The 117378-nt window shown below is 38.2% G+C and overlaps 62 protein-coding genes across 69 annotated transcripts; 37 read left to right on the forward strand and 25 right to left on the reverse strand.

Annotated features, from left to right (window-relative positions):
- The first annotated feature begins 2170 nt into the window (after window positions 1–2170).
- On the forward strand, window positions 2171–3831 carry Gasu_50500 (desert hedgehog). Its single transcript, XM_005703780.1, has one exon. It carries the CDS (start codon window positions 2188–2190, stop codon window positions 3799–3801), a length of 1614 nt encoding a protein of 537 aa, XP_005703837.1. The 5' UTR covers window positions 2171–2187; the 3' UTR covers window positions 3802–3831.
- Window positions 3832–3835: 4 nt separating this feature from the next.
- On the reverse strand, window positions 3836–4460 carry Gasu_50510 (uncharacterized protein). Its single transcript, XM_005703781.1, has 3 exons — window positions 4230–4460; window positions 4102–4173; window positions 3836–4049 (listed from the first exon to the last, which is right to left on the reverse strand). The coding sequence occupies exons 1-3, from the start codon at window positions 4425–4427 to the stop codon at window positions 3918–3920; spliced, it is 402 nt and encodes a 133-aa protein (XP_005703838.1). The 5' UTR covers window positions 4428–4460; the 3' UTR covers window positions 3836–3917.
- A 140-nt stretch (window positions 4461–4600) lies between these two features.
- Gasu_50520 (DNA-binding bromodomain-containing protein) lies at window positions 4601–6401 on the forward strand. 2 transcript variants are annotated; one of them, XM_005703783.1, is made up of 2 exons: window positions 4601–5559; window positions 5609–6401. In XM_005703783.1, the coding sequence occupies exons 1-2, from the start codon at window positions 4687–4689 to the stop codon at window positions 5984–5986; spliced, it is 1251 nt and encodes a 416-aa protein (XP_005703840.1). In that variant the 5' UTR covers window positions 4601–4686; the 3' UTR covers window positions 5987–6401. The 2 variants fall into 2 exon arrangements, with proteins under 2 accessions (XP_005703840.1, XP_005703839.1); XM_005703782.1 differs by having other exon boundaries at window positions 5609–6306.
- A 4-nt stretch (window positions 6402–6405) lies between these two features.
- Window positions 6406–7510, reverse strand: Gasu_50530 (cyclin family protein). Its single transcript, XM_005703784.1, has 2 exons — window positions 7048–7510; window positions 6406–6999 (listed from the first exon to the last, which is right to left on the reverse strand). The coding sequence occupies exons 1-2, from the start codon at window positions 7381–7383 to the stop codon at window positions 6490–6492; spliced, it is 846 nt and encodes a 281-aa protein (XP_005703841.1). The 5' UTR covers window positions 7384–7510; the 3' UTR covers window positions 6406–6489.
- Window positions 7511–7570: 60 nt separating this feature from the next.
- Gasu_50540 (mannan polymerase II complex MNN1 subunit) lies at window positions 7571–9144 on the forward strand. Its single transcript, XM_005703785.1, has 3 exons — window positions 7571–8004; window positions 8054–8398; window positions 8446–9144. The coding sequence occupies exons 1-3, from the start codon at window positions 7735–7737 to the stop codon at window positions 8950–8952; spliced, it is 1122 nt and encodes a 373-aa protein (XP_005703842.1). The 5' UTR covers window positions 7571–7734; the 3' UTR covers window positions 8953–9144.
- A 26-nt stretch (window positions 9145–9170) lies between these two features.
- Gasu_50550 (monovalent cation:H+ antiporter-1, CPA1 family) lies at window positions 9171–11541 on the forward strand. Its single transcript, XM_005703786.1, has 6 exons — window positions 9171–9542; window positions 9585–10386; window positions 10455–10689; window positions 10747–10933; window positions 10991–11452; window positions 11500–11541. The coding sequence occupies exons 1-6, from the start codon at window positions 9276–9278 to the stop codon at window positions 11506–11508; spliced, it is 1962 nt and encodes a 653-aa protein (XP_005703843.1). The 5' UTR covers window positions 9171–9275; the 3' UTR covers window positions 11509–11541.
- Window positions 11542–11544: 3 nt separating this feature from the next.
- Window positions 11545–13080, reverse strand: Gasu_50560 (Patatin-like phospholipase). Its single transcript, XM_005703787.1, has 2 exons — window positions 12818–13080; window positions 11545–12735 (listed from the first exon to the last, which is right to left on the reverse strand). Exons 1-2 carry the CDS (start codon window positions 13036–13038, stop codon window positions 11580–11582), a joined length of 1377 nt encoding a protein of 458 aa, XP_005703844.1. The 5' UTR covers window positions 13039–13080; the 3' UTR covers window positions 11545–11579.
- Window positions 13081–13085: 5 nt separating this feature from the next.
- Gasu_50570 (DnaJ heat shock protein) lies at window positions 13086–14230 on the reverse strand. The gene is made up of 2 exons (XM_005703788.1): window positions 13322–14230; window positions 13086–13268 (listed from the first exon to the last, which is right to left on the reverse strand). The coding sequence occupies exons 1-2, from the start codon at window positions 14189–14191 to the stop codon at window positions 13137–13139; spliced, it is 1002 nt and encodes a 333-aa protein (XP_005703845.1). The 5' UTR covers window positions 14192–14230; the 3' UTR covers window positions 13086–13136.
- Window positions 14231–14240: 10 nt separating this feature from the next.
- Window positions 14241–15651, forward strand: Gasu_50580 (uncharacterized protein). Its single transcript, XM_005703789.1, has one exon. The coding sequence runs from the start codon at window positions 14255–14257 to the stop codon at window positions 15593–15595; it is 1341 nt and encodes a 446-aa protein (XP_005703846.1). The 5' UTR covers window positions 14241–14254; the 3' UTR covers window positions 15596–15651.
- A 19-nt stretch (window positions 15652–15670) lies between these two features.
- Window positions 15671–18171, forward strand: Gasu_50590 (phosphoprotein phosphatase). The gene has a single exon (XM_005703790.1). The coding sequence runs from the start codon at window positions 15674–15676 to the stop codon at window positions 17876–17878; it is 2205 nt and encodes a 734-aa protein (XP_005703847.1). The 5' UTR covers window positions 15671–15673; the 3' UTR covers window positions 17879–18171.
- Gasu_50600 (G protein beta subunit-like protein) lies at window positions 17906–19240 on the reverse strand. 2 transcript variants are annotated; one of them, XM_005703791.1, is made up of 1 exon: window positions 17906–19240. In XM_005703791.1, the coding sequence occupies exon 1, from the start codon at window positions 19215–19217 to the stop codon at window positions 18213–18215; it is 1005 nt and encodes a 334-aa protein (XP_005703848.1). In that variant the 5' UTR covers window positions 19218–19240; the 3' UTR covers window positions 17906–18212. The 2 variants fall into 2 exon arrangements, with proteins under 2 accessions (XP_005703848.1, XP_005703849.1); XM_005703792.1 differs by having other exon boundaries at window positions 18176–19240.
- Window positions 19241–20370: 1130 nt separating this feature from the next.
- On the forward strand, window positions 20371–21881 carry Gasu_50610 (uncharacterized protein). Its single transcript, XM_005703793.1, has one exon. The coding sequence runs from the start codon at window positions 20404–20406 to the stop codon at window positions 21709–21711; it is 1308 nt and encodes a 435-aa protein (XP_005703850.1). The 5' UTR covers window positions 20371–20403; the 3' UTR covers window positions 21712–21881.
- A 40-nt stretch (window positions 21882–21921) lies between these two features.
- Gasu_50620 (ABC transporter, subfamily B, ATP-binding & transmembrane domain) lies at window positions 21922–23900 on the reverse strand. The gene has a single exon (XM_005703794.1). The coding sequence runs from the start codon at window positions 23881–23883 to the stop codon at window positions 21985–21987; it is 1899 nt and encodes a 632-aa protein (XP_005703851.1). The 5' UTR covers window positions 23884–23900; the 3' UTR covers window positions 21922–21984.
- Window positions 23901–24240: 340 nt separating this feature from the next.
- Window positions 24241–25391, forward strand: Gasu_50630 (acetyltransferase). Its single transcript, XM_005703795.1, has one exon. It carries the CDS (start codon window positions 24334–24336, stop codon window positions 24994–24996), a length of 663 nt encoding a protein of 220 aa, XP_005703852.1. The 5' UTR covers window positions 24241–24333; the 3' UTR covers window positions 24997–25391.
- A 39-nt stretch (window positions 25392–25430) lies between these two features.
- On the forward strand, window positions 25431–27658 carry Gasu_50640 (uncharacterized protein). Its single transcript, XM_005703796.1, has one exon. It carries the CDS (start codon window positions 25454–25456, stop codon window positions 27617–27619), a length of 2166 nt encoding a protein of 721 aa, XP_005703853.1. The 5' UTR covers window positions 25431–25453; the 3' UTR covers window positions 27620–27658.
- Window positions 27659–27709: 51 nt separating this feature from the next.
- Window positions 27710–30090, reverse strand: Gasu_50650 (RNA-binding protein). Its single transcript, XM_005703797.1, has 6 exons — window positions 29749–30090; window positions 29231–29695; window positions 28967–29178; window positions 28679–28917; window positions 28166–28629; window positions 27710–28113 (listed from the first exon to the last, which is right to left on the reverse strand). Exons 1-6 carry the CDS (start codon window positions 29964–29966, stop codon window positions 27921–27923), a joined length of 1791 nt encoding a protein of 596 aa, XP_005703854.1. The 5' UTR covers window positions 29967–30090; the 3' UTR covers window positions 27710–27920.
- An 80-nt stretch (window positions 30091–30170) lies between these two features.
- Window positions 30171–31340, forward strand: Gasu_50660 (zinc finger protein). Its single transcript, XM_005703798.1, has 2 exons — window positions 30171–30467; window positions 30520–31340. Exons 1-2 carry the CDS (start codon window positions 30259–30261, stop codon window positions 31076–31078), a joined length of 768 nt encoding a protein of 255 aa, XP_005703855.1. The 5' UTR covers window positions 30171–30258; the 3' UTR covers window positions 31079–31340.
- Window positions 31341–31365: 25 nt separating this feature from the next.
- Window positions 31366–32110, reverse strand: Gasu_50670 (phosphatase / phosphoprotein phosphatase / protein tyrosine phosphatase). The gene has a single exon (XM_005703799.1). It carries the CDS (start codon window positions 32019–32021, stop codon window positions 31389–31391), a length of 633 nt encoding a protein of 210 aa, XP_005703856.1. The 5' UTR covers window positions 32022–32110; the 3' UTR covers window positions 31366–31388.
- Window positions 32111–32140: 30 nt separating this feature from the next.
- Gasu_50680 (MFS transporter, anion:cation symporter (ACS) family) lies at window positions 32141–33898 on the forward strand. The gene is made up of 3 exons (XM_005703800.1): window positions 32141–32672; window positions 32734–33333; window positions 33383–33898. The coding sequence occupies exons 1-3, from the start codon at window positions 32169–32171 to the stop codon at window positions 33869–33871; spliced, it is 1593 nt and encodes a 530-aa protein (XP_005703857.1). The 5' UTR covers window positions 32141–32168; the 3' UTR covers window positions 33872–33898.
- A 37-nt stretch (window positions 33899–33935) lies between these two features.
- Gasu_50690 (adenylate kinase) lies at window positions 33936–35180 on the reverse strand. Its single transcript, XM_005703801.1, has 6 exons — window positions 34906–35180; window positions 34799–34859; window positions 34674–34742; window positions 34536–34622; window positions 34385–34460; window positions 33936–34315 (listed from the first exon to the last, which is right to left on the reverse strand). Exons 1-6 carry the CDS (start codon window positions 35157–35159, stop codon window positions 34083–34085), a joined length of 780 nt encoding a protein of 259 aa, XP_005703858.1. The 5' UTR covers window positions 35160–35180; the 3' UTR covers window positions 33936–34082.
- A 90-nt stretch (window positions 35181–35270) lies between these two features.
- Window positions 35271–36297, forward strand: Gasu_50700 (translation initiation factor eIF-3 subunit 5). The gene has a single exon (XM_005703802.1). The coding sequence runs from the start codon at window positions 35391–35393 to the stop codon at window positions 36267–36269; it is 879 nt and encodes a 292-aa protein (XP_005703859.1). The 5' UTR covers window positions 35271–35390; the 3' UTR covers window positions 36270–36297.
- Window positions 36298–36305: 8 nt separating this feature from the next.
- Gasu_50710 (small conductance mechanosensitive ion channel, MscS family) lies at window positions 36306–39080 on the reverse strand. The gene is made up of 4 exons (XM_005703803.1): window positions 37364–39080; window positions 37121–37301; window positions 36787–37067; window positions 36306–36737 (listed from the first exon to the last, which is right to left on the reverse strand). Exons 1-4 carry the CDS (start codon window positions 38947–38949, stop codon window positions 36332–36334), a joined length of 2454 nt encoding a protein of 817 aa, XP_005703860.1. The 5' UTR covers window positions 38950–39080; the 3' UTR covers window positions 36306–36331.
- A 340-nt stretch (window positions 39081–39420) lies between these two features.
- Window positions 39421–40016, forward strand: Gasu_50720 (2Fe-2S iron-sulfur cluster binding domain protein). Its single transcript, XM_005703804.1, has 3 exons — window positions 39421–39648; window positions 39703–39896; window positions 39944–40016. The coding sequence occupies exons 1-3, from the start codon at window positions 39460–39462 to the stop codon at window positions 39981–39983; spliced, it is 423 nt and encodes a 140-aa protein (XP_005703861.1). The 5' UTR covers window positions 39421–39459; the 3' UTR covers window positions 39984–40016.
- A 14-nt stretch (window positions 40017–40030) lies between these two features.
- On the forward strand, window positions 40031–40820 carry Gasu_50730 (U4/U6 small nuclear ribonucleoprotein SNU13). The gene is made up of 3 exons (XM_005703805.1): window positions 40031–40190; window positions 40236–40463; window positions 40514–40820. Exons 1-3 carry the CDS (start codon window positions 40188–40190, stop codon window positions 40670–40672), a joined length of 390 nt encoding a protein of 129 aa, XP_005703862.1. The 5' UTR covers window positions 40031–40187; the 3' UTR covers window positions 40673–40820.
- A 30-nt stretch (window positions 40821–40850) lies between these two features.
- On the forward strand, window positions 40851–41475 carry Gasu_50740 (DnaJ homolog subfamily C member 19). The gene is made up of 2 exons (XM_005703806.1): window positions 40851–40948; window positions 40997–41475. The coding sequence occupies exons 1-2, from the start codon at window positions 40946–40948 to the stop codon at window positions 41327–41329; spliced, it is 336 nt and encodes a 111-aa protein (XP_005703863.1). The 5' UTR covers window positions 40851–40945; the 3' UTR covers window positions 41330–41475.
- Window positions 41476–41480: 5 nt separating this feature from the next.
- On the forward strand, window positions 41481–42661 carry Gasu_50750 (uncharacterized protein). Its single transcript, XM_005703807.1, has one exon. It carries the CDS (start codon window positions 41649–41651, stop codon window positions 42633–42635), a length of 987 nt encoding a protein of 328 aa, XP_005703864.1. The 5' UTR covers window positions 41481–41648; the 3' UTR covers window positions 42636–42661.
- A 9-nt stretch (window positions 42662–42670) lies between these two features.
- On the forward strand, window positions 42671–44191 carry Gasu_50760 (GTP-binding protein). Its single transcript, XM_005703808.1, has 2 exons — window positions 42671–43596; window positions 43645–44191. Exons 1-2 carry the CDS (start codon window positions 42694–42696, stop codon window positions 44065–44067), a joined length of 1326 nt encoding a protein of 441 aa, XP_005703865.1. The 5' UTR covers window positions 42671–42693; the 3' UTR covers window positions 44068–44191.
- A 1-nt stretch (window position 44192) lies between these two features.
- On the reverse strand, window positions 44193–45840 carry Gasu_50770 (uncharacterized protein). The gene is made up of 2 exons (XM_005703809.1): window positions 44712–45840; window positions 44193–44660 (listed from the first exon to the last, which is right to left on the reverse strand). The coding sequence occupies exons 1-2, from the start codon at window positions 45726–45728 to the stop codon at window positions 44259–44261; spliced, it is 1419 nt and encodes a 472-aa protein (XP_005703866.1). The 5' UTR covers window positions 45729–45840; the 3' UTR covers window positions 44193–44258.
- Window positions 45841–45865: 25 nt separating this feature from the next.
- On the reverse strand, window positions 45866–48550 carry Gasu_50780 (peptidyl-prolyl cis-trans isomerase B (cyclophilin B)). The gene is made up of 2 exons (XM_005703810.1): window positions 46782–48550; window positions 45866–46715 (listed from the first exon to the last, which is right to left on the reverse strand). Exons 1-2 carry the CDS (start codon window positions 48511–48513, stop codon window positions 46543–46545), a joined length of 1905 nt encoding a protein of 634 aa, XP_005703867.1. The 5' UTR covers window positions 48514–48550; the 3' UTR covers window positions 45866–46542.
- Window positions 48551–48680: 130 nt separating this feature from the next.
- On the forward strand, window positions 48681–49941 carry Gasu_50790 (hypothetical protein). 2 transcript variants are annotated; one of them, XM_005703811.1, is made up of 4 exons: window positions 48681–48846; window positions 48898–49152; window positions 49212–49430; window positions 49485–49941. In XM_005703811.1, exons 1-4 carry the CDS (start codon window positions 48739–48741, stop codon window positions 49773–49775), a joined length of 873 nt encoding a protein of 290 aa, XP_005703868.1. In that variant the 5' UTR covers window positions 48681–48738; the 3' UTR covers window positions 49776–49941. The 2 variants fall into 2 exon arrangements, with proteins under 2 accessions (XP_005703868.1, XP_005703869.1); XM_005703812.1 differs by having other exon boundaries at window positions 48681–49152.
- A 4-nt stretch (window positions 49942–49945) lies between these two features.
- On the reverse strand, window positions 49946–51760 carry Gasu_50800 (transcription initiation factor TFIIH subunit H3). Of its 2 annotated transcripts, none has more exons than XM_005703813.1 (5): window positions 51602–51760; window positions 51475–51545; window positions 51302–51427; window positions 50746–51252; window positions 49946–50699 (listed from the first exon to the last, which is right to left on the reverse strand). In XM_005703813.1, exons 1-5 carry the CDS (start codon window positions 51693–51695, stop codon window positions 50511–50513), a joined length of 987 nt encoding a protein of 328 aa, XP_005703870.1. In that variant the 5' UTR covers window positions 51696–51760; the 3' UTR covers window positions 49946–50510. The 2 variants fall into 2 exon arrangements, with proteins under 2 accessions (XP_005703870.1, XP_005703871.1); XM_005703814.1 differs by having other exon boundaries at window positions 50063–50699.
- Window position 51761: 1 nt separating this feature from the next.
- Window positions 51762–52610, reverse strand: Gasu_50810 (uncharacterized protein). The gene is made up of 3 exons (XM_005703815.1): window positions 52357–52610; window positions 52233–52306; window positions 51762–52184 (listed from the first exon to the last, which is right to left on the reverse strand). Exons 1-3 carry the CDS (start codon window positions 52543–52545, stop codon window positions 52064–52066), a joined length of 384 nt encoding a protein of 127 aa, XP_005703872.1. The 5' UTR covers window positions 52546–52610; the 3' UTR covers window positions 51762–52063.
- Window positions 52611–52626: 16 nt separating this feature from the next.
- On the reverse strand, window positions 52627–55350 carry Gasu_50820 (polyribonucleotide nucleotidyltransferase). Its single transcript, XM_005703816.1, has one exon. It carries the CDS (start codon window positions 55312–55314, stop codon window positions 52969–52971), a length of 2346 nt encoding a protein of 781 aa, XP_005703873.1. The 5' UTR covers window positions 55315–55350; the 3' UTR covers window positions 52627–52968.
- Window positions 55351–55590: 240 nt separating this feature from the next.
- On the forward strand, window positions 55591–58631 carry Gasu_50830 (uncharacterized protein). The gene is made up of 6 exons (XM_005703817.1): window positions 55591–55650; window positions 55699–55835; window positions 55887–57031; window positions 57085–57258; window positions 57310–57600; window positions 57655–58631. Exons 1-6 carry the CDS (start codon window positions 55609–55611, stop codon window positions 57930–57932), a joined length of 2067 nt encoding a protein of 688 aa, XP_005703874.1. The 5' UTR covers window positions 55591–55608; the 3' UTR covers window positions 57933–58631.
- A 9-nt stretch (window positions 58632–58640) lies between these two features.
- Window positions 58641–61607, forward strand: Gasu_50840 (kinesin family member). Its single transcript, XM_005703818.1, has 2 exons — window positions 58641–60815; window positions 60875–61607. The coding sequence occupies exons 1-2, from the start codon at window positions 58725–58727 to the stop codon at window positions 61442–61444; spliced, it is 2661 nt and encodes an 886-aa protein (XP_005703875.1). The 5' UTR covers window positions 58641–58724; the 3' UTR covers window positions 61445–61607.
- A 343-nt stretch (window positions 61608–61950) lies between these two features.
- On the forward strand, window positions 61951–63741 carry Gasu_50850 (nuclear transport factor 2 (NTF2) family protein / RNA recognition motif (RRM)-containing protein). Its single transcript, XM_005703819.1, has one exon. It carries the CDS (start codon window positions 62113–62115, stop codon window positions 63529–63531), a length of 1419 nt encoding a protein of 472 aa, XP_005703876.1. The 5' UTR covers window positions 61951–62112; the 3' UTR covers window positions 63532–63741.
- Window positions 63742–64010: 269 nt separating this feature from the next.
- Window positions 64011–67181, forward strand: Gasu_50860 (serine/threonine protein kinase). Its single transcript, XM_005703820.1, has 4 exons — window positions 64011–64925; window positions 64971–65956; window positions 66008–66415; window positions 66477–67181. Exons 1-4 carry the CDS (start codon window positions 64128–64130, stop codon window positions 67018–67020), a joined length of 2736 nt encoding a protein of 911 aa, XP_005703877.1. The 5' UTR covers window positions 64011–64127; the 3' UTR covers window positions 67021–67181.
- Window positions 67182–67225: 44 nt separating this feature from the next.
- On the reverse strand, window positions 67226–67690 carry Gasu_50870 (uncharacterized protein). Its single transcript, XM_005703821.1, has 2 exons — window positions 67625–67690; window positions 67226–67569 (listed from the first exon to the last, which is right to left on the reverse strand). The coding sequence occupies exons 1-2, from the start codon at window positions 67674–67676 to the stop codon at window positions 67247–67249; spliced, it is 375 nt and encodes a 124-aa protein (XP_005703878.1). The 5' UTR covers window positions 67677–67690; the 3' UTR covers window positions 67226–67246.
- Window positions 67691–67719: 29 nt separating this feature from the next.
- Window positions 67720–70850, reverse strand: Gasu_50880 (elongation factor EF-2). The gene is made up of 3 exons (XM_005703822.1): window positions 70796–70850; window positions 69529–70737; window positions 67720–69479 (listed from the first exon to the last, which is right to left on the reverse strand). Exons 1-3 carry the CDS (start codon window positions 70796–70798, stop codon window positions 68166–68168), a joined length of 2526 nt encoding a protein of 841 aa, XP_005703879.1. The 5' UTR covers window positions 70799–70850; the 3' UTR covers window positions 67720–68165.
- Window positions 70851–71365: 515 nt separating this feature from the next.
- Gasu_50890 (60S ribosomal protein L37e) lies at window positions 71366–71960 on the reverse strand. The gene is made up of 3 exons (XM_005703823.1): window positions 71865–71960; window positions 71680–71815; window positions 71366–71624 (listed from the first exon to the last, which is right to left on the reverse strand). Exons 1-3 carry the CDS (start codon window positions 71865–71867, stop codon window positions 71473–71475), a joined length of 291 nt encoding a protein of 96 aa, XP_005703880.1. The 5' UTR covers window positions 71868–71960; the 3' UTR covers window positions 71366–71472.
- Window positions 71961–72045: 85 nt separating this feature from the next.
- On the reverse strand, window positions 72046–74170 carry Gasu_50900 (uncharacterized protein). Its single transcript, XM_005703824.1, has 4 exons — window positions 73869–74170; window positions 72939–73816; window positions 72836–72884; window positions 72046–72792 (listed from the first exon to the last, which is right to left on the reverse strand). The coding sequence occupies exons 1-4, from the start codon at window positions 74137–74139 to the stop codon at window positions 72731–72733; spliced, it is 1260 nt and encodes a 419-aa protein (XP_005703881.1). The 5' UTR covers window positions 74140–74170; the 3' UTR covers window positions 72046–72730.
- A 320-nt stretch (window positions 74171–74490) lies between these two features.
- Window positions 74491–75571, forward strand: Gasu_50910 (uncharacterized protein). The gene has a single exon (XM_005703825.1). It carries the CDS (start codon window positions 74553–74555, stop codon window positions 75021–75023), a length of 471 nt encoding a protein of 156 aa, XP_005703882.1. The 5' UTR covers window positions 74491–74552; the 3' UTR covers window positions 75024–75571.
- A 29-nt stretch (window positions 75572–75600) lies between these two features.
- On the forward strand, window positions 75601–79884 carry Gasu_50920 (uncharacterized protein). The gene is made up of 7 exons (XM_005703826.1): window positions 75601–75698; window positions 75755–75879; window positions 75946–76301; window positions 76350–76963; window positions 77014–77449; window positions 77503–78095; window positions 78148–79884. Exons 1-7 carry the CDS (start codon window positions 75615–75617, stop codon window positions 79690–79692), a joined length of 3753 nt encoding a protein of 1250 aa, XP_005703883.1. The 5' UTR covers window positions 75601–75614; the 3' UTR covers window positions 79693–79884.
- A 46-nt stretch (window positions 79885–79930) lies between these two features.
- On the forward strand, window positions 79931–81473 carry Gasu_50930 (splicing factor U2AF 35 kDa subunit). The gene has a single exon (XM_005703827.1). The coding sequence runs from the start codon at window positions 79983–79985 to the stop codon at window positions 80838–80840; it is 858 nt and encodes a 285-aa protein (XP_005703884.1). The 5' UTR covers window positions 79931–79982; the 3' UTR covers window positions 80841–81473.
- Window positions 81474–81525: 52 nt separating this feature from the next.
- Gasu_50940 (acyl-CoA oxidase) lies at window positions 81526–84270 on the reverse strand. Its single transcript, XM_005703828.1, has 6 exons — window positions 83956–84270; window positions 83200–83905; window positions 83066–83147; window positions 82750–83014; window positions 82447–82695; window positions 81526–82401 (listed from the first exon to the last, which is right to left on the reverse strand). The coding sequence occupies exons 1-6, from the start codon at window positions 84226–84228 to the stop codon at window positions 82066–82068; spliced, it is 1911 nt and encodes a 636-aa protein (XP_005703885.1). The 5' UTR covers window positions 84229–84270; the 3' UTR covers window positions 81526–82065.
- A 10-nt stretch (window positions 84271–84280) lies between these two features.
- Window positions 84281–85491, forward strand: Gasu_50950 (transcription initiation factor TFIIA small subunit). The gene is made up of 2 exons (XM_005703829.1): window positions 84281–84577; window positions 84636–85491. Exons 1-2 carry the CDS (start codon window positions 84395–84397, stop codon window positions 84792–84794), a joined length of 342 nt encoding a protein of 113 aa, XP_005703886.1. The 5' UTR covers window positions 84281–84394; the 3' UTR covers window positions 84795–85491.
- A 369-nt stretch (window positions 85492–85860) lies between these two features.
- Gasu_50960 (uncharacterized protein) lies at window positions 85861–86871 on the forward strand. Its single transcript, XM_005703830.1, has 3 exons — window positions 85861–86014; window positions 86062–86377; window positions 86428–86871. The coding sequence occupies exons 1-3, from the start codon at window positions 85990–85992 to the stop codon at window positions 86735–86737; spliced, it is 651 nt and encodes a 216-aa protein (XP_005703887.1). The 5' UTR covers window positions 85861–85989; the 3' UTR covers window positions 86738–86871.
- A 149-nt stretch (window positions 86872–87020) lies between these two features.
- Gasu_50970 (1,4-alpha-glucan branching enzyme) lies at window positions 87021–90077 on the forward strand. 2 transcript variants are annotated; one of them, XM_005703831.1, is made up of 15 exons: window positions 87021–87201; window positions 87260–87416; window positions 87453–87572; window positions 87622–87710; window positions 87757–87946; window positions 88007–88155; window positions 88205–88355; window positions 88402–88529; window positions 88586–88760; window positions 88806–88870; window positions 88936–89214; window positions 89270–89389; window positions 89437–89671; window positions 89723–89824; window positions 89876–90077. In XM_005703831.1, the coding sequence occupies exons 1-15, from the start codon at window positions 87116–87118 to the stop codon at window positions 89948–89950; spliced, it is 2121 nt and encodes a 706-aa protein (XP_005703888.1). In that variant the 5' UTR covers window positions 87021–87115; the 3' UTR covers window positions 89951–90077. The 2 variants fall into 2 exon arrangements, with proteins under 2 accessions (XP_005703888.1, XP_005703889.1); XM_005703832.1 differs by having other exon boundaries at window positions 87260–87383.
- A 183-nt stretch (window positions 90078–90260) lies between these two features.
- Gasu_50980 (protochlorophyllide reductase) lies at window positions 90261–91531 on the forward strand. Its single transcript, XM_005703833.1, has 3 exons — window positions 90261–90831; window positions 90881–91118; window positions 91167–91531. Exons 1-3 carry the CDS (start codon window positions 90442–90444, stop codon window positions 91469–91471), a joined length of 933 nt encoding a protein of 310 aa, XP_005703890.1. The 5' UTR covers window positions 90261–90441; the 3' UTR covers window positions 91472–91531.
- Window positions 91532–91583: 52 nt separating this feature from the next.
- Gasu_50990 (hypothetical protein) lies at window positions 91584–92760 on the reverse strand. Of its 2 annotated transcripts, XM_005703835.1 has the most exons (4): window positions 92685–92760; window positions 92371–92497; window positions 92246–92335; window positions 91584–92080 (listed from the first exon to the last, which is right to left on the reverse strand). In XM_005703835.1, exons 1-4 carry the CDS (start codon window positions 92722–92724, stop codon window positions 92041–92043), a joined length of 297 nt encoding a protein of 98 aa, XP_005703892.1. In that variant the 5' UTR covers window positions 92725–92760; the 3' UTR covers window positions 91584–92040. The 2 variants fall into 2 exon arrangements, with proteins under 2 accessions (XP_005703892.1, XP_005703891.1); XM_005703834.1 differs by having other exon boundaries at window positions 91634–92497.
- A 670-nt stretch (window positions 92761–93430) lies between these two features.
- Gasu_51000 (30S ribosomal protein S18 family) lies at window positions 93431–94721 on the forward strand. Its single transcript, XM_005703836.1, has 7 exons — window positions 93431–93673; window positions 93724–93844; window positions 93909–94037; window positions 94088–94183; window positions 94235–94325; window positions 94375–94485; window positions 94535–94721. Exons 1-7 carry the CDS (start codon window positions 93474–93476, stop codon window positions 94624–94626), a joined length of 840 nt encoding a protein of 279 aa, XP_005703893.1. The 5' UTR covers window positions 93431–93473; the 3' UTR covers window positions 94627–94721.
- A 219-nt stretch (window positions 94722–94940) lies between these two features.
- Gasu_51010 (hypothetical protein) lies at window positions 94941–96041 on the forward strand. Of its 2 annotated transcripts, XM_005703838.1 has the most exons (3): window positions 94941–95062; window positions 95116–95288; window positions 95346–96041. In XM_005703838.1, exons 1-3 carry the CDS (start codon window positions 94981–94983, stop codon window positions 95424–95426), a joined length of 336 nt encoding a protein of 111 aa, XP_005703895.1. In that variant the 5' UTR covers window positions 94941–94980; the 3' UTR covers window positions 95427–96041. The 2 variants fall into 2 exon arrangements, with proteins under 2 accessions (XP_005703895.1, XP_005703894.1); XM_005703837.1 differs by having other exon boundaries at window positions 95116–96041.
- Window positions 96042–96245: 204 nt separating this feature from the next.
- Window positions 96246–96930, reverse strand: Gasu_51020 (uncharacterized protein). The gene has a single exon (XM_005703839.1). The coding sequence runs from the start codon at window positions 96912–96914 to the stop codon at window positions 96282–96284; it is 633 nt and encodes a 210-aa protein (XP_005703896.1). The 5' UTR covers window positions 96915–96930; the 3' UTR covers window positions 96246–96281.
- Window positions 96931–97055: 125 nt separating this feature from the next.
- On the reverse strand, window positions 97056–98540 carry Gasu_51030 (uncharacterized protein). Its single transcript, XM_005703840.1, has 4 exons — window positions 98260–98540; window positions 97930–98208; window positions 97850–97879; window positions 97056–97795 (listed from the first exon to the last, which is right to left on the reverse strand). The coding sequence occupies exons 1-4, from the start codon at window positions 98408–98410 to the stop codon at window positions 97752–97754; spliced, it is 504 nt and encodes a 167-aa protein (XP_005703897.1). The 5' UTR covers window positions 98411–98540; the 3' UTR covers window positions 97056–97751.
- A 110-nt stretch (window positions 98541–98650) lies between these two features.
- Gasu_51040 (uncharacterized protein) lies at window positions 98651–99529 on the forward strand. The gene has a single exon (XM_005703841.1). The coding sequence runs from the start codon at window positions 98711–98713 to the stop codon at window positions 98915–98917; it is 207 nt and encodes a 68-aa protein (XP_005703898.1). The 5' UTR covers window positions 98651–98710; the 3' UTR covers window positions 98918–99529.
- A 1-nt stretch (window position 99530) lies between these two features.
- Gasu_51050 (uncharacterized protein) lies at window positions 99531–100781 on the forward strand. The gene has a single exon (XM_005703842.1). The coding sequence runs from the start codon at window positions 99550–99552 to the stop codon at window positions 100756–100758; it is 1209 nt and encodes a 402-aa protein (XP_005703899.1). The 5' UTR covers window positions 99531–99549; the 3' UTR covers window positions 100759–100781.
- A 249-nt stretch (window positions 100782–101030) lies between these two features.
- Window positions 101031–102756, forward strand: Gasu_51060 (uncharacterized protein). Its single transcript, XM_005703843.1, has 2 exons — window positions 101031–101351; window positions 101403–102756. Exons 1-2 carry the CDS (start codon window positions 101176–101178, stop codon window positions 102214–102216), a joined length of 990 nt encoding a protein of 329 aa, XP_005703900.1. The 5' UTR covers window positions 101031–101175; the 3' UTR covers window positions 102217–102756.
- Window positions 102757–104550: 1794 nt separating this feature from the next.
- Window positions 104551–105426, forward strand: Gasu_51070 (uncharacterized protein). The gene is made up of 2 exons (XM_005703844.1): window positions 104551–104811; window positions 104865–105426. The coding sequence occupies exons 1-2, from the start codon at window positions 104576–104578 to the stop codon at window positions 104890–104892; spliced, it is 264 nt and encodes an 87-aa protein (XP_005703901.1). The 5' UTR covers window positions 104551–104575; the 3' UTR covers window positions 104893–105426.
- A 2214-nt stretch (window positions 105427–107640) lies between these two features.
- On the forward strand, window positions 107641–108347 carry Gasu_51080 (uncharacterized protein). The gene has a single exon (XM_005703845.1). The coding sequence runs from the start codon at window positions 107649–107651 to the stop codon at window positions 107982–107984; it is 336 nt and encodes a 111-aa protein (XP_005703902.1). The 5' UTR covers window positions 107641–107648; the 3' UTR covers window positions 107985–108347.
- A 1843-nt stretch (window positions 108348–110190) lies between these two features.
- Gasu_51090 (uncharacterized protein) lies at window positions 110191–111021 on the forward strand. The gene has a single exon (XM_005703846.1). The coding sequence runs from the start codon at window positions 110247–110249 to the stop codon at window positions 110448–110450; it is 204 nt and encodes a 67-aa protein (XP_005703903.1). The 5' UTR covers window positions 110191–110246; the 3' UTR covers window positions 110451–111021.
- Window positions 111022–111025: 4 nt separating this feature from the next.
- Window positions 111026–113780, reverse strand: Gasu_51100 (archaeal ATPase). The gene is made up of 2 exons (XM_005703847.1): window positions 113256–113780; window positions 111026–113186 (listed from the first exon to the last, which is right to left on the reverse strand). The coding sequence occupies exons 1-2, from the start codon at window positions 113687–113689 to the stop codon at window positions 111569–111571; spliced, it is 2052 nt and encodes a 683-aa protein (XP_005703904.1). The 5' UTR covers window positions 113690–113780; the 3' UTR covers window positions 111026–111568.
- A 534-nt stretch (window positions 113781–114314) lies between these two features.
- Window positions 114315–116950, reverse strand: Gasu_51110 (archaeal ATPase). Its single transcript, XM_005703848.1, has one exon. The coding sequence runs from the start codon at window positions 116910–116912 to the stop codon at window positions 114393–114395; it is 2520 nt and encodes an 839-aa protein (XP_005703905.1). The 5' UTR covers window positions 116913–116950; the 3' UTR covers window positions 114315–114392.
- Between the last annotated feature and the right edge of the window lie 428 nt (window positions 116951–117378).

The raw sequence follows: 117378 nt of genomic DNA on the forward strand, positions 1-117378 counted from the left end.
TCTGAACCACTAGAACAAGGTGCTGAGATTTGAATGTAAACACTGCCTAAGTTTTCCACATTCCCTGTAAGACTCTGCATCAAAGGATCCATAGATATACATTCATTTACTGGAGCTTGTTCACATGTGCCTTGATAACACACCTGAAGTTGCATTTCATTACCACAACCGACAATCTGCACAGTAATATCTTGTGTGATCGATGGTAAAGTTTCGTCTAAATATTCATTAAAGTAATTATAAAGAGTAAATGTTTCATGAAGATTTGAACTGTCTGTAGTATACATGTTAGAAGCATAATTCTGTCCACTACAAGTATTCGAGAGAGGAAAATAAGTCACTGAAACAGTAATCTCGGAGTCTCTAGAAATGCTTGTCGAAAATGTAGAAATATTTTTCATGAGCAAAGGAGAGCTGTTGTGTTTTACATAAGAATACTCCAAGGGTATACACGCTAAGGTATTTGAGAGGTACGTGACCAGGGTCAAGAGTAGCAGAAGATATTGCAGCATTTCTCAATCAGAAAAATTTGGGATAATCCCAAAACATCCTATTGAATGTCCTATTTGTAGCCTGTGTGGGTTGCGCAACTCAAAATCAGTTGCATTATCTTTCCAGAAAATCGTCGTATTCATTTCTCTTCTCTGATGTTGGCCTTTTGTATTTCCTCCGTCACAGCAAAACTGTACAAGTATCCTCGTCAATTGCGACTATTTGAATACTGTACAATATTTCTTTGCTAAACTGAACAGTCTGTCATTTTTGTTTCGATTGACAATGTAATTTCGTATGCTAGAAAACTGCCAACCAGGCTAACGTAGAATTTTGATATATAGAAATGACTCAAAAAAGTTTGAGGCAACTAATCACAGAAATATTTTTGGCTTCAGAAAGAATGCCTTCAAGAGATTTTAGCCAATAAAGTCTTGTCCGTGGTTCTAGAGGACCTAACTATTTTCTTAGTTTCTAGAGAATGGAGGTCTTTACTGAGATAGTTGGTCAGCAATTCTTAATTGTCCTTGTACAAAAGTGTTGTACTAAGTATCGAGTAGTCCTATGGCTATTCACACTCTTTAAAGAGCAGTTTTAAGAACTATACAATTACCAAATGAAGAATATCTGGAACTGAGAAGACTCCCAAACATATCATAAGTAAATTTTTAGAACGTGAAGGTTATATTTGGAAGGCTATCATGGAGAATACAGTTGAAAAGCAGAACGAGTGGAGTTCTAAAGTGTATGAAACAAGCTTCAAGAAAGGGTTTGGTTTAGGGTAGCAACACTTCAACTAGACAAAGCAAATGAATTCTCAAACTATTTGCACAATACATACCGAACAAGTCAAAAAGAATTTATTCACAGTTGGAAAATATTGGCACTTATTTTACTTGGTTTTATTGGTCTATCCACCCTAAATTTAGGGTTTATTAGGGTTTATATTCACTTGTGGATAGCTCTCAGCTGTTTCCAACTATTCCTTATGGGTTACTAGAGTGTTCCGAAACAAGTCCATATATATATATATATATATATATATATATATGTGTGTGTGTGTGTGTGTGTGTGTGTCGTAAGATGTAACAAGTAAGAATGATTTGATTCCCTCAGTTTCGTTTGACCAATCAGCTTTGTCATTGGGATTGCCAATGTTTCCTATTGGTCGTCACTGCGTCCAATCCTAATGGGGTGCGCAACCCTGGGACCTTCTATTTAAATGATTCATTCCTCCGGCTCGTTTTATCATTTCTAGTCCTACCCAAAACTGTCATCGGTAATACTTTATATCAATCTATGCAAAAGAAAATTTTCCTATGCGTTGTATTCTTTATACTCTATATATATGGAACCTCTTCCATTTCTATCGAGAAAACATATCATGAATGGGCAAGTTATCAGAGAACCAATGATCAGAATATCATCATATACTTTAACTTCTACCCTGCCAGTTGCGCAGACAAGTCACCACTTTTTTCAACAAGTGTTTCAGTTGACTTTAATCAGCTCGACGTATTTTCATTTGAATCGAAGGGTCCATCATCCTCTCAAATAAAAGTTAGCTGCAATGATGGTAATATACAGTCGGAAGCATGTGCGAGCAACTCTAGTTGTTATACTATTGGGGTTGGTGTTTGTTCTCTCCTACAAGATGGTGTCTTAACTATCAAAGACATCACTGAAATCTTTGATATGCACCTAAATGAAATTCTATTACAACTGCAACAAAATAGATATCAGTTTTCTGACCTTTTGAATGCATTTGATGAAGACTGGGAAACTATCGTCAATGACTTTGACATCACGATCAAACAGTTGCTACTTGATTATGGTGTCAACTTGCGTAATTTTGTGGCAACGACGGGAGCAACCTTGCAACAGTTACTTGAAGAGTTTAACTTAGATTTTGACGAATTTGTGAAGGAAACGGATTCTACTTTGAACAACATTCTTTCCACTTTTAATTACGACTTGAGTAGTCTGGTTACTGACTTCCATATTACTTTGTCTGATATTGAAAATTTGTTCGATATACCTTTCAAAGACGTTCTCAAGCAATTCGATTTGGACCTTCAATCTGTGGAAAGAACGTTCAGTCTTACTATACCTCAAGTTATCAAGCAACTGAACATGGATATTTCGAAGTTTCTTAGTTTATTTGATATGTCCATTCAAGAGTTTGTAAAACAGACAGGGGCTTCTATCGAAGACATCCTAAACTGGTTTAACATCACCTTTGAAACCTTTGTCAATGAAACCAATTTAGCATTAGACGAAATATTGAAAATTTTCAACGTTGGATTACATGACGTGTTTGAAATAGCCTCAATGTCGGTCCAAGATTTCATTGACTTCTTTGGATATAGCATGAAGACTTTTGTACAGTCATTTGGACTAGGTATTAACGATGTACTGAATGTCTTCGGTATTGGATTTGCAGATTTTATCAAGCTTATGCAATATTCCATAACGGAGCTTTTCTCAATCTTTGATAATTTTTTTGATGACATTTCTGACTTGGTCCAATGGCTTTTTGACAACCTTTCTAAGGATGTATGTGAAGTGATCCACATACTCTGCCCATCTTTGTTCTCGTGCTTTGGCTTGGGAAGCTTATGTGATCTGAGAAGAACGGCTATTCCATTCAATGATATTAGACAACAAACAGGCAATCTTTACGTTTCTGTTTCCAGTTCTTCTCAAGGCTCATGTTCTCAGAAGAATAGTGGCTCACAAAGTAGTACCAGTAGTAGTAGTGGTGGTGGTAGTGGTGTAAGTTGTTTCTCAGGCAACTCCAGAGTTCATCTCGACTCATTCCATACTAAAAGTATGGAACAGTTGCAAGTTGGAGACATCATATTAGACGCAAAAGGAAAGCCAACCCAAGTCATAGGTTGGTTGCACAGGGATGAATATCAAGAAGCAAATTTTGCTCATGTACATTTTACAAACATGAGCAATACGCTTATTATAAGCGGAGAGCATTTGGTATTCTCATCCAACGGAGCTATCCAATCCAAAACGATTGTGCCAGGAAATACTTTACTGAAAACTAACACTGGTGTAATAACTGTTCAGTCCGTCAAGTGGTTCACAAGTAAGGGTGTTTATGCTCCTCTTACATCATCGGGAACTTTATTGGTTAATGGGATAGCTTGTTCTTGTTATGCATATTTTCCTAGTCATAGGGTTGCTAACCTATTCGTCCCAATGATTTGGAAACTCTTGAGACCTTTTCATAATTATCATGACATACTTTCCTTGGCACCATTCGTGATTCAGAGATGGACAAGGCATTTCAAATAAAATGGTTTCGTTTGTCTGTAACAACACAAAGCATTGAAAAGAGCTACTTACACAAGCCAATCATTTATTTACAAAAGAAACAAATAACAGCTCATCTGAAAATGTCTCTCAATCCGTTAAGTACCACTACTCACATCCGAAAACTTGATATGCTCTTTTAGACGAAGTAAATCTTCTAAGCCCTCTTCAGACACTTGAATACCTCTCCTTTCCATAGCTAACCTCAGTTCTTCTTTGTTCATCATTTTCTAACGACAACGTTACTTATTTTTGTCTCAAAAGCTTTTAAGAAGCCCATACCGCTGTACTCAATGCACTGCGCAGCTGCTTTGCCAATCTTTCAAACTTGCGAGCATCTTCTTTCATAAAATACTAGTTTCAATTGTTAGAAAATATTCATGGAATACAACTGTATTCTTTATGCATACCACTGCTTCTTCTCCCAAACCTTTATGACGTAATAAAGTGTCAGCATCGGTAACGTGACCACCCAACGAATGTGGCAATTCTTCTCCAGTAGTAGGTGCGTTGAACAATCTGGTAAACTGACATTGTGCTGTATCTCGTTTCATAGAGCCATAGTTTGCCATGGATTTCTTCAAACTTTGCAAGGAGGTCTTTATCATTGTAGAAATTGTATCCCAAAAGCACAACTATTTGAGAATATCTCCCCCCAACAAGATTCAGGAAGAGAATTCGTATAACGTGAGGGTGCGTTTAAAGAAAAGTTAGATACTTTTCTCTTTCTTTGTTATTTATCATTTCAGTATAATATCATGTGCTTAAAAGAGTAGATACACTCGGTTATTATTAGATAGCTCTTGTCAACTCGTCGGAGTTATCCTTTTGAATAGCACTTTGGACAATTTTTGGAAATATTGGAAAATGGCGCCAAGAGGTCCGTGGGCATTAACTTTACGTTCGCTTGCCAAGTTATCGCCTGAAGAGAGAGAACCTCAACACTGTCTTATTGTTGCAGGAAATGAGATTCTTGAAAAACTAGGAAAGAGAGATACCCAAGATATCTTTGCAGAACCCGTAGATACTTCCGTAGTGACCGACTATTTAACCATAGTAAAGAAGCCAATGGACTTGGGAACAGTGCGTGAGAAATTGAATAGAGCGCAATATACTTGTGTGGAAGAGTTGAGAGAAGATATAGACCTTATTTGGGACAACTGTTGTTTATACAATGCTCCAGACACAGAATTTTACTTGCTTGCAGTTAAGCTTCGCGAAGTAACGGTAAAACTATTTGAACAGCTAGAAGTAGCTTTTCAAGAAATTGGGTTGGAACCCCCAAGGAGGAAAAGTTTACATAAAGCTTCAGTAGAAAAGAACGAGCAGCAGAACCTGAAGCAGGATAGCCCCATTGTACAAGGCCGTTATAAACCATCCGAAGGTCGCGTACAATCAGATGATACTTTCAGGTTAAATCATGTCGATCAACAGGAAAGTGTAGAGCAAGCCAAACCACTTGTTCTTAATGGCCCGAAAAGGAAACGAACTTGTGAAGAAGAGCATACGGATTCCTTAGAGAAAGGGAACCGAAGTAGTTCCGTCGAATTCAAGTTACTCAAGTACACACACTATTATCCGCTCTTACAAACCATGTTTTCCAATCATTCGGAGAGTTCGCCGTTACAGGAGTCTGCAAAAGTGGTAGCTGAAAAGGTCTTGGTAGCTTTGGAAGGTTTTTTCCAAGCCAGCGCTCCAGCAGCTCGAATGCTTTTATCACGGTGGCTAAATAACGAAGAGGTTTGTTTGTTTATGTTTGTTTATCTTATTCTACTGATGTTTGTTGTAGAGTAGATATAACGTAGCAGAGTCTTCAGAAGAAAATGTATCCCGACTGGAAAGAAAGAGAATACTTGCAAAACTTCTTTTGCAACAAGCCGGCTTTCAGCCTTCTGAAATATCTTATGACTTAGAAGAGGTTAAGGATGGCAAAGCTTTGAATGTTTCAAAACTGCTTTGGAATGTTTACCGCAGTAATTTGTTAGAGCAGGATAGACAGTTAGTTTCGGACAGTGATTCCTACTCGAGTCGTTCCAGTATGCAAACTTTGGAAAAACTTATTTGTCAACAAGTCCTTAACTATACACCTCAGTCTCTTCTGTTGGGTTCAAAGGATGTTGCTTGTCAGAAGGAGCAGTCGGACCCCAGTTACGCATCATCATTTTAGATGAAAAGATTGAAAACTGTTGTGAAAAGGATGTTTGTAAGAATGAAGGTGTTTGGATACATTTTAAAACTCTAACGTTTTGATAACGTTCATACACACCCATCGTTTTGATATGTATTGCAGTGGCATTCTTTTGATACAGTTGGTTTTTCGTGTTGAGTTCATTTGGCGAGTCTTTGAGTATAAACGATATAGAATAGAGATGGCGATATCTCATTTGGAGTAGGGCTATACTGAAGCACTCTTGATACTTTCTCATGAGAGATATTGAAAGGAGTTGGAAGGTATTTGGATAATATGATAAATTGATTTTTACTTTACGATATTTACATTTGCAAAGAACAGATATGACTGGCATTCCATAAAAGGCTTTGTATATATGGATATCTCACAAGGTATCTGTCACAATATCGATATGCAGATCGTCATCATTTGGGTTCGATATTCACTTCAAAAAGTTATACAAGATAACTTTATTTTTAATGGCCACCTTATGAAAATACTTATCTATGTCTGTTTTCTTCCTTTGACAAAGAATTGGTTTTATCTTCTGAAGAATATTCTGGTTCATAACAGTCCAATACTCGTTTCCATATTTCATTCAACACGATGCGGTTTACTTGAAAGTATTCATGAAACGCCACCAACCTACTTTCATTTTGTCCACTTTGACCATTTTCAATTGTCTTATCTGGCAGAGCATAATCATACATAGCTGCAGCAAAAGCAACCAAAGCTGTGGCAATCTCCTTGGCACGATAACGAATATGAAGGAATGGAATAGAAACATAAGTATCGTGTAGCACATTTAAAGCAAACTGTGCCAACATTCTTTGGTTTTCTCTCGTATTTCCATATATCTTGGCTAATTGTACGATGCTGCTGTGAGGAGTTTCCAAGAATATATCAAAATGAAGACATCTCAGGACATCCCTCTCAGCGGACAGCAAATTCTCCTTTTCTTCGACATAACGAACACTTCCTTCCAAAACTTCTTCTCCTCCAGGATAATCCTAACTCATTTCGTTCATATCAGCAACAAGTGACTATTTATTCCTTACTCTTGATTTCCTTGTACGAACTTTCACCGTCCAGAACACCACGTCACGGAGTCTTTTGTGTGTCTCTTGTACTTTACAAGCCAGAAACAAACAAGCAGCTGCAATATAAGGGGCCTCTGTTCTTGGTTCTAAATCGTATAACATATCGTATCTTGTTAATAAAACAACTGCATAGTGGGCCACAGGTAGTGGAAGTGATAGCCATTCCGAGCACACGATGATATAAGCTGCCAATTTTCTAACAAATTGTTTCTCATAAGGTGGAATGGAAGCTATTTCTTCTGCAGAAAACAGCCACAAGGGCTGTTTGTTCTCTACAAGTGTGTTTTGTGCCATAGGCGAAGCAGTCTCGCCTCTTTCAATCCAATAATGCCCCAAAACACAATGTCAAGAATATCCATCATTCATCATGACTAAGAATGGCTGCATGAGAATCCAAAGGAACAATACAATACATATTAAGTTGAACAGAAAAGTATTCGAGGCAGTTGTTCTCTTTTCGTCATTCCACGTGGCACCGATTGGTTGATTTACACGTCGTTGGTCAATCATCCATGACGAATGGATAAGACTTTCTTTGGGACTCTATACTGACAAATATACTTTAGACTATCTTTGTGGTTTAGATAATACCTACTATTCTGTTTCGATTATCTATACTAGTTGTATTACATAATCACAGTTACTATGGGTTTTGGTCGAAGGTTTTGTTGGATAGGTATACTATTCGCTGCTTGCATTGCAACTTTTATTCAAGCGGATTCCGAAACGAAACAAATCAACGCACAAAATATACAAAGTTCAAGGGAGATTGGTATTCTTCAGATGTTTGACGGCATATGGTTCTTTCAAAAAATGGGAAACGTCACTCTTAGAAACAAGCAAAGATATGCTTCACGTCACGGCTATGATATGATCATTCATAGTCCTTATGAAACCACTGGATTGTGGGAAGAGGTATTCACAAACTGTTACAGTTCTCTTTCCTTACTTATGGGCGACGTAGACTAGCTGCAAAGATAAATCTTCTACCGAAATCGTAAAACGAGGAAACCACTGTTACAAACCCCAAAAAGACTTTACTCTTGACAGAAGGGCGGCAACTTTTGGAAAAATAAAACTAGCTTTGGCAGCTTGTGTAGGGAGACCTAACTATTGGTTGCTGTGGAGTGATGCAGACGCACTGATTGTCAACCAATCTATTCCATTAGAAGATATTATCGACAACGATTACGATATCATATTGACGGAAGATTGGTTGATGATCAATGCAGGTGTATTCTTGTTGAAATGTTCTCCATGGAATATTCAATTTCTCAACAAAGTATATCACGATAGAGAGTTTGATAAGGTAAAATGAGTTTATGAACTTTCATTCAGGTGTATGACTTGTTCTAGGCAAGAGCTTTGGACCAATCTGCATTGCAAACTTATATCGATAAGTTGGGCGATAAAGCTACTCAACATGTGAAGTATATCGCAAAGCATGTGATGAATGTTTATTTGGAAGAATATCGACCAGGAGACTTTCTATTGCATATGGCTGGAAAATTGTACGAGGCAACTCCAGAAGGAGCTACAGCTATTGCTCAACAATTCGATGTTCTTTCACAAGTAACCGATGTGGATGATATTGATGCCTTTTTTAGTACTTGTTATGTTTTGAATTATGGAGGTTTATGTCATCTTCCAGCTGAACAGGGTTTGATGTGTCCTCCTGAATATCAACGAAAACTCCCAGAACCCATGAATGCTCTTACAGAGAATGACCGATATAGGCATGTTACGATAAGATATCCTTGGATGGGCGAACATTGGAAAGATAAATGGGCAGATCATGTTCCAACTAGATGGAGTGAAACCGAGAAATCCAAGGAAGACTCTTCAAACCATGATGAACTTTGAAAGTTGGATGACAATTAGGCTTGGCGAAAAGTGAGGTTTTGCTTTTTCTCCATATGTGTGCTTGTGTGTGTTTTTGTGTGTGTGTGTGTGTGTTTTGTTGTTTTGATGTGAAAGAAATGAGAGAAAAATACAGAGAGAAAATCGAAAGAGAGAAAAATAGAAACAGAGAAAAATAAAATGATCAAAATTCTTTTCATTGGAAAAGAGGAAATGATAACAGGGGTGATTCTCTCTTTCTCGAAATTAACGGATCGATTGTTTCTATAGTCTTAGTGAGAGAGAGAGAGAGAGAGAAGGGATACTTAACGCAATTCATATTACTGATGGAAAATGAACACTCTCTTCCAGATTCCACTCAAGAGCCTATTCAGCAAACGTGGTCAGAACAATATACGGCTTTACGTTCTCGATTCCCTTCCTTGTCACTGGATGAACTAAGGCAGTTGTTGTACGAAAGAGGACGAAGAACATCTCGCTCCACTTTAGCCATTGTCTTTTTATCTTTGGTTTGTTTCTCTCTGGTAGTTGCTTTATGGTCAGTAGAAGGGATTGGAAGAGTAAAATGTCCTGAATGTAACTGTGGCTCAGACGTAAGTCACTCAAAAGAATAGACTTTGACTCATGCTTTCTAGGCACAAAGTCCAGAAACCACCACCCAAATAGCAGATGAAGCTGAAAAAGCAGTAGGGTTTGGCTTAACAGTGTCTGGTTTGACTCTTTTATTGTGTATATTTTCGACGTATTTTATTTTACAAAACCACTTTACAGCTCTTCCCGACTGTATAGCTTATGTATTTTTGGGTATCTTAGTGGGCGCCATGATAAGAATATTCGCAAGAGACATTGTAGGTTTTGTGAACCAAGCACTACCTAGTCAAGTTCAATTCTTTTTATTTGTTCTCCCACCTATCATCTTTGAGGCAGGATATTCTTTGAATAAGACTGATTTCTTTGCTCAAAGTGGTAGCATATTTGTATTTGCAGTTATTGGAACTTTTGTGTCAGCAGTTGCTTTTGGAATCCTCTTATGGCTCATGGGCATAATTCATGCAAGTTTTACTTTAACTTTTTGGGAAGCCTTGAGTTTTGGAGCTCTTATATCTGCGGTTGATCCCGTTGCCACTATTGCAGTGTTCAATGCGTTGAGAGTGAACAAAACTTTGCATTTCTTAGTATTTGGTGAAAGTGTGTTGAATGATGCTGTTGCTATTGTACTTTATCATGTATTTTCTTCTATGCTTGTGTCTGATCGTCCATCTTCGATCACACCTTTTTTTCAATTTATTGAAATATTCTTTGGTTCAGCAGCCATTGGCTTTGTGAATGCTGCAGTGACTGCCCTTATGTTGAAATATACCAACTTGTTTCGATATCCTACTTTGGAAAGTAGTTTATATTTCATGTTGGCATTCTTTCCTTATTTGTTATGTGAAGGTGAGAGATGAATATTATTTTTCTTTTTGGATTATTTCATATATATATATATATATATATATAATTAGGTGTTGGTTTATCGGGTATTATGGGTGTCTTATCGAATGGAGTATTCTTAGCACATTATGCACATCCCAATTTGAGTCCCATTGCACAAATATCATCGCAACAGGCTTTCAAGATGATTGCCTTTTTAGCGGAAACCTTTGTATTTGTTTATTTAGGTTTAGCATTGACTACCTTTCGTCTATCTTGGCAACCATTACTTGTCTTATGGGGTATTATTTTTACTCTTGTATCGAGGTAAGCTATGAATGAATGAATGAATGAATGATGGTATGATCATCACAACTTTGTAAGAGCATTCAATATATTTCCTCTTTCCTGGATATTGAATCGATATCGAGCAGATAAAATATCCATGAAGAATCAATTCATTATGTGGTTTTCTGGTTTAAGAGGCGCAATAGCCTTTGCCTTATCTTTGAATTTTCCTACTCAAGGTGCGAATAGTGAAGTTCGACGTGCAGTTATATCTACTACATTGGTAAGTGTGTGCATGTGTATACATATGATTATGAATGGAGGAGTTTTATGTATCTAGTCAATTGTATTATTCACTGTGATTGTATTGGGAGGAGGTACTATGCCTTTGTTACGTTTATTGCGTGTGGAAGGCGCTGATTCTGCAGAAACGGATGTAGTTCATTCTCGTTTTATTGAGAATAATGAAGAGGAGGACACTACAGAAGATAGCAATGGCAGAGCAGCACTTCATGGAATAGTAACTTCGAGAGAATACAAATCCAATTTCCAATTAGGTGGTGGTGGTGGTATTATTCGACCATTTGGTATTTTTCAATATTTTGATAATTGTTATTTGAAACCTTGTTTTCGTGTGGCACATACTAGAACAGGTGAAGCAACGGAAAGAGCCTTACGTCGTATTGCTAGTACAAGAGGAAGATATCTTACTCCTCATGAAATTGGAAGTTATTTAGAAGCTGCTGCTGAAGAAGTATCTCCCTTATACTCTCCTCGAGTAGTGGAAGAAGACTCTTTGGAAGTTCATCAAGAACCATCAGAAATACCTTTTTCCCAATCGAGACAAAGTTATCATAACGGTCATGATTCTTTATCACATGAATAACTTAAATATTTGTTGCTATGATATTCATTCTTTCCATATCGAATCACATTCTACTATTTTCTTGTGAGTTTTCTTCAATCACAGGCATTAATAATAATGATGATGATGGTGGAGGAAGAGGAAGAGAAATGGTAGCAGATGATAATGAAGATGGCTCAGTGGACTCCAAACCATTCGTTTGTTGAAGAAAACGATCCACTCGAAAGGAACAAGCACCAAGACGACTCAAGTCGGGTTCCATTTCCATGATCAACTGTAAACTACACAAACAACTGCGATAACCCAACAAAAATAGTTCCATTTTCTCCTCTTTCGTCAACTTCAATTGCAAAAATGAATATTTACCACTATTTACATATATCGTTCTTCCTTTAATATTTCGATAAATCTGTAACCGTTCCAATTCCCACATCATGCAGGAAACGACTCGATTCAAAAAGGAATAACGACCATCATCTGAGCCATATTTATCGATGCCTTCCATATCCTCCAATATTCCGGCTTCTTCCAAAATACGATGCCTTGTTCTATCAAATGTTTCTGCATCTACTATGGCAAGTCCTTCCACAAACTCTGCTCTTAATTCCCGTTCCATATTGGATTTGTCGGTGATACGAAAACCTAAAACTTGATGACTAGGAGTGACAACATCTAATGGATAATTATCCAATAAACCACCATCTACCAATAAATGATTGGCATATTCCACGGGTTCATAGATTCCGGGTATGCTACTGGATGCACGTACAGCCAAAGCTATCTCCATTTCGGGATAATTTTTAGCACAAAGTAATATTTTTTCAAAAGAGTCCACTGCAGTAGCCACAATAATCAAATCCTTGTGATATCTTGATTTCAATTGATGAAAGGTCAAGTTGGCAACGCCTGTCTTCTTAGCAATCAATTGACCAATCCAACGATATAATCTATCACCACTATTGATTCCAACCTCAGAGTGTGCCAAACAAGAACAAGCAATCTTGGATACTCTTGTCCATTGTACTTTTACCAGTTGTGAAAAATCGCATCTTTCTAAAACTTCATATAGTTCGGAAGCGCTGTAGCCAACTGCCAACAAGGCTGCACAAATCGAACCTGCGGAAACACCAGCATACTTTCTTATTTTTTTGAGCACTAGACCATAATCGATACAAGCGCTTAAGGCACCTAAGAAACCAGTACCCAATACCCCACCACCACTATATCAAACAAACACACAAACATATATATACATAGTTGGTACCCTATACACTACAAAAGAAAATGGGAGCTTTTACTTGCCTAAATACCAACGTATGAATTTCTTGTAAGAAATCGATCATTTCTCCTCTTATTTTGGAATGTAACTTTTCCTTGTACCGTTGTATTTGCTGTTGGATGGTTGAATTGCGTGTTTTTGCTTCTTCGTCTCGCTTTTTTCTTTCGGACAGTGTTAACTTGTAGTTTTTATTTCCATAGAGAATTTTCTGCTTCCAGTTGTTAGGAGAAGATGCACTATTCATATAGGAAAACAACAATCTTGGATGGGTAACCCAAAGTTCGTGACTCTAGAAGTCCCTTTGGCTCGTGCTATGTTCGATGATTCCCGTAGACACGGCATTCATAAGCCCATTTGATTTTTCAATCCTTGCAATTCTTCATCCACATCCAGTTGTGTCTTCAATCGGTTGACTTTTGTCATTTCTTGTTGTTGTTGTTTCTTGATACTGGTAACCCTTTCATACCAAAGATCCTAAAAATACGTTTCTTTCATAAAGAAGAAATGAATGGTATGCTTTCACTTGCCTTTTCTGATTGGGCGGTATCCATCTGTTTGTTCAACTCATCTCGTATATGAGTTTGTCCTTCATACTTATCATACAATCGTTTTAAAATATCTAAAATACGTTTTTTAGCTTCCAAAACTGCCTCTGAAGCTTCCCATTTCTTCTGTAATTGGTATAAAAGAGCCTCCCTGTGTTCAATCTCTCTTCTTATAAGCTCCTGATTTCCACTGCGAAGCACTGCTTCAAAGTCTTCTTCTTGCTCTTTGGAAGATAACCCAACCAATTGATCTTGAATAAAACTCAAAAGATCATCCAAAAAAGAAGCACTGCCTTCAACTCCTAAAGTAGATTGCTTCCAACCCTTGGCTGTCTTTTTGGCACCATCCACTATATCGTTCCATAAACTGGCCCAATTATCATCCAAGTCCTCTGGATAAGGATTCTTCTTTCTCCATTCTTTCATAAAGTCTTGATGAGTCTCCGTGTTGTTCTGTGGACTTTTGTATTCTCTAAATGTTCCACTTCTTTCTTTGTGGTTGGATAACTTTTGATAAGCGTGAAGGATTCGAACAAACTTTTCTTTCGCGTTGGGGTCTTTGCATACATCGGGATGACATTCGAGAGCCTTTTTTCTATAGGCTCGTTTGACAGTATCCCAGTCCGCGTTGGGTTCAACTCCCAACACTCGATAGTAGTAACTGTCATCCACACCACAATAACACCACAAGGCTTTTTTACTACAACCACTGGTTCGTCGTCTTGTCCAGAATAATGTTGTTGTTTTATATATCTTAGTAGATTGGTAACTGCGATTATTCTCTTTGGATAACCTGCACCAACAACTCGTAGCCATAGACATCCTATTCGGTATTCCTATTATCCATGCCATTTTTGGTTAAGAGCATTTCGGAATTCGCTCGATCTACACAACGTTGCTTACTTTGATCATAAGATGCAAGAAGCACCATCTTTTTCTTCTTATGACCAATACTTATACTCTCCACTGATTCAGCTTCAAACGCATCACACGTTTTCACCTGCTAGTTTTCTTTCCTCGAGGTTAGGAGCCAACATAGAATACGGTTCCGTTTTTGTGGCCTCGGGTACAAAAATATATCATCTTCAAGTAAATGAATTGTTGCTGGAACAAAAACAAAAGTTTAGAGTGCACGAAGAAACCACTCGTGACGAAAGGGACGTCAACAAGAAACGATGTAAAGGAACCGATTCTTCTGTGGACAAACTAGTACACTCTTACTTGGGTACTACAAATAATTGGATACCTGAAAACGTACCTGGCGAGTTCTCGTTGGAACCTATTAAGCATATCAGTCATCGATGTGAAGTACAGTCGTTGCAAGTGCGGAGATGTTCCAACAGAGAGTTTCAAATTGCCTCAGTAGATGGCTGGGGTAGAGCAGTAATATCTATGGCTAATTGCTCACCTGAAGATAACTCAATTGGCTCTCCACGCAACAGTTATGCAATTGCGCCTATCAGTATGGAAGATGGAGAAGAAGGATGGGCAGGTTTAGACTTGGATCCCTGGCATCTTTCTAGAATAGCCATAGTTCGACAGTTCTTTCGAGATTTGACCATTTATGACAAGGACTTGGCTACTCGTCAATTGGCTCTTTCGTATACTCCTCATGCAGTTCGCTTTCTGTCGAATACTTGGAATGATATTTCGTTAGATAATGACGATACCAGCAAAGCCAACAACTTTTGTCACTTGGTTGCATGTTTGGAAGGTCCCTATTTGTCTATATGGGATACCAGAGTTGGAGAAGGAGGTGGTAGGATTCATCATAAATGTTATGGTAATGGAAGTCTATATGGTATAGATATTGGTCATCGAGGTAGCCTATCGGTTGGGGGAGTGGATAGAATGGTTAGTATATTGGACCTTCGTACTTGGAATGTTCGTTGTCGATGGAATCATTGTCTCAAATATGAATGTAAACATGTCCTTTTTCCCGAAAAAGAAGAGTGTCGTTGTATCGTAGTTGGTGTGGATAACGAGTTGTCATGTGGTTATGTAGGAAATTTACAAAGAGAACAAGTGTTACTATCTGAGAAACGTCCTAGAATGATGTCTGGAGCCAATTTGGTCTCCTGTAAGAGAATATTTGGTTTTCGAGCGGACAGTCGATGGATTGGTGTGACTAAACAGTTTGTCAACGGATACAGTCATATTTTGGGAATGTCTGAAAATGGTTGTTTATATTGGCTGAAAATGGAAACTTTTTCAGATTCAAATAATAGTCATCAAGAAGCTTTTTTCCTCGAATGAATGGCGCCAAAACTAGCCAATAGAAAAAGGATTCTTGAGTGAGACAAGAACTCTTTTTTTGGGGGGTACTTGGAAGAAATGGGGTTATGTAGTTGTCTGTTTCCTATCACTAGGAGGCACTGTTCTTCCGGTGACAAATACTTGTTAGAAAGTTGGTTGGTCAAAACAGGTGACCAAGTAAGACCTCTTCAGGTACTTGCCGTGGTGCAGGGACCCTTGGAAGAGGCGAAAGCTTGGAAAGACGACCGAGAACCCCAAAGCAGAACTGAGCCTTTATGTATTCAGACAGAAAAGAAGGAAACCATGGAATTGGTCAATTTGGCTAGTTCTAACCTGGACTTTTCTGTTATTCTCAAAGAATATCTTCCGAGTGGCAAGGACCGAACGAGTACGACAGCTGGTGGGCAACAGAATACAAATTATTGGGGTCTAAGACTTTCAGAAAAGGTAACCGGGAAAGTGGACGCTCTGGTAGTTAACCAGAATCACGTCATTCAACCCCAACAAATGGTCTTGTCAGTCGATGTTTGCGACCACAAGGTCCAGTTCAACGGCAACTGTGCTCTTTGTGGAATAGAAATGGATATTTATTCAGCATCTCCTATATTAGAATCACCTAGAGAATTTTCTACGAGAACGGACTGGACTTTAAGTAACAAGCATCATTTAAACCCAGCTTATACCCACCCCCAACTGCGTGTGAGTAGAAATGAGTTGGAGTTGGTTGAAGGGGAAAACACTAGACGACTTTTAAGAAGAAAGAAGTTATCTTTGGTCCTGGATTTGGATAACACGCTCATCCATGCCACTTTAGTTAGTCATTTTCCACAGGAATGGTATCAGTACAAGCAGGAAATATATCAGCAAGCAACTGAAAAGGCACTGGAATGTAGCGCTCCTCTTATGGAGGATATTCATGAGTTGGATTTGGATGGTAGTATATCTTTGGTAAAACTACGTCCAAATGTTCGACGCTTTTTAGAAAAGATTCATCAACGATATGAACTTCATATTTATACAATGGGCAGTCGTTCTTATGCGGATGCCATAGCAACTTTGTTAGATCCTAGTGGCAATTTATTTCAGCGCCGTATTGTGTCTCGGGATGACTTTGTTGAGGGTATGATGAATAGGAAGAGTCTTCGTAGAATTTTTCCATGTGATGACTCCATGGTTATTATTGTGGATGACCGGGAAGATGTCTGGATGGATCATAATCAAGGAGAAATGGTTCCTAACCTCATTCGAGCAAAGCCGTATCTATTTTTTGTGCAAGATGTGCATGAAAATATGAATAATCATCTTGTATGGGATTCCACGACGACTAGTATCCATCCATCTTCGGAGAGTCACAAAGAAAGTTTTGCTAATATCTCTACCTGTATGTTAACGTGTCTGAATTGGAAAGAAAATTTGGAATCGGGATGCTATTTTCCGTATTTACCTTGGGTTCAAAAGACTGTTGAAAGTGATGAAAATTATCTAGGTCGACTTGAGCAATTATTGATACAAATTCATGAAAGCTTCTTTAAAGAAATGGAGCAGTGCCACAATGTCTCACAAACGGATGATTCCAATCATGTCAAGTTACCTTTACGTGATGTAAAATTGATTTTGGCCGAAATGCGGCATCGGGTATTGAGAAATTGTTATCTTTCATTTACTGGAATATTTCGACTTGAAGAGTCACCTGAAGTGTCAACCGTTTGGCGTCTTGCCGAAGAATTTGGTGCAATATGTAACAAACAAGTAACGAGTCAAACCACACATCTTATTGTGGATAGCCAACGTGGTTTACATACTGGAAAAACCAAATATGCTCTACGAAGAGGAGACATATTTCTTGTTACCTTGGAATGGTTAGAAACCTCCATGCAATATTATATACGGGCGAGTGAATTACAATTTGCATTGTTTTCAACAAGTCTATCGCATTCTTATGGCAACGACTTGGAAGAATATCGCAAGGTTATAGAAAAACGTCATGAGCAGTTTGTACAAAATGGTCTTTGTCCGCAAAAAAGTCCTAGTAAGCCATCTGTGAAACGTCGCAAAATGGAATATAGTAGCTCAGAAGAAGACAATACGAGTACTTGGATTGACTCTTCTTCACAAAATAATCAAACAAAATATCATCAATCTGATGATAAAACTTCACCGTATCATAAAGAACAGGATGATCATTTAGAGTTGGAATGGACAGCTTCCTATTTAGCTTCTGAGTTGGAAAGGGAGTTGATGAATGATCCTTTGTGCCTATCGGGGGGTGGTGAAAGTAGTTGAAAGGTAAGTACTCCTATTTGTCCAGACACTTACACACACGCGCACACACACACATATATATATATATATAATGGTCCCTAGCGGCATATGATGACTTTGAGAAATCCAGTGAATACAAAAACAACTCATATCTATATATCTTATAGATGGTTGTTTTGTATATGAATCACAAGACTAATCTTCTCACTGATTCAAATTTACCCTTTTGTTCAAACTGTTGCAACACAATATGTGGATACTTGAATACTTATCCTAGAAAGATTTAGGTTCATGCTATGTTTGTTGGTTTCTCATACAGAGGCTTGTTGTGGACGAAGCTGCAAATGTATAATCTCTAATCATTGTCTGTGGTTGTAGGAAAAGTGTCTATAGAAGTAATTGCTTTTTGATGTCCTTTGTATTCTTTCATCAAGTCTCCTGTTTCAATATCCCATAAACAAATTCTCTTATCAGAAGAAGCGGAAAATACATATCGCGTGTCTCGAGTGAAAAGACAATCCCATGCCCATTTCTGATGTTTTCCTACCAACCGACTTTGTTGCCAACGTTGTTCTTGGTACCGATCGGCTACCTTTTCATCTCCCCAAACCCGAATATTTCCATCATCTCCAGCACTTACCAACAAACTGGCATCACGATTAAACCTTGCCTTCAATACGTAACGTTTGGAACAACGCAACTTGGTCACACGACTAAAATATCCATCATCCGTCTGGTTGCTCATACTACCTTCATCCTTCATAGAAGTAGATTCCTTTTCCTCCTCTTCTGTTTCTACTCGAAAAAGATAACCATAACCACTATTTCCTATGCTTGCAACGAGATGATGCAAGGGATCGAATACCAACCCTGATAATATTTCCTGGTCTCCAAAAACCAACCTAGCCAAAACTTCCTTGTTCTCCAACGACCAAATTTTGATCGACCCTCCGTAATCACAAGTAAAACATTCATCTTTTCGATTACCATATACTACACCGCTTAAACAACCATCGCTTTTACAAGATCTCAACGGTTCAGAAGCCCGCATATCCCACTCACATAACCACGTGTCTTCCGAACAAGTTATTGCAAAAGGTCCACTTTCACTCCATACTAGTTGCGATACATTATTGCGATGATATTCTAACGAAAGCACAGGACTCGTGCTGCCACTTTGGATATCGTAGAAACATACACGAGGATTACCACACACGGCGACCAAACGACCATCCAAGGAAAACTGGACTTGATTCACTTGTGACTCGTTGAACTGTAAAGTTTGATCATTCGTGCCAGTAACAGCATCCCATAAACGAATAGTGTGGTCGTAACCTCCTGAAACAACACGCAACGACATGCCGTTTCAATGATCAGAATGAAGTGTCAAGGAGCGGGATAAATGGAACTGAAAAAAGAAATATTGTTAATTTGGATTGGTCTAACTATTTCAACAAGAGCGAAACGGTATTTAGCATTCAACACTATTACATAAATAATGAAAGTCACGAGAATTGAGCTAAAAATAATTCAAACTGAACCAGGTTTATTGTAAACAAAAAGAAGAATCATAAAGACAATATATGGAATAAAAACTTTATAGAACTTACAAACTTCTCCAAAAAGACTGCCCCAACTTGCCACCACAGAAACGACGCAAACTTGACGAAAGATGGTAGAAACAAAGACTTATGCAAAAAAAATCGTTAGACGTGAATCAAACAAAACGGCAGTTCTGATTTAAATATTCATTTCAAAGAAAACAGTAAAACTTACAAACATTTCCAATACAAAATGTCCCGACATGACAACAAAAAAATTAAAGCAGTCTAACAAAAGATGGAAACCAAAAAAATTTATGCAAAGCAACAAAGCTAATAAAGAATAACTAGAATGAAAAGGCACTTCCAACTAAAGTATTAAAAGAAACCAGTAAAAGTTTTAAATAAGCCAAAGTAAAATTTCTCTTTTTAAAAAAAATTATATACGTGTTATACATATGCTACTGTATAAAATCAATTTTCAACAAAATTCAAACAGTCGAAACGAGTTCTATTTCTATCTTAAATTATCTTTCTACAAACCAGAAAAGTATACTACCAAAAAGATATAATTAATTTCAGAAGTGTGGCTTTAGAAAACATTCAAATTAATTTGTACAATTATTTACGATTCTTTTTAAATCGAGAAAAAATATTAATTTTCGCATTTCGTATTAATTTTAAAAGGATTACGAAGGCTGAAAATCGATAGGATTTTCAACTATTTTATGTTTGTATAATTTTAAAATTTTTGCAGCTACTCTATGATAGACTCTGATAACTGAAATTTTTTGAGATCTGGTATTTTAATGAATGAATTTTATAGCTCAGTTTGCCGATTTTTCTTGATCATCTCAATGAAACTACGATGCGGTTTTGTCCATTCGTTTCGACGTTTGCGCCTGTTCGTTGGGACATTCTTATCTTAGAACCTACTGACAACGGGACAGTTCTATTAAATAAATTTTACTTTAATTAGTGTCTTTATAAATTGCTGTTTTGGATATGAAGATTGTTGCTTGTTTCCTTGCTGTTCTCATTTCCTGTTCCTTAACAGTATATGGCTTTCCTTTGCTCAAATATGAAGGTAGAAGCCATATGTCCGATGCACTGAATAACAAGTCCTTTATTGTTACTGTCTCTGCTCTTCCTTCACAAGGTGCTGACTTTGGTCCAGATACTCCTCATACAAAGACTTCTGGCATTCAGGAAGCTATTGATTACGCTGCATCTTTTCTAACAAATATCAATATGAACCCAACTTCTAGAAAATCCTTGGAATCAAATGCTCCTCTTATATACCTTGGTCCAGGAAGTTTCGAGATTCACGAAACTATCATGCTCCCTGAATGGGGTGGAATATCACTAGTTGGCTCTGGAATGCACTCTACAGTTTTAAAGGACGCCACCAAAGATGGAATAATATTAATTAAGCAAAGAATCCCAAAAGACGTCGGCATATTCTATGGCCAGTTGAATGAATTGCTTTCTGACTTTTCGATTCTTGGAAATCCTTATCAGACAAGTGTTGCTGGAATTGATCTCTCTATGCCTGAGAACATTCCTCATAATGTGGTGACCCGTATTGCACTTTATGGAAACTTTACAGAATTCCATCTTTGCATGGACGGCAATGAAGACAGCTTATTGGACACCTTGTTCATCGATGGATATTCTAAAAACGGAACGGAACCTCCTATCATTGGATTTTCAACTGATGACGGAGCAACATTTATGCGAGGCATCTACTCGTCTAATCCAAGTGGTGGTTGTCGCATTCACTCAAGAAGTGTGAATTTATACATAACAGATAGTGTCATTGGAGCTATTTCCAATGCTGCCATAACCAAAGGTCAATATGAAATTACCTTTCCCAACAGTGTGGTCTACATCAAAAATACTTGGTTCAACATAGACACTGAACGGACACCGTATGTGTTTGATTTGCGAACCAAAACACATTATTCTACAATAGCTCTTGGTGATGTTTGGTTTGAAAATTATCCTGCTGGGAAATGCTACTTTTATGTCGGCAACGAAACTTTGATTGAGCAAATTCAGTTGGAAAATTTAATTTTTGGATATGGCGAAGGTACTCTGATTGAAGGGGAAGGAAAGATTGGTTCTCTTGAAGTTGGTTTTGTCTATTCCTACTACAAGATTCCATCACCCTATCTCGAGTGGTATCCTGGCGTTCTCGATCATTTCTACGTCGCCAAAAGAGGAGTTTTTCCAATTTATGTAAGACCTCCTACTACTCCACCTCTACCCCCTTCTCCGCCTACTGCTCCTGGAGCTCCTCCGAAGCCTTGAGGTTCCTCATCAGCGAGTTTTATTATTTGTTTGTTTTTCTTGAATAAAGAGTCTGTTTGTTGTGTATGTAAACACTGTGTATTTTTCTGTCTGTAGAACCTTCTCAAAAGCACGTTAGAACATTCGAAAGATATTGGTAACGTTGTGAAAACTAGGATCGATTGACTTCTATTTCAGCTGTCAAACAGACTCAGAATCTCAACTGCCTCATACAGAAACTCATATTTTATAATGTAGCCTTGAACTGAAATTCGTTTCTTGTAAAGTTACAATTCATTTGGCACGACTGGGTTCCTCTAACTTTTCATCATCTGCTGCCTCCAATCCATGGCCTTCGCTGATTAACATTAGCTTGGATAAGAAACTTTTCGGCTTGGCAATCAATTCCTCGAATTTGCCACTTTCCGCTACAACTCCCTTGTTAAGAACTATCACGTGATTGGAATCTCTCAATGTACTTAAGCGGTGAGCAATCACAATCGTACACATGTTTTCCTTCCTTCGCAACAAGTCGACCGCTTCACTGATAGACGCTTCACTTTCCACATCCAATGCAGAAGTTGCTTCATCCAATATCAAAATTTTGGGTTTCCTAACGATCGCTCTTGCCAAGGCTATTCTTTGTCTTTGACCTCCAGAAAGAGATAATCCTCTCTCTCCTACTTGAGTTTCATATCCATAGGGAAGCTGGCGAATAAAATAATCAGCTCCAGCTATCGTTGCAGCTCGAACAATTTCATCCATGGAAACTTCTTCACCTGCTCCATACGCAATATTTTCTACAATGGAACCATCAAACAATACGACATCTTGTGGAACGGCTCCAATCTGCCTTCGAAGCCAGCTTATATCTAAACTATTAATGTCATATCCATTCAAATAAATATGACCTTGCTGGGGTATGTACAAACGAGACAAAAGAGACAAAATAGTTGATTTCCCACATCCACTGATTCCCGTAATCGCTAACAACTCTCCAGGCTCAACTTGAAATGAAAGCCCCTTGAATACTGAATGTTGAGGCCTGCTTGGATAATAAAAATGAACTTGATCAAATATAAGACTAGGTCGATCATTTTCCAAAGTAGGAGTATGACTACTCACACTATACGAAGATCCCAACTCTAAGCCCTCAATTCCGGTCAAAGGACAAGGCTTTCTGTCCAAGATTGCAAAGATTCGAGCGCCTGCACCTTGAGCGCGTGTCAATTGTCCATATCCATTTGCCAAACTCGATACACCAAAACCTACATTTACAGCATACATAGCAAAAGATGCCAATTGACCTACAGTCAGGGCACCTTGAAGGACTTGATGACCTCCAAACCATAAAACTGCTAAAAGAGAAGCCTGACCCATAAAGAATCCTCCTCCCATGTAAAAACCTTCAGCAATGGCTACCTTTTTAGCCAACTGAAAAGCATCTTCAATTCTCTGTGTATAACGACCAACTTCTATTGACTCTCCAGCAAAAAGCCGCACTGTTCGAATGGCTGAAATGCGTTCTGATGCTACTTGCGTGGCTGATGCAAGAGCATCTTGAAGTTTCCTGGATAAAGATCGTACATAGGAGCCATATATACCTCCCACGATGGTAAGAAATGGTATGAATGATAGAGCCGCCACTGTCAATGTTGGAGAAAGATAAATCAGGAAACCTATTCCTCCCGTTGTAGTTACTGATGAACGGATGCCACGAGCCAAGTTTTCAGTCAGCGTCTTTGAAACTACTGAGGTGTCGTTCGAAAGCCGATTGACAAGTTCTCCACTTTGTCTTCCGTCGAAAAACGCAAGTTCTTGCTTCATTAGAGACTGAAAAACTTGTTTACGCAAGTCCCTTGCAATTCTTTCTCCTATTGTGGTCATCAAAGCCACTCGTACCGTTACAGCGACGGCACCAACCACAAATAGTCCAGCCAACGCTGAAGCCATCCACTTTAGTTGATCTACACTATTTGGCAGTTGGATGATGTCCACGATTTTTCCGACAGCCATTGGAAATATCATCGTAGTACCGACAGAAACCATTTGTGCTAACAATGCCAACGACAGCAAGTTGCTTTCGGGTTTCGCCAAAGAAAATAGTTTCCTCCACGACACAAACTCTTCTTTTGCTGTTGGTTTTGCACTATTTGTGCCACTCACTTGACGAAAACTGGAGAAGGGACTCATCACTCGTTGCCAGAAGCTAATCTTCTGCGAGGAAATCTTCGTAGAAGTGTACTGCGAACTCTCTGTACAGAGCAATCGTTTGACTCTAATACTCCATTCCGATTCAAACGTTTCTGAGCATCCGTTATTATTTCCAGACTTTACAAGACGAGGGTGGTGGAAGTTGCTTCTTGTCGAAGTTCTGGTTGGGCTTGTCCAACCTAGAGTATCGCAGGATATCCAAGTACCATGGCTTCTTCTTTGACTATCAGGAATATAAGAATGCCTATATCTTTGCGTTTCGAAAATACGAGAAAGCGTTTTGGTCAATGAGCAGCGTTGTAGTTTACAACAATTATTCATAATTAGGCTGCCATTCATCCAAAAACAAATGAGAAGTGGCGCAAATGCTCTTTCATCATTTTCTGTTATTGGGTTGCATTTTTTCTCGGTCCTTTGGCGCACAAAGGTATGCGGTTGTTATCTTATATGGAACACGGCCATCTTTGGGTAGATTCTTTTTCTACTCATTATTCGCTTTTCTTGTTGACAGGGGATGAGAGTTTAGAGGATTTGTGCGCATTGGTCGACTTGATAAATATTTGTTATCGAAGTCCTTCCTGTTGGACCAATGAGTCTTCTTTAATACAAGGTGAAAGAGTAAACCTCGAACAGGTGAGAGAGTATATCAAGTCTTCTGAGATACTTGTATTGAAGAGAGACGGTACTGGCTCTAATGGCTCCTGTAACACTGTTTCAGACGCAACTTCAGCTGCACCAACTCTTCTCGGTTGTATTAGAACTGGTCCTGTTTCTGAAACAGTTGTTGGACCTTTGGCAGAACCTGCAGGTTATGTTGGTTTGTTATGTTCGCACCCCTTTTGTCAAGGAAAGGGTATTGGGAGCTTTTTGATTAAGGCAGCGGAAGAAAGATGTGCAAATTTCCACGGGCTGAACAAGATGGTTATGGATGTATTGGATGCTCGTGAAGAATTAATCCAGTGGTATGGAAAAAAGGGCTATCATCGAACGAAGAATTTCGTACCTGCGAGATCTTTTATTGAAGGCAAAGGAGAACTTATGTTAAAGGACTGCAATTTTATTTTATTGGAAAAAAAGTTAGACATGAAGTGAAGTTACTAATAAGTTGTACAACAATATTTTTGAAAAATTAAAAGTTTTCTACATCATATATGTAGAAATTATTAAGTGAACAATCTGTTTGTTCTGAGTAACAAAGATTGAATGAAGCAACTATCTTATTCTCATGATTATCAAATGATAAAGTAAAGAGCCCAGTAGGTAACTATAGTTGAGGGAGATTGATCTGACTTATCCAAAAGTCCTGTTTCCATGGTATTTCTCTGCGCTTTATTGAAAGCTAGTTGTGTTGTCATTCTACTACTCATTCATACTGTTGCTCGTGATATCTCATAAAACCAACCATACCGACCACAATTTGCTTTCATTTGCTCAAAAGTTTGAGATAAAATGGATTTTGGCTCAATTCATAATGTGATTATGTATTTTGGCGCCAAATATTGACAACTTGAAGACTTGTAGAAAAGTTATTCTGTATTAGTTTATTTGAATGCTACCTACTAGGGTAAAAGTGTTGGTTCCACTGTTATTCTTTGGCGCAGCTTTCGCTGGAAAACGTGTGTACGATAAGAGAAGAAAGAAAGAAAAGTGGCCCTTACACGAAAGGCTAGAAGACAGTTTCAAGAGAATAGAGGATTTACCCGAAATATTAGCTCTTAGGTCGAACATTTTGTCTCCAGTATCCGATAAGGTACATCGCTTGGAACTTGCAAAGCGGTATTGGCAACTCGTTTCAGTAGACGCTGAGAACAATAATAGTGTTGACTTGGTCACTATTAAGAAAATGCGACAAGGAAAACTAGATGATGTTCAAGTGTTCACAAGCGAGTGGCTTAATGCAGTGATAGGGCAGCAAGTGAGTATATACCTAACTTTTCTAGCTAGAGAACGTGTCGGTGAATATGATACCCAGCAATTAGCTTGTGAGGCACTTTCCACCATACTGGCAAAAAGTGCTTTTTGTAAACCAGAGAATCAAAAAATAAGACAGAAACTAGGAGAAGCGTTTTCTTTAGAGCCTATGTTGTTACCCGAACTTTGTTTGTTGCCCAATTTGGACCCGCGCCTATTAGAAGAGGCTTCCAATGCTGTATATGATGCAGATGAAGAGAGATTAGTGTATGGTGTAAACGATAAACGCAATATTATTCTTGCACTAGGTGAGTTGTGGATGACAACCATTCAAAGGAAGGAATCGGCTTCTAGCTCACATTTGGGTTATCCACCTATCGATGATTACGGTTTTTCCAATCCCACTTCTGATTGGGATCCGTTAACTGACCCAACCATGACTTTAAAGAGCACGAGAGCTATGCTACGAAGTATGAATGACGCAGTAGTGAAGGATAAAACAGCCGCTTTTCGGATTATACTTTCTGGTGGATTAAGCATTTTGAAGGTTCTGGCAGAGACAGTAACAGAAGAATGGTGGGAGCCTCATTCCAAAGATAACATGAACTTGGTTCTTACTGAAGTTGCTAGACTTGTCGCCAACTTGGTTTCATATAGAGAAGGAACGAAAATAGCCGTTCGTTTACAGTGGCCACAAACTTTGATGGATTGGCTATACCATGATGAATTTTGTAAAAGCAACGATATGTTACAGCTAGAAGTCTTACGTGCCATTGCAAATATGCAGTCTGGGAGAAAATGGAAATATCCTAATGGCATCTTTCTTATTTATCCTACAACACGTATGAGATGGGAACCACAACTAGACATCGTATTAGTACATGGCTTGTTGGGAGGTCCTTTGAGAACATGGCGAGTTGCGCATGCACCAAATAATAATAATAATAATAATAATAATGCCGTAGTGGAACAAGAATATTATGTCTCCGATGATGAACATTCCAATACAGCTGCTTTTTCAGAGCAGGATTATCATGAAAAAGAAGAGCATGAAAAGCTCATGGTATGGCCCAGAGATTGGCTATCAAAGGACATTCCGAACATTAGGATATTAAGTGTAAGCTATGATACTTCCATCAGTGCTTGGAGGAGCTATGGTTTGCCTCTCAAACATCAGGCTGCGGATCTTTTGGAGAAGCTTTGTGATGCCGGTATTGGCTCTAGACCATGCGTAATAATTACCCATTCTTATGGAGGCTTGGTAATGAAACAAGCCATTGTAGATGCCGTTCATAGTATGAATGATAAATATCTTTGCCTGGTTGATTCCATTCGAGGGCTAGTTTTTTTCTCGACGCCTCATTTAGGTTCACCCATCGTTGGATATTTAAAACGTGCTATTGTTGGTAGTACTTTTCGTCCATCAGTAGCTGTTAATGAATTATATCCAGGTTCTACTATGTTGTTGGAACTGAATGAACAGTTTAAAAGAGTTGTTCACAGTCGCTGGTACGATTATTCGGAAAGTAACCGGTCCCTCCATACACGGTATTTAGAAGTTTTGAGTATGGGAGAGACAAATCCTACGAAATTAACCCAATGGAGTAGTCAATATATTACGAGTCTTCTGGTACCGATGGAAACGGCCAATCCAGGAATTGGACGTTTCATTCCAGTAAAAATGGCAGACCATTTGACAGTATGTAAGCCTAGTTCAGTCGATGATTTACGTTATCAAGAAGTGCTCAAGTTAGTACGGCGTGCAATGAAAGATTCGAGTCATGTAAATAGTTGTGATGAATAGTGGATATCCATTTGAGTGGATAAACACAACTGAATTGAATGTATAGAAACGAGGGATATTCGTAGCAAAGGGAATTTTAATATAGTATATAAGAAACGGAATGTTTTTATAAAAATGGATTGGCTTTTTCTTCATAAGTGTCTATTTGGTCACCGACATATTTCTACAAATAAGTCTTTCATCGAAATCAGCGCCTACCTCCGTATATATCGTAGTTTCTACCAAAAACGGCAAAACACACACACATAATTCTATAGAGTCGAATCCAATTATTATTATTTCACCACAAGTAATCGATATCTTAATATTGGATGCTGTGTTTCTTCAAGTCAGGAAAACGAATATAATATACTGACTCGGATATATATTCTACTATAACTTGATGACCAGCAAACCATCTACCATGAAGACCTTGTTTAGCTTTCATGGCATCGGACATGGTTTCAAACTGTACGTACACCAAACCTGCACTATTCTTATCCACGAATATATGTCTATAACAAGTGATGATTAGTAATAGTAACAAGAACCAATGTCGCAGCATACCTCAGTGGTCCAAATTTAGATATACATTCATCTCGTACATCTTCTTGCACTTCTAAATGAAAATTGGGATCAGTTTCTTGAGCAGGATCAAACATGTTACGCAACATTAAGCAAGTTGATGGAGAAATCGAGTGTACCAATGGAGGATTATAACCTTGACGAGTAGGAACAGTACCCGACTGAGGAGAAGCTTCACTACTCAATAAACCTGGACTCTTCCCACCTAATGCTGGCGACGACTTGGAAGCAAGAGCCTCACCTCTAGCCAATCGCTGCATCAACTGAGTACGTTGAGTGGCACTAAGCGCCATTCCGCTATCTCCACCTTCATCCAGTTCACTAATGTAAGCACTATATGCATAATTTTTACTAGATAAACTTTGTGCAGCTATCGTCCCAGGAACACCCGAAGGTATAGCACCTAATACTTGAAGTTTTTGAGCTTCCGCAGTAGCCAAACCAACCTTTAAAAAGTTAACGTGATAGCATAAGAACAGCAGTCTGATCTCTCACCTTCAAAGGTCTCCCAGCCAAATCTAATCCGTTGAGTTGTTCGAAAGCTTTCTTTGCATCTTCGTGATTTTTATATTGGACAAAGCCAAAACCTCGTGACCGTCCGGTTTCAGGATCTTTATGAAGCTGCAAAGAGATAACTTCACCAAATGGCTCAAAAATAGTACGTAAATCGTCTTCACTAATAGAAAAGTGAATGGAACCCACGTAAAGTTTGGTAAAGGTAAGTGGATTGGAGTCTAGACAAGAGATTAATCATATTAACAAGGGGGACTTGTGGAAACTTACTTGGACTTGTGTCTCCTCCTCCACTCCATTCTTCTAGTTCTGCTAGTCTCGCTTGTTGTGCAGCTGCTGCTTCTCTTGCTGCCATTTCTGCTGCAATATTCTTTTCAGCTTCCGAGGGTTTAATAGCTACAGGATATCCACATAATTGTTGGCCTGCTAGACGCATAGCTGAAGGTATTGCTTCTTTATAATAGAATTCCACATATGCCGCTCTACGATAGACGTTGTTATATTCCTGGTAATAGTCTTTTTCTCCATACTTACCCTTTATGTCTTCCCGAACGCTTGTCAATAATCATTCTTATATCTCTTACCTTTCCAGCTGCACTGAAAAAGTTATAAACATCCTTTTCTGTAACCTTTTGTGCGAGTTGCCATACGAAAATAGTTCTCAAGTCCCTTTCATAGTCAGGAAAACTGTTATCTACTTCCCTCTCTTTCAATTTTCTTTCTTCTTCAGGATCCCTAAACTGTTTCGAGCGGTCGTTGTTCACTGAACTATCCAACGATGAAGCTCTTGATCTCTTTTCATCCGGTTGTTTTGATTCTTCTCTGACGCTATACGGTCTTGAATGAGATTCTCGCCTCGACGAGTATCGTCTTCTAGGACTATATGATCGGTCCCTTTCATATCTTCTCCTTCTCGGAGACTTGCTTCTTCTTCTTCTTCTTCTTCTCCTCCTCCTTCTTTCACTACTATCTCCACTACTAGGAGACCTTGAGCGTGACCTAGAAGAAAACAACTGAGAATAGAGAGCCTTCCTCGATGTAACGAAGATTACCTTTTATGTCTTTTCAAAGGTGATTGAGAACGTCTTGTTGACCGACGCGACGAGGAACTTTTCCTTTCGTCCTTTTCACCACAACTCTTAGAAGAACTTTCTGCATTATTATCGTTAACCAGAGAATCTTCTTTCTCACTTGTCTTTTCTGAAGTTAAACCCAAAACTTGGTTTAGATACGCTTCTGTATCGATGATAGTACTAGTATTGTCTGTCATGTTTCTATCCTTCTGTTTGTTTTAACGAGTACCTCTCTCTTTCTTTCTTATCACCACCACGGCCAATGTTTCTCTACAACTTACAACAACCCATTCACATAGAAGCACCCAATCATTCGCCAACTCCTTATGCCTTTTTTGGAGAGTTGTAGTTTTTATAAATAATATGTATATAAATATATAAATATATAAGAGATAGATTGAAATCGATCCAAAGCTTTTCAAGTCCACAACATCATCTTTGGCATTGTGACACATTTTTATCGTTTGGGTCAGATAGACTTTTTCTTCTATGCAAAGACAAGGAACACCAGTAGAGCTTATTGGTGAACACTGTAGCTTAAAAGGATGCAACCAACTAGACTTTCTACCGTATGTATGTGAAGTTTGTGGACAAACTTTTTGTGGGGAACATCGTCTACCTGAAACCCACGACTGCAAACCCAAGCAAGTCACTGAGTACAACACTAGTACTTCTTCTACCACCAAACAACTGCCAACGTAAGTATCTGTGGTCCTCTTTTTCCTTTTTCAGTTGGTAAAGTTGTATCAGTTGTTCCAAAACCAATTGTCGCCATATATCGGTTACTCGATGTATCCAGTGTAACCTCTCCTTTTGTGCAACTCATAGAAATCCAGACCAGCATCGTTGTATCAAGAAGGAACCTGAAAAAAGTAAAAAGTTGGAAAAACCCAAATCCAATATATTGGAAAAGTTGGCCAACAAGTTTCAAAACCATTGGAAAACAGAAAAGTCGAAAACAGCGACAAGGGTCTTTCATATGAAACAAAAGACCAAAGCAATAGGAAACCCTGAAATACCTATGGAAGACAGAGTTTATTTATATGTCTCTGTGGATACTCAACTCAAAGAGTCGTCACCTTTATCGTTGTATTATTCCAAGAACATGACTATGGGTCAAGTATTGGATAAAGTATGCGAAATGATTGGAATAATCAATAGGAACCATGAAAATAAGACAAAAAGACTTGTCTTGTTGGATGACCATTCACATAAACCGATTGCCTCATCTAGTTTGCTTTCTGAATGGAAAGAACCTGGAATGTTGTCTTTGACTCTCACGGAACAGGATACTTCTCAACATATGTGACGTTAAAAGTAATCGGTTGAGTCATTGAAGAGAGAAGACTTGAGTTCTCCATGAGAAGAAGGTGGCCTTACTATGACTTTACGTACGGAACGAATTTCCACATCGGCAGGACTTTTTACTTTTGTTATTTGTTCATGTGGAACTCTCTCTCTTTGTCTCCATTTGTGAAAGTTTTTGTTGGGCAGGTCGAAGTTTCGAGGAAGATATCGTTCTATTCGAATATCTTTTTGTCCCTGTGGAAAATGAAGTTTTGCCTCATGAGAATAGAAATATTGCTGATATCTAGGAACATTATGGTTTGCCTTGATCTTCATAGTGTGATGAGCTTCATACTTTGGAAATATTGGGTCCTTACCAAAACTCCTAAAGGATCCAACTCTTTTTTTCGAATGAGTTGTTGATATTCTTCTATTTCTTTTGCTTCCTGTTCCAAGTGTTCACGAAACCAGTCTGGCAAGTCTTCAGGTAGTGTTATTAGGTCGACATCGAACAATTCTATAAACTGTTCGTTGACATAACGTGCTTTGGAGGAAGCAAACGTTCGATATTCGTGAATAACTGCACTCAAACTCCAATTCTGTAGTCTTCTTAGACAACCTACCAGAATACCTACTTGATGTATGCCACTCGTGTCACACACAAGCAAAGGATGTGACTTTCTGTCGAGTACCCATTCGAGTCCATCCTTTACTAGTTCTTCACTCATGGGTTTCCAAGAAGTTTCCGTTGTTAAAGACCTGCTTCCCAAGTGTACCAAAGTGATATCATTTTCTTCCAAAAAGTTACAAACAACTTTGGTGGGAACTTCTGCAGATAGAAGAAGAACAGTCTTGAGATTCAAAAGTTTGATAAAAGGAAAACTAATAGGAAAAAAGAGATTGGAGCGATATATTCCAGTTTCTACTATACCAAACATTTCAGGTGGACATAGTTGTTGAGACATGATGATAATATGGCTATGAAGAACAGTTGTCTCAATTTTCTGATTCATCCATAAATACACAAAAAATGATTCTCGTTGTGAACTTTTCTTTTTTATATATCTATACTTTTCAAATGCAGTCGTCACAGTTATTCACGATAGGATAGAATGAGATGCTTATGTAAACAAGTGGATCTTAAAGGGATGAATAATAGGATGGCAAAGGAGATCAACGCATGTGCTTTTGTAAAGTTACCAACTTGTGTACTTGGGAAACCATACAACTCTCTCTGTATTAAGTGTACAGCTACTATTTGTCGTTGGAAGTTCTTTTGCCGTTCGTTCAAGTTATCCACTATCAACAGTAATAGGAAAGCGTTGGGAGTCTACTCGTCCGACAAAACGACAAACCAGGAATCGGACAACTCGAAAGCCTTGAAAGTTTCAGATACTTTTGTAAAAACTTTGAAGAGTCGATACGGTTGGTCTATGAAAAACGTACCGGAGCGTTTCTTAGTTGTCTTGATGTGCTTTTTAAGCTTTGTTCTTTGTAACATGGATAGAGTCAACGTCTCTGTTGCTATTCTTCCCATGTCCAAAGAGTTTGGCTGGAGTCAAAGTACTGTAGGAGTCATTCAAAGCTCTTTTTTTTGGGGTTATTTAGTTACTCAGGTGGGTTCTTTTGTTGTTTGGAATACACAGGATGATTCACTTTTTGGCGCTTTTTGTTTAGATTCCCGGAGGCTATTTGGCTGATAAATATGGCGGTAAACTTGTATTAGGTTGGGGTGTTTTGGCTTGGAGTTTGATGACTTTTGTTACTCCTTATGCGGCATCCAAGTCCTTTCCTGTTTTATTACTATCACGTGCGTTGTTAGGTTTTGGAGAAGGTGTTGCTATGCCTGCTATGAATCAGGTTGTATCGAAATGGATACCAAGTGGAGAAAGAAGTCGTTCTTTGGCACTGATTTACTCTGGAATGTATTTTGGTTCCGTCATAGGTTTATTACTTTGTCCCAAAATGATGAGCACTTTGGGTTGGCATTCCGTATTTACCAGTTTTGGTGCGTTGGGAATTCTTTGGTGGCTCATATGGAATGCTTGGATAAAGAGTTCACCTGAAAAGAGCAATAGTATTTCACAAGATGAAAAGAATTATATTCTGAAACAAAGAACAACTATTGGAAACAAAATGGACCGTACTTCTCGTGATATTCCTTGGAAATTGCTATTTTCCAAAAAGGCAACTTGGGCCATCATCGTAGCCCACTTCTGTACTACCTGGGGTTATTTTGTTTTGTTGACTTGGCTTCCTACTTATTTCAATCAACATGTAAGTGTGCTTGGAATAGATTCATTGTTATTGTATTCACGCTTTCTAGTTGGGATTGAACTTGGCTTCTTCCTCCTTTGTTTCTGTTCTTCCTTGGTTAGCTATGGCATTATCTGCCAATGTGGGTGGATGGTGTGCCGATTATTTGTTATCAAAAGGATTTTCTATCACTTTTGTTCGCAAACTGATGCAAACTATGGGTCTAATGGGCCCTGCTTTGTTTCTCAGTATTGTTAGCTTTGTCCATCATCCTGTTACGGCTGTATTATGTATGGCTTTGGCTTTGGGTCTGGGTAGTTTTGCACAGTCAGGTGTATATGCCAATCATCAAGATATTGGTCCAGAATATGCCGGTGTTTTGTTAGGTATTTCTAACAGTTTTGCCGCTATTCCTGGTATTGTTGGAGTAGCTCTTACCGGATTTATTCTGGATAAAACGGGTGGTGCTTGGTATATCGTATTTGGAGTGGCTATTGGCTTTTATATTTTGGGCACAGTCGTATACAATACTATGGGCACTGGTAAACAAGTATTTTAGAAACTTAATAAATTGGGAAGCTTGATGGAAGACGACGATGTATCTTTGGTTTTCTATTGTTCGAAAATATCACTCTTATGTGACTCAAATGATGATGCCATCCAACAACTTACCAAAGCTTCAAAATTTTCTAAATATTGACAAATCTGTTCAAATACTTGTAGAGTGGGTCTCTTATTACTCGTATTGATTGTCACCAATTTATCCTATTTCATTCTTCCATGTATGACCCCCACCATTGCATGAAATGACAAAAACTTACTTGAAAAAGTTGGATAATAGGTAAGCAACTTTGATGAAACTGGAATAGTCTTTTTCTCATCACTATTTCATTATCGTCGATTCTTCTTTGCAAAAAAGGAATACTATCTGGAGGAGGTGGATAGTAAGTCGGATGGTAAAGAATACCTGTTAGTGGGTCATATAATCGTTCTCTCATCCATTCTAATCCACATTCGTTTGTCAATATTATTGTTATTATTATTATCTATATATGGATGCATAGACTCATACCGATGGCATCTTCATCACTTCGTTGTAACAGAAACACGATATCCACACCGATGTGATGGGATGACATTTTCAAAGCCTATATATACCCAAAGAGATGAATAATATATATATATATATATATATATATATAAATGAGAGTCTCATTTCTTACTTGAGAAATAGTTCGTGGAAATCCATCCAAAATATAGCCTTTGTTTTGACAATCTTGTTGAGCAATGCGACTGGAAATCAATGGCAACTGTAGTATCCAGTTCAGTTGAGATACAAAGGAATCTCTTTTCAAACTGACCATTATGCTATCAGGTAACATATCACCTTGTTTCATATATTGAGCTGCTAATGCACCGAGAGATGTGTTCTAGAGAGAGACTAGTTAAGAAGGAAAGCAGTCCGAGGGTTGTGTGATTGTTATACTTTGTTCATTTCTTCTCTCAATATCTGTCCTGTCGATAAGTGAACAAAACCATAACGAGAACTATACGGAGTAAAGAAGTATTTTAGAATGAAAAGATATATGTTACCTTAAAAGGGGTGCTTGGGTTCCTTTTCCACTACATGGTTTTCCTATCAATACAATTCTTTTCACTTGTTGCTCCTTGTCTATTGATTCGCAACATGAACAGCAACTATTATCCAAATATCGAAAAGGACGCTTCAAGCTCCTTTTGGAACCAAAATAACGAAAAGGAGTAGGAATCAACGAGATAAAGCACAACCACGTCATGTTCAATTCACTTTGCCAATGTCTCATGGTCCATACTTGCACATTTTCCATTTTCAATCCACTTGGCAAAGAACGAGATATTCATAGTGTTTATCGATGTCCTCAAAGAGTGATATTCCATGTACGAATGGAGTCTTTGAAACCTCAAGTGCTATTCCTCCTATCAAGTTGTGTGTTGTTTTTGAAAGGACAACTTCTACAGATGGATGATAATGTATTGATTCCTTTTGTTGGGATTGAGAACGGATTGGTATTATATTGGAAGAAAAGACATCATTGGCTATGAACACTTATTTGTATCTCCGCGGTGAAAAGACTCGTTCTTTTGCTGTCGATGTTCATCCCGTTGTTTTGTTAAATATGGCAGACCATCATTTGAGAAGAACGGAACAACAACATAGAGTCATTGGGACACTACTAGGTAGAGTAAACGTCGACGGTACTGTGGAAATCACCGAGTCTTTTCCCGTTCCTCATAGCGAAACATCGGAAGAAGTAGCAGTGGATATTGACTATCATAGGACTATGTATGAGCTGTCTCGTCGAGTGTCAACAGACGAAGTCATCGGTTGGTACGCAACCGGTGGATTACCAGATGAAAACTCGGTATTGATTCATGAGTTTTATTGTAGAGAATGTACGTCCGGAATAGTTCCCGTGCACTTGTTGATGAGCGGTGAAACAAAGTCCGACTTTGGGGTGAGGGCGTACATCAGTTGTGGACTGAAGATCGGTGAACAGTTATTGAATACCGAATTTCAACCAGTAGAAGTTGGAGTGATTTCCGGAGTACCTGAGGCAGTGGGATATGAAGGACTGTTGGAAAGTGGTCGCCATGTTGAAAAAAGTGACTTGGCTTCCGTTTCTTCGGAATTGGATAATCTCAAGTCAAGCTTGCAAAAATTGCACAGTTTATTGGAAAAAGTAGAGAACTATGTGAGACAAGTAGTGAAAGGAACAAAGAAAGGAGATATATCTGTTGGGAGATATATATCGGATACGCTATCGATGATACCACAGTTGGATAACGCGAGTATAAAGAAACTATTTGGAGACCAGTTGAGGGATCTCTTAATGATACTTTACTTAGATAAGTTGACTTGGGCAAATGTTCGATTGGCAGAAAAGTTTTTGACAGTGGAACTGGAAAATACGTCGTAGTGACTTGAATAAAAAAACAACACGATAAGAGATGTTGTTCCGATTCGCTCTTCTGATTCCTTTTAAGTATGAGTATCTGCTGAACTAGTCGTCTTTTTGCCAACTCCATTAGCAGTATGGGTCGTCGAATCGGTATGACTATTGCTGTTATTGGCATTGTTGTTGAGTTCCTGATTCTTTGTACCCAATTGATTATTTACACTTGTTGGCTTTGTCCCAACGGATGGACTATTATTCATATTGGATCTACCAGGACCTTTGATTCGCATGGTGCCACTCTGAGGAGAACTGGAACTCTTTCCTTTTTCCTTTTTAGTATCTTCCGATACAGGAGAAACTGCTACTTCCGGTTTGTTGGATTCCGGTTCATGACGTGACCAACTTAATGCACTCTCCGAACCAGAATGGTTCGTTCCGTTGGCAAAAGACTCTTTGGACAACTCACTTAAAGGATGAAGTGGTGCATATCTGAACAACCATCAGTAATCATATGATAAATTGAGAGAATGCAACATACTTATCTGGATCCGAACCTTCTCTCAGGTCGCGAACCAAACTAGAAGCAAGACGTCCATGATGACTGCGTATAATATCATATACTGCAAATAATATCTCTTGCTGTACTCGTCGATATTCGGACAAAAATACAGTTTTCGTGTAACAACTTAACCACAAGTTCACTGAATATTCACCAAAACCATCAAACCAAACCATTCGATGTTGTTTGGGATCCAACTCTGGATGTTGATCTAGAAGATTCTGGATATCTTGAATGATGTCTTTGATGACACACATATCCTAAAAGCAGCATTCGATTATCCTTATTGTCCGTATAAGAGATATGCCAATACCTCCATAGCCAAACCAATGGTGTGTTTGATTCTTCGATTGGTCATACGAGAAGGATTTTCCATCACCAAAGTTGAAAAACGAGAGTTTGGTATATACAAAGGTCGCTTTTCCCAAGTACGGATACGAGTCAAATACCAGCCAATCTCTTCTACAGAACCGTCAATCTGATCATTTTCAATACTATAAAAAAGGATATCAACAAACAGATAAGAAACAATACAATGAATAGGACAATCACTCACCTTCGGACCCAATCTCCAACAGCAAAAGGCTGCGTCAAATAAATCATAAAACCACCAAAAAAGTTACTAATAATCTCTCTTCCCGCAAAACCAATAGCAACACCTCCGATTCCACCAAAGGCTAACACTGTCTGAATATTGATGCCAAAAGTATCCAAAGAAATCAACAGTGCAATAGCGGAAACCACGACAGTCATAATACGTGACAAAGCATCTACTTGTGCCTTGTTCACTCGCGCTTCATAAGTTGAGCTATCAGTAAATCTTGAACGAATTCGCTCTATCCATCTCAATAAAAACCAAGTTGCTGAAAATATCACGGTCAATTCTCTAAAAGGCCTTATGTATCTCAATAGACCGGTTGCAGCTAAAGGTCTCGACACAAATTCCGCCAAAGAAATAATCACAGTAGCAACAGCTAAAAATTCAAGAGGACGCTGCATACATTCAAATACACTTTGTTCATAGCTCAACTGATTGGCATTTGGATCAAAGCGAGCATAAACCCATCTTAATGTCCTATTGACTCCCGCGCGAAGCAACAAAATCAACGCACAAACCAACGTGAATTGCGATAACACTGCAAAAGTTTCTCTCTGAGTTGGCAAACGAAGATTGGATAGAAATCTATCTTCCAAAAGGTTAACCTCACGAATATGATCCAAAGTATCTCCTATTCTCTGACGAAGCCGCACAATCCATAACTTCATAGAACCAATAGACGTCCGAGGCAAAATAGTCCTTCCCGTACGCTCATTTGTTGTCGATATTCTTTCACTTGACTTGGGCTCAGTCACTTCTTGCTCAGAACGATGTGGCTTGTTATCCTGACTATTTCCAGTGACATGAGGAGTGACTTCAGCACTGCTTTCCTCTTTTGCGGTAGACGAATCGTTCGACTTCCCCGAATCAGGATTGGACTTGTCCAACTCTGCAAGATTCTGAAACCTCTTTTCTGATGGTAGGGGTATGCTGTTGCCTGAAGTTCCCTTTTTACTTTCCAAACCTGAAGTTTCATCCTTTGCTCTGTTATTTTCGGAAGCCGTCTTCTGTTGTAGTCTTTCTCGTATAAGAGCTTCTTCCAGTGCCTCATATCCAGTGCTCTTTACTTGTACAGCTACTGTGGATTCTTTTGATGGAAAGTATACAAGGTTACTAAGTGCCAATGAACTCAACGTCACTCGATACCCAACTAGACATAAAACCAACAGCAAGTGAGTACCTGAACGCAGTATCCACTTGAGACGCTTCCTATGTTGGAACAATGAGGAACCCGTCCGCAACATTTGTCTCAACAAAGCTGCAAGGAAATAAGGAGCAGTGCAAATGTGGTCCCAGCCTGACACGGAAACCCATTTCACTATCCATAAAGGTTTCTTTCTATTGAAACCCCGACTGCTAGTAGCAAGGTGACATGTTGTCCCATAAACAAATCTAGTTTGTGAGGTACGTAACCTCCTACTGGTTAGACATCGTCTGGCGGTTGAAGTTATCCATCTTCCACCCAACACGTCATAACTTGTAGCATTCCGAAAAACAAAAAAGGGTGTATGGAAACAACAATTGACTTGTTTAGTTAATAACATGACCGCTTCCAAAAAGGAAACAACACTGCTAACAACGACGTGATTCAAAGTTCATTTTGCCAGTTTCACACCAAATGGCACCGTAAAAAGAGATTGCCTAATTCAATTTTTCCACCAATGAAATAGTAATGGGTTCCTATTATCATCACTCTTGTGCACCACACACACATACATTCACACGAATATACATATACACATTTATGTATATGTATGTTTGTAAATAGATAACTGTGGTGATAAATTCAAACTGACAAATATATCACTTTTCCAAAAAGGGGGTATTCTATGGGAAGATAGAAAAATGCCAAGTGTCTCTCACAATTGGGCGCCAACATTTTGATGACAAACGTTGGTCTTAGTCCAACTGGATATGACAAAGTCATTTTGTCTGCAAGGAGTTGACCTTTATCTTTTGTTCTTTCTTTATTGGCATGACCAGGGAATGGAGAGAATTGTATAACAAATGACTGTTGTTGATTAGAACAGATAGAAAAATCTGATAAACTTGGAATGAGCTCCCCATTGAGCACAACGTTTGTCGCTTTTCAACTCCCAACATGGTCATATAATAAAAGTGATAAAGCTCTCAGGAAAATGACACTTACGAAAAATATGACACTGAAGCACAACGAAAGCAACCTCAAGTCAAAGAAGGTTGTTATCCGCTTCCTCCCAGATAATGTTGTTGTGCAAGCGGAGGTTTGGATTTCACTATTGGAGCTTCTTGAATTGTTTTGAGTGCTATTGAAATAGGTTGGAAAGAGATTGCTTGACGTTGCCTTACAAGCAGGTCAACTGAAAGAACATCCTCTAGAGCCGTTTTGCAGAGATGGCGGGTGTTACAAATGTGAAATGGAAACGTCGAACAAGTTATTTGAAGAGTACCCTCTAATAAGGACGTGTAAATATACCGTGCCAGTCGTTTCAGAAGAAATACAATTGACAAAGCAAGTGAATCACTTTTGAATAACTTAATTCTCAAAGTTTATTATAGGGTAGATAATGATCAACTTTGGGGTGAAAATATGTTGTAAGTGTATCGAGGGAAGAAAGTGTTGCTTTTCATGAGTAACAAAGAGCGGATTGGTATAGAACCAATGAAATTCCTTTTCTCCAATTGAATCGGGGAAAAATTAATTATAATTGTCAACGACGCTGTGTGGGTGCAGACTTGTTACTTGGACTAGCCTGAAGTTTTCGTACGAAAGTTTCGATTCTCTTTTGTGCGTAAACTGGTGATGGTAAGATTGAAATAAATATACTGATCAGAGTTAAAGTAGATTTAGGCCCAAAATAGTGGTATTCATCCCAAAGCCTATCCTTTGGCAGACGCACAACTGACGGTACAAATCTTGGACTTGATTAGACAGGCTTCCAACTACAAACAGCTGAAAAAAGGAGCTAATGAAGCCACGAAGACCTTAAATAGAGGTATTTCCGAATTTGTAGTTCTTGCAGCGGACACAGAACCCTTGGAAATTCTATTGCACCTGCCTTTATTATGCGAAGACAAGGCAAGGATAACGTTTATTTTAAAGGCATTCTTAACTTATCTTTTTATTAGAATGTTCCATACGTATATGTTCCTTCCAAACAGGCGTTAGGAAGGGCCTGTGGTGTGTCTCGGCCGGTTATTGCGTGTTCCATCACCGTCAACGAAGGGTCTCAACTCAAAACACAAATAAGGAACATACGAGACCAGATTGAAAGATTGCTATTATGAGTTGTGAAGTTTTTGGTGTTTTGAGAAGCTGCTTTGAGTTTGGGGAGACTCGTGATAGTAAGGAATACGTAGCGACTCAATATTTCGATAGTGGCCATCAGTAGAATAAATGGACATTTGGTAACCCTATAAAGTGTCGACTCATTGGGCAAGTTAGTATTCCACTTGTAAGAAAAGAGTTTGACAATATTCACTAAAGTGTAAAGCATTTATAGTCGTACACAACTATTTTATTTGTTACGGATTGATTGATTGATTGGAGAGTCAAAAGAAATGGTAAGCTGGTGTTTATTTTCCATGAAAGCCATACTAAGTTGTTCCTAGTCAAAAGCTCTTTTCGCAGGACTCGTTGCAGCAGGCGCAGCAGTGGCTGGTCGTTATGCTGTACAAGCTTGGAAGAGAATACAAACCTTACCTGCTAGACCCAGAATTCCCCGACACATGGCCGGTGGTTTCGAACCCGAAATGACCAGAGAAGAAGCTTTTCAGATTCTAGGTTTAAGAAAAGGAGCCTCTTTAGATACTATTAGGTCGGCTCATCGTCGTTTGATGCTCTTAAATCACCCCGATAGCGGTGGAAGTACTGTCATAGCCTCTAAAGTGAATGAAGCAAAGGACTTGCTCTTAGGAAAGCGGCCAACGAGGACGAAGCTTTAGGTTGGGTCTAGAGAATATGGATAGTCAGAAAGTAGAAATAGAGAAGATTTTATCTCAACTAACTTGAAATTTTTTTGTTCGAGTAAACTGATGATGGGTTTGATAGTGTTGTGTTGTGTTTTTACAAGAAAATAAGCCGAAAACTGAACTCATTGTTTAGTAGGATAGGTTTTATCAACTGCAATTCTACTTGCAGCTGACTATTATGACAACGCAAATGTTCCGAGGCTACCAAGTTGCGCTTCATTCACTGCGTTTTTACTTTGAACTGTAATTGCAATTCAACAAAGGATGGAAGAGTAGTTGCTGTGATAGGAAAATGGGATCTACTTTCCACAAAAGTGCTTTTGTATTCAGATGGCTAATAGTATTTCTATTTATGATGATAAGCGTTCAACAATGGAAAATATCGGAAGAGACACTACCGATTTACTCAACTTTGTTGGGAGTACTGAGTAGTTTTATTCTGGGAATTGTCAAATACTTGCAAGCATATCAACCCTTTGGTTCGTCATCAGTTGTTCAATATGTACACGATGTTCTTCGAATTCCCGAGAAATTTGTGGAGCTTCCTAAAGAAGTCAGCAAAGTTTTTATGATACTTTCCCTGTTGGAATTGGTGTTAACCATATGGCTACCCTTGTTGTTGGAAGGATTGGAAGGCTTTATGTGGTTAAAGTCGTTGGAACAGAACCCGTTTCTTTTCAACAAAAATATGTTACCGTTTATTCATTCTGCTTTGAAATATTTATACAAACTAAAGTGGCTTCTTGCTTTGCGTATTGAAGAGAATGTCACTATGGCCTCTCTTGAGAAAGTGCAAACTGTGAACAAACCCATGGTTGAGTTATTTCGTATATTCTTTGGACTGCCTGTAGTAAGAGGAGTGAAAAGAGTGTATTATTGGAAACCTTCTTATTGTCTATCACAGCTGATTGCTCCTCATGTGTTTGTTTTTAGTGTTCAGATTGTTACCGAAGCAGTTGTTATTGTATTGGGAGGTATGAAAGTTGGGAGAGCTATTCTATTGCATGTTACACTTGTGTTCAATTTACTTCGTGGATTTCCTGCTTTCGTGTCTCTATGGAAAGCTTTGGATGCCTGGAAGAGCCATCGTTGTAACTGGATATATATGATTGCTACTATTTTTCCTTGTGTTTTGTGGTTGTATAGTTCCTTTGTTTTTTGTTGGAGAAAGTGGTTACCACTCTATCGAAAGAATAACGTTCAAAGAGCTGTGCCCAGTACATCTGAGTCTTCCAACCAAGTCAATGTCACAAAGAGTCGTTTGAGGAGAAGAAAATGAACTCCATCAGTTACACAAATGTTATCAAAAACTACAAGTGTGAAAAGCGATGATGCCAATGGATGGATTGAGAGAGAGAAAGAAAGACGGGGACCTGGGTAGATCTTTACGAAAACCTCCAAATGCAAGGCAAAGTAAAAAGAAAAACAACAAAAATAAAAATTCACAAACAACAAGTTATGTTACTGACACACAGTCCATCACGGAGACTTCGGACTTGGCCACACTGTTGTTGGAAGCAGAACTTGCTGACCGCAATTTTGAAGCTGAAAGAAACAAAACTGTGATATTTGAATTGGATGGTAAACAAGTTACAAAAAAGGAGCCAACATTAGCTTACACCAGAGAACCTTTACAAATACCTCGTCGTCCCAAATGGAATAAGAGAACAACCCCAGCAGAATTGACAAGTCTAGAGAAGCAGTCTTTTCTAGAGTGGAGAAGGCAACTTGCTAAGGTGGAAGAGAGTGGACAGCATCGGATTACTCCATATGAGAAAAATTTGGAAGTATGGCGACAACTTTGGCGAGTTGTTGAAAACAGCGACCTAGTGATGCAAATTGTAGACGCTAGAAATCCGTTGCTTTATTTTTCAAAAGATTTGGAAAATTATGTTCACGAAGTTTCTTCCTACAAACATACGGCTTTGATTCTTAACAAGGCTGATTTGTTGACCACGGAGATGAAATTGAAGTGGTCAGAATACCTTGAAAGACTGAATATGCCATTTGTGTTTTTTTCTGCCAAATATTCTTCAGAAGAAAATGGATTCGAAAATGACTTGGTGAAGAACGATTACAAGTATAACACTATGTCCAGTCAAGGTTTGGTGGATTTCATGAAGAGTTTTCGAAGTTCGTCTTGTGTTTCAAGTCATGAGACTAGTCATGAAAAGCCGTTTGTAGTGGGACTTGTTGGATATCCCAATGTTGGAAAGAGTTCTACAATCAATTCATTATTAGTAAGTAAGGTTGGACTTTTGTATGCGAACTTATCATCCTTTGTTTAGAAAGCAAAAAGGACAGCTGTATCTTCAACTCCTGGTAAGACCAAACACTTTCAGACTTTGTTTCTTGAAAAGGACCTTTTGCTTTGTGACTGTCCTGGCTTAGTGTTTCCTAACTTTACATCCAGCAAAGAAGAACTGATATGCAACGGCATTTTACCAATTGACCAAATAAGAGATCCCATTCCTCCCATGGAATTTGTCTGTCGCAGAATTCCTGGAGATGATTTCAGACGTCTTTATGGAATAACTTTACAACATGGAGAAGAGAATCATCTGAATGCTAGAATTTTATTGGAACGATATGCTACTTTGCGAGGTTTTATGACAAAGCATGGGAATCCGGACATTCAAAGGAGTGCAAGAATTATCCTGAAAGATTATGTGAATGCCAGAATGGTATACTGTGAACCACCACCAACTTGACAAGTTCTAAAGGACAAATCCATTTTCAAAGAGGATAAAAGAACTTTATTTCTTGTCTAACATAGTCGAATGAAGAGATATCACAACGAGTGCAATGAAAACTGGGTGCATCTTCTCGTTTCTATTATTGTCTGACGTGATTTATTATTTTGTACCATTTCTGTAACTATAAAATTGTACAAATGGATAACCTATCTACCTCGACGTTCTTCATGAGAACTCCGCCTGGAATATTTTTCATATCTGTCTCTGGAATGGTCATCTCCTCGATATTTGCGTCGACTTGAGCGATTATGACGCAATGAATCATCTTCCGAATCGCTGTCATGACGATTTCGCTTCTTCTCATGGTGACTGTGTCTCTTGGAATGACGTTCTGACCTACTTCTTGAGTCACCACTCTTTCGGCTACTGCTGCTTGGCTCACTTTTAGAAGAGTCTCTACTTGACCTTCGTTGTGAATGATCTTGTTTGGTTCTTGTTTCACGATTCTTGGAATAAACGACTGATGGATGTTCACTTTGTTCTTCTTTTGCTTCAATATCTTTATCTCCCGTAAATCGACTGGAAGCAGATGAGACTGGCATATTGGACTAGTATAGACAATGTTTAGAACATAGATATATAAAAAGCTTACGACTTACTTGAATGGCACTTGAATCCGGTTCATTCAAAGGAGTATTTCCAAAAGGTCCAGTTGTAGCTGAAGCGCTAGTATAAGAGCCAGGAAAGCCACTTCCTGAAGGCATACCCGAAAATGGAGGATAACCAAACAAGTGTGGAGGAATCGGAGGAAATCCTGGTGGGAAGAAAGAGCTGTCTGGCTGATTGGCTCTTGCTGTAGGCAAGTTATTACTATTGTTGCTATTCGTAGCATTATTTGCACCAAAAGCTGTATTAGCTGCCATAATGTTGGATCCCAACTGATTTCCACGACCAGCCATATTACCAGGCATACCAGGGAAAGCTGGAAATCCAAAGGGTGTAAAGAAAGGAAAGGCTGGAGGAGCTGACATAGTTGCGGCTTGCGAAGGAGGAAGCTTTTGGGTAAAGTGAGCTGCATTTCCTGGAAATGGACCATTTGCACCTTGTCCTCTATAATACGACTGTTCAAAAGCGCCCTTTTGGGAAGGGTTTCTTCTTCCTTGAGATTGATAACGAGTATGAGCGTGTTTCCATTGAGGCCTTTTCGAAGCCCACTCTGTTTCTTGTTGAGCCACTTCTTCTGTGGTCAACTCAACTTTGACCTTTCTGCCAAAGTCGTGAGATTGTAGATTTCTTTCTGCTTCTTGCGCCATTTTGGAGTTTTCAAAGATCAAATAGGCGTCACCTATCGACTTTCCATTGATAATATCATAACAAAACTTGATTTCTTTGAGTGCCTTTCGTGGGACAACTCCTTTGTTAGAGTCACACGCTAATTGTTCCAATTCTTCGTCGGTAAACCACCAACCTAGACCACTTACAGAAACTGCGGTCTTCAAAGGGTCAGTAGGCTGTGTTTCGGCAACGCTTTCCAGCTGTTCACTCTCCAGTCCTTGAGCAGCTCTAGTAAAGTCAGCTTCAACTCCGTTGTTTCCTATCTCTGGAGCGTCGCGAAACAGGTCGTCATAAAAGTCCAACTTGTCTTCTTCTTGTTCCTTGGCACTTGCGTCTTCCATGGATTGTTGTGCTTTGAACCACAAAAAATTGAAGAGCAACACTTCACAAGAATTGAAACACAAATAGTGTACAAACACTTCTCAAAAGGAATCAAAATAATTCAAATGTAAAAAGTTTTGAAAATATAGTTGTTTTAAGAAACAATTATACTTTTATGCAAGTTATGAAAGGATCTCTTCCCATGACACAAGTGAAATGCGAACATAGTTGTGAGTGGTTCATGCAAGAAGTAGCTTCTACAAGTCAAAGGAGTTGGAGTTTTGGGATACCTAACCGTTTTCGACAGCTAGTTGCTACTTATGGTGTGACTTTTATTGTAGTTTCAGCTGTTATTTCAGTGTGTTCGTATCTGTTATCCTTGTTACTTGTTTATGTGGGGATGGATGTAGAAGGCTTGTTACAAACTTTGGGTCACTGGCTTGAGGGGACTCCAGTAGGAAGACCATCCTTTTTGGACAAATTGTCTCCTCAATTGGGCTCACTAGCAGTCGCTTATCTCCTTCATCGCCTCACAAGTCCTCTAAGGATTCCACTGTGTATTGCTCTCACGAGATATATAAGCAAGTGGCGAAGTCGAAGACAATGGCTGCCTTCAGACACTGTGTAACTTCACTATATTGTTGTTGCAGTTGGTTTTTGGGTCATCGACGTGAAAGAAAGTGTTGGGTTTATTGTAGGAGGATGAAATAAGAGCTCTTGTTGAGTTGTTGAGATGGATGTAGCTTCAACACTCAAATAGACCAATATCACTGAATATCTCTACAACCGCCGTATACTCTGATGGAATATCATCATTCATACAACTAGTTCTTGTTATACTACTGTAGTCTTCTTAATGATAACCTTTTCTAAAGGTTTATCACTACTATTAGTCTTTAAATTTTCTATTTGAGTAACAATATCCATTCCACGAATAACTCTTCCAAAAACAGTGTGCTTATTATCCAACCAAGGAGTAGCAACTGTGGTAATGAAAAACTGAGAACCTACGATACATATGAGTTGCAAACATAATAGCTAGACGATGATTGGGTAGGAAGAGAATGGCTTACCATTGGTATTGGGACCAGCATTAGCCATACTTACTGTCCCTGGTCTATCATGTTTCAAAGCGGGATGAAATTCGTCTTCAAACTCTCCACCCCAAATACTCTCACCACCTGTTCCATCTCCTTCCGGATCACCAGTCTGAATCATAAAGTCTTTGATAGCTCGATGAAAAATGCATCCATTGTAATAGCCATTCTTACAATGCACTATGAAATTCTCTGCTGTCTTGGGACATTCCACTGTAAAGACTTTGATATGAATATCACCTAAATTGGTATGCAAAATAACGTGACTATCCAAGTCTTTGGTCGAACTCTTCTTATCAACAACACTCGTTGCACTTTCTATCGCAGAACCTAACAACCTTTCATTGTACACATTGCGACCCATCTCTCCTCCTTGAGTAATATCTGAAGGCTCACGATTGGTAAATAAAAAGAAACGTTGTCTATCCAAAGATGTGGCAAAAATGGTTGGATCAGGAGTTTCATTGATGCGTTGAACGGAACCAATTGGAACTTGTGGAACTCCTTGATATAAAGCTAACATGAGAAAACGCTCAGTATTCTCTGGTAAACCAATGATTCGAACCAACTTATTGGTGTCTACATTCACTATCTTAATGCCAAGTAAAGTGGAATAGAGAATGAAATGATTACTTTCGTCAAATACTACATTGGGAAGAGAAAGTTGTTCTTGTCTTTCAGCAATAGCTTTACTCAGTTCTTTCTCTCTTGCCATTCTTCTTCCAAAGTCTCCAGCTTCCAAACGCAACTTGGAAGGTCCCGATACTTGAATTCCTTCAGCAGCTAGTAAAGATTCATCGTATTTACGACGTAGTTTGCCAGTAAGAAAGGAAAATACTCTAATATATCTATCTGCACCTACACAAGCAAACATCTTTCCATCTGCACTTATTTCCAAGGACAAACAAAAGGTATTGGATTGAACCAACTCAAAAAGATCGGTATCTGCCTTGAAAGCAAAGGTAACTTGTTGAGGTAGTGTCAATTCTTTTGTAGGCATCCAATATTCTATAAATCCTGCCTCGTCTACTGATAATACTGTTTTGTAGATAGGGTTGTATTTCAGTATCTGAATAGGAGCTTGGTGTATATTTTCAAGCGTAAGATTGGCTTCGTTTTGGTTGTACAAATATATACGCACAATTGAAGACTCGCGTTGTGCAACAGCAATTTGAGGAACGGCACTTTCTGTTTCATTTATCCAACAACAAGCTGAGGGTATGTAATCTAATTGTATCATATGAACCATATCAAAGTTGGTAACGTCAAATACTTTGAGAGTCTTATCTACTCCTGTAGTAGCCAACCACAATCCGTCCGTACTTGTTGCTACTTCTGCCATTCGACCTATGTGTGCCTTGAACTGTTTTACAAATTCTATTCCTCCCGGCGTTTTCTTCCAAAACTTGAGTTGACCGTCGCAACTAGCAGTGATAAGAAAGTGGGTTGTTTTTGTAACTTTAATGTGAGTTATCAAGTCTCTATGCATATAACTTTTTTCATATAGTTGTGCTGTTGGTAGAGACTGAAGATACAAGTTCTCGAACGGCAGGACTCTCTTTTTCTTCTTTGGCTTTTGGTAAGGTTGTATAACTGGTCCAAAATCACGAAACTCTTCATTTCTTTCGTTATCGTTGCTTTCGAACTTTTCAGTGTTGTGATGTTCCTTTACTGTAGCAATATCGTGACTATTATTTATAGTCGACATACACACAACAATGGCCCAATACACAACAAATTGTATGACTTTTACATCAGTTGAGAAAATGAATGGATTTCCATTTCATTTATTTTATACAATTCAGATATGATGTAATAAGAAAGATATATATAAGTCGCCTCATCCAAGAGGGGAAAATGTTCTAGAAGAACAAGTTGCATGGCGAATTCTTTGAGTTATCCACTCCTCCGATGGATGGAGGCGTAGTGATGTATGTATAATCAAGAACAGATTTGTCTTTATACTATGAAGGTTGCAACAAATACTTTTTGTTGGGTTGTATATGCAAGTATTTGTATTTCAGTGTTTTCTGTTACACAGGTAAGGTCGAATTTTTGCCCGCGAGAAGACTTTTCTCAATACTACAAAAAGGCGGTAGAAACGGGTTGCACTTGTCCCAATTTATATCGTTGTGAGAACAGTCCAATAAACCACACCCGTGTTATTACTCGGCTTCGAACACAGAACCTAAAATTGGTTGTATTGGAGGATGAAGTATTGTTACAGTCTAATTACACTTCAGACCCAGAGTGGTGCACAATACAAGGCTTAGCTCCAGTGTTGGTGGGCTGGAACTTTACTTTTAGTTGTATGGGGCTTTTGGATCGATGTTTATATTGTAATATGGTAAACAGGAGAACTCCAATGATGGTTGACCAGTCTGCTCACTTGGTCTTCTGTTCTAGTTTACTCGACAGAATCAAACGACTCCGATATATCCTGGTGGAAAGGGAGTTTGTGGTGTGAGTATTTGGAGAACTGCAGTTTTTGCAGTTGGTATGGTAGCTTGTACTTTTCTTGTAGCAGTTGGAATTTTCTTTTGTGTAAGATATCTGCAACCAAGACTGGCACGATGGAGAAATATTAGGAGGATGATTGTCAATGAATACAAATCTCGACCAAAGGTTGTGAATCAAGTTTGTTTTACAAGGGTTCATTTGACTTATCCAAGGAATTAGGTTCCTATGGCTTATGTGGAATATGGTCAGTCTTTGAATGCCAATGTCTATCTTTGTCGTCCAGAAAGCAAACATATATTTAGAACACGCCATGGTGTTTATCATGGTTCGAAACATGAGTCTCAACTGCTTAGTTGTTTACCATTTCATACCAATGGCTGGAGTTGTTTGGAAGACTGCGGATTGAAACGCTTGTCGTCGAGATTGCTTGGAGAAAGAAACGACACATATCTGATTTCCGTGAATGTACAGGATGCTCAAGAGTCAACTGCCCATGAAGATCATGAATAGTTCCACTGGTTTTTTACTGCACACCATACAGCTTGTTGTTTCATACTGAATATTTTCTACGAAATTGTTTTGTAAAGACACATAAATAACAACAGCTGTGGGATATATATTTATGTATATGTGTGTGTGTGAAGAAAGCAATACTCTTATCACACTCTTATTATTGTTCAAAATGAGGTGGCTTCTCTGGTCGAATGATGGGGTACAGTTGCTGTAGATAACAAGTAATCCACATCAGATACATACAACTATATGCAAGAACAACACAAAGTAGTGCCAGTCTATAGAAAAGTTCAGCGTTCTTTATTCAAACCAATTGCAAACTTACGAAAGTTGGTCCTTGTCATTTCGAAAGATACCTCTAACTATGCCAAGGGAAATCAGAAAAGTAATAAGAAATATAGCCGAAACCCAAAAAAAGCTTGGCGGCATAAAACTCGTACAACACGACGACAACCACCAAACAAGAATTCCCACAAAAGAATACCAAAAGACTTTTACCCATTATTATTTAGATTCATAGGAGTTTCTACAACGCTCATTGTGAAGACTATTCTTCACTCTTCGTCTTAATGGCTATATTCAACTGCATCTACAAATCTTCATAAAGCCACTAGATAATAGTTATAGACATGGTTTCAAAAGTTATAAGTGGGAGATATGAAATAAATCTGCATTGTCCATTATACCATTTCACATCTACAACTATATCCATTCATTTCAACGTATCTTTCTTCAACTCTTATCATTTTCTGCAAACTCTGCACCACATATATTACAGGAAAGTCTCTTTCTGCCAAAAGTTGCTAAACAAACGGAACAAATGTAACCCATATGGATCTTTTCTCCACTTTCAAAACACAACGCGCTACAATCAACGCTATTCAGCACCGGTATTTTTAAATACTTTCGAGCATCTCGACTCTTGTGAACTTCAGTCTTCATTCATACTTACACAAAAGGAACTTACTGGAAAATATAAACTACATAAATAGTTCGACAGAGGTATGGCTTCGGATTGTTTCGGTTTAAAGTATATACCTCCTGTAAGATGAGCAGCTTGTTGCAATAGAGATGATTCTTCTTCATGCAAGTTACAAACATCTATAAGAATGCTCCAACGTTGCGCACAAAATATACTATTCATTACTCCAATATACTGTTTGGGTACATCTGAAGACGCATGTAAACAAAGAATGCGAGCTTCGTATCTCTCCGATAGTATTCTACGATGAAGATAACAAAGCGCAAAAGAAAGGGAAGCTGAAAGAAGTGTCCCATTCTCTTCGCAACTATTGTAAGGATATGATTCAATAAAACTTGCAACATTTTTCAAGAATTCTGAATCAAGTCGGGTCAAACGTTCCTGTCGTTCCTCTGTCAACAAAAAACTGGCAGAATTGGATGGGTCGCTCAGAGTATTTAAACCTTTATCCTCGTATACAACGTGAATATTGTATTCATTGTATACAATTATCTAAATCAAAATTAAATATATTTATGTAAAAAAGAATTCCACGACTTGCCACTAATCTGTTTGCAAAGTTCGATAACAAAAAGACGTGAAGAAAAGTGATCAACTGTAGTAGGAAAGTTTCAAGTGCGTCTGCTTCGATCAAGTCTACACTTTTAGCACTTTGACTGGGTACAAACTTGTCACAGTAAGAGAAGAGGACAGTGTCTCTTGTTGCAGACTTACCTTGTCCAGTCTATCGAATAAATTTGGACTCAAGTCTAATAGGACACAAAGAAGATTTGACTTATCACTATCTGCAAATACAATATAAGACAAATAGTGTAACGGCCATATACTATTTGAAACCAACCTTGTGTTACAGTATTTTGTTGACTTTCTTTGGAAACTGAAATACCAACCAAGTCCATTTTCATTTCCCAATTCCAAAAGCACAAGCTTGACATGGTTTATCAACTCTTGAAACAAAAAATAAATATTCTGATGGCTACCAAAGACATTTTTCCGTTTGTTCAATACAAAAAGACTTTACTTTTCTTGCCATTCAACATCTCAACAGCAAAAAACGTAATGAATAGTACAATTCCCATCACTTTTCAACTGAAATAAAAGGCAACGAACATATAAATCTCTAAAAAGGAAGTTGTCCCATTCACTATACAGGAAACTTCAATGAAACAAATCTATCCCTGCACTACGTCGCTAAAAAGGACAAAGCAACTCAACCTTCCTTGTAACACAAACTTCTTCCCTACCCCATAACAGCATTCATTTGCTACGAGAGAATTATCAGTTTGTTCGAACAAAACTTCCGTCAGCATTCTTTCTCATCCGCACTTGAGTGGTTCAAGTCATTCGAAATCGTATTAAACTCCTTCGGAGTATATTCCTTCTTTTGTTTTCGCTTTTCTTTCTTCTTCTTACGTTTTAAGGCTCTAATATTGTGTAAGAAAGGCCTTGACATAGCAAGAGTCTCAACAAACCTCTTCAAGGTTCTTTCTTCTTCCTTCCTCATTCTCTCAAGTCTCTGCTTTTCGAACTGCTCTTTTTCTTCTCCCTATGAAACGTTATAGTGGAAACAAATAAAGAATATGAGCTCTACTTTACCTCTTTGGCTTCTCTTTCTAGTTCCGAGATACGTTCCATTTCCTTTCGTTTTAACTTGCGATAGGTATGAAAGTCACCACTACCTGCACCTGCAATACTTGAAGAAGCAGTTTGTGCTTCTACTTCTCGGGGATCAAAGGGGACTTGATACTTATTTGGTTGTTCACCAGGCGTAAAGGACATCATCATGGAAGCTTTCCAATTCCTCCTTTCATCCAACAAATGACGAAAACTGACAAAACTTGAAATGATAAGTATAAGTCAGCAGTCGTATCAGGCAATTCCTTTATTGTCGTTGTGTAGATTTCATTTGAATTTTTCAGTTTTGAAAGTATTTATCTTCTCTTATTGAGGATTTTATTTGGAATATTTGATATTTCAAGTTGTCACATACAGAATGAGCCAAAAAAGTCTTTGAGTTGAACAATTGATCATGTCTCTTATAAAATATCTCTTCAACTTGGAAAAACTCATCATAAGCATAGTATACTCTCTCTCCGTTATACGAAAACTTTGCAAAACCATTCGATTGTATCTTTAAAGTTTTTCAAGTTGCTACGTTCCGATTCTTGACTATCGAAACGAAGATGTCAAAGTTATCTAAACTCCAAATCATTCATTGTTTTTTGTCGTTTGTTTCGTCTTTCGATGACTCAATTTCACTTGTCCACGTTTACGATCATATGCAATAACTTCCACCATCAAAGGCTGCCCAATCTGTAAATTCAACTCTGTAGCTCTCAGAACCTTTTTATCAGAAAGTTCAGAAACGTGAACGAGTCCTTCTCGTCCTTGAAATAGTTCCACCATCACGCCATAGTCACGGATGTCCGTAATCTTACCCTGAAATTGAGTACCTGGAACCAAATCTCCGACAATTTCATAAATTCTTTTCACAGCTTTTTGATAGGATTCCAAAGAAGGTGCTTCAATGTCTACTCTACCATTATCATCTACTTGAATATCCGCTCGAGTTTCTTCTATAATAGAACGAAGCTTATATCCACCTATTCCTAATAAGGAACTGCGTAACAATGGTTCAATATATAATGTACTACTTCGAGGAGCATTGGGTCTTAGATCCAACCGGGGCTTACCCAGACAATCATCCATGGTGCTCAGAATCCTTTGGTGAGCGGATGATGCTTGTTGCAAGGCTTCTATTACAATAAATGGTGGTATACCTTGGACTTTAACATCCAATTGACATGCTGTAATACCATGCTTCGTTCCAGCAATCTTAAAGTCCATATCTCCATGGTGATCTTCAATGCCCAGTATATCCGTCAAAAGAATATATTCAGACGAAGCATTTTCAGGTTTCCGAAAAAGATTATCTACAGAGTCATTTGTGAAATGAGTTACTTTTGTTCCATTCCATACAAGTCCTATCGAGATACCGGCGACTGCCCTTCTCAACGGGATACCAGCGTCCATAAGTGAAAGTGAAGCAGCACAAACGGAAGCCATAGAAGTAGAACCATCACTTCCTGTGGCTATAACGTTCACTCGAACTGTATACGGAAAATTTTCGGAATCCAACAAAAAACGTAAAGCCTTTTCTACAAGTGCTCCATGACCAACTTCGCGGCGATTTCTTCCATAACTTGTGCCGACTTGACCATTGCAATAAGGAGGAAACCTATAATGTACCATAAATTTATTCTCCTTTGCTCCACCGGCATAAGACTGCATTTTCAATGCACGTTCGGTAGGTCCAATAGTAGTAACTCCAACTACTTGAGTGTCTCCTCTTTCAAATGTAGAAGAGCCATGGACCACAGGCAAAACTTCTACTTGAGCTCTTAAAGGACGAATTTCATCCGAATATCTTCCATCACATCTGCGTACAGAACAACTGGACTCTCGAATCGACTGTAAGGCCAACCTTCGGAAGACTTGATGCTCTACATCATGCAAATAAGACGCTATTTCTTGGCTATCTACGTTTGTGAACAAAAAACCTAGTTCTTGTACAGCTCTTTCATTTACTTCAGTTAGTGCTTTGCGGCGTTCCATTTTAGTGAAATAATGACCATCTCGAGGTGAAAATATTTCTTCAAACAGACCTTCATACTTTTTGGCAGCTAACGCAAGTTGTTCATTTTTGATTTCCGATGGAACTGCCATCTCGACAATATTCTTTCCTTTCAAGAAATGTTCTTGAAAATCAATCATTTCTCTAGCTTTCTCATGAGCTAATTGCAATGCCTCTTTTAAAATAGGAATAGGTGCTTCGTTAGCATCTGCTTCGATCATGACTGTCTTATATCTTGTACAGGCATAGAAAAGGTTAAGATTACTTCTCGCATATTCTTCAAAACTGGGATTGATCACAAAATGATCATCGACACGAGAAACTCGCACTGCACCAACTGGTCCTTGAAAAGGTACACTTGATAACAATAGCGCAATGGAGGCAGCATTCATGGAAAGTACGTCAGCATCCTTATCTCCCTTTGCGCTAAAGACACTGCACGTTAACTGCAGGTCGTCTTGAAAAGAACCAGGTAACAAGGGTCTTAGAGATCTATCAATGGCTCTCGCTGTAAGAATTTCTTTGTCTGTCACAAAAGTGTCCCTCCTGTTATACGTTCCCGGAATGAATCCTCCGGCACTAGCTTCTTCTTTATAATCTACCTGCAAACTTACAAAATCTTTCTTCAAAGAAGAATCGAGTGCAGGACTTCTCGCAACTGTGACAAGAACGGAGTTTTCATTTTGTTTCGACAAACAAGAAGCGTCTGTGATAGGTGCATATCTGCCTGTTTCAAACGACCAAGTATCTCCACAAAAATTCTTGGATAGTTTTACTGCATTCGACAACGCTGCAGATATGGGATATGATATAGAAGAAGAGCCACTGGCAACTGAAGAACAACGTCTGCACGGGAATAACAAGTACGGTAAACGAAAGGTTATCTTCGTTGCTCGAATGCAGACAATGGCCGACAACATCCAATCATCGGTAAAGAAATAGTCTACGCCCATTCTTATGTTCATAGTGACTGTCTGAAAATAGAAAATATCTACAATATCTTACACTCTGTTGACAAAAATGAAAAGTACAAAGTATAAAAGAGAGGCTCATCAAACAGGAGGTCAACAAACATAATTGGATTTATATATATATATATTTATATATATATATGTCTACGGGCTTTATTGTACAAAAAAATGCTAATTTTGGTTTAGGCGCCAATCCGACATGAAACTGGGTTAAAAGTATTCTTAGCACAAGTCAAGTTATCTATGGCAATTTCCATTAAAATTACTCCTGGAGAAACAAATAGAGTAAGTTCTTTCACTTGGTTTTGAGTATTTTAATAACCTTGGTAATAGGTCGACCTGAAAAAAGTAGAGCGAGTACTTCGTGAAGAGAAACCAATCCAATACAGCACTCCTGAACCATATTCTACGAAAGATAACCTTCTCCTTCCCAAAGGATTAGATGGTGTTGTAGCAAAATACAGTAAAATGTAAGTAGAAGTTTTACAAACGGCGGGAGAAAGTAATAATCTTTACGTTAGTAACAAGAAATCTTCAAGGTCCACCCGTGACGACTACGATATGAACGATGATTTTATTGACGACTCTGAAGCAGTGGAGTTGTTTGAAGATGTAAAGGAAGAATTGGAACAGGATTTTTATATTTGTTCGGAAGAGCTGGAGGAACTTTTTGAAGAAGAAAGAATTGAGCCTTCAAGTGCACGCGAGAGAAGTAATTCTTTAGAAGACTCTTTCTCTGAACATTCGCAGATACCAACGATTATTGAATACACTTACGAAGAAATTTGTGAAAAGCTTGAGCCCATTCCTGAGGCTGTCAAAAGTTGTATTATTAGTCTGAAGGAAGTTTTGGAATCAAGTAATTTGTCAAGACGTAGCTTTACTTCTACCTATGTTGCCTCTTATATTAAGAATCTTTTTGTGACTGGAGCTCAATATAGTCTTGCACAGAAAGCAAGCTTTGGCGAAAATGGTGCTGTAAGATGTTACTTGTCGAAGCAGCTTTGGAGTCATATCAAGGCACTTTTCAACTGTAAGGGCTTGAGTAAATATCGTTGCAGTAAGAAGAACTTTGAAGAAGATGCATTTTCTGTATTTCATAGTGAGTGGAAGCATATGGTGCGAAACGAAAAAGAGGAGATACTTTCAGATTTGAAACATGCACTCAGACTTGCAACCGATAGTCATTTCGAACAAAGACCTTTGAATGATTCCGAGAATGTGAAAGGTCAAGATCAAGATTCTTATTTTTCAATGAACTCACATAAGATCGACTCTGTTGAAACTCAGACACAAGGTTCAGAAGGTGCTGAAGAAGATATTTCGGCATCGCCAGCTAGAAGATGTAAAAGGAAAGCTGCTACTATGGCAGCGGAAGAAATTTCAAATTTGGCAGTACACGGTTCTACGCAATCACCTTTAAAAAAGAAGAAACTGCGAATAGAGTGGTCAGAGAGCATTGACAAACTTGTCTATAATTATTTTGTGAAAAAATTGGCCCAAATTCGATGTCGGGATTTGGGAAAATCAAAGAAGAATGAGAGTGCGGAAAGTGCAACGGAACTGTTGAATGCAGCATTTTCAGAATATGATGTCACTGAAAAAGATCTTATAGACGCGTATCGCCGACACAAAGCAGAAATCAAACGCTCACAACGACAGAAGAGTATGTATCTTGTTGATTTGTCTAATGGTTACAATAGTGAATAATTGGAATAGGTAAGGAAAAACGCGAAGAAATTAAGCGAAGAAAGGAATTAGCAGCGCAGAAGAAATGGGAACGAGAGCAAAACCCAAACAAACATCAAGCAGAGCAACCAAAAGTTTTCAGCAGCACGGAGTCAAAGGGGCTGAATCATATCGAAGCAATAAGAGAGCCAGATGATGTGAAAGGTATGGGATCCGACATATACTTAGCTTCAATGAAGTTATTGGCTTGTTTAGACACTCTACAGAATACGATACCCAAGGTTCACGTCACTTCCGTAGAAAAGAATGAGACAGTGGATACACTTTCAAATACTCATAGTGCCGAAGCAACATCAGTGGATCGCAATCGTATGAATAGCTCTGAAAATGGCGTTGTGGGAGAAAGCACGCCTTTGCCTTGCAATAAGACTCATGGTGTCAAACCTAAACTGATTTCGAATTCCACACCGAAACCCTCTCAAGCCTCTGAGAAACCAATGCAACCAAGCAAGGTCAAGTACAAAAAATCGGATTCATCAAGGAAGAGTAAGCACTTGTACTTCTTCCAACATCACTTTTGGAACTGACCTTCTTTTACAGCTTCGAATGCAGGTTTAGGTCTTAAGAAGGAAGGAACAGGTAGTTCTCATGTCATGTCTAAGAATGGGAATGACGCCGAGTCCGAGTTCGTAGAAAATGCTTGCGAAATATCACAAAATTCGAAATCAAAACCAAAGAAACATCGTTCGAGGTTTCCTTCAACTGGTTTGAATGAGAAGATCTTTAAAAAGCTTGCAAGCATTAGTGAAACCCCAAGTGTAGGGCAGAGACGAATTCCTGCAGGTTTTGCTGCCGAAGTTGAAGCAGCTGTAGAATAGTGCTGAAGGGTTTCTTGTTTCATAAATTCATGATGTTTGAGAACTTGCTATTTTCAAGGGGCTGCGCGGCGTTTTTACTGTAATTGCATTCTTCTTCTTGTTTTATTTCGCTAGTAAAGCTATAGATGTATGAAAGATAGGCAAGTCCAAAACAAAATCGAAGTCTTATTTTTTCGCAAGTACTACCGAAATGGGGAGAGAGAGTATTTGGCCATATACAGTCTTAATACATATGAGTGTGAATAAACAAAAGTTTTTCCACCTTCCACGAAATGTAGGTGAGGAATGTTGCAAGCAAACGATATTTCGGACTCTGAAATAGGAGCAAAAAACTCCAAGTCTCGATAAACGACGAAAAAGGAACCCTCTTCTCAAGAAAACACTCCACTAAAGCGAAGTTTTCCAAGGGAAACAAGAACATATCTTTCGAAGAACCAACTACCCAAAAGATTTTTATGGAGCATCGGAAGTGTTTGCAAGGCTCCTTGCATACTCTGTATATCACCTTATTGCTGTGGTGTTCAAACTATCTTTCTAGATTCCAACTCCAAGAGCTTTGTACGTGTCTGTCCATGATTTCTCAAAGGGCGGCAACTGCTCCTCGAGCTGTCTAATTCATCATATGCTCGTTCGGATTTCACTGAAAGCGTTGCTTCCATGGCCATTGTGATTTTTTATCATAAATTGTTTTTGGAGAACCTGTTGTGACGATAACAAACGCTTTTATTATCATTTATCTATCGATTTTGCATTATTCTTCACTATAGTATCGGAAACATCTATATAAAACCCATGGTTGCTTCCACTACAGAAACTGAAGTATCACAGACAACCAAACCGGAAGAAAATGGAGGCGACAAGGATATCTATGCGCAACTGGAAGAAATAGCAGCATCCACTAGTGAATGTGTGCGTGTTGTTATAAGAATAAGACCACTCAATGAAAGAGAACAGAATACGTTGCCATGTTTAGAAGTTGGCGATGGAGGTAGAAATATCGTAGTAAACGACCAAGGAAATGCCAAAAAATTTACGTTTGATAGTATTTTTCCTATTGATGGGAAACAAGAAGATGTCTTTCGTAATGTAGCAAAACCAATCATAGATTCTTGTTTAGCAGGATACAATGGCACCATCTTCGCCTACGGTCAAACAGGATCTGGCAAAACTTTCACTATGCAAGGACCGGAGGAAAGCATTCAAGCTCAGTCAGGCGATATCAGACAATTGAGAGGAATCATGCCCCGAGTATTTGAATATATCTTCGACAGTATCCAAAAAGAACGGGAAGAAAAGGGTAGCGCAGTTGATTATGTAGTCAAATGTGCCTATTTACAAGTATATAATGAAACCATCACCGATTTGCTGACACCTTCTCAACACAATCTGAATATTCGTGAAGACACATTGAAAGGCGTCTATGTGGAAGATCTTACTGAGGAGGTTGTAAAGCATCCCGAAGATTGTTATAGAGTATTGAGAAAAGGAGTTGCTAATAGAACTGTTAGTGCAACCTCCATGAACCAGGAGAGTTCCCGTTCTCACGGAGTTTTTACTGTGATAATTGAAAGAAAAGAAGAGAAGCCTGACAATCTAGTCTCCAAGAGAGTGTCACGACTCAATTTGGTCGACTTGGCAGGATCCGAAAGACAAAAGTTAGCAAAAACATCTGGACAAACGCTAAAAGAAGCAAGCAACATCAATCGATCTCTCTCTGTCTTGGGTTACGTGATAATGGCTTTGGTTGATGCCTCCAATGGAAAAGAACGTCACATCAATTATAGAGATTCCAAATTGACGTTTCTATTGAAAGACTCACTAGGAGGAAATGCAAAGACTTGCATGGTAGCGACAGTTAGTCCCAGTGATTTGAATCTGGGAGAAACCATTTCTACGTTAAAGTTCGCTCAGCGAGCTAAGTATATACGTAACAAAGCATATGTCAATGAAGAGACTACTGGAAGTTTAGTACAGTTACAAGCAGAAGTTCGAAGGCTACAAGATTTTGTTAGACAGCTGTTGGCAGAACGAGAAAACTCGGTTACTTGTAAGCCTGCCAACGAACAAGAACGAAATTCGAACGAATTGGTTCAACTCATGAAAGAAAGTGAAAGTGATACGAATTTGGATGAAGACAAGTCCTATGTCGATGAACGTTCAAGTCGAGATTCTTCCTTTATTCATTCCAATGTGGAAGATACTGAAGAACTCTCCAAACTACTTGCATGTGCAGAACAACGTGAAAGAGAAATTGCTGATGAAAAACGATATATTGAAGCTCTTTTGATGGAGTCACAGAATGAAAACAAGAAACGAAAAGCCAACTTTGAATTATTAGAGACCGCTTGGAAGAATTTGGCTGAAAAAATATCCGCAATGGAAGACAATGAACTGGTAGATTCTCTGAACTTTTCTAACACTTGTGAGCAAGATACTCAGTCTTCATCTGATTCCATTTTGGAACAAGAAGAAGCAGTTACACGAAGACTTTGTGAGACAGTTTATAAGTTGACAGATCTTTTACAGACTACACAGAATGATAACAAGCACATGAAAGCACAGTTGGAAGAAAAGGAAACTTTATTAAACAATTTACAGACGGAGACTAAAATGAAGGACATTCACAAAGAACAAAATAACAACAAGGAAGGCAATAATAGTTTCTTGGCTATCCACGGCGATTCACCTGTATTGAATCGTCTCCGTAAAAAAATTGCGGATAGTCAAGAAAGCTCAGGCTTCCAGAAGAAAGAACTCGTTGATGAAAGTCAGTTGGACTATCGTGAACTTGCTCAGGTGGAGTTTCTGAAAGAACGTTTGGCAGAACTACTACAAATAGAGGCCAAACAAGGAGAAAATATGCAAAAGCTTAATGCAGAAAAGGTGAGTGAAATAGCTTTATTATGTTTTTGATTGTTTGGTTAAATAGTATCGTTTTCCAGGCTACTTTGGAAAAGAGTGTTGAGAAACTCAAGGCTGAAGTGAACTTCTTAACTGAAGAACTACAAGCTGAGAAGGAAAATGCGCAACTATTAAGGGAGCAGTTTTCGGAAAGAGAGCGCAATACTGAGCATTTCAAAGATGATGCAGCTCAAATGGAAGAGAAGATTCAACATTTGCAAAGCAAAGTTCGTTCACTGCAGACCTATCGAGTACAACTGCAGCGTTTGGTAGACCAACAGTCTGAAGAAATCAAAAGTCTTCGGTTGCGAGCACAGAACGCATGGGACGAACTTATTCATGCTAGGCAAGATTTTGAAAGCCAAGAGAGACTCCGAAGTGATCGATTGGAGAAGTTATTTGCAGAACTTGCCAAGCATCAACGACAAGATGCAGGTAGAAATGACCAAAAGGCAGCAGCATATGCTATCAAAGAACAGATGAAGCAAAATTTGCAAACAATGAACAACGTAAAGGATGTAAAGAACATGCCGCCTTTGGAGCCTCTTATGAATAAGGCTTTGGAGTTTCTTCTGAAACAAGCTTCTGGAGCAAAGATTGCTTCTTCATGAGAGAAAACACTTTCTTCCGCAATCTTCTCTTGCGTAGTTGATATGTTTTGTTCGAATGCGTATACAACTATCCATCCTGTTCACTGCTATTTCTTTCTTCCTTTCTTATATATATATATATATATAAATAAATAAATAAATAAATAAATAATTGTGTTTTCGGATATGACGCGAAGATGAATATGTTGCTTATTTGATAAATTTTTTACAACTCATTTCATACATGAATACTACGAATGTCCTGTCACTTTTCTCTTATAATTACTAGAAATTGGATAATGACACTTCTCCTTAGGAAAGCCTTGTAAGAATTTTACTGGAGAGAAAGAGTTTTTAGATCCAAGAGCACATTTGAAGGAAAACTGTCAAAGCTTATTCTCAATACAATACTAGTTTTGCTATCATTCGTATGAAGAATAACACTTATCAACTTGATATATCAAGGTTGATTGATAATAGAGAAATAAATGCAAATATGAATTGACTCCTACAACAACAAAATGAGCATACAAATTTCAATCGTTTGGAATCCAACAACTTGCCGTGGGTCGGCGTCTGCTTCGATCTTCTCGACTTCTTTGCCTCTTTTCTTCAACACTCAAAGGTATGTTGTCCTGACTATTTTATACTCTCAGTAACACTATAGTAGAAAAGTTTTCTTCTGTGTCATGGCTAGTTTAACCAGCACTTCTAACCTCTCGAACCCATCAAGTGTCCCGTCAAGAACAGCTACTGGACAAACTATTTCTTTAACTCCTTCCTTGGTCGGACAACAATTTGTAAAAACTTACTATGATGTGCTCTCCAAGAAACCTGAACATCTGTTCCGTTTCTACAAAGAAGACTCACAGTTCACTGTTGCAACAGGCATACTTGAAAAGGCCACTTTACAAAGTGCACAGGGTCAAGAAGAAATCGGAAAGTTGGTGAAAAATATTCCTTTTGGTTCGTGCAGCTACAAACTTTCCAGCGTTGACGCACAAGGTTCAAGTAACGGTTCTATCGTGGTGCAGGTTACCGGTTACATTGCTCTTGAGGGTTCGTCTCTACGAAACTTTGCACAGACTTTTGTTTTGAATCCACAAGAGAAAGGTTTTTATGTTAGAAACGACATTCTTCATATGTTACAAGAGATGACTACTACACACAGTCAACCAGTTAAGGAAAATCTCCCAGACTTGAATACGAGCGGAGTTGACGTCACAAACAAAGTTACTCCAGTTGGGAAGCAACGAGAGAGTAACGTAGACTCTGTGTCAACTTCGACTTTGGCAGCTTCACAAAGTGAGGCACCACAACCACGAAATTCACCCACTCAGGCTCACCAAAAGTCAAGATCGCCCACAGAAACCCAAAATCTTAAGAGTGAGTCTTTACATAGAACAACAACAGGAGAAACACTCCAAGGAATGGAGGACGAAAAGCTGCTCTCAGGCCAGCAGAAGAAGAGCTGGGCTTCTATAGTTGGATCAAAACCTACACCTTCGCAGAACGTGGTTCCCAATAATGTTGGCAATCAAATGAAACAGCGAGTTGCTCCTCCACAAGATAATATAAATAGAGAGAAGGTTGCAGGAGAAGAGAGAAAGGGAGAACGGCCGCGTGAACGTTCAGGAGCTTCCGTATATATCAGCAACTTTCCAAAGCACCTCACGGAAGAAATGCTTCTTGAAGAGTTTTCTCGTTTCGGTAAAGTGTTGAATGTTGACTTGCATCTAGAACGTGGATTTGCGTTTGTCGATATGGAATCGGTTGAAGACGTTGAGGCAGCAGTGGAAGCTTGGAACAGTCGGCCTCCAACTGCAGGTCCTTTAGCAGGAATGGATTTGACCGTTCAACAGAGGAAACCGTTGGCAAGAGGAAGTCGAGGTGGAAGAGACACTCGTGGAAGAGGATATGGAGGTGGATCCAGAGGAGGCCGCAACTTTGGTAATCGTGCTGGTGGTAGGAGAAGCAACAGTGGCACTAGCGGAGAAGCTACTCGTAGTGGTGGTAGAGGAGGAGGGCGTTTTGCGGCAAATAGGACATCATATAGTGAGAGTGCTAGTCGCAGTTATGGGCGCGTAACTGAGGAAGTAACTCAATAACAGAGTCACGTTGCTGCACTGATACTGAGTACAGGCAGAGAAGAAAAGAAGAGTCGAAGTGATAATCTACACTCTACTTTGAGGGTAAGAAAAAATAGGTTCCTTCTCTCAGAAATAAAGGCGTCTTAGAAACTTTTATTTGCTTTCTTTTGTTGCTCTCCTCCCAAAGGAAATTTATGCAGTTAGTTATGTCCCAATTCGACTTGGATTGCAGTGATTCTAAATTGGGGAATTCTAAACATGGGGGTGCGTCGTTTTCAGGTTGGACGTGGAAAAGAAAGGCCATACGCCCTCATTCTTTCATGGGTAAGAACACTTCTCCTCTTGGTCATTCTGTCTTAACATGCTACCCGGCTTCTAAGGAAGACTAGACAGTTCTAGCAATACTTACTTTTTAGTAGAAAACAAAGACTAAAAAGAATTTCAGTTCGTTTTCTTTTGAACAGGAGGCCTACTCTCAAAATAGAGTTTCGGCACGGGCGGAGGCTTTGTGTGATTGTGTCGGGTTTATGTGCGCATACTGAACTGGTGCTGACTTGTATAGAGTTTTTTCTCGCTGCTCTCCTTACTATTTGGAAGAGCGCTTGAAGAAGGCAATGTTTTGTGCTTCTCGTGTCTCATCTCGCAACTCTTCGAGGGTTATTCCTCTATTGCTGATAGGCTTGGTGTTGGCCCTGTTATGTTTCCAAGTTGAAAGTTCGGTGTTGCAACATAGCAAACAGAAACAACAAGAGATAGAGTCAAGGACATCTTCACTAGCTACTTCTCGTTTGAAGACGCAGGAAGAGGTCAACGTTTTGTGGCGCAAGAACAATGTCGATCGTTCCTCTTATTTTTTGAGTATGCTACCATCCTTTGTTTCAGAAATGGAAAACGTTGTCACTCGTGGTTCGAATCCTGCTTTTGCTTTACCATCACCGTTTCAGTTTGTCGCTGCCTCTTCAACGCCTAATCCAACGGCTACTCCAAATCCATCTGGACCACCCGTGGTTCATTCTACTCCATCGCCTTCTCCAGGAATGGCTTACTTATTTATCAAAATACTGTTGAGGTCCTTTATAACGGAAGAAATTTCGAAGGAAATAGAGTTGGACCTCGCAGATGCTGCAAATGTTCCCGTATCAAATCTAAGCCTCGTTAATTTCCAAGTCGGTCCTATTTTGACGTACGTGTTAGAAGCAGAAAGACAGTTGGCGCCTTCCCTTGTCCAAAGTCTTACTTTCTATATCAAAAGTGGCCAACTGGCGGCATCTATTAATAATGGTCCTATCATCCTAGTTGATGATCCTATTGAATTTTCCGAGTCTGGGCAGTCAGTAAATGAGTCTCAAGTTGCACCTGCGTTGCGCTCAACTCCTCTCCCAACTGCGGGATTTCATCGAGTTTTGTATGAGGTTAGTCAAGGAATAATTTTTGGAATGTCTCTCATTTTTGTTTAGATACGATTCAACAACTTTACCACAAACATTTTCACGGCAGCCATTAACAATGATATTGAAGATGTACTTGCGGCACAACTCTCGGGTATGAATGTCAGCGATATCCTTTTGACGAATCTCTTTAACTGCTCTGGAAAACCTCCTTACGTGCTTGCTGATTATATTACAGTGTTTGCTTCGAATGAGACGAATGATGCAATTAACAAAATTTATAAATTTGTCAACAGCGGTGCGATGCAAAACTTAACTCACTTGGACGTTATTATGATAAAAATGCCCAAGACAATGGAGAGTCTGTTACAAACAAGCTCGAGTCCACAACCAGTAGGTGCCATTGTAGGTGGTACAGTAGGAGGTGTTATTGGAGTTTTAATTATAATTGGGTTGATACTGTTTGTATTTTATTTAAGAAGGAGAAGACGAAAGAAATTTTTAAGGGAAGAAAGTGACTCTACCTTTGAAAAATTTGGTATGTTTCCACAAGCGCCTCAACCCGCTTGGTTGGGTGACTCTGATTCGCCTGGATTGAACACCAGTAATGGATTTCACAACTTTGTGGGCCATAATTTCTTTTATACGGTACACAAAATTGATGAAGACTTGGATACTGTGCATAGTTCAAATGGTAGTTGGGTAGCTGGAGTCAAGTGGGAAGGAGCGACCCCATTCGATACCGATAAAAATCTCACCAATGCCAATAATATATTTGGAAATGGTGTGAATGAGAAATCGGATATATCGGAGCGTTCAAGTGACCTTCTTAAATGGAGTCCTTCTCATAGCACGAAAGATACAAAACACGATGCCCCTTGGGAAATACCGTTTGAAGAGTTAACATTGATGCATTGTGTTGGTGTTGGTGGATTTGGTATCGTTTATTCTGGTCTTTGGCATGGAACTCAAGTCGCAGTGAAGAAATTGTTAGATCAGGACCTAACCGAAAACCAGATAGAAGAATTCAGAGCGGAAGCGAAAATGATGGCGAGGTATTTTTGTTTCTTGTTATTATTCTAGTATTCTTACAAAGTATTGTGTAGACTTCGACATCCCAATATAGTTCTTTTTTTGGGTGCCACAACTTGCCCTCCTAACTTGAGCATTGTAACGGAACTGATGACTTTGGGCAGTTTGTACAAGGTCTTGCATGGTTCCACCAAGACTCATCGTTATGGAGATGAGAATAGCGAACATGCTTCAGGTAGCAGTAGTTCTCAAAGCAGGATTTTGCCACTTTCTTGGCGACAACGAGTTTTCATGTGCATTGACGCTGCTAGAGGTTTGAATTATTTGCATCAGCATCATCCACCAATTGTACATCGAGATTTGAAAAGTTTAAATCTGCTTGTTTCAGAAAACCTTACGGTTAAAGTAAGTGACTTTGGCCTATCGAGAGTCAGAAATAGGACTTTTTTAACAAGTCGACATTGTGGAGGAACTCCTGAATGGTACGACGTTTTATCAATCCTTTTCATCGAAAATCTGAATGCTATTGTGTATTGTATCTAGGACGGCACCTGAAGTTCTTCGCAGTGAACAACACAATGAGAAGGCAGATGTTTATTCCTTCGGGGTTATCATGTGGGAAATGATCACACGCAAAGTTCCGTTTGAGGGTATGACGTCTATGCAGATTATTGCTGCAGTTGGTTTTAGAAAACAGAAATTACCTCCTCCTTTGATACCTAGTCCATTACCTCCCAATTTGTCTGGGATGCACAGATACGTTGATGTTATGGAAAGCTGCTTTGCAGAACCAGACAAGAGACCTTCCATGTCTCATATTCTTTCTGAGCTTTGCAAAATTGTTCAGTCAAGTGATGAATATTCAACAAACCAGCCACCATTGCGAAAAAACTTTAGTTCATCCGTGGCAGAAACAGCAAGAACTTCTTCACCGTCTCTGAGAAGAATATTGACAGACAATAGCTATGATGATATGAAGCATCCACCACAAACACCGACGACTGCATCAATTAAGAGACCACTTCAAAGGGGTCCAAAAGACTGGATGCAACTGGCTCCTTTGGATCTTTCAGAACTAGAGTTCTGACAATAATGTTTGAACTACTTGTTAGGGCTCTCAATGAATATAATTATTTTATCTTTGAAATGAAATTCTGACGGAATAGTTCTTTCGTTACTTTGAATACCAGCGTAGTTGCTTACGTGGTTATTAAATTTCTTTCATATGTGCTCGGTATATTGTATTTTCCATTTAAACAACTTGAGTGAATTTCGACACGGACCTGGACTGCTCTCGATTTGAATCATTATGATCACACACTGATCACTTTCTCTTCAAAAGGGAGACTAGTATCAGAGGATATTATATCGACATCTCTCTTTTGTGGAGCCGCTTCAAACGTTGCCTGTTGAAAATTTTCAAAGTTGACTTTCTCATTGTTTCCTGCGACCTCGGCTTGCAAAGTTTCTTCGGTTCCCAACACTTCAAACCCACTCCTAGAAGGATCCGTTTCCTTCGTCTGCGAGTCTGAAGTCGTTTGATCAGGAAAATTTATTTCTGTTGAGTCAATAATCTTATCATTATTTGCTGGTGACTCCTCTTTAACTTGATAAGATTGTCGACTTTCCCAAAGTCCTAAGCATTATATGTTATGATATTACTCAACACTAGTTGTTTTGCTAGTCTGCACCTGTTTCTATAGAATCTTTTGGCTTTTTACCTGTGTTAGATAAAAGGCTCATTCTCGACGTATAAAGATAAAGACAGCCCAGTAGAAATAATGAGGTTATTAGGATTTTCTTTAATTTTCCTCGCGCTTGTAGGATATTGTGGCTAAACATTTGATAAACGACAAAAGTGAGGTTTTTTTGAAAGAGGCTTTTTAAGTATCTTGTCATTGGCGCCAAAACGAGAGCATTTTTTTTAAAAGCTCGATTATAGGAGAATAATATTGTTGTAGTAAATAATGACGATTGGCCATTGTTGAGAGTCATGTGACCATACGACAGCAAAATGCCAACTCTTAGGGATTGGTCAAACTTCCTAAAATTCTGGTGTAAATATGTAAAGCAACATTCGAAGGCCTTTATCATCAAGGTTTCTCTTTGAATTGTAACCAGAAAGTCAATCAAGAATATTTCCTCGTTTAATCTGGAACATACAAAGATGACAAAAAACCACACTCATTATACTACTAACTGCGATGATAAACCATTATACCGATGACAGATTTATAGTTTATCAAAGTAATTATCAATACCGGGAATTTCTTCCTTCAAGCCCTTTCGCTTTCGAATGCCTTTCACAATTTCAGATACTTTCTCTGCTGGATCCCGAGGGTCGCCATTAACCAGTTGCCAATGATCAAACACACACTGAGGAAACGCTTGTCCCGAAGTTGCAGAACGTAAATCAGCAGTAAACCCAAACGACTCGGAAACAGGAAGATATGCTTTGACATTGAACAACGGAGTTCCCGGTCTCTGAGCTTCCTCAAAGACATGCCCTCTCTTCCTATTCAAAACACCATAAATAGCACCAACTGCTTGTTCTGGGCATTGAATTTCGACCAGATAAACAGGTTCCAATAATCTTGGCTCTGCCATCAATTGGGCACCATAGTAACATCTCCTTGCAGTCGGAATGATTTGACCACCACCACGATGAATAGCATCGGAGTGAAGTGTGACATCCAAAAAGTTGAAGGAAATATTACGCATATTCTCTTCGCAAATGGCACCTTCCTTCGCTGCATGTTGAAATGCTGCTATACAAGAGTCTTTGATTTCATTTAAATATTGAACAGCCTTGGTTCGGTCCATCAACAAATTGGGACCCGTAGTTTCGGGTCCAAAAGCCCATATCTTACGTGCAGCGTCTTCATCCATACCAAATTCATCTCTCAACGTCTTTGCTCGTTGCTTGGGATCGTCTCTCGGACCTACTTTGCCTTCCTCAATGGCCTCTGCAAGTCCTTCTGGTAGTGGTTCTGCATATACATACAAACGATTGTGTTTGTTAGGGGATTTACTCAAACAAACTGCCGTTTCTTCTGGATTAGGTCGGCCTACTACAGTTTCTCTGAAAGAAACTACCGGTTGCGATACTCTGATTTCAGCTCCATTCATATATTCCTCTTGAAGATCCTTCAAACAAATCTCCAGATGCAATTCTCCAGCACCAGCAATAATATGCTCACCGGATTCTTCGATAATACATTCGACCAAAGGATCTGACTTGGAAAGTCTCTTGAGACCCTCTACCAGCTTCGGCAAGTCACTTGGATTCTTCGGTTCTACGGCAACACGTACAACAGGAGAAACGGAATATTTCATATTTTTCAAAGGAAAAGCTTCCTCTAAATCTGTTATCGTACCAGATTTGACCAAATATTGATCAAGTCCAACCAAACCAACTGTATTTCCACAAGGCACTGATTCGACAGCTTCAGTCTTTCTGCCCATCATCAATAGAGTTCTCTGAATGCTCTTTGAGAACAAATCTTTCTTAGTTCCTGGTTCATAGTTTGGACCAAGTATGCGGACCTAATACAGTGAGCACGCAATATACTCTTCATCGATGTATTGAACTCACCTTCATTCCTGTCTTCACAGTTCCTGAAAACACTCGTCCAAAAGCAACAAACCTTCCCTTGTCTGTGGCAGGAACCATCTTTGAAATATAGACCATCAAAGGACCATTAGGATCACAATTACGAATGGCTGTTGCTGCCGCATCATCCATAGGACCTTCATAAAGATTCTCAACTCTGTATTTCTGAGCTACTGCAGGAGAAGGCAAATGCATAACCATCATTTCTAAAAGTGCACCATCGGCTGGAAGCCACTTTTGCAAAACTCTTTTCATCAATTGCTTCTGACGTAACTGCTTATCTTCTGAAGTCAATTTGATACCCAATCCTTGAAGGAGCTTGTCAAGCTCCTCCACCTTATCTGACATTGCAAGATCGATTATCTTCTTGATTGGTTTGATAACAAACTCGTTGAATCCTCTTTCGGCTCCAGCCTGTTCTCTTTTCATCCATTTCTTTCCAGCCTTGTCATAATAATTATTTCCCCATAACCTTTCTGTCATCTTTTGCACATCTATGCCTAATTTTTTGGCATACATGCGAGCCATTCGAGGAAGCGTGAAAGCCCAACCATGAAGACCTGCAGAGAAAGCGACAGTTCCAGCTTCAGGAGAAACCTGCACGTCACCAAGTTTTTCATCTTGATAAGTGCTTATGATAACATTGGCATTCTCAATGACCCTCAAGAAGTTTTGATACATATCTTCTGAGTCCAACTGCAATTCAAGGAAGGCACGATCCAGTTTGTTGATTGCAAGTACAGGTTTAATGCGTTCGGTAAGAGCCTGACGAAGCACTGTTTCTGTTTGAACGCAGACTCCCTCAACACAGTCAACTACCACCAAAGCACCGTCGGTTACTCTAAGTGCTGCAGTGACTTCAGAAGAAAAGTCCACGTGCCCAGGAGAGTCAATCAAATTGATTAAGAAGTCTCTTCCTTCCGAGTCTTTGGGAAGGTCCACATCTGCAGGTATATGGAAGTACAAAGAAATACCAGTTGACTTGATAGTGATACATCGTTCTTGTTCATCTGGGCGAGTATCTGTCAAACGGGTGTCACCTGCTGCTTCTGTTGCGATAATACCTGCAGCTGCCACAAGAGAGTCCGTCAGGGTGGATTTGCCGTGGTCCACGTGTGCAATAACTGACATATTGCGGATATTGTGTTTCTTTGTCATCTGATGCCATAGCTCGTCAATAGTAAAGTTGACCTAAAACACCAACACAGTTTAACAAAACACGATACATACTGTATCTGTAACTTCGTACCATTTTCTGTGAAACAATTCAAGCCGCGTGAGAAGTAAGACGGCGGTGAAACGACCAATTTAAGATGACATTGCCACGATGATGCTGCCAATAGCTAAAAAAGGATCCGAGTGCAATACTTTGCAATGGATGACAAACTACTTTGAGTATTTTGTTGAATACAATATAATCATCGATAACAATAACTATGGAAGGATATATCGGTCTTGAGTTCTTCTAGAGTTGGGTCAATAGAATGATCCTATCAACCAACTTCGTCTATTATTTGGGAAGCATCTTTTGTGGGAAAGCTTAATATATTATTGACTTGATATAATATTCCGCTATGAATGCTTATTAATTACTTTCGACCGTTAAGGTTCTCCCCATGGCAAAAAATAGTTTACCAATTTTGGTACCTGTGCTCTTTGTATTCTAAAAGTCTTGATTAATACCACTCTACACAATTATACGTGACCAACAGTCCTCAAGTAAACTAGCAATATAGCAAAATATAGCTGATGTGAATAAATACAAATATTCTTGCGTCATAAACCAACGGTTTAAAGCTCAACAAGGATGGTTGACAATAAAATCAGTAAATATGTGAAAACTTTTGCAACTTTATCTTCAACTGTCTTCATTAGAGAACAAAAAGGTCGAGTCTAGCTTTGACAAAGTTTCAGAATGGTCTCCAATTATATTCCAGAAGTTGCAGAGGCAGGATGTTTAGAAGAAGCTTTCACACCCTCTCTAAAACCATTTTTGAATCGTCGCGGTAAATGTCTCAAGTACCTCATTCTGCCAGTACCCGTAGTTCGCCTTCTTATCGACTTTTCGGACCAGTTGACTTGTTTCATTTTAGAACTCAAACAACCAATTATAGTTTCAAGTATAACACTTACACCTTCTCTTTTTCGCGGATGGATAGCCACAAGATGCACAGCGCTTCTTTTGTAGATGATACGCTCTTCGCCCACAGCGTATACATAGAACGTGGGTTTTGTTATTCCGTTTGCCGAAACTTGAAGTTCCTTTTGTCTAAACACCAAGATTAGTATTTGACGTGAAAACATGAGGAATACTCAACCATTTTCTAAACTGGAATAAAAATGACAGTCTTCTCTTGAATGGCAATGTGGCGACGCCGCCCAACCCCAAAAATACTCAATCGCCTTTAGAATCAAATAAAGGAAGATGAAACAATGTGCCAGGTTTTGGTTTCCTACAAATTTTCGCACAGTTATCGTCACATCTAAAATGAAAGCGTCAGAGCAATAAAGGAAACCATAAATTCAGCTTCGACAAAGATGTTCAAAAGATTTGTCTCCGTAGACAGAGTTTATTTGTGTTGTTCTTTGCAAAATGGAATTTCTTCCTTCTCTTGACAATAGTGTATTATATGAACCAATAGCAATTCTGAATTTGACATAAAACAAGGTGAGAGAGAGAGTATCGAGAAGAAGAAGACTAAAACATATACGTTGCTATCTTGCGACAAAGTTGAAGAGTCTTTGGTATCTACTGTCAATTTCGTTGTGTTGGAAACGCGTATCAAGTTTTCAGTGAAATACTGAAAACTTGTTTGATAAGTCTCCTGTTTGCTCTTGCACTTTCCACTTAACCTATTCTAAAGAATATTTAGATAAGTTGCAAACGGAAGTGCAGATAATTTCAATCTATTCCTATTCAAGAATAATAAGAAGCATCTCAATAATGAATCTCAGGAACTGAGTCTCCACTCCTTTGATAGCAAGGCATTTTATTCAAGCATACAAGGAGTCGGATTCTTCCCTATTTGGGAGTGGAGACTTTTCAAAAGATGCACTCTTCTAGAGTCCACTCCAATTGGTCATGAATGGATGATATCGGTAATATCCAGGCCTTATCCATTCATGACCTTGCCTATTATATTGCATCGTTAACATCTGAATGAGATGGCTACTTTCTATTGTGCTATTCTTTGTAATCAAAACAACGTCTGGATGTGCCCAATTTCTTATCTGCTGCAAAACATACTATCTTTCGTCCGTTTTCATCTCCTTCTATGAGAATGGCTACTTTTAGAAATCTTGCTAGGTGGAGGCGGCGGAACAGCATGATACGATTCCTTTTCACGAGTAATTAATGCGCTATAAATATGAATAGAGAATTCTTTTCTTACCAAATCACTTGACGTCTCATGCATGGAAACGTTTCTCGGCAGAGAACTCAAAGGGTCTCCTACAAAATCCTTTGACCACTCATTGGTTTCATGAAAAGTTGGTGGTGGAGGAGGAGGAGGAGGTGGCGGAAACTGAGTATCTTCAACAAGTGGTGGTGGTGGTGGTGGTGGAGGTGGCGGTAACGAATCCTCCAAATGAGTAGTTCCATTGACAGCAGTCGTCCCTAAAAAGGAATGATTGGCAGAATAGGGTGCACCAAAAGGTGCCAAAGAAGAGAAATTTCCAATATTGTTTTCTACTCCCAAAAGATAAGGATCTGCAATAAGAGCCTGATTCTGGTACGCTTGTATTGCAGCCACATGCGAGGCACAGGCCTTTTCATATTCTAGACGAATGGCGTCCAACAAGTCTTCTACCAATGCCTTTGCTTCTTGCATCGAACGTTCATCCGTTGCCTGTATATGAAAGTATAGAGGCTCTTCAGTAGTAGCATTATTGGCTGCTGCACTGTTTCGATCTGCTCCTTTGCCTCTTAGATATACTCTGCAGTTAGTCTCCTGCTCTATGTATTTGATATAAGAAAGGTCAGGACCCTTTAAACGTTCTATTAATCGGAAAGGTCTTCCAGCAGTCTCAAAGTCCATATTTGTAACTATCTTTTCATATAGACGATCCCTTTTATGACCTTCCGACCCTAACCCAGGATGAGAACTTCTTAAAACAGGAGTCACACCACTTGCGGCTTCTTCAAGAGCTTCTTTAGCACTCTGAACTGCACCTGCATCACTTCCAGTAATGAGAAGAAACAAAGGTTTCTCACTATCAGGGCCACGAAAATCGGCTAGGTCCGGTTTTTCATCGGGAGCATAATAACGACCTAAAGAAAACTTTGGCAAAAAAACTCAAAACAAAGAGAGCTCTTGTTTTACCTCTAGGAACAATGGCTACCCCAAACTGCGACTCATAACTTCTCAAAGTTCCACTGTGCAATATATAGCGGCGCTGAGAACTATCATTGATATCTACAACTGCTTCGTGACTGACTCCAGTAGTCTCTTGACCCTCCTTGGTTAGTCCTCTAGCAAGCAAAGACTCATTCAAACGTCTTGCCGCTTCTGCCGCCTTTCTCTTTGCTTCATCTTCCTCGCTTTCTATTTTATCGTCCCACTTACTCTTTTTACTTGAGTCAACGTTATCCATAGTGGGAATAAAACTATCGTTCTTTCCAATCCAAAATTATTTCTAATGGAATAGAGGATTGGAGCTCTTAGCATCCTATTACTGTGAATATCTTTTTGTTACGAGTTACTTTCAGAAGACAGAGTTGTAGTAACACTTATTCACTTGAAACGATATCCCAGTCATAAAAAACAGTGAAACAAATGATGTCAACAATGTAATTTCATAGTTAACTAGAAGGCTGTGTATTCATTACCAGTGTTTTCACTATTGCATAACTTTAATAGCTATATTGTGTATATATTCGCCATAAACATAAATGGCAAGTTTCCATTCTTCATGAAGTTTGAACGTTCCAAAGCATGGCAATTATCTAATTCCAATGAGCATTGTCATTGTCGTTTCTGTTCATTGGCCGTTACAATTTTTTGAATATGCGTCTGTCTCCTGCAAAGCGAATGGACATAACTCCTTCTAAGCTTGGAACGCCCTCAAGAGTACGAGCTTTTGATAGTGATACTAATAAGAATGCACCATTTTCGCCAATATCACAGTTACATACTCCAAGAAGAATTCTTGGTGGGAAGCCTTCAGAAGCAAAGATGGAGAACGATGAGCATAATTCACAAGGTTCGAAAATAACGCTTAGTGCTGTGAAAGCTTCTCCAAGACAAAAGAAAGAACTTGGCAGTGATACAATATTAAGTCCCGTTCGCTATTCAACCAGAATAAAGCAGAAAAGAGAAGGAAACGTTTCAACTCCAGATAGCAACAGAGTAAAGCAATATCTCCAACAAAGTGGCTACACATATGCTCCCAACAAGTACGTGAAAGAAGGATTTCATTTGGAGAGCAATGAATTCCTTAAGAATAAGGAAGAGAATGCTGAAACATCGAATCCTTGATGAAAATATTGGAAAGTCAAAACATTTGTTGGCATCGTATAGCAACGAGTTGAAGCAATTCTTTGAAACTTTGCAAATATTAATAAACTAGTGAATATATGGAAACAATACAGCTCTGGAGATTCTTCCTCGAGAAGTTGGAGTTGTGTTGAAACGGATTCAACGTTAGTTCATACGAGAAATATTTCTCAAATTCACAAAACAAATCAATAAGGAGTCTTTACAAGGGCACAAACGCAGTCCATTCCTACTTCCTTTCACTGAAAGCAAGGATATAACCACCATTTTTTAGTTTCGCACAGTCACTATTCTAGAGAATTCAAGCACTCCTGGAAGAAACTTCAAAAGTACCGTTTCAAATTCCAATCAAAGCCATCCGCTATCCGCACGACAATTAGACACGACTTGGTTGATGGCACCAAAGCCCTCAACACACGTATATTTTCCTTTCGATGTGATGAGGATTTCCATTCTATTTGTTACTTGATGAAGGAAAAAATACTACTCTGTGACTTTTGTACGAAAGAAATAAATAATACGATATGGAATCTACTCCAAGACAACGAAGATGAGAAAGATATCGACGCATATATGCATTTGTTGGAGGAATATAATAGTATTGACGATAGTGAACTGTGTAAGGCTTTGAGTAACCTAAATGAGCTTTTACAAAGAGTAAGCTCTATTCTTTGAGAACGTAAAACAACAACAACTTATGTATTTGATTGTAGGATACTTCTATTATTATCTTCGACAGTTTATCTCAGTATCTCCAGAAAATCATCTGCAAACGGGAACTTCCTTACTGTATCGTAGTGAATGCTTTCAAGTTGTTTTTGAAGGAGATTGACATTCGGTTGGTATACTATAAGGTTATTTCACAAGAGCTATTTCTTATGTTTATTCTCTGTTTTTGTGTTAGTTCTCATACAAGCATTTCAACCCATTTCAGTGAAAGAGAGGAAATTTTCAAAGATTACTGGGAGTATGTTAAAGAAAAAATTGCAAACTTATTGCAAAAAAATGGAAACTTACTAAAAACTTCACAACTGGAGGAGTTGATAGACTTGACGATGGAAGCTATAAATTGTAATGTAGACAAGGATGGTTATGAGACGCTCCTCAACTGTTTCATGATATCATCAATGCCCATTAAAAAGCTCTTACTGGAAAAGATTCAACTGATGAACTTAGACAAGGACATTCTTCAAAGCAACTTTGTTCTGCCATTGTTTGAGAAGATATTCGTAGTCATTCAAGAGTTGATTCATGAACAAGGTGAGTGTTGTTTATCATTGTTAACTATTTTTTACAAAAGATATAAAGGTTTTGAAGAACTCTTCCTATTCAATCTTTCCTCTGATGGCGGTACAATTTCCAACGATGCTACGTTACATACTTGTTTTAGTTTCATGATAGACATGTTATTAAAGACCCGAGATCCTCAATATTTGGTAGAAGGAAAGTTAGCTTTTATCGTGAATGGATTGATAAAGTATCTGAGAGAGAGTTATAGTGGATCAAATGAACTTCTGATGAATACATTCGCTGAATGGATGGCTCATTTGATTGACACTATATTTGAAAGGTTGAAATTAGAGAATTGGATCATCACAAATAACTCGGAAGATGTGCAAGAGATGATAATCAGGGTGGCTCTATCACCTCTTCCTTTGACAGCTACCGAATTGAACATTCGAGCATTCCATTCATGGCTGCTTCTTCTCTTTGAACCGAACAAGATTTCACAAAGGTTGCTTTCTTTACAAATTACTGATATGTCAACTGGAGTTTCTCTTAATATTTTTGTAGCTGCATTTGATATTGCTTGTAACGACATTGATCAAAGAGTAAGAACTGCTGCTTTCAAAGTAGTAATTCAAGCATTGCTCTTGAACTACTTTGAAGGGCCTCTTGAAATGGATAATATTACAAAACCAGTAAGTGTTACGATGAAAGAAGACCATTCAAAAACTAAGCTATGAAATAGTCTGTAGAGTCGAGAACTTGTAGGAATGATTTGATGGACGATATCATATCTACAACTGTTGGATGGCCAACTTCAGCAGATGAACAAGCAGCCATATATTCTTGTCTTGCTTTAGGAGTTGCTCTTATCTACAGAAAGGATTTTCGAGAAGTTATCACTCATTACTTTTGTCAGCCTAGAAAGGAAGCATTTTTTGATCGTCTCTTGGACTTTTTGAAGAACATGTTGGTAGAAGAAGTACCAGAAAGTATCACACAACATTTGTTATATCTCGTTTCTGTTTGTTTAACATTTTCCGATGCAAGCAGGCAAATACTAACCAATAGAATTGATTTCCTTAATGCAATTCTTTCTTTGGCCATATCGCAAAGCAGTTCTCTGACAAGAGGACTATCCTATGTTGTCATCAGTTTCTTCTTGGGAAGTGGATGCCATGGTTTGTATCTTCATAACAACTATACAGAAATTTCATTCTCAAAATTCTGCTAGATTCGACTCTATCCGAATATGAAACAAAACTACGGAGTTGTAAACTTCAGTTCAGACAAGATCTTATGTTCTGTCTGGATAATAGAAAGGTCTCTTCTTCTCCAATAGCGAGATTTGAAGGTTTATTACGAGGCTCTCCTCTTTCAGATTGTTTAGATGTGATAAAGGAACATTGGTCACATCTATTTCGGAATGCTCTTATTACATTGGAGACAGTTCCTTTTCAATTTTCAAAGTTTTCAGAGATTGTATCTGCCTCCGAATGTAGTTTTGGAAATTCCTCTTTGACTAGAACCATTTCAAGTAATCCACAAGACTTGTATTTTACTGATATGAAATTATCGGAGCCTTTATTACCGCCTTTTTCTATTGAAGATGAGATTTCTATCGTGAAAAAGAATTCAAGTGTAATGGAATCTTCAAATGCAGATTATTCTTTCCATATCACAAGTAGCATTGATAAGGACTATCCCGAAGAACAGCAAGAACTTTCTACATCAGAGGAAGCAAACTTTTCAGCTCATCATGACTCTGCCATTGCAATAGTAGTAGAAGATAATCCAACTGAAAGTCGAGAAGCAGATATCAAAGCAGTAGGTATATGCAGCAATTTATATATTCCTTATTGAGTTTCGTTACATATAGGGCTTGTACGAAAAACAAAGTAACCTTTCATCGTGCTTACAAAATGAAACTGCAAATATGGAGTGGATCGACAAACTGGATAGAATATATGCAAGACTAGAATCTATAGCCAATTTCATAGAAGGCACATCCATTGAAACGAAAGAGAAAGCAAAGATATGTAATCTTGGAAATCAGAGGAAAACAAATCGACTGAGCCAATGGCAACAGGAATCATTTGAGATATTTAGTGTTCAAGACGGAGACATAAACCGATGTAAAGCAGCATGGATCGATCCAAATGAAGATATTCGGAAGATAATCGTAGAAATCGAAGACCACTTTAGTAGTTGGCAAGATGAAATGGAAGAGTGGCATCAATCATCCATAAAAAAGTTACAAAGCCACTTCCAGCAGATTTTCGATCTGGAGAATAGTATTGTAAAGGTAAAAGAATGTCTGGCAGTGTCTCATTTTCACGAAGATGAATTGCTTCCACAATATGACAAAGAAGAAGCTCAGTTACTCCATGACATTTACAAGAGCCCTACTACTTTTTTTAGTGATTTCGATCCTGTAGGGGAGAAGAAAAAGCTTCAAGACCAGCAGCAGTTGGCACATTCTCTAGTTGTCCGTTTGAAGACTTCGGTTTATGGTGAGTTCAATAGATGGTGCAATTATTTGAGAGATGAAGTATTCAGCCGCTTGTCCGAAAATAGTGACATACTCAGCCATTTGCAGATGCAAATTTACACTATTAAGCATACTTGCGTTGAAAGCAATCAACTTGGTACTTTGTTGACTTTACTGTTTCGCAGGAAGAATAGAAGAGGAGATTTGAACTCAACAACAGAGTGGGAAGACGTGGACTTTTTAAAAGGAGATGAACTAAGCTTTCTGATGGACAAACTATCTGGTCAAAGACCTCTCGTTGCCTTGATATCTCTTTGTATATTTCTGAGGGATTATTTAGACTTGACCAGGCGAGATTTGAGCGAATCCAACTCTTACTTAGAGAGACTACAAGGCGGGAACAAGTCTAACAAAAGCAAAGACTACAAGGATTTAGCTGAGGATCGCATAAAAGACTTAGTGCTGCAGAAGGAAAAACTGTATTCCCTTTTAGATGACTTGAGTAAAAGATGGCAAGAAAGTCTTGGACGTGAATTTCCTGTGGATGACTTTCATTTGGCAGCTAACAATGATTCTATACCAATGAACAATAAGGGTTCTATAATAGCTACCCATTCGCTAAGTGATGAAGATAACTCACAGCTTGAAGAAAAGAAAAGCATTTATTCCTCAAGGAAACATGAAAAATTGCTGCTACATGCTCTGAAAGTCAACAATACTAGGATTGAGAAGATTGCAAAAATATCGATGCAAAATGGAGGTTCCAGACATTCTGTTGGAGCAAATCCATCTGTTGCGTTGAGTGACTATAAGAGACTACAAAATGAACACAAGATTTTGTTGGCTGTTCTAGCTGAGTTACATAGAGAATATTGTAAGCTTGCCAATCAATCCATACAGACTGACCATATGAGGTATAAGATTAACGGATAATGAATAATAAGAGATATTGAATGCACATACAGAACTTGAAACAATAAACTCCATCATCATTGTGGAAATCAACCATTTGCTCTCAAAACGTAGGTTTTTAACAGTTATAGCCAATTGTCTGACAAGCCATATCCTTTTCAGTTAAGAGTTACTTGACATTTTATATTTGTGAATAAAGTGTATGGAAAATATCAAACTTTTTGTGTTTGAAAACAGGATGGCCTAAAATTCGAAATGGATAATCAATCCATAATAGCGTTGTGTGTTAACGATTTGATTGTGAATCAAATATGGCAGAACATCTTGCTTCGATATTTGGTACCGAAAAGGATAGAGTCAACTGTCCTTTTTATTTCAAGATTGGTGCTTGTCGGCACGGAGAACGCTGTTCTAGACTCCACAATAAGCCTGTTTTTTCTCAAACTATTTTATTGAAGAACATGTATTTAAGCGTCGATCAGATTGCCGCAGCAGCCATCGCAGTGGGAGCAAAGCCACCTGAAATGTCAGAAGAAGACATCAAATACCACTTTGACGACTTTTATGAAGATGTGTACGACGAGCTTTCAAAGTATGGAGAAATAGAAGAAATGCATGTGTGTGAGAACATGTCCGAGCACCTTACAGGGAACGTTTATATCAAGTTTAAGGATGAAGATGCAGCCCAGAGAGCTTTGCAGGCAGTAAATGGAAGATATTATGCGGGTCGTATGGTACATGCAGAGTTTTCACCTGTAACTGACTTTCGAGAGGCTCGATGTCGTCCTTATGAGCGGCAACTTTGTGACCGTGGTGACTATTGCAATTTTATGCATATTAAAAGAATAAGTGATGACCTCTTCAACGGTTTATTTCGGAGAAGGAGACGACAACGTGAACTGCCCGCAAGAGAACCTTCACCAGAGGAACTAGCCCAAGAAAGTCTCCAGAGAAGAAGAAGAAGAGACTCTTCAGAAGAAAGTAGAGAACAAAGAAGAAGAAAACGCCGAGAAAGTCGTTCACCAGAACGTCATCATCGGAGGAGGAGATCGAGCTCCAGTCCTAGAAGAAGATCGAGTAGGGAAAGACGTTCAAGGCATTCTTCTAGTCATCATAGGCGTCATAGTAGAGAACGCAATAGTAGAAAGGAACACGATTCAGAACACTAATCATAATCTTATTTTGTATGCAGAGTTATTTAGAATATTATTCTTGTTTGTATGTGGTTTGCCACTGCTCATATAGTCCCGCTATATATCCTTCATTTTGACGTCGATGTCTCAAAGAGTCTTTTGAGATATATAGCATTTGTTTTTCGCAAAAATGCCTTATACAGTTTCTAATACTATGATAAATCTTGATTCCGTTTGCTTCATCTTGTTCCAACCAGTAAAGCGCAGCTGCAACAGCTTCAGCAGTACAATAAGCATTGGCAATACTTGTCGGAGGTTTTCTTAATAAAAATAACGGTATGCTTGGAATAGCAGACTGAGTATTTGTCTGACTAACAGTAACGTTCCTTCTCTCACGAAAGTAATCATTCTTTTGATATAAACTCTTTGCACTGCTCCAAGTGGCATCAATAACAAACAAACGATGCTGCCCGCGAGAAACACTTCTAACAGGAATCGCTGAATCACTTGGAAACAGAACCAGGTCTTCCTCACGCAGTTCATTCCACTCAGGAGGCAACTTGCGAGATTTTACAACTTCAACATTTCGTAAACAACTTTGAAGAATGGGAGTCGTGCGGAATGCAGCATAAGCCTCGGCTGGGTGCTAATAAAAGAAAGACTTTCAGTAAACTTTACTCGAAGTTCTATGAATACCTGAAGAATGTAGACGGTGGTTGAGTGATCTAATTTGTCCTTAGGAAGAACATCGCACAAGCAAACCTTACTCGGTCTTTCACAGGTATCGCATATTTTCCTTCTTTGAGGAAATTCACAGACCTGTGGCAAACTCCAGTTGTCTGACATCTTCACAAAAATGTGAATATCTATGGAAACTTTGCATAACAGAATACATTTCTGGGAAGCTTTTTATACATTCTTGTAAAAGACAATAAAAAATGACAATATAGACATTTACAGCGATTGAAGAAAACAAGTTTTAGAGTGCAGCGTTGGTGGAATATAAAATAGTTATGAGAGATGTCTTCCAATCTTTGACACGAGTATTCTATCTTTGGATATTCTTTTGTTGAGGAAACAAAGCTCCTACTTGTAAACAGCTTCAAAGAATACAAGTCATGCCCAAACTTGGTTCATATCTTTCAGATATTGCTTATACAATTTACGAGGTAACTTATTTATTTTAAAATATGGAAACACAAACAAAATATAAAGATAACAACTATATATCTATGAGCAGAACCCATCCGAAATTCGTTATTCAAAGTCGCACTCGGCTATTATGGGCTATCCAGTTGAACGCAATGGGACCAAGAAGATGTGAGGGTATTCCAAAAGACTCCACGATCGGCAACGCAACAAGACGAAGTTGTTTACTCAATTCGATAACCTTATCATGACAATATTCTGCCTCCTTCGAGGTAAGACATGAGGTGCGCAAGAATACAGATTGCTTGTCAACCAAATGGAATAGAAATAGCTGTTGACACAATTTCAAAACAGATCCAATAGATGCATCCTCCTCATTTATGGAAGAAATTATTTCTTCCGATAAATCTACAAACAACAACTCAGTGTGTGCTCTACCTGCTTCGGCCTTTGCTCTTTAAGTAAAATTTATTAAAGCAAAGCAAAAACTTACCGCAAGATCTAAACATGCATTCCAAGCATCAAATGAAGATTTGCCTTGGTGCTCTCTATTTGCCAATTCCTTTGCCAATGTTGCTAATGCATTGGCTTCTCGACGACGAAATATAGTGCGCAAATATTCAATAGAAACCTCATTATGTTCAGGCAGTTTTCCAGAGAAGATATCTTTCGAATTGAGGTAGGCAAGAGAGCCTATAAAATGGCCTTTCTTTAGTTGTCGCAAAAAGTCACTAAGGACCGCCTGAAAAAGGGAGTCAAGTTAGAACACGGTTGGTATCAATGATGAAAAGCATACTCTGCTAACTTGCTGCAGTAAAACCAAATTATCACCTTCGTAAGTCAACAAAACATCAAAGGTACTTTTCATTATGCCGATTCTATTTTCACTCTTGTAACCCTGTCCTCCACAAGCTTCACGACATTCTTGTAAAGTGTCTCTCATCTGCCACGACATGAGAGACTTAAATCCTGAACTCCATATATGTAACTCCTTCAAATTTTCATTTGCTCTGTTACGGTAACGACTTCTTAAACGATTGGCACAAAGACTCATGATACATCTAAACTCCTTCGTTATCATATGCACATATCATGTCTTTCATTGCACTTACGTGGCTGCTAAAGGAGGCATAAGACGAAGTTGATGACTCAAATAGTCCATAATGGGAACTTCCAGACCTTCTGAGGTGGAACCTATTTCAAAAGAGTTAAAAATAACCATCTCTAGAACAATACTTGTGCATACCAAAAGCGCGACGAGATAAACCATAACGAATTGCAATAGTAAGACCAATTTTCGACTGATTTGTGGAAGATAGCGCGATACTAACACGACCACCAGTCAACGCTCCAAGTTGAGCAGCAAACCTTTCGTCAGCAGTTTTGTAGACTGAAGAATACTTTCCTTCCGAAGATACAGAATTATAGCGAGATAGCATATATGTTCGTGGTATCCGAACATTTTCAAACCAAATTCTTCCATTGTCTACACCGTTGAGACCCATCTTGTGTCCACAATCTGCAATAGTAATACCCGGCAATACTCGACCGTTGTCATCTCTTAACTGAACTAGGAACGGATGAATTCCATAGTTTACTCCATTGACTGTGAGTTGTGCGAATACTGTACTCCAACGAGCTGTTTCCGCTGCACCACCAATCCAATACTTTTGCGCAGTTTCACAAGGAGTGAATATGATAAACTCTTGACTGACTGGGTCGTACGTCGCTTGAGTTTCAATGCCCCTGACGTTAGAACCATGGCCAAGTTCTGTAAGTGCAAAACAACCCAACATGCTACAATCCTCCACTTTGGGAAGCCATTCTCTTACTTGATCTTCCGTGCCTAAAAATGCAATAGTCGAACCAAAGAGGCCATAATGGACACCCATAGCCACACTCAAAGAGTGGTCATACATCTCTATGCACTCAAAAAAGGCGTCATATTTACTCTAACAAAGTATTCAAAAACCCATATAGTAAATACAGACCATACACTTACTCGTACTTTCGGGTCTACCGAAGTTAAAGTTCCTTTGAGAAAACCAAGTTCGTGTAACCTTGCCCATCTCTTTTTCAACCAAAGTCTTTCTTCTTCCAAACTTAGTCCATAGCGAAAGTGAAAGATGGGTTCCTTTAAAGCCTCAAAAACACTATATCTAAACTCAATATCATGTTCTAGAAAGTAGTTGCGCAGCTTGAACAGATTGAACGGAGAAATAGTTGAAGCAGTTTCTGCCGGAAGATATTCACCACAAGGATAAATGTACGACATGGTAAGTCACGAGAGTAGAAACCAATTTCTCTGTTCAAATTGGTTTCGTTGCTTTATTTTTTTACACACATCGACAAAGAAACACAGTTTATAATGAAAACGAGTTGTGAAAGCTTATTTTACGACCATTCATGAAAATTACATTGTTCAATTTTTTGGAGTTCTGATGACGTATTATCAACATTACCGTCTTAGCACGGTAGGCATATGTTTGGAAGAAGCTCTTGAAGAACTCAAGGAAAAGAATATTTTCACAGAAGCGGAAGTAGATATGATTAGAACCAAGTTTGACCGTGCTATGGCAGAATGTCTTTCTTCAGATAGCGTTGACAAACAGCTAACCTTGAAAGTAAGTCTACGTTAAGTGACGCTATAAGCAGCCTCTTAACATCGCTCCTAACGCATAGGGAAGCCTCCATCACTATCGTTTCTGTGACAATGTTTGGCAACTTTTCGTTAAGGATGCGGAAGTTAAGTTTGACAAGAAGTCAGAATTTACTTACGTTGGACCCCTCAAGGTGATAGCTTGTGACTTTATTAAACCAGCGATTCCCAAAGCTACGTAACCTTGGAACTCTTCAAGCTTAAACCAAGTCGTCTTCTTTTTGACTTGGTTAGTTTTTGGAGCTCTTTTTGTCCCTTGGAAACGAGAGAGTGAAGGATTATAACCTATTAGTATACCCTGAACCCTTCTCTGGCCTTATTGTTCATATACTGAATAGGCGTTGGTTTGTTGTACTACTATTGAAGTTTTATTTTAGCTGCAAGTTTAGGAGTGGACCAAAACACAACCTCCTGCAGACTTGTAAACTTGCGCCTAGCTATTGTTTTCAGATAAACCTTGCGTGGCTTATCTGTCATCATAGTTATTATTAAGCTGAGGTTTTCTATTTGACAGTTTCAGGGTTCTATTAACGGAACTTCAATAAAGCGCTGTTTGAAAAACTCAAGTTGAGCGGACATAATACCCCCTATTCAAACCACACCAGTCAAGTGTGGAACCCTCTTTTACAACCGAATCATACTTATTTTTATAAAAGTTTGTGTATTCACTACTACCAGCCTCAGTTGTCTTCTTTCTGCTCAAAAACCCTAGATGCAAGAAAAGCAATATTATATTTATATCAGCTTAGGGCTGCTATGATTTCTTTAGCTTGCGAACGTGATACCGTAACAGACATTGAGATGCTTCGTACAGGTCCGCCATTCTTTCAGGATACTATTCTTGACTCATAGTCACCTGGCTACTTTTCCAAAACTATGGACTTGTAACATTCCAAATTGTTTCCTCCTATGTAAAACTACTATAGACATTTTTGGCTTCACAATATCTATCTGTTCTGACTCCAAGAAATTTGTGATAAGTAACGATTTTCTTCAAGAATCAAAACATGAAACAAGAATTGTGACTGAATAATATCTTAGAGAAGAATAAAGCGTGTAAGCCTAAGTAGTAAGGATATTTCTTCATAGTTTTCAAAAAACTCATAGCTATCTTTGAAAGAATAACTGGTGGATATCAGAAATAATAAATATCGTGTTACTATTTGAATCTTCTTATATGTTGCTACTTAAGATTCTCCGTAAATATTACTTTCTTGTTCTCTTACTATTCTTTACCTTCGATATCCAACAAGAGATTATAGGAGCTTATGAATAATTTTTGAAGCTCCGAGATTGTTGTTGGAGCAGAGCTTGAGAGATTGTGCATTGGTCTCCTTTGCTTCGTTTTTTCCTTTACTAGTCTTTGGTTGTTTTTCAATGAGCGAAGCTTTCCAATTTTCAGGTATATAAGATCTTAAGGCCAGTATCCCATTATTTACCCTTCTTTAGCTTTTCCTCTCCAAAACTCGCTACTGGCATCACAAAGCTTGTCATCTCGTTTGTTGAAACCTCGAACAAACAAGTCAAGACGTGCGAATGTTCTACAGTTGGTTGCTTCTGTATCAATGTCAAGGAGAAGTATCATACGTTTGGCACTGCTTACAGGAGTATTCTGGAGGTTTTCAGTTTTGAAGAATCCAGCACTGGCGGATGGTGCTATTTCATTTGCTACGAAGATAACTTCTCGTCGTAGATATGGCCCTCGCATTCTCAGTTTAGAACAAGATATCAACTCCCTTGATTCATATATTCATAATCATGAGTGGTATGTCTTTTATTTGCAAGTTTCGTAGTTTCTGTTTACTCGTTCGACAGGAACAAAGTAGAAGAACTCGTATCGGAGCGTTATTTAAACGCACAGAACAAACCAAGAACAGGAAAATTCTGGTTGGAGAGAAATGCGTTTCAGCTATTCGGTTCCGGTGTCTTCCGAGACAACAAAGATATCTTGCAAAGGCTGGAGAATGAAGAGCAACAATTTTTCACAGCTGCAACTAGATTAAGTAGAGCTGCTTCCAAAAATGATTTGGAAGAGTCAGAAAGAGCATACACGGACTTAAAGAATGCTTATTATGAGTTCCTCCATGAAGCCCAACTTAAGACCGAGGATTCAGTAGATGTTTGAAGTCTTCAATTATGGATTCTTCTATATCAGTCATAAAAGAAAGTCGTCTTTGCAAATCTTTTATAATGTTTGGGTTTATTGGGTTACTAATAAAGTCAGCTGTGTTAAGGTATTGACCTGATTTGATATTCTCTTCCTTTCTCAACAATATGTCACTGGAAATGCTTTGGTCTAAGAGAAACAGATATGAGAATGAAGCAAATTTACTGCTCCTATCTGTCATATCACATAGTAATATAAAATTTTTTCAAGATATGAAATATTTTACGAAGCATCCAATAAATACTGTCGTCGGATATAATTTACAAAAGATTCGCTTCCAATCGGGAAAGCGGGTGAATTCTAACTGCAGAACCGCGTAGAAGAAGCCGACTGTTTATGAAGAACAAAGAAAAACCTTGTGAGTTGAAGGTAGTGAAAGATGACCCTTCTTTAGAACCCTTTTGTGGAGATTTGCTGTTAAGGTGAGGATGGGACTTATTTCAATACAGGCCGCACTTTGTTGATGAATTGTATGGTCAGGAATAAGAGATACAGAAAGTTAAAGAGTGAAATCGAGATGAAGGAAGGTGGACTTGATCAGTTTTCATATGGATATTCCAAGTTTGGTTTGCATCGATGTAAGGGGGGTCTCGAATTCCGAGAAGTAGGTTTCCATATCCGTTGTAGTATTGGAATTGTATGATAACTCTGCTTTCCAACTATTCATTTTTAGTGGTTACCTGGCGCAAAAGATTTGTATTTATTTGGAGATTTTAATGACTGGAAAGAACCAGGCTATCCATTGCAGAGAGACTCCTTTGGTCACTTTTATGGTTTTATTCCTGACAACGCTGTGAGTTTTGTTGATTATTGGAAAAATATTCACTTTCAATTTCAACAAGGATGGATCTCCTGCTATTGCCCACGCTTCTCGTATCAAACTCCGTGTACTTACTTTTGATGGTCAGTGGCTGATCCGCAATCCAGCCNGGTATTTTCCTTGTCCTTGTATTCTGTAGAATCAGACACCTGAATAGATATCAATTTGTGTTGCATAATAGGGCAACTTTTCTTATTCAGAATCCGACGAGCTTTGTTTATGATGCGGTATTTTGGTCACCTCCGGAAGAATGGCGATATTCTTGGAGATACTCCACTCATGCAACGGTCCCGAAATCTTTGAGAATATACGAATGCCATATTGGCATTGCCACAAATGAGCCAAAAGCAAGTATTCTTTGTCCTTTATCATTATCTAAGCTTTATTATTGTTATTTGGAACAATAGGTTGGCTCCTTTGTTGAATTTGCCCAGAAACTGATTCCTAAAATCAAAGGCTTGGGTTACACTGCCATTCAATTGATGGCAGTTATGGAACATTCTTATTATGCATCATTTGGTTATCATGTCACAAATTTCTTTGCTGTTAGTAGTCGGTGAGATAAATGCCATAAGATGCGCTTTTCTTGTATTAATAGCACCTAGTTATGGAACTCCAGAAGATTTGAAGTTTTTAGTGGACGAAGCTCACAACTGGGGACTTTATGTGCTTATGGACATAGTCCACTCACATGCCTCTTCCAATTCTAATGATGGTCTCAATCTTCTCGATGGAACTGATTATCAGTACTTTCATGTATGTTATGCGTTTTAGATTTTCTTGTTTCTGACAAGTTCAATAGCATGGAGAAAGAGGAAATCATCCGGAATGGGGTAGTCGTTTGTTTGATTATTCCAAATGGGAAGTTCTTCGGTTTCTGTTAAGCAACGCACGTTGGTTTTTGGAAGAATATCATTTTGATGGATTTCGGTAGGATAGATATGAAGATCCCTTGCTTGGAACATTCGTAATAGAAACATTTGTAGGTTTGATGGGGTTACTTCTATGCTTTACAATCATCATGGAATAGGAGTTTCATTTTCTGGTGATTATAAGGAGTATTTTGGATTTCAAGTGGATATGGATGCTTGCGTATATTTAATGTTAATGAATGATATTTTGCATCATCTTTATCCTGAGAGCTTTCTTTCCATTGCTGAGGTTGAAAACATGTATTAATGTAAACTTTTATTGATTCAGTATTAGGATGTGTCTGGAATGCCTACTTTGTGTCGACCAGTAGAAGAAGGCGGTATAGGTTTTGACTATCGGTAAGTTGATCATTTTATGATCGTTACCATATTTTGTATATATTGTTTGGTTATTTTCTGTAAAGTTTGGGAATGGGTATACCCGATATGTGGGTTGATCTAGTGACCAACTTCCGAGATGAAGACTGGGATATGGGAAGAATAGTTTATGGTCTTACAAATAGAAGATGGAATGAATATACTGTTGGATATGTAGAAAGCCACGATCAAGCACTTGTTGGAGATAAGACTTTAGCCTTTCGTCTGATGGATGCAGAAATGTATAGCAACATGTCGATTTTTGTTTCACCAACGGACTGCATCATTCGTGGAATTGCATTACACAAAATGATTCGTCTTATAACGTAGAGTATAATATTATTTCATGTTACTTGCTCTTCTCATATTTGTCTCGTTTAGTTATGCATTGGGAGGTGAAGCATATCTCAATTTTATGGGAAATGAATTTGGTCATCCAGAATGGATTGACTTTCCTCGTGCAGGAAATAATTTTTCATATCAATATGCTCGAAGACAATGGTATTTTATAGCAATTTAAATGAACACTTTAGTTTTAAGACTCTTAGGAATTTGGTGGAAGATGGAACTTTGCGTTATCAACATTTGAATGCCTTTGATTGTGAAATGCATGCCTTGGAAAGTCAGCACGCATTCTGTAGATCCAATTTGCATCAGTGGATAACTGTTCATCATAATCAAGACAAAGTCATTGCTTTTGAAAAAGGAGATGGATTACTATTTGTATTTAATTTTCATCCTGTGAAATCCTTTTCAGACTATTCTATTGGAGTGTTATGGCCAGTAAGCTCGATGAGCTTGTATGTACAAGAATGAGAACTGAATATTGATTAGGGAAAGTATGTGCTTCAGTTGGATTCAGATAGACTGAGTTTGGGAGGGTTTGATCGTATTGACCAACATGTCGAGCATTTTACTCATCCTTTGAAACAACATGTAATAAGATATTTTGTTGTTTTATTTGTTTTGGTTTTGATATTTGATTAGGGTCGTCCTCATTCACTGCAACTTTATTTACCTAACCGTTCGTGTCAAGTGTATTATTGTGCAGACTTGGAATAGATAGCATTTGTCATAAACTTTCGAAGTATTTGTGTGAGTGTGTGTGTGCTGTGTGTGTGAATGTCTGTCTGTGAATGTGTTTGTAATGAATGATAGTTATTATTATTATAAATTGCGACGTTGAAACCCTTTATCTTCATAAACAACTCTTCTATTTCACTACTTGACATAGAGTAAGAATGTTGTGAGAAACGAACAGTTCAATCCTTTGAAACAAATAAGCATAATATAATAACCAAAACTCTTTTGGATAGAAACGGAATGGACACAACATATACAACTCATGTCGTGCTTCTCATACGTGAAATAAACACAAGGAATCCTCCCATTTCACTAGAAATAGAAAATAAATTCTTTCAGTTTCATATTTAGTTTCAACTTGAACTTGTAGTAACTCTGTTGACTCTATTGAAAATGGAACATTGAGAGAATGTTATAAAACCCTTGACAACCATTCCTTTTCTAATTTTGTGAATAATAAGATTTGTATCATGTTTCCTCGTTCATACAGCTTGAAAGATATTCCACAAGTACAAGGAAAGACTGCGATAGTAACAGGTTCGAATACGGGCATTGGCTTGGTAACTGCAAGAGAACTTGTAAGAAAAGGCTGGCATGTTGTGTTGGCTTGTCGTAATGAAAACAAAGCCAAAGAGGCTATGAGAAGTATTGAGACTATTACTGGAAGATCTTCCAGTGTAGACTTTTTGCCTTTGGATTTGGCCTCCTTGCAATCTGTGAGAGACTTTTCAAAACGATTTTTGGAAAAATATAGCTCACTAAACCTTTTGATAAACAATGCTGGGGTTCTTGCTACCAAGTTTGAACTTACCAAAGACGGTCACGAAATCCATTTTGGTGTAAACCACCTGGGTCACTTTGTAGGGCATCGTTTTGTTATTGTTCTTTACGTGTAACTTGTTCTTATAGCTTTTGACAAATCTACTCCTGTCCAGGCTACGAGAAAGTCATCCTTCACGCATAGTTGTCGTTTCAAGTGTCGCGCATCAACATACTTTTAGAGAAGGTATTCTCTTTGATGACAAGAAAAGAAACGCTCCCTGGAAGAATATAGTGGAACGTTTGCACGCCTATGGCCAAAGCAAATTAGCCAATCTCTTGTTTGCCAAGGAACTTGCCAGGAGGCTAGAGAAGACACAGGTATATGGTATGTGACTCACTTGAATGCTTTCCGAGACTAAGAGAACCTTTCTAGTTAACGCTTTACATCCAGGCGTGATACGTTCTGAACTCTTCCGCTCCGAGAATCCGTTCTTGCTGTTCCCTATTATGGCATTTGCAAGGACTACTGAAAATGGTGCCCTCACCAGTCTTTATGTAGCAACGAGTCCTGATATAGAAGAGAAAAATATTAGAGGAGCATACTTTAAGCCTTCTGCTACACTCCCAGCTCCTTTCATACGACCAGCTATCTGCACTCCCTCTTCAAAAGCTCGTGATGCCAAGTTGGCTACCAGTTTGTGGGAACTTAGTGAAAGACTGGTAGGTTTAAGTAAATAATAAAACAGTTGTGTATATTTCACTCCGACGAAAGTTCTTTTCACTTGTGCAATTGTTGAAAGCCTTTCTTCAATTGGATACTAAAATGCTTTTCCACAGGGAAACTTGACGACAGTCTGGATTCGTTTTCATTAATGAGTATCACATAGTGAAAGTGAGTTTTTCATGCTAACCAGTTTTATAAAGATGTAAGGCTAATTAACAACTAGACACTGCCAACCCACTTTTCAGTTCACATTCAACACGTGACTTTTGTGCTTCATATGTGTAGTTCTACTATAAATATAAGCTCAATGAAATAGTTCGACTCTCTCATTTTCTCCGAGTCAGTATAAATATGGTAGAATTGAGTGCTTCTTGTCTTTCAAGATAAATGAAAATGAATACAAGCAACGGAACTGTTGATTCCTCACCAGTCAGGAGCATGCACTGAGAAAAAACTTACTTCCCTAGACGTACTGCTTTCACACCATATTCATTCGGTGGCAACTTTGCCTTCTGTATATTTACTGTCGTAGTAGACAAATATTTTACTTGTTCTATTTATGGGCTAAAGCAAGGTTAAGATACTAGGTAAACGGCGAGAGAATATCGAGGAGAATAAAAAACCTAACATAGGTGAGACATGGATTGAGCAACAAAAACAAAGACACATAATAATATATTCTCAGACGCAAATTGACACAATCATGGAAACTGTCAGATAAACTGTGAAAGCAGGCAGACAGTTCTCGTCACAGAAATGACTCTCTTCACAAACTACAGTGTACTAACCTTTGAAATATCAAGTTCTTCCAAACTCCTTGAAAGACACGCAATAACGAACTGTTGTTATATAGCCTCTCTCTCAACACTAAAAAGCAACTTCAGTAAACGTTTTAGATATGAACAAAAGCAACAAGGAGTTCTTTGCAGTCTCAGACTCGTCATCTAAAGGTAGCTCTTGAATTCCACAGGTTTTTTTCAGACAAATGCCTGGAGTCATCGTAGACTTTTCTACAAGTTTGTAAAGTACCCACCTTTTCCCTGTAAAAGAGGTTAGCACTTATCTAAAAAGGGATAATTGCAAATAAACAAAGTTTGTTTTCAGACCTATCATTAGAGCCCCACATTGGTATACACGTTATATATATTTATTCGATGTCGTTCCGTGGTCGGTATTACTTTGTTGGACATCATATGGTGTGGAACGTTAACAAGATTATAAACTTACCTTGTCCTAAAAAAGATGGACGACGACGAGGATCAATCATCTTCCTCCATCTTGGATAATCAGAAATTCAATTGCCACTTTTTTTTATAAGGGAGAAGTTTAAAGGTCCCTTAAGTGAAGAAGCTTAAGATACCTGTCATAGCCACTTTAGATTCTTGAATATTTTTTTTCATGAAGGATTTTTTGTGAGCTTCTTTTCAAACCAACCGTTAGGGAGATTCTCAATTTATGATGCATACTCTCATATCATGCTCCATTTCAATGGCGATTTTCTTCCTTGTAGCATTCATCTTGAACTATTGAGTTGCGATGTGAGAGGAGGCAGCTTAAACCTGAATTTTCCATGAATGGCGAACTCTATACAGCAGAGAAACAGACAATTCACAAAGAAAGCATCAAAGAACTTCGACTGAAGCTGGAATTCTTCTTTGAATATATTCACTTGAAATGGATGCTTTGCACATAGGTACCTGTTTAGGAAATTCCTTCAACCCATTGAAGACTGTTACTATAGAAGAGCAAAAGAGGTGGATTTTTTTCTCAGTACTCATATATTCCACAGTTATGAAAGTCGACAATCCCAAGAATTTTGACACTTCTTACATTTGAACGCAATTTTTTAAATTCGAGAAAATGATTGCAGGTAAAAACTCCATAATTAGAGCAAGTGTAAAAGAAATTTTGAGGAGATTATAGATGAAGTGGTCTTATCTAAACATCTCCAGTGTACTACTCGGCTAGTTGAAGAAATTGATTTTATCTGTTTTTGCGATTTTTCATCGTAATTTCATGTTTTTGGCGAGACCTGTTAGTTATTGCAAAAAACTGAACCGAATAGATTTGTTTGGCTTTCGCTTCTTATGGTTTTCACATTCGAGTAAATATGGAGGAGAAACTTCTAAAAGTTCTGCGTCAGCTTTTTCTCTTCCTGACCACTTGCGAAACCTTGACATACCCAACGACCCTATATTTTCAATAGAAAATATCAAGTATGATTTTGAACTATTGGGTGAGCATAATGATACTTACTTTCTGTAAGGGATTTGCCTAGGGAAGAGGTTGAAAAACTTATCAAAGTGTACCGTATGATCGAAGGTCACGCAACGGCCTTGGAAGAGGGAAATCATGTAAAGACAGTGGATAATCCTTTACTAGACCAGGTAGATATAAATACTTGTAAAAAGCATTTAATATTTCATACTTGTTAATGTTACACCGCTATAGGTTCCTTTGCGAAATTTTCCGAGCTTGTCACCTCCAGTAGTAGAAACTTTTCGGAAGCATTTTCCTGCAGAGAAAATTGAGCATCTTGTTCCACAAAGAGGATCTTCGTTGAAGCCAAGCGAGACTCCGGTAATGAGCAGTTCATCTATTGGTTTGTTGTTGTTTATTATCTTTCCTAGTCCGACGCAGGACAAGAACAAGCTTATCAACGAATGGACAGGTTTATGTCACAAACTCAACAGGCAAAAGATGACGCCGAGTCTGGTGTACCTCGAGTGAGTATTCAATTCTTGGTAAGAACACTCTATATGAATTTTTGTGCACAGGGGTACAATATGGTCGGTAGATATCGACAGAAGAGAAAAGTTTGTCCACTAACTAGTCCTGATGGAACTGTCGATATTGATTTCCGAAATGGTTTGTAGCTCCCATTCTTTTATTGTCTTTGTTTTATGCTCCTTTACAGTTGAAGTTTTGAAACACTTTGTGTCAGAAAGTGGGAAAATTCTTCCCAGGTACAAAACGGGCTTATCGAAAGTTGCGCAGTATAGAGTAGCTCGTGCTATTACTATAGCCAGTATGATCATGTTGCAAATTGTGTTGTGTACCCTTAATAGTTTTGATAGGAGAAATGGCCTTACTGCACCCAACTATGAGTTTAGACCTTGCATTACAAGAGAGAAGGAAACGAAGGGAGCGAGCACAGGCACCAGAATAGTGCCGTAGGATTGTATTACGAAAGAGTTCTCACATATACTTTACATATAGCTTTCGATGAATAAAGCGAAATTTCTCATCTTGTTTGTATCAATCACTATAATATTCTTCACCGTATATACAAGCCTTATGGATTATGGGAACAACTAAATAACTGCTCTGTTATAGATAGATGCCTCCAAGTGCAACTAAGCCTGAGACTGTTGCTTTTGTCCACATTACGGCAAAATAATCTTTTTATTTTTATTCCAAAAGGTTTCTCTTGCATCATAAAAGCTATAAATAACAAGAATAACGAATGCTGCTTAGACATCAACTAAACCAAACTACGACTCAATGAATTCGTAATTGAAATATGGCCAACCCGCCTTCTCAAGAAGCTGACCATCTTGTAGAAGCTTTTCGATACACAGTGGCTAAGTTATTTTTACAACAAGGTACGTGATTAGCGTTTTAAATACGAAATTTGCTTTGATACTTTATACTTGAGCCCAAAAAGATCATTTAAAAGCAGATAAAGAAGCGATTTTTGTTTTATCTGAGCTGCTCCTTGGGTATATTGAAATCCTAACAGCTGACTTGGAAGCTTTCTGCCGTCACGGCAAAAGAACAACCATTACTGCTGATGACGTTCTGCTATGCTGTCGCAGAAACGAGAACCTCGTGAGTCGACATATGTTAATTAACAGGGCTGCGGCTGAAATAAGCTCTTTCCCTTAGAAAGAAAAAATGGAAAGATTCCTACGAACAATCAATCCTCCACTAACACATAGTTTCTCCTCTAAAAAAAGGAAAGAATAATAGCAAGTCTGTATGAGATTGTATTTAAGTGTTGACCTGCAGTAAATGAAGCTTGGACATTTGGATTGCCCGTTGAACTCCTCGCGACTGCTAGCTTCCTTGCAGTAAATTCCAGACACGGCAAAATGTTTATGTCATGAAACAAATAAATGTGTTGATATGATACATTGTTCTGGACTTTTCCTTATCTGAAAAAGAGCAACATATCGCATGATATAGCAAATAACATTCTATCAAGAAATGCATTTTGGAATAACAAACTCAGGGGCCACGGCAATCAAGAAGAATGAAGCTAAGATACTCATTTGCGCGCTCAACACCTTTTTCGTTTCCGGTCGTACCATGTATTAAGGACGAGAGAGCTGCTTGCTAAAATTTTTCTTTCCCTACTGCTTAGATTCTGAAACACCTTTGATGATATGTTGAACGTTTCGTCGCATAGAGCAAAAATCCACAACGTCGAAGAATCCTTCCCAAACTTTTTGGAAGGACATAAATAACTCACAAAATCCTTTCTTCGGCTGTTTTCGACTTTAAACAATGTTTGTAGACTGTGATAGCAACAACCGAAGACCCTTTGTGGTCTGAGTCGATCACGAGCTAAATCTATTTTTCTGCAAGATGTTACCGGATCTGGAAAGTCAAACTTATCATGTCCAGTCTTGCTTGACTTGCTTTTTGAAATATCAGATACTGAAGGGAGTTAACTTTCTCTCTTGAGTTCGAAATTGCTGGAGAAATTACACCAATGACTTTAAGCATTTTTGTAATTCATCTCATTCGCTTCCAAAGGGTTTCATTATTCTTCGTGATGAAATGGAAACTTGCCGATAATTTATTGAATCTTTTATATGTTCAGTTAGTTGAGTAGTAAAACGTAGCTATCGTTGAAACCCTTTCGCAAGGAGACGGATCGTTGTTTGGGGGAGGCGGACCAGAATATTCAAGAGAACCCACTGTCTTCCTCTTACATAGATATGCACCGGTTAAGTCACAGCGATATTTGACACAGCTTGTTTGTATGCAGTATAGATCACTTGAAGTTGCTCCTGGACCGCCTCCGCCCGGACCTCCGCCTCCTGGGCCACCACCACCTGGGCCACCACCACCTGGACCTCCGCCTCCTGGACCACCACCACCTGGACCTCCACCACCTGGACCTCCACCACCTGGACCCGTATTAGTTGACTCTGTGCTTACTATTAAACACGTATCAGAAGACTCTTTCGTGCAAGTACAAAAAGTGTCGTTAAATACATAACGACTGTGTGCTAAAGGTTGCCCAAGCTCCTTAGAGGCAACATACAATGACTCCAGACTAGTCAAAATATCCCTAAAACCCTTTATGTCACCCTGCATTAAAGTTCTTCCTGTTGTGAGACTATATGAAAGTATTCCAGCTGTTTCTGAATGTGTCGCTGTTATACAACAGATGATGTAGCAAAAGGCAACATTGAGGCGTAACAGACTCCCTCTCCCATATGGCATATTTAAGTAATGAGCAAAGCATTGACGGCCATGAGTACGTGATATATACGGTTAGATGGCGTGTTCGCAGTAATGTCGTGTCTAACTGAATTGCGTACCAAAGCCCAAGAACGTAGTTTGCAATGGGTTAATTAGACAGCTGTCCGCCTTCTAGAAATGATGGGACATTCTCTACACACTATACCAGTTGGCACATCTACAAAGAAAACTAAGGAGCAAAGTGTAGATACAGAATTTTCTCTTCGTGAAGAATCTTTGAGACTTCGAGTTCTCTCTACATTTTTTCTTGGAGATTGTAAAAAGACTGCCATGAAGGCTAAATTCATGGGTTCTAATAATTAAGACTTGTATTGCTCGAAATGCTTGTTAAGAGTTGACTGTTCAAAAACAGAATAGCCCATAACGGCTTACTCAGGTAGTATCATTTTAGCCATTATATCCTGAGTCAAGTTCTTCCAGATAGAGTTTAGCACTCCTTCTTAGCAACTAGATTCACTTTTGTTGAATTTTGCAACAATGTTTTTATTTCCAATCATGTCCTTTTCTAAATGTGAGCATATCAAATATGCAAATATATCCATCTTCCTAGCTTGTGTCCTCAATAAACGGTTTGAAAATAGGGATAGATTCGTTATTGAGAATACATTGAGAGTGAATATATATAGGCTATGCTTCCAAAAATAGTTTTAATAAAACGTGGACTATCTATTCTATATCAACCTTTCCCTTTCACTTGATACAGAAGTAGTCACAGACAAAAACCAACGTTTATTTGAGATTGTGGGCTACGGAACTTTGTCCGTTCTCACAAGTCAAATGACAAAATGAGACAACTGTTTAACCCTCATAGTAGTAATAATAAGGAGTTGGACAACTCGAACCTTTCAAAAAGAGTAAGACTTCATAGAACATTGAACTGAGGTGCATATACTCACAAATTGTCTGACATATTTGAGTGTACGTACCTACATCAAAAAAAAGTTAATAAATACTTCCAAGAAAAGAAAGGACTTACACTCTGGAGTTGGTGTTGGTGTCGGTGTTTGGGTATAGTATTCATAATAGTAATAGGTAGGTGGAGCATAGTAGTAGGTAGGTGGAGCATAATAGTAGGTAGGTGGAGCATAATAATAGTAAGTTGGGAAATATCCTCTGGCCGTATCCGATTTTTCCGTCAGAGTGACATCTTTCTCCACTGTTCTCTCAATCTGTTCTTGCTCCATATTCCTTGAGTAATAATAGTAATAATAAGTTGGAGTTGGTGTCGGTGTCACACATATCTCTTTCCAATAGCCTATTATTGTTTAGACAATCTATTTCCTATCCATTACAGAGCATTACATACAATATTGGGTACAACAAGGTTCAGCATACCCTCTTTCTACATTCTTTTCGACAGTTTCTGAGACTGTAGCATCTGAAGAAGACAACTCTGCTGCCACGGTACCAATGACAAATATAACTGCCAGTATGAGAGAAGTGTATAGATACTTCATAATTGCTTCAATATTAGGCAATGCCCTACCAATCTAAAAAACTATGAACTCTAGTGGGATATGGCTAGCTTTTGAATGAGAATTTTGCCTTTTCTGAAAACGTTTCGAAAGGTATGCGTCACAAGTCTATGGTTGAAAATGTCTTGATCGTTCCAAGGTGGATAGTTATTGTGCTCATAACGAACATGTCGCTTCATCAGCCAATCGCCATCAACAGATATATGCAATTAGAAACAATTTGACAGATTTCCGTTGGCAGTTGTTAAGGGAGAAAACTGGACATCCCAACCGACACTAGTTATGTTTCTGGTCTATTTTCTAAATATCTTCCTTATTATTCGTTTTTTACTTCTGAGAGGACTAAGAAAATTGTCATTTTCTCTGTTTGTGCCGTGTTTTGTCAGTTCAAAAACTGACAAGCACCTTACTTCTGTCCTCTTTTCAGTGCCATTTAGAGTACCAGTTATTTATGGTGAACGGAACAAAACTGGAAAAATATTGGGCTGATTACTCTTCTTACGACACTGCATAGAGTGGGCGTAGTCCATTCCTTTTACATAGAGCAAAGGCAGTTGAAGGCAAGCAACAATTCAACTGGATTTTGTTTAGACACAAGAACTCAAAGCTAACCCTGAAGATATTCGTAACCTTGTTAACCTATAAACTAAGCGTGATGTCAACACGAAAGCAGTAGCATGAAACAAAGAGGTTTTTTTAGAAGGGGGACACATACAATTCAAGCGCAAGTCGTAGCCTACTATTGAAACAAAGCAAGACATAGACAGACTCATAGAAGTGGCGATTAATCACTGAAGACTCGTCACTGCCACGTCACAATTTCTTTCTTTCCAAAGGGTTCTATTTACTTCAAACTTGGTTGTGTTCAATTGTACTTCATAGAAATAGGAATTTTATAAAGACTAGCTTATCTTTAAAGTTTAGAACTCCACTTTGAAATCAATATTGTGAAGAGTCTTCCCAAACCATATGTACTTAACTGATAGTGAATACTTGCCTTACAGAAACAAAACTTCAAGACAGTTGACATTGAAAAATTAGATTTGCTAAACCAGATAGAGAGGGGCTACGATATATTTAAATATATTAGAAGTGCGCCTTTCTCTTTTTGGAACTTGTGAATGTTTAATAGAAAATATCTAAGTCAAGAGCTGTTGTGTGAACTACGTACGAGTTTGCGTCGAGTATTCCTTAGAATTCACCCTGACAAGTTTTGGGAATTTCCTACCGAAGCCTCAGTCAACAAATTTGCGTTTCAACAGCTTAACCACTTGGTTGAGGAGCTTGAAACAATTCCAAGCCGTGCAGGAGTCACATCGCAATTTACTTGTTATTTAAGAGAAGCTAGTGACATATCCACGGTGCAAGGAGCTCAAGTTGAATTGTTTCACAGCACGCTTTACAGGCTAACCATCCGAACTACAGAAGACTGCAGAGTTCCCCCCAACGCTCTTCTTCTTCTTAGAGTGTTCGAAGTATTCAATTTGAAGATACCTCAAGTTTTTGCTGAGCTTGTAAAAGAATTGGAAAGCAAGAGTGCGAACGCTCGAGTTTGGAAGACGTTGGACGACTTTGTTGAGAATCACGGTAGTCTTGTAGGTGCACACATATTACAATCCACATTCTTTAGTAATATGGAAAGTAGGCGAGATTTACCGAACGCAAGTTCTAAGATATTTGACTTGTGTCGCCAGCTGGAGTCCAAAATGCGGATCTTCGTTAGAGTGCAACGTCCCACAGAAGAACTGTTCTATGACGAACTGCTACGCCTAAAGACATTGTTAACTACTGATGAATATATTTTTCGAAAAGTTAAGGGCTGTCGCATATTTTTGACAGTCTCTGACTGTTGTTTTGTGAATTCTGAAACGGGAGTAGTTATTCTTGGTACAGCTGCCTTGAACAAAGAATGGGAGACAACTTTGTGGTCTAGTGAAAATGTATCTTGTTGCGAGGAATTTTCGCAGTTAGATAGCAACATCAGGAAGCAGGAAAGAATCGTGGAGAGAATATTGAAGCTCCGTAAAATAACTTGTACCAGGGAAATATTGTGGAATAGATTTTTCCTCGCAAAATATCTTAGTTTTCTTTCTCAATTAGCTGATTGCTCTATTTCTCAAGAGGATAGTGTAGTTCCTTTCGCGAAGTTGTTCGAAACGGTTGGATTTTTTAAGCTGGAAATAACTCTGACTAAAGATCCTGAGACTAATCATAATACGAGTAATGTGCTGGAGAACAAAATTTGTTTGATGCTATCAGATAATTGTTTCTACAAAGGCATTCTTAATGGAGAACAGCAAAGTCAGCAGCTTTCTGTTAGATGCGGCTGAACAACGCCAGATTTTGCAGTATAGACAAAAAATCAAAGACAACTAGCAGTTACATTTCTACAGAATCCCATCTATGTGTCGAACCAGAGAGAAGCCTGGCGGTCCCCGCAACAGCTCAACCAAGACATCTATTCGAGCAAAGCAGTATTTTAGAGGACTCAATCTATTCATTTCAAACACATACGAAATTTCTAGTTTGACCGGACGCGTTTCTATTCCTTATTTCTTCGAATACAGAGAACTGGACAAGTTTTTATGTGACAAATGTAGTTGAGTATGTGCTTTGCCCGTCTTAAAAACCAATCTAATATTGTGACTTGAATGTTTTGAGTTGACGTATAAGAAGACATCCTACCATTTTGATTGCAATAATTAGTAACAATGAATTCCATACTTGCCACTTGACTGATTTCCAACATGTCAGAAGAAAGAGCAACCTCTGAAACCATGGGAGGAAGTAGGAGTTCCGAAAAACCAAAGTACAAGTCTAAAGTCTCTGGTTTGTACGCCAAAGCTAAACAAAGAATCTTGAATAAACTGGGAAGAAGGACTCTCCTCACAAGATATCCAAAAGCAGATGGCATGAATAAAAGGTAACTTTAAGCTGGTACTCTAGAAGTTGTCTTTTCCATTCTTTTCACTAGGATTCGCAATATTGATCATTCAAAGAATAAGATAGTCGCATTGTCTGAGAAGCAAAAAAGTTGCTTGGAAGGTTTCTTTCAAGCTAGTTCTACGTTGCGACAACTTTTTGTAGAGCTTTGGAAAACAGAAGGATATCCTCAAGCGTGGTCAGAACATACTGGCTCTTTTGGTGTTCAACTTAATGACGAACAAGTTAAATCAATCAACTTGTTTGAGAAAGACTATGCAGAGTTTGAGAACAAACAAACCGTAGCTTTCCAAACCTTTCTTGCTCACTTGGAAGACTTTACCAGGAGACCACTTACTAATGAAACTCCAGATGAGGTGTTGTTATTATACCAGTTGAGAAGGGCAAAAAAAGACTACAAGCAGAAGAGGACTCGTTATAGTGACGCAATTATCAACCTGAGGACTTGCAGTTCTCCTCCAAGCTCTGCAACGTATCAACATTTAGAAGAAAATGTAGAACTAGCTAAAAATGCTTTGCAGCAATCAGCCGAAAAGTTTTGTAGTGAAGCATGGAAGTATCAACAGCTGGTTCGTGAACAAATGTTTGAGCGTATAAAACACTACTTTACGAACTATAAAGCCTGGATAAGTGCACTTCAAGTTTCAGCGGACGAATTTTTTCCTTGGATGGATAGCAGCCTTTTTGACTTTAGCAGTTTTGAAAATTCTACAGGAAATGACGATTATGAGAAAATGATGGGAGCTTCCTCGGTAATAGTCAACGAAGAAAATAAGCAAGCTTCATCATCATCAGAGGAAGAGTCTTCGGATTCTGATAATGAAAGTGATATCAAGGAAAATTGATAAATGTTCATATTATTGTAATATCCACAAGCATTACTGCAATAAATGAGTTACACTGCCTGTTTTAATAGGCAGCTTTGTGTTTTCTTCACGCAGCTCACAGCCCAATCATAATAATATCAGAAAAGTTTTATGAAGTAACTTGAGATGATGACTGTCATAAAAATTATAAAATGAGTAGTAGACTTAATTTTAGCTTACAATACTAAAGAACTCTAGAGAACGATGCGAAACATCTAATGAAAGCTATTTTTGTAACTTTCTTAAGTTTCTCATATGAATCTTAAAATACACGTCAAGCTTCTAACCACTACAGCTTGTACAATCTGAGGCATTTCCCCGACGCTTCGTCAAACAGTTGTAGCTTAAGACAAGCTTCTTGACGCTCTTGTTGTTTCTTTATATGCTTCCAACATATGGGAACTAAGCACAACTAGCGAGTTCGCTCATGAGATAGGGATTTGTTTCACTGCTTGGTTGAACATGAGTGAATATCAACGTGAAACCAGGCACTTGGTGAATAAATAAACTCTCCTCCAAGTCATTTCTGCACCTGCACCGAGAAACTTGAAGCGTTCACGACCAGTCCTCACTTCAATTGAAACATACTATGTACATCATCTTCACAACTTAAAAGTTTCATATACTACGCTCTCAATCGTGGCTAGGAACTCGTTCAACACAATACCGAAAGTGCACAGCTTCGACAGACGTTCGGTGTTTATGATTTCCAACTCTGCAAAGCGGACTCTGTCGAAACAGTGTGTGAATAGTCGCCCCAAGAACAACAAGTGGTCCGATGCCCTCTTCGAAACACTCCAAAATTCAAACTCTTCTTGAACGTGAAATCAGGCACTATTTAGTATCCTAGCAAATTCCACTTCTTATCAAACAGCATTCAAGAATGAGACATGGTTTGGCAGATACTTGAAACAAAATATGAAAGGTTCAAGAAACTTTATGGCACTTTCACTTGGGAAGATACAAATCAATACAGTTGTTACAGCTCACCCTAGGAGCCGCTCTGTCTTCAAAGAAATGACAACATTACGTTCAGAAAGGTTGCAACTGATAAGAAGCATATGTATAAATGGCATGTTGAACCATTTCTTGAGCTTGCAGGTATTCTCAGATTATAAAGCTTTTGCATCATTCTTTGGAAAAATGTTTCCTAGATTAAACTCACTGTGAGCTTCAGATTTCTCAAATAGACACTCTTTGGATTCCTACAAGAATTCTTGGAAGAGTCCTTTGCATTGCGAAAGTTGCTCCAGAGACCTTTAACTGTCTCGAAACTTCTTTTTAAATTCCGCAATGACTTCAGAACACAAGAAATCATTCCAGTTGCAAATAGAGCACATCACATATGTACAATTTCGAGGCACAACTAAGCTGTCTTTCTTAGCAACTGGTGAAACAAAGTAAGATGAGTATATTTCATCCTCGTCTTCCCCTTGTAATAAACTTCACTTTTCTAATAACAGGTAACATCTCCATCATACTTGTTGCTTACATTCACTTGATTCTCGGCACCATTATTCTTCTCTAGATGTAGTTGTAAAGAGATTGGATGCAAAATTTGACAACATCGTGCCTCATCATTGGAAGAATTGAACTAGTAAATGTTTGATGCAGTTATTCGTTGTTTATAAATAGATACAATCCTTCTTTTTGGGAGGTCGATCTGTTGTTGAGCTGTGTTTTGTTCTCCTAAGCTATATTCTGGTTTGACTACATTGTATCACTAAGCTTTCTGTGCTACATAGTCAAGTTTTGAACCATGAGATTTCAGAAGTTGCTCTATTTGGACACTTTAGGTATCGTGTTTCAATATTTTATATAATTGCACCTATGTCCAGTTTTCAAAAGAATCTAACAACATTATCCTTATAAGAAGTGAAGTTCACCAACTGAAGGCTACATTTGAAAGATACATATTCTCACTAGCGTTTAAAAGCAATCTCCTTTTTTACCCTTTCAAAAGGATCGCTACCTATTTTGAAAAATTTCGATAGAGAATAATTTCTTGACAGGAAAGAAAGTTGTTCTTGCAATTGTTCAAATTTTGAAATCAAGAAACGGAAATGATTTAAAATGCTTTGGAAGGATTGAACCGTCAAGTGATAATAAGACATTTAAATTGTCCTTTAAGCTTTGCTTATGAGTCTCCGAGATGGTTATTCATGATGGGCCTTGCGGACGCTGCTTTGGGTCAATTATTGATGCTTCGTTACTTTGAAAGAATATAATAAAATATGAAAATGGATGCAAGGAGAACAAAAGGATTCTAATTTTATCTGTGCCTTTTTTCGTCTAGTGATCGACAACCTCATATCCAACATTCCATTCTTTAGGTATTATGTTGCAATTTGCTCGACAATTCTGTGATGTCAATGCTGTTGTGTTTTATCTTGATTACGTATTACAGTTTGCAGGAATGAATGATTCTCACAGTGTTGATATGAGTCTAACAAATGGCTTCGCCGCTATTGTATTCAGAATAGATTGGGAGGGAGATTTCTTCTACTGGCCACCATGCCATTTGTCTTTTTCATGTTGTGGTTGTGTGGATTCTCCTCCTTTGGAGGTTGCAAGGTTCGACCAGCATTGAACATCACTGTAAAATTGCTTTTTCGTTTGTTTAATAGACCTGGTCCCCTGTTACTTGGATTATAGTGGCAGAAATCTATCACTGGTATGTCCTGTTTCTGGCCTCACTTTGAGTTCCTTCTTTTGTTATTCGTTCAATTTGACAGTTTCGTTTTCTTGCCCAATGATATTCAAGTCTATGTATGCCCAAGATGCTTTTAGTTTCTTTACAGACTGTACGTTATTGTCAACTACGTTCATTTATCTATTTGTTTCTGAGATCAAAGGTTTACAACTCGATTCTATTGAAAGGCTTTTCGAACAATCCTCTTATACCATAGTAAAAGGAAATGTAAAGAATATCAACGAATATATGAAAAATGGAATTTCTTTTTTTTGAAGCATCTTTATAAGCAAAAGTGTAATAATTGCTCCGAGGAATCATCGAAAACAGAAACAAAGGTAGGATGAATATCCTGTGATGATCCGTTGTCATTGGATGCAAAAAAGGCTATAGCCTAGGATAGTATAATCCAAGTATATTGCTATTTAGGGATATGCACGGAAAATGTATACGGAGAGAGTAAGTTGATAAACAGTGATAAATGAGTAACATTGTGATCGTCATTCTGATAGTAAAATGATGCAATGTCATGATCTCAACAGTTGGTTTTTTCGAATGCATTCTTTTGAAACAAACTTTCTAATTCTCTCTTTCTTTGCATATAATATTGGTCAAAATTTTATTGGATTTTCTAAAACATTGAAATAGTAGCGAGAAACTCCATATGGAACAAATTTGGTTTCTATATGACAGCACCGTCAAAGAATATTCATCGAATTGCTATCAAACCATACATTTCTTTCGTAGAGATATAGAAAATAGGCAATGTTACAACCACAATTGATATTTTTTCATTTCAATAATATAAAAAATTATATCGACTCAAACTGGCAACTTATATTTAGATGAGCTTGTGAAACATTAAAATATAGCTATTGACTGGCGTATCTATCTTTCAGTAATAACGCAACTAAAACCATATTAAATGTATCTTAGAAAAAACACTATAAAAAGTGTTCATTACCTGATTGTCCAACGCTGCTTTATTTCAATAGAAAGAATCTCTGAAGGCGAATCATCACAAATGCATCAAGAAAACAAGAACGACGTTCAACGCTTTTTTTGATTTTGTGCAATTTGAATAGTGACATAGATAATAATGACATGTATCGCTGATTTCAGCACCAATGATGTTCAGGACATATTATGCAACACAATGCCATGTAGGATAACTAGTTATTAATTTTTCATGAACCAGATTTGTCATCCAACCAACAGACCACATTCGAGGCAGACTTTATGGTTTCTGAAAGGAGAATTCAAGTAAGACGTAAACGAATTGGAAACGTGCGACAAGTTTACTGCTTTACAAATGAAACAATGAAAGGTTGAGTTGAAGATCCAAAGTTTAACGCCGACTCAAAAAACTGTTGCGGACTTTATCAAGTAATCAAGTCAAAAGTTTTCAAAAATGGAATGATTAGAAGCAGCAAATGCATTTTTCAATCCATTCGATACTTTGTCAATCATCAATTCCATATCTATTTCACAAAGAGTAATAAGTTCACAATTAGGAAGTTCTCTATATAAAATTTCAGTAGGCAGAAAAGGTTCCAAAAATGCTTTCCTTACCTTCAAAGAAGATAATATACCATTGATGGCAACATTCCTTTCGTGCAAATACTGTACAAGTGTTTCGTTACTATTTGCTATGTTATAGAACCGTTTGTTACAGTAATTACTGAAATCCTGATATCATCCAAAGTTTCAAGTATACTTCTCAGTTTTTTCTCCAACTATGAGACGTCGCTTTATGACACACTGGGCGAGTAACACGTCGGAATATCTCGTCAACTTCCAAACCTACTCGAATTCAATACAGCCGAGCACCTGTCAATTTTACATTGTTCGTTGTGATGAAGAGGAACAATAATCGCTGTTTCCAACAATTCAGTCAAACTAGACAATAGGAGCTTGTGCAAGTTATTTTAAAAGAGCTATTCAACGCAGAGAAAACGTTTCCTCTATATGTTCCTGTAAAGGAAATACTTCAACATCAGGTTCACAAGTAGTGAAAACTTTAAGTTCAGGCGTGAAAATGAACAGCCAGCTGGTTTCGTTTTAACAAACCGGTGTACAACCAACTGCGGAGTCAACGTACCAAGACAGTTTAATTCTTCTAGCGAATTTTCTTTGGAACGAAAAACTTTTCTCGTTGACTTGTGTAAGCTTCCGAGCTCCGTCAACGATAGCCCAGTTGAACAAGAACATTTTTAAACAACTATCCTTTTGTTGTGCCAAAACGAGGAAAACCAACTGGGAATTGAAACCGAGATTCGAGTGTCGCTCCTAACTGATAATAGAATTGAAAGTTTATCTCTAAAATTTAAAGTATCTTTGTCGATGAGTTTAAATGGAGAACAGCTAATAATAGTAACCTTCACCTTTTTGGCCCGGTTTTTTTACGTATAAACAGTTTATTACAGCATCTAAAAAACAGTTGAATCCAGTTATCTCGCCAATTAAGATTCATAATATCAATTCATCAGCAATTTATCCAAACATAATCTTCTAATAAAATTAAAATCGTTGAAGTCTGTAGTGTAGTGGGAAATAGCGTTCCCGCCTAGAAAAGTTTTCCCTGCTCCTTAAATATGCGGAGTGAAATTTTTTGAACCTTACTATCGTGAGTTTATTCTGTTGAACAGCAGTTTCATCTTAACGCCTCCATATGTTACTAATGGAAGGTATATTATTGGAAAAGCAAAACATCGTTACTATGGGATACTTCGGGTGTCGGACTCCAAACATAAACTTTAGCACTCAGTCAAACTATAGTCAACTTTCCACAGAATATGGTAGTTATGTAGACGACTTTACAAAGAGAAAATTGTTTATTTCCTTTTTGACTTACTTGTGTATATATGACAAAGACTGTTGTGAAAGAGAGTCTATTCCTAAAATCAAGAGGGACAACCAGATTCTGACTTTCTGTTGTTTTACTTACACTGTTGAATTTCCTTCAGAGGGAGAAACTTTAGAAATAATTGGTCTGAATGTGTTAAAGGACAACCCAACATTGACAGGAATAACTTGTTTCGCTCAGTTTCTGTGAATTGAACGTTAGCTGAGCTTGAAACTTCATCTTTCACTCATTCACTTGAGATTCGGTTCTCTTTTTTGTTTGCAAGACCCGTGTAGGGTTGGAATTCGGCCAAGCCAAAGTTCACTTATTTTACACTATACCCTTTCTATAAACCCTCTATTCCGAGTTTGCCAAAAGCTTCTTTCATTTTCTGCAAACAAACAAACAACATCAAGTTCCTATAAAGAATTAAACAATCCGTTAATCCTCTTTAAGAACACCAGATTGAAATTTGTGTATGTAGTTTTCCTCAATGTTTATTCTCCATTTCTATAAAAGTGACAGGTTAACTCTTTCCAAATAAACTTTTGTAATAAAATTTTTCTTGTCAATGACATAAATTAATTATCGGAGCAAGTCCTGCATAGAGTCCATCTCTAAACCTTTTGTCTCTGGAACAAAGCAAAACCAGCAAAGGAACCAAAGTGCTCCTTGGGCATGCATTGACTTGAGTCTCTTCTTACTTTAACGGCAACTGATATAGATGTCGTGCGTGTTTCTTTCACTTATAGCACACCAAAACTTGTCAAGCATATTTGGCCAAGATAATGACACTCAAAGTTCAACAAATAGCTGGTAAATGTGTTCATCATAATACCACACTGTGATCGAATATTCGAAGGATAAATTTCAGCAACGCATGTAGACAGGTCCCAGTCCGAGACAGAAGAAGAAGCGAAACAATATTATTCCTCTGATGTTTAATGCCTCACAAAGATTATTTCCATCAAGAAACGACAAGGCACAAAACTTCTAAAGAGCTAGAGACAGAAATGGCATGGACACCAGGAACAACGTCCTTCTGTCTACATGAACTATCAACAAAAAATAGCTGGCAATCAAAAAGCATCGTTGCAAAACCCAATAAAGCACTAACTTTAATGCTTCGAGAAATGGTCATAACAGTAAGTCGCACTGAACCAAAACAATACATCATAGCATTGACTATAAAAGACTATTCTGCAATTTGTAGTGCAACTGCTATCATGGTTAAACGCTCAACGCTAGATTGCCCGCACACAATACGAAGAAATCCTGAAGAAGACTTGATCATCTCTCTTCCGTTTCAAATGAATTCACAGATTAAAGCGTAATCTTCCAAAGCTATTCGATTGAAACGACTTGATTTCAAGAAAGAATCACACGCTGCCTTTTCTCGTCCGCTTGCTCAAAGATTCCTCTTTATTTGTTGAGACTGACAGTTGTCTATGATTCCGAAACCAAACTATTGACTTTTCTATTGTCAAAAAATACTATAAACAAGTATAAAGACTTTTGCTATTTCCAAGACAATAAGACTTGTGATTCCAAAATTGTTTGAGCTGAAATAGAAAACATCAAATTTGTTTTTGTATTGCAGACAGATAAAAAATATTTCAAAACATCGAATCCGAGGCTTCTTGTTCAAACAGGTGCAACTACTGTTCGACCTGATTTTTTTAGAAAATTTGCTTTGTTGAACTATGAAAAGCTACCAACAGCGTTAAGAACATAACAAATTACCCAGCCATGTGCTTTGATTATACAAAAAAATTGATTCACGCATTCTCCTCCTGTTTTCTTATTTTTTTCCAGAGAAATGAAATAAAGTTGATCATTTGGTGTTATAGTTATAGAAAAGTATTTATGTACGCAATTTGTAAAAGTAACTTTCTAGTTCAACAGAGTTGTTGGATCACAACACAACTTGCACTCTTGTACACGAGTCAACTATTCTGATTGTTGCACCATAAAATACTTTATACCTGTTAGTTATATTCAGAGTACTTGCACTACAAAGGTAGGTTGTTTCTCTAACAGCGATGATCTCTTACAAGTAGGACATAAAGCTAGTGGAATATTGGATCGAATAAGATTGCTCTTTATTTGTTTCAACATATTACAGTCTATGTATAAGGACTAGAAGGATATCAAACAAGTTGTTGACAAGTGTTTCACTTTTCTAGTTCACGAAGAGGTTCAAAAAAGACTCAAAGTTCGTCAGCAAACAACCTAATTAGTCCAAATTCACCTTTTCTTGAAGCAAACTCAATAATAGGGAATTTTTCACGACTGTTCTTTTCACAAGAAGAAGAAACATTACCTTTTGGAATTCAGAAAGTGAAAGTACTTTGGAGAATCTTGGAGATTCTTGAGTCTAGCTTGGATTCTCAGTAACATGTTAATATTATCATTACAAGCAAGGAACTTTTATAAAACTTGCAAACAATAGATAGAAATGGGAACAAGTCAATGTATGAGAATATCGTACTAGAAATATTACAAGAACAAAAGTGGGTTTACAATTCACATATCAATTCGCGAGTTTGTAGTATTGCTTTATCAATATATTGTGATAGCATTCTAGACTTTCCCAAAAGTCATAGATATAAAGCCATGAGTGAGCAAGAGATATGTCTACAGAACTCTGTAAAGTTGAACAGACCTTGTTCATAGTATGAACAAAAGCCACTAGCCTCCTTTCTGCTATTGACTACTTGTATGAGAAATTTTAATTAGGTTTTTGTACTGTTTGATAAGACCAGTCGAGTTTTGTCTACATTTGCCGACTTTGACTTGCTTCTTTACAATCTCTTTAAAGACCTTTGTCTCAAAGCTTCTCGTCCACTCTCAGCTACTAAACAGACGTTTGGCTTCAAAACCTCTCTAACCTTCATGGGTTCTGTTTCACAAACTTGAAGAAAAGACCAGGCGCTTTGACTCTCAGAAAAACTCTTCGAATATTTGTCATACTTTCAACGCAACCGCTGGAAGAAAGACTTGTATCAAGAATTCAGGAGATGCGTACTCCGAAAAAGCAGAAGCTTTGAAGCTGTATAACCGCTGACTACCTCACAACTGGGCTATGTGTGTTTGGATATATTGTTACAAATTTCTGTTAAGTAAAAAGAATTTGCTAAGAAAGAGTGCGTTATCTGTTGAGTGGTTTACTGCAAATACTCCAAGTTGTGCTTTCAAGTGTTGGCAACTCCCTTGTGATTTTCCTTACCGTAAGATATATGTGCCTAAGGTTGTGATGTTCCTTTCCTACAGCATTGTAAAGTAGAAAAATGAAAGTTTCAGTATTATCAGAGACACACTTGTATAACATTCAATGTCCTATTAAAATAAAGTCAAGTTTACAACCAGAAAGTTCTATAGTAGAACAACATCTAGGATAAAAAAATAACTACTCATTGATTAGGCATGGAATCGTTTATTCTCAAAAAAATCAAACATGATATTCTCTTTCCATTATGGAACATTTTATCTGTACGAGAGGAACATTCCTCTTGTCACTATAAGAAAATGTCAAAAAGAAAATTATGAGTTGCTTTTCATGAAAACCAGAGGAGCTTTGAAGTCAGAGTTCGGCTTTGTTGTAACCTCAATTTATACACTATACTGCCAATAACAATAGAATGTATCATCCAAAACATGCAACTGTGGTTAGAGGAATAAATTTCCTGAAGTTGACATAATTTTGAAAGTGTCTTATAAAATAGCCCGATTCATAACAACTTTTGAAAGTGTCTATTTTTGGAAAAATTGTCAGGTATTAAAACAAGATATTCCTAAATATTTTTGGAAAGAGATAAAACTATTTCTTGTAGGGTTGAAACGCCAATATTTCTCGAATGTGGATTATCCACAGACTTGAAAGCCTTCCTTAAATTTGATAAAATGTCTTTGCCAATAAAGTTTTCTACATCAGCTTCAGAAAGAATAACCAATTCACAGTTGTGAGGAATCAAGAATTCTCCAACACTATCGCCAGATGAATAACAACGACTAGAATGATTCAAGTCCTCAGATACGTTGGTTGCTAATTGAGTACTCATAATAATCAACATACAATGCCATGTAGGATGACTAGTCAATACTTGATCATGCACTGCTTTTAAAAACTTGTGAGCTTCTTCCAAAATTTCATTCCATCGAATACCATTACGACTCCATCGGCCTTTACAAGCAATACCCACAATCAAGTTCTTCTCATTCGTTCTTCCATGCAACTTGAATGAATAATATATCGGACTATGAAAAGTTGAATGAAATGGAATATATATCCTTTCAAATTCTAACATTTCTTCCACTATCCTTTCCCATTCATTATTGCTTCCAAATGTCATTCTCTCCATTCCTGATACAGTTCTGGTATAATGTATAGATTTCATATAATAAGCAGCAGATTCGGAAGAAAATTGTAAATTCATTTCATTCCAAACACGAGACAATTGACCAAGAGTAGAAAACATTGAGCTGTTTGTAGAACGCCGAGAAAAATGTAAATAAAACAGTGTAGCAATAAGACCTTCCAAAATTCGACATTTCGACTCATAAAAGAATTCAACAGATTGAGACTTGAGGGTTTGTAAAAGTAACCATTCTAAACGATCATCCTTTAAGCCTTGGTCAATATATTCAATCAGTAACTTGGGAATCAACACTTCGTAGCGCTCGTTGCAGTCTGGTTCTATAACCAATCGACGATAGAGACACATATCTGTAACTAGATCAAACAAAAACACATCAGAATTTGAGCTTATTTGCACAGTTTCATCAAAATCAAATCGAATACGATACAAAGATAATAACGTAAGCATTCTTAACAAGCGCTTACGCTGCTCACTGAGACTTATCAGACGAGGTAAGAATGGCGCAACACAATAATTTGTTACTAAAAAACCATTCATTATGATCAAGAAGGTTTCCTTAGATAATAAGAAATTGTTGTTGGATGATTTATACAGCAAAAGGTAACTGATTGCTCGAACAAGTAAACCAGGAACACCACCAGTCAATTCCAACAACAATTCTGCAAGTTCACTAGTTGAGAAGTCTTTGTGACAAAGAATTTCTGAAACCTTTGGGCTCCCAGGGAATAAAAAGGAAGAACTTTTCTCCAAATGTTCCACGATACTATGTTTCTCAAGCGGCGAAAGAGGAATAAACACTAACTGAACCCTTGAGACTGAAGCTACGTAATTATATATATTTAAGCCTTCACTTTTCCCAACAACAATAAAAAACAAGTCGGGTTCTTTGCACAATTGACTAATGATACCGAAAAAGTCATTGTAAGGTCGAACTCTTCCGTCATGGGTTCTCTTGAAATGAAATTCGTCGAGACTTTCGTCTAGGACACCAACTTCATCAAATGCTATCAGAAGATATTGATCAGAAGGAATCCTTAGTATATCTCGTAAGAGTGGAACTAGGTTGGAGGGTTCCATATCCACCATTTCGAAGGCTTCTTACTTTCGAAAAATTTCCGCGCCAACTTGAGAGCAGGCAGCCTTTATTAACAAATAGTAGACTGCCCACTTCAGGTTTCGAAAAAACTCTATGGGGACTGTGGGCTCCAACCGCCTTAAATCCGCATAAAGCAACGAAGCCCTTTTTAATTTCTCCAGGAAACCTCTTCGGTTGGCCTTCTCAGACTCATAAACGTAATCGAGACCTATCAGTGCACTTTCACCCATATTATTCACCAGTTCCAAGTAACTTTGTACGAATTTCGTCTTTCCACTTCCGAAGAGGTGAGGACCAAAGGGTATGACTGGTTTGAAATGGCGATCAAGTTTACGGAGAGTGTATAGCTGAAATAACTGCAGTGTTACTACACGAACATCATTTTCTCGGTGTACTACAACCATGTCATATACGGTTTCTGGTTCAAGCTCACTAGACATATCGTAAGCTATGAAGTAAATTATGCAACAGAAAAATACAACAATGATCGATCAATCTTCTTTAAAAGTCCAATGCTCAAACGTTTGATTGTGAAGCTTAGGACAAATCTTAAAAAGTTCATTGCTCAAAATTTCTAACGGTTGATAATTGAAGAAAGAGTGCTCCTTGAGCCTTTTATTTGTATGACAAGTTAACAGAGTTGCTCCGCGTTGAAATTGAAAAGTGACCATCTCGCACTTTCAAGTTGACCTTACAAAGCATCCGAATTGGACTGATCACTGCACACAACATGAGAACAAATCAAAACTAATTGCAATCGAACTGAGATTTTCTTTGCAAAGCTAATTTCGGTCAAACTCAACTTTGTTGAAAGGCTTAAGCGTCGTTAGGGAGTTGACAGAACTTCCTTACAACGCTATCTTTCTCCTGTCGCAATATTACTATGGTATCAAGATAAATTCTATCTATACCAGTTATTATACCAATAGCTTTTTATATCTCTTTTAGTGGAATATTTTCTTGAATAAAACTCACTAAACATAAAAGACTCCATATCTCCTGTGAAAGCATTTGCTCAAAATCGAGTAAAGCAGGTTAACATCTTCAATGTTCGATAATAGAATAAAAGAAAATTTTGTATTTATCAGTTGCAAATACAACGAATGAAACATATTGAAAAAATGACAAAACTCTCAAATACATTCATCGTTCGTTAGCGAGATATGACCTTATAGAAGATCTTATCTTCAACCTCAACGCAGGTTTATCTATACCCAAGTCCCTTAAAATTTCTTTGGTCACCGCTGGAAGCTCGTCCATATCAATATCTTCCACTTTCGGAAGACAATAAGCAACATCTTCTTCAGAAAGACCACAATATTCTCTTAGGAAAGTATTCCAATCAAATGACGAAGACAAAGAACTCGATGCTGCAACCCTTTGTTCGCCTCGTGTATTTCCTTCTTCCACTTGCATAGCACTTTGAAAACCTTCCATTTGCATCCTATTCTCCTCATTGGTTCTCGGTCTTATATTTCGAGCTACTCTTAAAGTAACATTGAATGGCTTAGCTTCCAAAGGCGAAACATATTCATCGGACATCGACTCAAAGACAGTTTTACACCATACTGAAAAGTCTTTTCTGAACTCTTCTCGGCTTGCTTTCCCAATTTTCCTCAAAATATCGAAATTTTCTATTCCAAAAAATCGTTCAAGGTTCCTTTGAGAAACAACTACCAACTGCAGACATGATCGACGACTTTCATTCAAAGTTGACCCTGCAGAATGTTCAGTAACCAAATAACTTGCATCCTCAACAATATTATGTTCTTCAACAGAGAAAACTACAGATCGATCATAACTAGTACAAACTACCACCACAAACTGAAAACAAAGTTGAACAGATGAAGGAGATCCGTCATTCAAAACGGAAACAACTCCCTGAAAAAATTCTTCGGCTTCCTTCTCAATATCTCTCTTCGAAAATTCAGTTTTGTGATAAAATTTGAATGAAAATCCAACAACATAACGTGTTTGTCCATTATGGAATACAACATATGCATCAGGACCACTCGAATTGCCATCTTTTGGAACAAAAATACCACAATGTTGTAAATAATCTCTATAATGAACAGAAAATGAACGAGAGACATCTCTCAAGATGGGTATATCATAAGATTTTGCAGATTCCATAGAATAAGAAACATTGTCCTGTTCAATAAAAGAACCCTGGAAAATCCCTGGAATAGCAGAATGTACAATAGGCCAGGAATTAGAATGAAGAAAAGTTAATAAGCGAAAACGAAAGATCTTCATAAATAAAAATTCAAAGAAGACTCTCTTTGCTGTTGCAGTGTCGGGAATATAACTAAACGGAGATAAAGGAAAAAGTTCAGTAGCCTCACGGAAAAAGTTATCTTTGCTATGAGCTCTCAATATAAATTCACAACAACCAATCTTAAACTCAGTCCCCAAATCAATCCCGTCAGTTCCACAACTTTCAGAATAAAACCCAAAAGTTGCAACCAAGTCCATCAAATAAGTTTCCGTTCCACATAAAGTAACGATAAAGTTAATTGGAAAAATTGTTCCGAGCAGATAATTCAAAAGGACAAATTGATATCGAAGAAGGGTTGCGGAATCAGGTATCTCCGGAATAATAATCGTCACCGACTCTAGTAGTACCAAGCGAAAGATTCTATCTAATAAGGGTTCCATATTGTCATTGTTGATAACAGGTTGAGATAAGTTTGCAAGTTTCCCTACTAGGGCTAGTAAAGTATTCCTTACAATCAACGGAATACCTCCTGTCTTCTTTTTCAACAATTCTACGAATCGATGTCGTAAATCAACGGAGAGCAATAAACAGTCCTTCAAGGACTTTCCATCATAACTTGCCAGCTCAAGATATTCGTTAATATCACGAAGATTAAAGGGATTCAACCGCAACATATGGAGGGTGACACTACTGGAGCGAGTATCAGACAGGGGGGCTGAGATTTCAGCAGTTCGACCTGCCAAATAGACAATTACCTTCCCTGTAATCAAAAAACTACGTAGAATGCGGAAGAAATTCCGAAAAGGTACATATTTTGGGTCAGACTCGACAAACTGTTTCATGGTAAGTTCACTATAGTATCTGGTGAGGTAACTCAGATGACTAAGTTCGTCTATCATCAAAAATAAATATTGTTTCTCAAATTGTTCGAGAAGATAATCAATAGCTCCTACAGTATCGAATTTCTTTACCATCCTCTGAGCCATCTGAAGAGCGTCCGTATCTTTACCATTTTGTCGATAAGCGTTCAAAATTATATTATACATCAAAGCCTCTAGAAACCTTGGAAAAGGAGCACGAGAAAAACCCTCTTCTAGTTTAAAGCAAACTGACAAAGTGTTTTCCGCAAAGTGTTTCCAAGAAAAAATCTTCAAATCAACTTTTCCCGATGAGCTCTTGTTGAAAACCTCCGTCTTCGTCTGCTCTTCTTCTTCGTCGGCGAATTTTTTTAAAAACTCTAAAAAATTTTCTCCAACAAAACTCTTCCCAGCTCCAAAGACCTGAGGGGAAAAGCAAGCTGCAGGACGTATGTCATTCAAGTTTCCCTCAACTGGAGAAAACTGGTGCAAATAAGTTAGAAGAATAAAGTAAACATCTTCTTTTCTATCTATTAACGGTACTTTTGTCATTCCAGGCAAACTTATGCGTATCTCTTGACTAGCCATTTTACACGCCGCCAATCCAAAATCAATGAATGAGTGATGATGAGAAAAGGTTGATGAAAGCGATGACCTAAAAGCTTTCAAAGGAGCCGAGAACAAAACACTTGGAGGAGGACAAAGGAGATGGAAGAGAGTGTATGTTTTATTGTTCGAGCGATTGCTTTATTTGGTGATTGGTAAAACTGATCTCGTTGACACTTCTAGACGTACAATGACAATGGAGAGAAAGCCGGAATATTTTCTTGCTTGTCATAACTAGAAACTTTCTTTTACTATAGACAAGAAATAGGTTTCTATGAGTTTTTGTGGTGAATTAGACTGATGGGTACTCTTTCTATGGCTTGTATACCGTAAGAGAGTTTTTCTACTATCTTCCACACTATCTTACACGCAAACTCCTATATACAAGTCTAATAAGATACAAGCTTTTTGTAAGTTACAGACGAAATACAGTGGGAAACAGAGAATT

Source organism: Galdieria sulphuraria (genome assembly GCF_000341285.1).
Source record: "Galdieria sulphuraria unplaced genomic scaffold scaf_49, whole genome shotgun sequence".
Classification (NCBI taxonomy): Eukaryota; Rhodophyta; class Bangiophyceae; order Galdieriales; family Galdieriaceae; genus Galdieria; species Galdieria sulphuraria.

What these genes read in the sequence shown, in the direction of transcription:
- Gasu_50500 (XM_005703780.1), top strand. Translation starts at nt 2,188, where the DNA reads ATGCACCTAAATGAAATTCTATTACAACTGCAACAAAATAGATATCAG.
- Gasu_50510 (XM_005703781.1), bottom strand. Translation starts at nt 4,427, where the DNA reads ATGATAAAGACCTCCTTGCAAAGTTTGAAGAAATCCATGGCAAACTAT. An exon ending in GTTTGGGAGAAGAAGCAGTG is followed by an intron (nt 4,174 to 4,229) that starts GTATGCATAAAG and finishes AATTGAAACTAG; the next exon opens with TATTTTATGAAAGAAGATGC. An exon ending in GCAGTGCATTGAGTACAGCG is followed by an intron (nt 4,050 to 4,101) that starts GTATGGGCTTCT and finishes CGTTGTCGTTAG; the next exon opens with AAAATGATGAACAAAGAAGA.
- Gasu_50520 (XM_005703783.1), top strand. Translation starts at nt 4,687, where the DNA reads ATGGCGCCAAGAGGTCCGTGGGCATTAACTTTACGTTCGCTTGCCAAG. An exon ending in GGTGGCTAAATAACGAAGAG is followed by an intron (nt 5,560 to 5,608) that starts GTTTGTTTGTTT and finishes TGTTTGTTGTAG; the next exon opens with AGTAGATATAACGTAGCAGA.
- Gasu_50530 (XM_005703784.1), bottom strand. Translation starts at nt 7,383, where the DNA reads ATGGCACAAAACACACTTGTAGAGAACAAACAGCCCTTGTGGCTGTTT. An exon ending in TTCGTACAAGGAAATCAAGA is followed by an intron (nt 7,000 to 7,047) that starts GTAAGGAATAAA and finishes GAAATGAGTTAG; the next exon opens with GATTATCCTGGAGGAGAAGA.
- Gasu_50540 (XM_005703785.1), top strand. Translation starts at nt 7,735, where the DNA reads ATGGGTTTTGGTCGAAGGTTTTGTTGGATAGGTATACTATTCGCTGCT. An exon ending in CCACTGGATTGTGGGAAGAG is followed by an intron (nt 8,005 to 8,053) that starts GTATTCACAAAC and finishes TGGGCGACGTAG; the next exon opens with ACTAGCTGCAAAGATAAATC. An exon ending in ACGATAGAGAGTTTGATAAG is followed by an intron (nt 8,399 to 8,445) that starts GTAAAATGAGTT and finishes GACTTGTTCTAG; the next exon opens with GCAAGAGCTTTGGACCAATC.
- Gasu_50550 (XM_005703786.1), top strand. Translation starts at nt 9,276, where the DNA reads ATGGAAAATGAACACTCTCTTCCAGATTCCACTCAAGAGCCTATTCAG. An exon ending in TCCTTATTTGTTATGTGAAG is followed by an intron (nt 10,387 to 10,454) that starts GTGAGAGATGAA and finishes ATATATAATTAG; the next exon opens with GTGTTGGTTTATCGGGTATT. An exon ending in ATTTTTACTCTTGTATCGAG is followed by an intron (nt 10,690 to 10,746) that starts GTAAGCTATGAA and finishes CAACTTTGTAAG; the next exon opens with AGCATTCAATATATTTCCTC.
- Gasu_50560 (XM_005703787.1), bottom strand. Translation starts at nt 13,038, where the DNA reads ATGAATAGTGCATCTTCTCCTAACAACTGGAAGCAGAAAATTCTCTAT. An exon ending in ATTCATACGTTGGTATTTAG is followed by an intron (nt 12,736 to 12,817) that starts GCAAGTAAAAGC and finishes TGTTTGATATAG; the next exon opens with TGGTGGTGGGGTATTGGGTA.
- Gasu_50570 (XM_005703788.1), bottom strand. Translation starts at nt 14,191, where the DNA reads ATGGCATGGATAATAGGAATACCGAATAGGATGTCTATGGCTACGAGT. An exon ending in ATACCGCCCAATCAGAAAAG is followed by an intron (nt 13,269 to 13,321) that starts GCAAGTGAAAGC and finishes ACGTATTTTTAG; the next exon opens with GATCTTTGGTATGAAAGGGT.
- Gasu_50580 (XM_005703789.1), top strand. Translation starts at nt 14,255, where the DNA reads ATGCAAGAAGCACCATCTTTTTCTTCTTATGACCAATACTTATACTCT.
- Gasu_50590 (XM_005703790.1), top strand. Translation starts at nt 15,674, where the DNA reads ATGGGGTTATGTAGTTGTCTGTTTCCTATCACTAGGAGGCACTGTTCT.
- Gasu_50600 (XM_005703791.1), bottom strand. Translation starts at nt 19,217, where the DNA reads ATGTCGTTGCGTGTTGTTTCAGGAGGTTACGACCACACTATTCGTTTA.
- Gasu_50610 (XM_005703793.1), top strand. Translation starts at nt 20,404, where the DNA reads ATGAAGATTGTTGCTTGTTTCCTTGCTGTTCTCATTTCCTGTTCCTTA.
- Gasu_50620 (XM_005703794.1), bottom strand. Translation starts at nt 23,883, where the DNA reads ATGAGTCCCTTCTCCAGTTTTCGTCAAGTGAGTGGCACAAATAGTGCA.
- Gasu_50630 (XM_005703795.1), top strand. Translation starts at nt 24,334, where the DNA reads ATGCGGTTGTTATCTTATATGGAACACGGCCATCTTTGGGTAGATTCT.
- Gasu_50640 (XM_005703796.1), top strand. Translation starts at nt 25,454, where the DNA reads ATGCTACCTACTAGGGTAAAAGTGTTGGTTCCACTGTTATTCTTTGGC.
- Gasu_50650 (XM_005703797.1), bottom strand. Translation starts at nt 29,966, where the DNA reads ATGACAGACAATACTAGTACTATCATCGATACAGAAGCGTATCTAAAC. An exon ending in CCTTTGAAAAGACATAAAAG is followed by an intron (nt 29,696 to 29,748) that starts GTAATCTTCGTT and finishes GTTTTCTTCTAG; the next exon opens with GTCACGCTCAAGGTCTCCTA. An exon ending in TGGCTGGGAGACCTTTGAAG is followed by an intron (nt 28,630 to 28,678) that starts GTGAGAGATCAG and finishes AACTTTTTAAAG; the next exon opens with GTTGGTTTGGCTACTGCGGA.
- Gasu_50660 (XM_005703798.1), top strand. Translation starts at nt 30,259, where the DNA reads ATGCAAAGACAAGGAACACCAGTAGAGCTTATTGGTGAACACTGTAGC. An exon ending in ACCACCAAACAACTGCCAAC is followed by an intron (nt 30,468 to 30,519) that starts GTAAGTATCTGT and finishes AAGTTGTATCAG; the next exon opens with TTGTTCCAAAACCAATTGTC.
- Gasu_50670 (XM_005703799.1), bottom strand. Translation starts at nt 32,021, where the DNA reads ATGTCTCAACAACTATGTCCACCTGAAATGTTTGGTATAGTAGAAACT.
- Gasu_50680 (XM_005703800.1), top strand. Translation starts at nt 32,169, where the DNA reads ATGAGATGCTTATGTAAACAAGTGGATCTTAAAGGGATGAATAATAGG. An exon ending in GGGGTTATTTAGTTACTCAG is followed by an intron (nt 32,673 to 32,733) that starts GTGGGTTCTTTT and finishes CTTTTTGTTTAG; the next exon opens with ATTCCCGGAGGCTATTTGGC. An exon ending in CTACTTATTTCAATCAACAT is followed by an intron (nt 33,334 to 33,382) that starts GTAAGTGTGCTT and finishes CACGCTTTCTAG; the next exon opens with TTGGGATTGAACTTGGCTTC.
- Gasu_50690 (XM_005703801.1), bottom strand. Translation starts at nt 35,159, where the DNA reads ATGGAAAATGTGCAAGTATGGACCATGAGACATTGGCAAAGTGAATTG. An exon ending in ACCCAAGCACCCCTTTTAAG is followed by an intron (nt 34,860 to 34,905) that starts GTAACATATATC and finishes TACTCCGTATAG; the next exon opens with TTCTCGTTATGGTTTTGTTC. An exon ending in TGAGAGAAGAAATGAACAAA is followed by an intron (nt 34,743 to 34,798) that starts GTATAACAATCA and finishes GTCTCTCTCTAG; the next exon opens with AACACATCTCTCGGTGCATT.
- Gasu_50700 (XM_005703802.1), top strand. Translation starts at nt 35,391, where the DNA reads ATGAACACTTATTTGTATCTCCGCGGTGAAAAGACTCGTTCTTTTGCT.
- Gasu_50710 (XM_005703803.1), bottom strand. Translation starts at nt 38,949, where the DNA reads ATGTTATTAACTAAACAAGTCAATTGTTGTTTCCATACACCCTTTTTT. An exon ending in GTTGGAGATTGGGTCCGAAG is followed by an intron (nt 37,302 to 37,363) that starts GTGAGTGATTGT and finishes CCTTTTTTATAG; the next exon opens with TATTGAAAATGATCAGATTG. An exon ending in CCATTGGTTTGGCTATGGAG is followed by an intron (nt 37,068 to 37,120) that starts GTATTGGCATAT and finishes TGCTGCTTTTAG; the next exon opens with GATATGTGTGTCATCAAAGA.
- Gasu_50720 (XM_005703804.1), top strand. Translation starts at nt 39,460, where the DNA reads ATGAGCTCCCCATTGAGCACAACGTTTGTCGCTTTTCAACTCCCAACA. An exon ending in ATGTTGTTGTGCAAGCGGAG is followed by an intron (nt 39,649 to 39,702) that starts GTTTGGATTTCA and finishes CTATTGAAATAG; the next exon opens with GTTGGAAAGAGATTGCTTGA. An exon ending in GAAGAAATACAATTGACAAA is followed by an intron (nt 39,897 to 39,943) that starts GCAAGTGAATCA and finishes AGTTTATTATAG; the next exon opens with GGTAGATAATGATCAACTTT.
- Gasu_50730 (XM_005703805.1), top strand. An exon ending in CTTTATTATGCGAAGACAAG is followed by an intron (nt 40,464 to 40,513) that starts GCAAGGATAACG and finishes TCTTTTTATTAG; the next exon opens with AATGTTCCATACGTATATGT.
- Gasu_50750 (XM_005703807.1), top strand. Translation starts at nt 41,649, where the DNA reads ATGGGATCTACTTTCCACAAAAGTGCTTTTGTATTCAGATGGCTAATA.
- Gasu_50760 (XM_005703808.1), top strand. Translation starts at nt 42,694, where the DNA reads ATGGATGGATTGAGAGAGAGAAAGAAAGACGGGGACCTGGGTAGATCT. An exon ending in CTACAATCAATTCATTATTA is followed by an intron (nt 43,597 to 43,644) that starts GTAAGTAAGGTT and finishes TCCTTTGTTTAG; the next exon opens with AAAGCAAAAAGGACAGCTGT.
- Gasu_50770 (XM_005703809.1), bottom strand. Translation starts at nt 45,728, where the DNA reads ATGGAAGACGCAAGTGCCAAGGAACAAGAAGAAGACAAGTTGGACTTT. An exon ending in CGGATTCAAGTGCCATTCAA is followed by an intron (nt 44,661 to 44,711) that starts GTAAGTCGTAAG and finishes TGTCTATACTAG; the next exon opens with TCCAATATGCCAGTCTCATC.
- Gasu_50780 (XM_005703810.1), bottom strand. Translation starts at nt 48,513, where the DNA reads ATGTCGACTATAAATAATAGTCACGATATTGCTACAGTAAAGGAACAT. An exon ending in TGCTGGTCCCAATACCAATG is followed by an intron (nt 46,716 to 46,781) that starts GTAAGCCATTCT and finishes TATGTATCGTAG; the next exon opens with GTTCTCAGTTTTTCATTACC.
- Gasu_50790 (XM_005703812.1), top strand. Translation starts at nt 48,739, where the DNA reads ATGTATAATCAAGAACAGATTTGTCTTTATACTATGAAGGTTGCAACA. An exon ending in GATGTTTATATTGTAATATG is followed by an intron (nt 49,153 to 49,211) that starts GTAAACAGGAGA and finishes CTTCTGTTCTAG; the next exon opens with TTTACTCGACAGAATCAAAC. An exon ending in AATACAAATCTCGACCAAAG is followed by an intron (nt 49,431 to 49,484) that starts GTTGTGAATCAA and finishes CCAAGGAATTAG; the next exon opens with GTTCCTATGGCTTATGTGGA.
- Gasu_50800 (XM_005703813.1), bottom strand. Translation starts at nt 51,695, where the DNA reads ATGTCAAGCTTGTGCTTTTGGAATTGGGAAATGAAAATGGACTTGGTT. An exon ending in ACAAAATACTGTAACACAAG is followed by an intron (nt 51,546 to 51,601) that starts GTTGGTTTCAAA and finishes TTGTATTTGCAG; the next exon opens with ATAGTGATAAGTCAAATCTT. An exon ending in ACTTTGCAAACAGATTAGTG is followed by an intron (nt 51,253 to 51,301) that starts GCAAGTCGTGGA and finishes ATTTTGATTTAG; the next exon opens with ATAATTGTATACAATGAATA.
- Gasu_50810 (XM_005703815.1), bottom strand. Translation starts at nt 52,545, where the DNA reads ATGATGATGTCCTTTACGCCTGGTGAACAACCAAATAAGTATCAAGTC. An exon ending in TAGAAAGAGAAGCCAAAGAG is followed by an intron (nt 52,307 to 52,356) that starts GTAAAGTAGAGC and finishes AACGTTTCATAG; the next exon opens with GGAGAAGAAAAAGAGCAGTT. An exon ending in GAAGAAAGAACCTTGAAGAG is followed by an intron (nt 52,185 to 52,232) that starts GTTTGTTGAGAC and finishes ACACAATATTAG; the next exon opens with AGCCTTAAAACGTAAGAAGA.
- Gasu_50820 (XM_005703816.1), bottom strand. Translation starts at nt 55,314, where the DNA reads ATGTTGTCGGCCATTGTCTGCATTCGAGCAACGAAGATAACCTTTCGT.
- Gasu_50830 (XM_005703817.1), top strand. Translation starts at nt 55,609, where the DNA reads ATGGCAATTTCCATTAAAATTACTCCTGGAGAAACAAATAGA. An exon ending in GTAGCAAAATACAGTAAAAT is followed by an intron (nt 55,836 to 55,886) that starts GTAAGTAGAAGT and finishes TCTTTACGTTAG; the next exon opens with TAACAAGAAATCTTCAAGGT. An exon ending in ACGCTCACAACGACAGAAGA is followed by an intron (nt 57,032 to 57,084) that starts GTATGTATCTTG and finishes TAATTGGAATAG; the next exon opens with GTAAGGAAAAACGCGAAGAA.
- Gasu_50840 (XM_005703818.1), top strand. Translation starts at nt 58,725, where the DNA reads ATGGTTGCTTCCACTACAGAAACTGAAGTATCACAGACAACCAAACCG. An exon ending in AAAAGCTTAATGCAGAAAAG is followed by an intron (nt 60,816 to 60,874) that starts GTGAGTGAAATA and finishes ATCGTTTTCCAG; the next exon opens with GCTACTTTGGAAAAGAGTGT.
- Gasu_50850 (XM_005703819.1), top strand. Translation starts at nt 62,113, where the DNA reads ATGGCTAGTTTAACCAGCACTTCTAACCTCTCGAACCCATCAAGTGTC.
- Gasu_50860 (XM_005703820.1), top strand. Translation starts at nt 64,128, where the DNA reads ATGTTTTGTGCTTCTCGTGTCTCATCTCGCAACTCTTCGAGGGTTATT. An exon ending in TTCATCGAGTTTTGTATGAG is followed by an intron (nt 64,926 to 64,970) that starts GTTAGTCAAGGA and finishes ATTTTTGTTTAG; the next exon opens with ATACGATTCAACAACTTTAC. An exon ending in TGTGGAGGAACTCCTGAATG is followed by an intron (nt 66,416 to 66,476) that starts GTACGACGTTTT and finishes TATTGTATCTAG; the next exon opens with GACGGCACCTGAAGTTCTTC.
- Gasu_50870 (XM_005703821.1), bottom strand. Translation starts at nt 67,676, where the DNA reads ATGAGCCTTTTATCTAACACAGGTAAAAAGCCAAAAGATTCTATAGAA. An exon ending in AAAAGATTCTATAGAAACAG is followed by an intron (nt 67,570 to 67,624) that starts GTGCAGACTAGC and finishes TATAATGCTTAG; the next exon opens with GACTTTGGGAAAGTCGACAA.
- Gasu_50880 (XM_005703822.1), bottom strand. An exon ending in CTGTGAAGACAGGAATGAAG is followed by an intron (nt 69,480 to 69,528) that starts GTGAGTTCAATA and finishes TCACTGTATTAG; the next exon opens with GTCCGCATACTTGGTCCAAA.
- Gasu_50890 (XM_005703823.1), bottom strand. An exon ending in ATCCGCGAAAAAGAGAAGGT is followed by an intron (nt 71,625 to 71,679) that starts GTAAGTGTTATA and finishes AAATGAAACAAG; the next exon opens with TCAACTGGTCCGAAAAGTCG.
- Gasu_50900 (XM_005703824.1), bottom strand. Translation starts at nt 74,139, where the DNA reads ATGGATAACGTTGACTCAAGTAAAAAGAGTAAGTGGGACGATAAAATA. An exon ending in GGTAGCCATTGTTCCTAGAG is followed by an intron (nt 73,817 to 73,868) that starts GTAAAACAAGAG and finishes AGTTTTCTTTAG; the next exon opens with GTCGTTATTATGCTCCCGAT. An exon ending in ACCTAGCAAGATTTCTAAAA is followed by an intron (nt 72,793 to 72,835) that starts GTAGCCATTCTC and finishes GACGAAAGATAG; the next exon opens with TATGTTTTGCAGCAGATAAG.
- Gasu_50910 (XM_005703825.1), top strand. Translation starts at nt 74,553, where the DNA reads ATGCGTCTGTCTCCTGCAAAGCGAATGGACATAACTCCTTCTAAGCTT.
- Gasu_50920 (XM_005703826.1), top strand. Translation starts at nt 75,615, where the DNA reads ATGCATTTGTTGGAGGAATATAATAGTATTGACGATAGTGAACTGTGT. An exon ending in TTGAAGGAGATTGACATTCG is followed by an intron (nt 75,880 to 75,945) that starts GTTGGTATACTA and finishes TTTTTGTGTTAG; the next exon opens with TTCTCATACAAGCATTTCAA. An exon ending in CTTGGGAAGTGGATGCCATG is followed by an intron (nt 77,450 to 77,502) that starts GTTTGTATCTTC and finishes AAATTCTGCTAG; the next exon opens with ATTCGACTCTATCCGAATAT.
- Gasu_50930 (XM_005703827.1), top strand. Translation starts at nt 79,983, where the DNA reads ATGGCAGAACATCTTGCTTCGATATTTGGTACCGAAAAGGATAGAGTC.
- Gasu_50940 (XM_005703828.1), bottom strand. Translation starts at nt 84,228, where the DNA reads ATGTCGTACATTTATCCTTGTGGTGAATATCTTCCGGCAGAAACTGCT. An exon ending in TTTATCTCGTCGCGCTTTTG is followed by an intron (nt 83,148 to 83,199) that starts GTATGCACAAGT and finishes CTTTTGAAATAG; the next exon opens with GTTCCACCTCAGAAGGTCTG. An exon ending in ATGCATGTTTAGATCTTGCG is followed by an intron (nt 82,402 to 82,446) that starts GTAAGTTTTTGC and finishes TAAAGAGCAAAG; the next exon opens with GCCGAAGCAGGTAGAGCACA.
- Gasu_50950 (XM_005703829.1), top strand. Translation starts at nt 84,395, where the DNA reads ATGACGTATTATCAACATTACCGTCTTAGCACGGTAGGCATATGTTTG. An exon ending in ACAAACAGCTAACCTTGAAA is followed by an intron (nt 84,578 to 84,635) that starts GTAAGTCTACGT and finishes CCTAACGCATAG; the next exon opens with GGAAGCCTCCATCACTATCG.
- Gasu_50960 (XM_005703830.1), top strand. Translation starts at nt 85,990, where the DNA reads ATGAGCGAAGCTTTCCAATTTTCAG. An exon ending in CGAAGCTTTCCAATTTTCAG is followed by an intron (nt 86,015 to 86,061) that starts GTATATAAGATC and finishes ACCCTTCTTTAG; the next exon opens with CTTTTCCTCTCCAAAACTCG. An exon ending in TATATTCATAATCATGAGTG is followed by an intron (nt 86,378 to 86,427) that starts GTATGTCTTTTA and finishes CTCGTTCGACAG; the next exon opens with GAACAAAGTAGAAGAACTCG.
- Gasu_50980 (XM_005703833.1), top strand. Translation starts at nt 90,442, where the DNA reads ATGTTTCCTCGTTCATACAGCTTGAAAGATATTCCACAAGTACAAGGA. An exon ending in TAAACCACCTGGGTCACTTT is followed by an intron (nt 90,832 to 90,880) that starts GTAGGGCATCGT and finishes TTGTTCTTATAG; the next exon opens with CTTTTGACAAATCTACTCCT. An exon ending in AGAGAAGACACAGGTATATG is followed by an intron (nt 91,119 to 91,166) that starts GTATGTGACTCA and finishes GAACCTTTCTAG; the next exon opens with TTAACGCTTTACATCCAGGC.
- Gasu_50990 (XM_005703835.1), bottom strand. Translation starts at nt 92,724, where the DNA reads ATGATTGATCCTCGTCGTCGTCCATCTTTTTTAGGACAAG. An exon ending in TCCATCTTTTTTAGGACAAG is followed by an intron (nt 92,498 to 92,684) that starts GTAAGTTTATAA and finishes CCTCTTTTACAG; the next exon opens with GGAAAAGGTGGGTACTTTAC. An exon ending in GAGACTGCAAAGAACTCCTT is followed by an intron (nt 92,336 to 92,370) that starts GTTGCTTTTGTT and finishes CGTTTACTGAAG; the next exon opens with TTGCTTTTTAGTGTTGAGAG.
- Gasu_51000 (XM_005703836.1), top strand. Translation starts at nt 93,474, where the DNA reads ATGTTTTTGGCGAGACCTGTTAGTTATTGCAAAAAACTGAACCGAATA. An exon ending in ATAATCCTTTACTAGACCAG is followed by an intron (nt 93,845 to 93,908) that starts GTAGATATAAAT and finishes ACACCGCTATAG; the next exon opens with GTTCCTTTGCGAAATTTTCC. An exon ending in TGAAGCCAAGCGAGACTCCG is followed by an intron (nt 94,038 to 94,087) that starts GTAATGAGCAGT and finishes TATCTTTCCTAG; the next exon opens with TCCGACGCAGGACAAGAACA.
- Gasu_51010 (XM_005703838.1), top strand. Translation starts at nt 94,981, where the DNA reads ATGGCCAACCCGCCTTCTCAAGAAGCTGACCATCTTGTAGAAGCTTTT. An exon ending in TAAGTTATTTTTACAACAAG is followed by an intron (nt 95,063 to 95,115) that starts GTACGTGATTAG and finishes TTTATACTTGAG; the next exon opens with CCCAAAAAGATCATTTAAAA. An exon ending in GTCGCAGAAACGAGAACCTC is followed by an intron (nt 95,289 to 95,345) that starts GTGAGTCGACAT and finishes TCTTTCCCTTAG; the next exon opens with AAAGAAAAAATGGAAAGATT.
- Gasu_51020 (XM_005703839.1), bottom strand. Translation starts at nt 96,914, where the DNA reads ATGCCATATGGGAGAGGGAGTCTGTTACGCCTCAATGTTGCCTTTTGC.
- Gasu_51030 (XM_005703840.1), bottom strand. Translation starts at nt 98,410, where the DNA reads ATGAAGTATCTATACACTTCTCTCATACTGGCAGTTATATTTGTCATT. An exon ending in ACCTTGTTGTACCCAATATT is followed by an intron (nt 98,209 to 98,259) that starts GTATGTAATGCT and finishes AAACAATAATAG; the next exon opens with GCTATTGGAAAGAGATATGT. An exon ending in ACCAACACCAACTCCAGAGT is followed by an intron (nt 97,880 to 97,929) that starts GTAAGTCCTTTC and finishes TTTTTGATGTAG; the next exon opens with GTACGTACACTCAAATATGT.
- Gasu_51040 (XM_005703841.1), top strand. Translation starts at nt 98,711, where the DNA reads ATGTTTCTGGTCTATTTTCTAAATATCTTCCTTATTATTCGTTTTTTA.
- Gasu_51050 (XM_005703842.1), top strand. Translation starts at nt 99,550, where the DNA reads ATGTTTAATAGAAAATATCTAAGTCAAGAGCTGTTGTGTGAACTACGT.
- Gasu_51060 (XM_005703843.1), top strand. Translation starts at nt 101,176, where the DNA reads ATGTCAGAAGAAAGAGCAACCTCTGAAACCATGGGAGGAAGTAGGAGT. An exon ending in GCAGATGGCATGAATAAAAG is followed by an intron (nt 101,352 to 101,402) that starts GTAACTTTAAGC and finishes TCTTTTCACTAG; the next exon opens with GATTCGCAATATTGATCATT.
- Gasu_51070 (XM_005703844.1), top strand. Translation starts at nt 104,576, where the DNA reads ATGTTGCAATTTGCTCGACAATTCTGTGATGTCAATGCTGTTGTGTTT. An exon ending in CCTCCTTTGGAGGTTGCAAG is followed by an intron (nt 104,812 to 104,864) that starts GTTCGACCAGCA and finishes TTTGTTTAATAG; the next exon opens with ACCTGGTCCCCTGTTACTTG.
- Gasu_51080 (XM_005703845.1), top strand. Translation starts at nt 107,649, where the DNA reads ATGGGATACTTCGGGTGTCGGACTCCAAACATAAACTTTAGCACTCAG.
- Gasu_51090 (XM_005703846.1), top strand. Translation starts at nt 110,247, where the DNA reads ATGTATGAGAATATCGTACTAGAAATATTACAAGAACAAAAGTGGGTT.
- Gasu_51100 (XM_005703847.1), bottom strand. Translation starts at nt 113,689, where the DNA reads ATGTCTAGTGAGCTTGAACCAGAAACCGTATATGACATGGTTGTAGTA. An exon ending in GGCGCGGAAATTTTTCGAAA is followed by an intron (nt 113,187 to 113,255) that starts GTAAGAAGCCTT and finishes AGATATACTAAG; the next exon opens with GATTCCTTCTGATCAATATC.
- Gasu_51110 (XM_005703848.1), bottom strand. Translation starts at nt 116,912, where the DNA reads ATGGCTAGTCAAGAGATACGCATAAGTTTGCCTGGAATGACAAAAGTA.